This window comes from Pieris napi, chromosome 23 (assembly GCF_905475465.1).
Source record: "Pieris napi chromosome 23, ilPieNapi1.2, whole genome shotgun sequence".
In the NCBI taxonomy this organism is placed as follows: domain Eukaryota; kingdom Metazoa; phylum Arthropoda; class Insecta; order Lepidoptera; family Pieridae; genus Pieris; species Pieris napi.
Genome location: NC_062256.1, coordinates 7,469,212 through 7,613,390, shown reverse-complemented (window position 1 = coordinate 7,613,390; position 144,179 = coordinate 7,469,212). Strand labels below are relative to the sequence as shown.

At 35.0% G+C, this 144,179-nt stretch overlaps 1 protein-coding gene across 1 annotated transcript; it reads right to left on the bottom strand.

Annotated features, from left to right (window-relative positions):
• Positions 1 to 61,064: 61,064 nt before the first annotated feature.
• LOC125061617 (LIM domain only protein 3-like) lies at positions 61,065 to 136,250 on the bottom strand. The gene is made up of 7 exons (XM_047667124.1): positions 136,028 to 136,250; positions 90,124 to 90,196; positions 71,160 to 71,394; positions 70,545 to 70,670; positions 68,267 to 68,408; positions 65,105 to 65,287; positions 61,065 to 63,782 (listed from the first exon to the last, which is right to left on the bottom strand). Exons 2-6 carry the CDS (start codon positions 90,167 to 90,169, stop codon positions 65,135 to 65,137), a joined length of 702 nt encoding a protein of 233 aa, XP_047523080.1. The 5' UTR covers positions 90,170 to 90,196; positions 136,028 to 136,250; the 3' UTR covers positions 61,065 to 63,782; positions 65,105 to 65,134.
• Between the last annotated feature and the right edge of the window lie 7,929 nt (positions 136,251 to 144,179).

Here is a 144,179-nt window from a genome sequence, read left to right as displayed (position 1 = left end):
CTAAGCTAAAGTGTTGTGTCAATAGGAATCTAAATTAAATACTGTACGATAATTGAATTTTACCTACTCTAACATACGGCTGCTAAACGTGGACTTACAATACAAAAATAAAAACTAAACTGGTAGCATGCCAGAAAGCAATGGAAAGAAGCGTACTTAAAATAAGAAAAATACATAAAATTAAAAGCGAAAACATAAGACGAAGAAGAAAAGTTATAGATGCCTTACATTATGCCCTAAAACAGAAGTGGCAGTGGGCGGGGCATATAGCAAGATACACAGATAATAGGTGGACCTTAAAGACAACTGTATGGAAAGGACCAAGAGGAAGAAGGAGAAGAGGTCGCCCAAAAAAAATGTGGATAGAAGAAATAGAAGCGGTAGCAGGACACGAATGGAGAAAGAGAGCCATAGACAGAGTCAGTTGGAAAAAGCTGGAGGAGGCCTTTACCCGTGAAGGGGTTTCAATCGACGGTACTGAAGAAAGCTAGAATAAACAACAAGCATAAGAAAAAAAATGTATAAAAATGTAAAATAATCTAAGCTGTGTATAATAATTTGTTTTTTTGTCATGATTGGAAATAAAACGAGCTTTATTATTATTATTATTAATTGTTCGTGTCTTTTGTTCTCGCACTTTACCCACGATGGAGTGACGATATTTATTCAACATGTGAGTGCGCCCCTGTTCGCCAAGCTCACGTACGACCGCTCGTAAGTTCAATGGAGGTGTTGATTAAAAATATTTCCCATGTGTGGGCGGATAAGACCCAATTGGGCTTCGTAGCAATCAGACGTCCGTGCGCCGCGACAACCGTCGCTAATCATGCGCAATTTCCGCTTATTGCAATACAGTATAATATTGACTGGTGACTTTAATTGTGGTGGTTCTTAATTGAAAAGTAAATAAATAATTAATAGGAACGTTGCATTCAAAGATTTTTACGATAAACACCGTAACAAAAAAGATTGTGATTTGTGATCACATTTTTGAAGAAGTGATTTTAAGTAATGATATACTACCATTGCCCACTCAAACTGACAGTGGGCTAGCGAAAACTCATCAATCAATTTTGATAAAACTTTGCAGTGTAAGCCACAGTTTCCTTTAAGTTTGTAGACAAACAAACACATTCACTTATTGAAATTGGCACGTGTGCTTAGAAGTCTAGATTGAATATCTAATAATAATCTCATTTAACTGGAGTCGGAAGATGTTTCTGTTAATTTCTTATCTAATTACAAACATGATTATTCAGAAATATACCCTCTAAGATCAACCCCTATTTTTTATTTATTAGTTAAGAACTTTTAACTTGACTAGGTTTATATAGAGAAAAATCACAGAAGAACCTAAAAAGTTTTCATTACGGAAAACCGAACTGATCATGTTCCATGTTGGTATGTATTAAAAAGGTACGCTAAGTAAAATCACATTAAGGAGAAACGAAGTTCGCCGTGGCAGCTAGTTGTACCTATATATAACATATATCTTACCATTTTGTCGATGTTGTCGCGAGGCAATTCAAATTAAAAGTAAATAGTTTTGAAACCCGCCAAAACGCTTAAATCTAGACAACATGGCGTCGAGCCAGTCGCTATAACGTCAACAGACTTTTTTACGAGTCATCATTCTTAAATTACAAATACACATATAATACGAAAATCATAAACTTTGTTATTATTTATGAATTTACAAAAGCTTGCCAACGCTCTGCACACTGATACATTGGTACAAGAAAAATAAATTACAAGATTTAATGTGACAACCGATTATAACAAACAACAAACACGAAGAGAAAAAACATACTAAAGGGAATTTGATTTCAAACTGTGAGGGGAGCAACTATGGATATCCAGAACAGCCCTGCGATTCTGTAACTCACTTTTCGAACTCACACAGCGGTTTTCGCATCGGCGGTCGCTCTCAAATCAGTAGTGAAGCAGTCATTTTATGATTTGGAATTCTGAAAAGGTGGGAGCTTGTAGTTTATTGTTTATCAGAACGCCAAATCATAAAATGACTGCTTCACTACTGATTTGAGAGCGACCGCCGATGCGAAAACCGCTGTGTGAGTTCGAAAAGTGAGTTACAGAATCGCAGGGCAGGTTACATAAAATAAAATAATAATAGGTTTATTATGGAATATAAGATACGGGTATCACTTATTTCCACGTCAGTAAATTTGTATCGGTAGACATCCCTACTCATCGGCAAAGAAGTAGGTGTAGACCGAGAGAAAAAGCCGGCGTAAAACACTCTTGGTACTCTTAAAATAGCAAATCATCATACAAAATGACTATGGCAAACAGCACTTATTTTAAAACAAATATCGCAAATTAATTAGAAATAGCCTGTCTAGCACTAGTCCCAGGCCCTTTATCAACTAGATAATCGTTAACTTTATAGCAAGTCTTTTTACAGAGCTTTTCATTAATAGATTTCTTAAATGTATTAAAAGGCAGAGATTAAGGCCTCTGGGGTTTTATAATACACAGAAATATGTGTCTGACATATGACTTTGTATCGCCTTATTGAGTTAATTATACCTTCTCGTTACTTATAAACATTCATTAATTATCACAAAGTAATTATGAGAACAACAAACCAAGTGGAATTCAATTTGCAGAGAACAAAAAATTTGATCCAGAAATCGATTGCACTGAATATGTTGCACTAGTGTACGACCTGGCTTCGCACCAGTTATGATAAACCAGCAAGTAGTTCTCGCCATCTTGAAGTAGCTATGTAGTAATTAACACATCTAACGCTTTGAAGTTGGACGCTAGAACACTAAGTTTTTTTTTTGTTAAATGTTTATTATCAGAATAAACATTACCTTAGTTGAATCACTAAGTTATTTTTAATTTATTCACTATTGTAGAAAATTATGTCAACATATTACTTATTAGCTATTATGGTATATGTTAGAACATATACCACCATATCGTGCCATATACCGTGCCAAATATCACTTACAATAAAATTATATCTATCGATTCCTCGTAAGAAAGATTGATCGTTCAAACATACTTAAGTTTTTAGCTTTGATCTAAATTCATTAGAAAACGTGCGCGCGCGAGCACACGAACATCGCGCAGATTCCGAGCTTTTTGCGCGCCACAACGAGATTGAAATAACCAATTGTCTTTGATCACTTTCAAGGAATTGAAATAAATATACAATGAACAAACTATTGTTGCTTTATTTAGCCCTGCATTCATCACATTATGAATAATTGTTATAATGAATAAATTCTTTTTTATTTTATTTTTGGTCACTCAAATATATTTCGTCGCTACAGTCGTACCAGTTCAACTGTTTCTTTAACGCCCGAACCCAATAATCAATCCACAATCTCAAACAATCTGAGATCAACCGATCTGAGTCGATCGATCTCTTATCTGCATCCCAATAACGAAACCCTACGAAGACAATCCATTTTTGGCGACGGATAAAATGCTCTTTGTCGTTCCATTTTACCGAGTTTTCACTCATATTTAACAATCAATGTAAACCAAATAAAGTAAATAAAACAGGACAAATTACCATTAAAATATACATGTTATGTTTAAAACATAACAAACAGTTTCTTTTAATTATTTAAAAAACTGGTGTAAGTTAAAATCTGTTAAAATAATTAACTGTTGAAATCGAGCTTTCGTCAACTATCATTTTTATTCAAAGGTCTATCCACAGACACCGATACGACCTCCCATGGATAGCTTGTATCGACAGATGGCTATTACAATCCGTCGATTGGTTATTGGCACACTTGTTACAACATTTCGATTAAGATTACTATCTCAGATGTTGGATTATGGATTGAGATAGGTTATTGGGTTCGGGCGTAATTTAATAGCTTTAAACGTAAACGGCTGGCAACGCTTGAGTAACAGAAGAAAGTGCTATTCCATCATGCACCGTGTCACAAATCAATGAAAATTATGGCAAATGCCCATGAATTGGGCTGCAAATTGCTTCTCATCCAACGTATTCTCCAGATTTGGCTCCTGTTCTCCCTGAAACTGCTCGCTGGGCAGAAATTCTGCGCTAATGAAGAGGTCGCAGAAACTGTCTATTTTGAGGCTACTATAAAAATGGTATGGAATTGTATGACCGCTATAATCGTTGTATCGCTCTCGAAGGCATTATAAAAAAATAAAAATCGCTACAACCTCTTTAGGTCTAGGCCTCAGATTTCTGAATCTGTTTCATGATCATTTTTAAATCTTAGGCAAGTAGGTGATCAGCCTCCAGTGCCTGACACGTGGACTTTTTGGGTCTAAGACATGTCGGTTTCCTTCATGCACATAGTAAGAAAGTCCATAGGTGCACAGCCGGGGATCGAACCTACGACCTCAGGTATGAGAGTCGCACGCTGAAGCCACTAGGCCAACACTGCTCTCTCTCGATGGCATTATATAAAGTCAAATTCTATCAAAGAAAAGATAAACTTTTCAGCACATCTGATACTGGCAGTGTCTAGGGCGGTAGTGTCAGTTAATAGGCTCTAGTTTGGCCCTGTTCTAATAAAACACAGCTACATACTAACGGTAAAAGGGTTTATAACGTTCAATCCTCATTCAGATGTAAACAGCAGCGTTAGATCTAGCCTTGATTAGACAGTTTTATTGAAGAACCCACTTATTGTTGATGCTACTTTTTATATCCATTTAGAGCGCCTGCGCAGCTGTGCAACGGGTTGTGCCCGTATTCGGCGCACGAGTTGTAATTCCTTTTAATCTTATTTAATTAGAACATCTTTTTCGTTTTTACTGTTAAGCGTTAATTAACTCTTTGACGTTTTTATAAATTTATAACTAAAGAGAATACTTTTGTATGAAGTGCACATTGGATTTTTTTAATAAGTAAGCAAGTTCTTATGTTTGGCAACGTACCTAGAAAAGACAAGAAGGAAAAAACTTTATTACACATATTAAAAAGGATGTTTAGTTAAATGAGTAAGTGCACTAACTATTAATAGGATTCCCTGTGTCACGGGCTAGTCCCTTACATTTACATTTACACGACATATGAATGTTTGGTACTTGGAGTAATAAATTCTACTATCAATCACATGATTGTTAAAGAACATATACATGCACCTATACATTAATATATTTTGCATATTTTGTAATAGTTTATTTGTTTTCGGCTTCATTCATTGCTGTAATAAACAAATGAATCTTATCTTATTTATTATAACAAATTATCTTGAGCAATGTTATCTTATCATACGATTTTGTACCCTGAGGTCTTTTATATGTATCTTAACTGTAGGTTAAAATTGTAAAGAAACCGCTCCCTATATTGTTTAAATATACAAAGCCTGATGGCAGATTAAATACTCAAGTTGGGATAAAAACGCCATCACCGGGGAAGGCCATCCTATACATCGCATTTCGCTCACTTCCATCCTTATCTTCTGGCAATTGACCACCCGCTGCGGTCCAAGCCGAGGTCAGAGTCTCACATTTGCGAGATCAAAAGGGCGACGTGAAAAGCTCATTCCAGCCGAGCTACGCTCACCAAAACGACCTAAGCTGAGCTTTGTCAGCCCAGGACCAACAGCAAGATTCCATTGAAAAAAACCTTAGCAATAACCCTTTCCAGTAATACGCACTTTATCGCAATTACGAAATAAAACTGTGGTTTAAAAAAAAGTCTAAGTACTTCCAGACACCCATTAAGCACTCCATTAGAATTACTCAGTTTTTAAGAAGCACTTAACTGACAGATTAATTAGCTATGTCCGAGTGGGCTATTAAAATTGTTGAACTGGAGATATGAGCTTCTGAGCTCTAGTTAACTAGCATTCGAACGATTTCCTGCAGGATGCGTACTAACCAGTTATGTGATAAATGTTGCGTTCGCACTGATTTTATTTAATATTAGTAGACTCGGCCAAGCGTTGCTGTGGCTAATATTTTTGTTATATTACGTAGTAGTAAACTATTCAAGAGCAACGGCAGGAGATCACCAATCCACCATGCTTTTTGGTGGATATGCCATTAAATTGTAGCTTATGTGAAACGTTGGTAATTATTTTGATAAGGATCAATACCTAGGTACGAATAAAGAGCCTTTTCTAGCGGTGGTATTTTAATAAAAAAAAATTAATAAAAGGACGCTTATTGTGACGTAACTATAAAAGATAGAGATATGCTATCGCGACATTTTTTATTTTTTAGATAGTGATGTGTCCTGAAAAATTGTAATACATCATTTTGTTCTCAGCGCACACGATTGAAGGTTTTTTATTTATTTTTTTACACCCTAGAATCTAAGGCTTAGATTATTCAAGTTTTAGTAAGCATCCCTAATTTTTTTGAAAATGAAACATAGCCTATGTCAAATGACTGATGTTTTGAAATCGGTCCAGTAGTTTCGGAGCCTATTCATTTCAAACAAACAAAAAATCAAATCTTTCCTCTTTATAATACATATTATATTAGTATAGATATAGACTAGCTACCACAAACGTTTCGCCTTAATACTATTTTACTAAGCCTACCTTTTATAGTAGCTTATACATACATTTTAAGTCGAATGTAGAAGTCGAAGTAAGAAGTAGACATGGGAAGAAATTGGCTGTGCCAAAACTCAATCTGTTTAGGAAAAAACCTTTTGTTGAATTAAAAGATCTTCCGACTAGAGTCTTTAAAAATCGACTTGGTGTATTACTTTTGGAAAAAATGTATTATTCAATAAAATATTATATGCGTGAGACACTGTAGTTGAAATAATATAATAACAGACCAATTCATATGACTAATGTAAAATGTAAAATTCCTTTACAGACAAGTTTGCCCGCCATTGTGTGTGGCAGAATATGCGAAAATACGATTGTACCTTACACATTTTTGTACCATAGTCTTGCAATAAATTATTATTATTACTATTATGAAAAATTTTACTATGCTATATCTACCTATATTCCAACTTCCAAAATTATTCCTATAAAAACCATTTTCCAATTTTTTTCGAATTTGTTTCCCTAAAACCCTTCCTCAGTTCAAGGAATAAATATAATATACTTGAATTGATCCAGACCTCTTCCTTCTAATTTTCTATAGATATATACAAGTTTACATTTAATATTCCAAAATCCTAATAAAATATATACGTAATATATATATAAATTAAATAAGGTGGGTAATAATTACGGATTTGGCGACGTAAATTTTATGACTTAAAATTACAGATTTTACATTTTGCGATTTAAATATAAGATTACATAAACCAAATGTTATTGGTCGCTATTATCATTAAAGTCCAGTTTTAACCACGTTAATAATGTCACGTTATTATAATTATAGTCACGTCCTTTTCCTCGATGAATGATAACACAAGAATATTTTTTCAATCCCAACAAGTTAAATGAAATAAAGAAATTGTTCGGCTCTTCAAATTTATTTACACGTAAAAGAAAATCATGGTGCAACGGGCGGCTTCTTCGCTACAAAGCGATGTCTTCCAGCCAACCCTCATTAAAAAAACAGTAAAAAAGAACAGAGAAGTATGAGAGTACTAACCTATTTATGACATAATAAATAATACTGATCATACAAAATTTAATGTAAATCCGAATACTGACAATAAAATTAGGCCCTCAATTGGCCTTTGGCGCTATAATCTTATAATGGCCTCCGATTTGTACGTCTATTTAATTGATTCTTTATATTTCAAAATGGTATCAGTAAAATATATATGTATATAATATATAAAATGTAATATGTAAAATGTAAAATGACTGCTTCACGACTGATTTGAGCGCGACCTCCGCTGTGAAAACCGCTGTGTGAGTTCGAAAAGTGAGTTACAGAATCGCAGGGCAGCCTTCTACCGTTTTTGATTTAACATGCCAATTTTGATAATCAAGTGTTTTTACTTTTAGAAAAAAAATATGCGGTGCACCCGTTTTTGTATGTGTGATAGGTAATTCATAAAAAGCTTGTATTATTAAATATAATCAAAATATATTAGATATTTATCACCCACCATACCCAAAAGGACGGGCTTCACCCACACACTCTGTCGGCCCATCAATATAAAAATAAATAAATCAATGGCACTACAAGCTTTTTTAGTTCTGGACCTCAGATTTCTGCAATTTCTGAATCTGTTTCTAGATCATTTGCCAATCTAATAGGCATGTAGGTGATCAGCCTCCTGTGCTTGACACACGCCGTCGACGCTTTTGAGTCTAAGGCAAGCCGGTTTCCTCACGATGTTTTCCTTCACCATAAAAAGTCCATTGGTGCACAGCCGGGGTTCGAGCCTACGACCTGAGGGATGAGAATCGCACGCTGAAGCCACTAGGCCAACACTGCTATCGGCCAATAAGAAATAACAAAAACAGGCGAAATATATTTACTATAAATATTTATATGAGACGTAAGTGCCTTTTTTCTTCAGGATCTTATGACGGAGCACTTACGATACACCGGCTGAACGCTATGCAGGTGAACCAACCTTATAAATAGTATAATTAAACTATACATCATGGGCGTTAGTACCATATGTATCTCATTAGTGAGTTTTGAAATAGAAAACTAGTCAAGAAATTAATTAATAACGACTGATCGATGCATTACTTAATTAAAAATGTGTTCGTTCTCGTTTTTTATAAGCGAAGTTGATACAATGTTGTCGAGACTTAATTTAGTTTTTTGTATCCTGTAATAGAACCTTAAGCATATGGAAGATATAAATGATAGTAGGTGGTTTTTTATATATAGGACGGATCGAACCTACGACCTCAAGGATGAGCTCAGGCAAAGGAGGTTGATCACCTACTTGCCTCTTAGATTGACAAATGATCACGAAAGAGATATAGAAATCTGAGGCCCAGATCTAAAGAAGGTTGTAGCGCCATTATTTGTGATTTATTTATGTAGTTATACATAAATTGAAGTTGAGTTGTTAAACAGTGGGAAATATATGGTAACTAATATAACAATTACTTATTATTATATATTATTAGTATGGATTTATGGTATCTGCTTAAATAAATTATTATTATAAATATTGTTGAATAAATATTACATATTTATTTTCAAGAGTTAATTATAATAATTACGTAATGTTTTTAATAATCTTATTTTATACATACGGCATATTTTATTTATCAAGCCGTTACAATATTACAACAATTATTGTTTAACTATGCCAATTGTTCTTAAATCTCACCAGAAAATACAAAGAAACGACATTTAAAGTTCACTAATATCGCCTCCTCAATTATATCCTTTAATTTTCTGTCTTTACTTCTATCTGTCATTTCATTACAGATGTATTAAAAAAGTGACCAGAGAATTTTCTCTCAAAATCTGACCAAGATATAAGCCTAACTGTAAGTTCAAAACGACATTTCTTCTCATAGTTCCAGTACAATACGTGAAGTCAATGAAACGTTTCGTTTAGCACTAATGGTCCGTTGCGAACTGGTAGTTTTAATTGCGCATACTCTCAAACAATGAACAATCAAATGGGAACAATGCCCTGTATTTACAGGCAAAAGTCGCGAAGAGTGCGAAAACGGGCCACTAAATAAAAAGCCGTGGTTGTAAGGTAATTGATGGCGAGCGGCAATCAAATTAGGCTCTGCGTCGTGGGTAATCGGCTGAAAGCTGCCCGACAGAAAGCTTTTGTGGGACGGGGCGCCCGACACGGAACAGGGGAATCCATTGATGCGCGGTTGTTTTATTAAAAGATTAAACTTGTGTTGTGTTAAATTAGATTGTTGTTAGAGGCTGTTGAATATTTCAATTTGTTAATAAATAGATGTGCTTAATACAATCTAAACCAGTCTGTTGCAAAAAATCTATAAATCTTTATATAACTTATGTATTTTATTATATTTTTTGTTTAGTTAAAGCACGTGGATAGAATAATAACTTTTTAACACTTAACACTCATAACATACATTCGTGTTAGCGTGCCCCCAAAATAGAGTCCAATTAAAACCGCTTTAATTGCTAGGAATCTAAAAATCGTGTTGATTGAAAGGTACCAGTTTTACCAAAGAATATGCCCTATCATTAGCCGGGATGCAGTAACCCACGGTGCCAGGGAATCGCAGCATCCGCCCGCGGCCTAGCTTTTATCATAATTTAAGTTTTCCATTAGCAATAATTGACGCGAACATCGTTCCTCGCTTAGGGCCACTCCGGATCGCTGTTACAATTGTTATTTTTGGATAGATAAATATTTTCTATTTCGGTCGCCTAATACCGTTAATTGACAATGCTATTAATAATTAATAAGAATTATGGCACATTGCTTTTATCTTAATGCCGCTTTTAACGTAAATTTGTGTGCGAGATATAATTTCCAACTGTCCCGTTAATGGAGAAATGTTGTGAATAATTTACTCGATACAGTTAATTAGCTTATGAAAACTGTTTAATCTAGGTAATCACGGGATTGATTCCATTAGCGAGAGTGTTCCGGGCTCGGGAGACCCGAGATAAATATCAAAGAAGCGACCGGCGCCGGTATCGCGAAACGAGCGCGTACTCAAGTTGCCCGGCATCTCACTAAAACGACTATAACTACACAATACAAATTATTAAGAGTGCTCGGCACCACGGGAACGCTTTTAGATGTAATGAATTAGAAAAGTTGCGCAGCACTCACTCGGATTGGGCCCGGCGTCGGCATTACTTTAATTAAATCTATTTGAACAACAAACTTTAATTAAATTTCATCCAGCAGTTAGGCGTCGCGGAGGAATAATCGTGCAATTAGAGCGGCCGTGAGCGTCGCCTTACACGCTCGCAGTTAATTAACTCACTTGCCGACCTCCGTTCCGTACTCATGCTTCACCACTTGGTGAAGGCGGAAGCGATCCGGCCGCACTACAGAATGGGATTCCAAAATCGTACAAATATTTATTTGTAATATAAGTAATGCTATGATGGTATTATGTAGACAGGATAATATGGAAGAGCTATATTTCTCTTAGAGACTTAAGACTTTAAACTGTTTATTTTTTTATTTAATTCAAACATACAAGTAGCTAGCCAGAGGTAGAGATTCCGATACTGTACAATAAATCATGCATTTGTAATAAGTAATATTGAATATTATTATATAGTATTATAATATATGTTGACTGGTATTATACTGGTATTATTGAAGAAGTATATATATGTTAATTCTAACAGTGTTAATGCTTGCTTAGTATAGAGTTTACATCAAATATTAATATAGCCCATAGTCCGAAAGTGAAAAACGATTGGACAGAACACATAGCGTGCTATGAACATAAAATGCCTAATTAGTTAGAGATTTTGATATAAATAGTAGTGCCCTGCAGTTTAATTAATTCGTTTATTCCTTTCTCGATAATTAACAAATAATTCAATTGAACCCACTCTTCTAGTAGCTTTCTGATGCAATAAAAAATAAATAACAGTTAAAAAAAAAACTAAAAAACACGCTTTTAAAGCACATCAAACCAAAAAGTGAAAAATAATTCCTAATTTAGGCAGAAAATGGTAATGAACAAAAAATACTGGTATTATTGTGAAAAAGCGTGGGTTGCTCGATAGACGAAAAATATGGCACAGAGATTATTTATTTTTTAGTTAATTTTTTTTTGCATTTTTTTTCGGATTATTGCATTGTCATCGATCTTTGACAGGTGCGCAAAGTTTGAATTAAATCTGTCCGTTAAAAGAGGGTTAAAATCGAGTCAGAAGGAGTCGGTTACATACATACATACATACAGGTGAAGCTAATATAAAGCGTGTAAAAATAGTGAATGAAACTCGACCTCCTGCTACTTCGAACACAACCTTAATACAAACAATATCTAACCCATGTCCGTAACCAACGACGCAATAATTGGAAAATGGTTTTAACACATTCCCTATCATTGTCACATCTTAACGCACACAAATATTTGCGTGTTAATAAAGCTTCTCTCAACTAGTTAATCTATCTATATATGTATATATATAAATGTTATGTTGGTTTGTGTACGCTTCAAAAACTAAAAAATTTGTCCACCGAAATTTTAGCATAGTTTTTAGTTTTTTTATTTTTTCATTTTTTCCACATGTATTGTAAAATTAAACTTACATGAATCTAGTGGACCCAACAGACGTTGTCCTGCATGATATTTCAAGCAGTTAGTAAAGCAAAGTATGAAAGTACCGACTGCAGCGCCATCTGGCGGGCTGATTTGTGAATCTAAACCATTCCCAGATCCCCTTGAACACACACAAAAAATTTCATCAAAATCGGTCCAGTCGTTTGAGAGAAGTTTAGTGACATACACACTCACAGAAGAATTATATATATAAAGATGTATTCTTTGTTTTGTTCCTCATTTCTCAACCATTCAATCACAATGTGCCACAGCGTACAGCTAGTTATACATAAAATTACGTATTACTAAAGTAAAGGATTCAGATGAAGTATGAATACCATTCTCAAATACGATTTGAGATATTTCGTTCTAAGTCACAATGAAATAATGAACTACATAGATTAACAGTTTTGTCCGTTGAATGAACCGACAAATGATCAGTCATGTCAGTTCATATACTGTAAGAAAATGTTTTGTAAATATTTTAATATATTACTGTTAATGTTCTTATTATATGAGATTATAAAAATTAATATGACATTTGCATGCCTATTTATATATGGCTGATTGTGCGGTTTTTTATACGTAATCTATCTAATTGTACCACTATCTTAGCAAATAAACGTTTCATTAATTTAATATTGACTATCTTCATACTGAACTGACGTTCAGATAGTTAAACCTTCTTTAACAATCGAAGGGTGAAGAAAAAACATCATGGGGAATGGGTTACCTTAGATCTACAACGGCGTGTGTAAGACACAAAGGATGATCACCTACTTGCCTGTTAAGAAAAAAATGTTTTTTTTTTTTTATGTAACAGGAGGCAAACGGGCAGGAGGCTCACCTGATGTTAAGTGATACCGCCGCCCATGGACACTCACAATGCCAGAAGGCTCGCAAGTGCGTTGCCGGCCTTTCAAGAATTGGTACGCTCTTTTCTTGAAGGACCCTAAGTCGAATTGGTTCGGAAATACTTCTGTGGGCAGCTGGTTCCACATAGTGGTGGTGCGCGGCAAAAACTGCCGTAGAAAACGCTCCGTTGCGGAACGATAACAATATAACGATATATATATAACGAGACCAAGGCTTGTAGCAATATTAAATATCAACGGCCTTTGTCAAACACCTGAAGTTTGATCACCTACTTGCCTATTACAAAAAAAATGGTAAAGAAAAAGATACGGAATCTGTAGCACCATTAATAGTGTTGAATAAATGTGCAAACAAAATAGCAACGTAATTCATATTAAATAAAATTTTTATAACCAATTAAATTGTTAATGTAGCACAGATTCATAAAATTCAGTAAGAACTTCACAAAATGTCCCCATATCATGGAATTTATTAGTCGTAAAAACTGTAGTTGTGTATGCTTTTAATGACGCCATCGACCCGCTTTGCAATTTCTTTTATTGCATTTTTAAATATTCGGAAATCTTAAAGATAAAACAATTCCTTATTAAAACCAAATTAACTAAGTAGCAGGTTATCTTTTATACTTTTATCGAATATGAAGTGGAATTTTACCGAAATGTGTTTTTTTAATTAAATCAATGGATATAAAATCGAAAAACTCTTAAGATATTAAAAATCTTGTTTTATCTTAAACATTGGCTTTATCTTAAGGTGTTGAGAAATATTATTAAGTAATGTTTTTTCAGTATCTTAAAGTAATCATTACCAGAATTCATGGAAAAATAAGAAACAGCTAATATGTAGTAGGGATGTTAATGCACCCAACAAGAATCAAGCGTAGGTATATTAAAGGTATTGCTCAAAGAGCTTTTTGACGTGACAACGTCTAATAAATAGATGAAAACATTACTCATTGTCCCGTTACGCTCATTGTTTCGTTACGCTAATTGTCTCGTTACGCGCATTGTACGCTTGCCCGCATCTATCTCTCTTCCACTCGATTGGCCTATACGTCCTAGGACTCACTCCTTTGTATCCAAACAAAATAGTGATAATTCAATAAAAATGATTAAATTTATTCATATGCAATCATTTCATCAATGTTTTGTCATGACGTTGTCACGTTAAACTATCGTCCGTAAACCGACTTTACAGACAATCATTTTGTTTTTAAGTTTCTCTGACTATTTCTCACGTAAACATTGAAGGAAACGGACCTTTAAATATAAATTTATTAACGCCCGAACCCAATAATCAATCCACAATCTCAGATTGAGGCAATCTGAGATCGGACCGTGACAGTCGATCGATCTCCTATCTGCATCCCAATAATCAAACCCTACGGAGACAATCAATTTTGGCGACGGATAAAATGCTCTTTGTCGTTCCATTTTACCGAGTTTACACTCATATTTGATAATCAATGTAAACCAAATAAAGTAAATAAAACCGTACAAATAACATTAAAATTTACATGTGTATGTTTAAAACATAACAAACAGTTTTTTTTAATTAATTAAAAAACTGGTGTAAGTTAAAATCTGGTAAAATAATTAACTCTTGAAATCGAGCTTTCGTCAACTGTCATTTTCATACAAAGGTCTATCCACAGACACCGATACGAACTCTCATGGATAGCTTGTATCGACAAATGGCTATTACAATCCAAAGGCATATTGGTTATTGGCACACTTTTTACAACATTTGGATTAAGATTACTATCTCAGATGGCAGATTATGGATTGAGATAGGTTATTGGGTTCGGACGTAAGTCTGGCATTATTCGATTGACATCAATTTTCTCAAATATCCTTATTCTATGCTTTAAAGGCAAAGTCAAATTTACTTAGGAATAGTACATAAATGAACACTGCATACATACGAGAGTCATTATAATAATGATTTTAAACGTGCTTGTAGCTATGAAAGTGGGAAGTATATGTTTACAGAAGGGTCCAAGCTATAATAATTAGTCTGAAGCAAATTTTAACGACCGTGCTCTTTAAAGAAACAAGAACCTATAAAATACATAGCATACACAAAGTCGAAGTTATTGAATAATTGTTTCTCTTGAAACCTTTTTCCAATTTTAGCGTCCTTGCTTCACGCATCTCTTTCAAGTAAATTGCTATGTTTCGTCGGAGGAGTCATAAAGAAAATTGCTATACAGTTGATAAATAATTTATCTGTAAGCCCACTCCAGTCACAGGATACTGGGATGTTTCCTTTTGTCCAATTTTGCAACAGGAACGTTCGCACGTTCCCTTTTATGGGCAATAAGTGGTTCGCAATTATATTTATGAAGGTACGGAAACTAATTTGGATTCTTTTGTAAGCCACAAAATTTTAATTAACACAAGATTTTTTTCGGTCTTGTCTGAATCTGAATATATAACACAAAGTCGTGTTAGCTACATCACTTATAACTCAAGATGGACCGATGTTAGTTATCTCTTTTCTAGTAGCAGAATAAGTAATAAAATATCGAATAAAAATAAATTAATTAATTAATTTTACGAATGCAAACAGCATGTGGTGCCATCGGTTGACTAAATTTCGCATATAAAAGAACTACCACTTTGTTCTTGCGCCGGATAACAAAACAATCTTGTATGTGTGAGGCCTTTGGGAGGGTTGTGCGGTACTGGCGAGTGCTTAAACCGTTCATGGAGGGCACGGTCGAACTTCTAAGGCAAGCAGTGAGTATGCTACCTAAGAAAGGAGACTGTGAAGGTTAAGAACGTAGCAATACGTTCTAGGCCGAGGATGGCAATTACAAGTGCGAATTATAAAAATCTCTTTGACAGGTGCGCAAAATTTGAATAAAATCTGTCCGTTTAAAGTGGGTCAAAATCGACTCCGAAGGAGTCGGTTACATATATACATAGTACATACATACATACATACAGGTGAAGCTAATATAAAGCGTGTAAAAACTAAAAGCTAGTCTTACAGTGCAATTACAAAATACATGAATAACAACAGTCACGATTGAGCAGGATATGGTATGGTGTTTTGAAAATATTGATATATTTTACAGCTTACCGCAACCTCGTTTATCATGCTCTTAATGAGGTTTCAGTTATTATTACTTATTTTAATTATTATTGTATTTATTTTGTATTTTGTGGATTGTTTAATCAAAAGTGAAAAGTGAAAAATCATTTATTCATATAGGTAACACAATGTACACTTATGAACGTCAAAAAAAAATACATTTAATGATTCTAATTTAACATTTACTGCCAGTACTCAAATTAAGGGCGTAGAACGGAAGAGAAGAACTGGCTATAAACTCTCCGCCATTCTATTTAATCGCAAAGTTTTTTGTTTTACACTACGTTTGTAAGCTGCATTCATTACACCATGTACCACATGACAACTTAAGTAATAAGTTTAGTTGTCATGTGTGTAAGTTTCTAGTTTGCTTGTGTTCTAATATAATTGATGTAAATGTGTATGTGTGTTTAGAACTTATAAAGAAATAAATAAAAGACTTTTAAAATATGTAATTACTTGTTTAAGTGATTTTTTATCTTTTTATTCATATAGTTGCTAATTACATGTTGAATTGAATTTATGATATATTTTATTGGATTAACTGGTTAAATAAAAACCAGTTTTAAAGTAAAAGGGAGAGCCAAGAACGTAATTAACATTGTTGATAGCAAATTGTTTTCGCAGAGATAAATTGTCGCGATAAAAATAAATATAAAGAATTTTCAATTAGGGCATTGTTTAAAATTAAATTGGACTGTTAATCACATATTTTGTGAAAGTAAAGTTCTCAGTTAAATAGGGTTGCCATTACATTAATAAGGATGGCCCTAAATTTGGCTTGGCCATAGGACAATCAAATGACAAAATCAATTAGTTGCTATTCTAGTTATATAGGTTTATATTAGCTTTTGTTTTTCTATTTTTTTTAAAGAAATCTTCTCTTTGTCGTAGCTGGCTGTTTTGTTGAAAGTTATTTTTTATTATAAAGAGTAATTTCAAATCTATAGTTGCAGTAAATATGTGAGTACTATGTATCTACAAAATATCTTGTCTTATCTTCTGTATTGTTAGTATAGTAGTTTTTTTTTATTCTAGGTCTTCACATTTATCAAATCAATGGATACAAAATATTGTAAAAACCATTTTTAAATAGTAAGTATGGAGTTTCTTGCCCATTCTTCTCCATATGAAATTACCTTTTGGAAGGGGCAACTAGACTTTTTTTTTAATATTTTAAACTTGTAATTTTGACTTTCAAAATTGCCTTTTTAATAGGCCTAATTGAAGTTAATGTTTTTACTTTTTGACCTTCCAATGTTTAGTTATTGCACCGCGCTATTCCGCGGTTCGAAGGTTGAATCATCGTTACGGATATTGAGAGGACTACATCAAAATTGCATATTGCGACGGGATCGCTAAAACCATTTTCCTTCACACATACATAATTTATGAAGGAATATATGGGTCTTCAGAAGCTTAAAGCGACAATTTAGCTTTTTGACATAGCCCGACAATGATAATGAAAATATCGAATTATATGAAATGAAATTGTAACACAGCTATAGATATGTCACAACTGTGTGGTGATATTGTAAAAATATATTCTTGTTGAAAAGCTTTTTCTAAATACACAATATATGGGCAGGCTTGTTAACAATATACTAATAGTAATAAAATCCTTTTATGTCCGATACTCATTTAAATACATTTCTATTTTTATCATCTCATTAATTTCGAAGTATCTGTGGGCCCTTTTTAGGCAAATGCCATTTCCATCTGCACTGTGCCACACTCTACCATGTACCACCTGCAGTTCCCTTAATCTGGTCTATCCACCTTCTAAATTCTCTTCCTTTATTGCGTTTATTGTTACCAGCTTCTTACTTTGTTGCTCCACTTTTCTGTTTTGCCGTAAGCTCCGCCCATTTCCACTTAAGTTTATTTTCATTGTGACATCTGCTACATGATGATGTATTAATTTTCTCTTTTCTTTTCTTCCCTATCTATTTTTGATACACCTGTAGTTTTGTATGCTTCGCATTGTAAATTCGATAATTGACTCCTAAAAAGTTACTTGTGAGCGTTTGTTGGACTACTGCCGGGGCCGTTCACTTTAACTTTCTGAAATCTGGCCAGACCATTACGACAGATCTCTATTGTCAGCCACTACAAATCATGATGGAAAAGCTAGCTAGCTAGCTACCAAGGCTGGTCAATGGCTCTAGGCCACTGCTGCTTCTCGACAACGCTAGACCACACTGCACAACAGACTGCTACCAAATTAGAGGAGCTTCAATTGGAATGTCTGGGACATCCACCGTACCCGGACCTTGCTCCAACAGATTACCATTTTATTCGAAATTTGGATAACTTCTTGCAAGGTAAATTCAACTCTGCCTTGGGATTCTGTAACTCACTATTCGAACTCACACAGCGGTGTTCGCAGCGGCGGTCGCGCTCAAATCAGTTGTGAAGCAGTCATTGTACGATTTGGCATTCTGATAAGGAGGGATATGTAGTTTACTGTTAATCTGACTGATGGGGCAGTCGAAACCGACTTCAAAGATTTTATTGAATTCCGTTCGAATGGTTTTTTGTAAAGGTATCAATGAACTACTTATAAGATAGCAAAAGTGTGTACATAACAATGGTACATACTTAGATTAATTAAATATATTCTATTTTTAAAAAATATACTTTAGTTTTTTCCATACAAAACGCCAATTTCATATGTAAGGACCTAATATAACGGAGCTTTTATCGTCGTTATCGTTTTTCAAAATCATTAATTTGAATTTACATTCGCTCCTACTTACCAGGAATAAAAAGGTCTTATATATAGGCCCACTGCCGTAATAGTACCTAGAGCATACAAAAACAGTTGTCAGATACGCCATAGTCTGTACAAGTTTAAACTGGCAACCCTATCCATATATAACCATTGTTAATTGGAAGAGTTAGGTTGTATAGTTTCTGGCGCACTGGTGTCTAATTAGTGTGCACAGTGGCTTCTCATTATGTTAGCTTGCCTTTAATTACCCGCACGAATGATTTCTCTGTATCATTCGATTCTTTTTGATCTCATTTCGTTCATTAATTACCTGTTTTAGTATTTTAGCTGTAATTAGTATTCCTTTGACGGACAGTTAAAAGACCAGACAGTGTTTTATGTACTTAAAACAAATACGTTTTCGACATATGGAAGTCATATTTCGCGGTTATCGTTCTTTATAGTTGCTGTTACTAATAGAGTTTGAAATTCTATAATTTTTAAATATGGAACAAACAAGTGTTTGTGTTTTTCGTCCTTGTTCTTTATACGGCTACTTAGATTTTTTTTAATACATTGTCTCTTCACTAAGAGATCATGGCACATTTCGCTTTTTTTTTCTTGGAGAAATGATTTACCCTACCGCGACGCGACTGCTTAGTGCGGGAGGGTTATGTGGGACTCGCGTTTGTGTATACCCACTAAAACTCCAACGCGCCACCAACATGCGATGCCGCGGTTGCGTCCGCCTCTCCACGCCCATTGTTAGTTAGTGAAGATACTTGACACAGCAAGTATCCTTCAAAGACCGGGCCATTCGCTTTTAAAAAAGCTAGGTCAGATCGGGTCCAGTACTTGCAGGGATGGCTCACCAACCCTTCTTTTAAACCTGGTACCCTGATTTCCCTAGCCTAACTTAAGACTAATAAGTAATTTAAGTCCTAATTCCTAAAAAGGATATTTAACACGGCTCTATTGGGGATAACACTCTGTTCTTGTGTTCTATTTTTGAAGTTATATTTGGCGCGTTAGGGAAAAATGATGAGAGTAAATTTTTTGGATGAGCGCGCACACCGTCACATAAAACCGACACCCTGAAGTTCGCTACAGTGAACATTTTAGTTTTTTCTATTGTTAGTGTCGTTTTTTCTACAAACGTACAATAAAATGTTTGAAATGATTTTTATCTTGTTACACCAAGGAAGTAGGTAGACCGAGGCGAATCGGATCACAGGGCGAATCGGATCAAAATAAGAAATGTGTTGATAATTCAAATATCACATTCACATAGAACGCACTCAACCGGCGTTTTGTGTCTGTCCATTTACTGAGCACCTCCCGACATAAGCAGTATTTCGATCGCGCTTGTGGATCAGTGGCAATGCCGCTCCTCAGCCACTCGGTTTTTTGTGTGTGTCGCAATTTGGCGCTCATCTAAGGTTACGTACTTACGATTTCTTTGTGTCATATGACGGATTTGTCTTAAAATTTAACTACATTGCTTTATATTGTTAAGCAAGGTGTTAATATTGAAGAACCAATTCGCTTTTAAGTATAACCTTAGAGGTTAACGTCTAAAATATTTATTTCAAAAGTCTTAATTACGGGGCTAATCGGATCATATCCTTAGGGGCGAATTGGATGATACTTTTAAACTGATTTATTACATGTTTGAGGTTATTGATTCATATTTATTTCATGACCACCGGAGAATGGTGTCAAGAAAAAATGAAAGAGGCTGTAAATTAAGTCCAGAACAAAGAGTTGACCTTGCGTAAAGCTGCTAAGAGTTTTTCAGTACCGTTCACGAGCTAACAGAAAAAAGGACCATAATATATAAGTGAATTATGTGCCAATAATTAAAATTGATCTTATTATTATATATTTTTACTAATTCCAAAGTTATTTAACACTATACCTTAAAATTTTGTTATATTTTGTGCACGATCCGATTCACCCCGAATGTTGGGGCGAATCGGATATTTTCCTTTTTTTAGTTTTTAATAGCTAATTAAGAGATTATATGTATGATTTAAGTTTTCAAATATTTATTTCATAGGTAACTGTTACTTCTTACGATTTTATCAATAAAAATAGCATTATATAGCACTTTAGTATGATTTACTCAACCTCAAAGAAAAAGTGATCCGATTCGCCTCGGTCTACTATATAACTTCTAAACACACAGTTTTTTTCACTTACCACTGTTTAGCAGTTAAGGCTAACGTGCACTTACACTAGTTCACTAATTCAAATGTTTTTGAATCATCCAATCTAATCTATTTAACATGTGTATACCCTAAGCAACAGAGGCAAAAAATGATATTTGAAATTCAACACTAAAAATCTCTTCATACATGTTTCATTGTACGAAACAAATTGCGGAATAGCAAGCCCGAGTACGTACTTGTTTATTCAGCTGTATTAATTAGCAGGCAGGTGGATTACAGGGTAGATGAAACGTGTGCTGATTAAAGGGAAGGGTATATGCATACCGTTTTGTTATTAACGGCCATCTAATGAACTATCTTAAGTACTGTGCAATGTTCCTAGGGGAAGGTTTTATTGATGAGAGAACAAAATCTTTTTGACGCAAAGAGTGGGATGAGTTTTTTTTTTTTTTATAGAACAGAGTGCAAACGGGCAGGAGGCTCATCTGATGTTAAGTGATACCGCCGCCCATGGACACTCTCAATGCCAGGGGGCTCGCGTGAGCTGCCGGCCTTTTAAGAATTGGTACATGAAGGACCCTAAGTCGAATTGGTTCGGAAATAGCTGGTTTCACATAGTGGTGGTGCGCGGCAAAAACTGCCTTGAAAAACGCTGATGAAACTCAGCTGCAGGTATTAATCCGAACAGCCCCTCTGAACACTCTCCATGGTAAATGCGGTAGATGATGCAGAGCCCCACACCTCTACGCAACGGCAACTCAGAGAGGGATGGTCGTTGACGATTCGACCCGCTCTTCATCTACGGTCAAGTGGAAGAATAGTAGTACCTGTGTGTCTGTGACAGCCTAGCTTTTAACTGAATGGACCGGATACGGTTTTTGTTATGAAAGTCAAAGTCGGTATTTTGATTTCATTGGTATTTTTCTTTAAACTCTTGAAACGCTCATTTATGTTACCATTGAGCTACTATTATTATTATTAAAGCTTTATTAATTAATTGGTTAGTTTACATTCCTTAATATTAGTATTAGTTGTGTTAGTATAAATTTAAAAAAATTTAAGTCAGATTTTTTTTTGGTCTAGTTTTTGTATGGCCCCTTTTAGGGTAAAAAACTCCTCCATATTTTCCTCTGTCTTGAGCAACATTCATCCAGTTTTTCCCCGCTAGTTCTATAATTTCATCTGTCCATCTTTTGTTTTGTCCTCCTATACATCTCTTTCCGGTCCATTTTGTTATTTCTAGTGTCCATCTTTTAGTTTGAGCTACTATGATGGAGCTCATAGATTGTCGGGGATTTCTCCAATATGTTATTGTACACATAACGAGTACATATCGAAAATCATTGATTGTATAATTGGTTCTAATAATTATTATATTAAGAAAATGAATGAAGCGTATATGTAGTGCCAAGTCAATTTACTTTTTTGTGTCTTTCTTTTTAGAAATGTGTAAATTAAATAAGCAAAAATGATTATATGAGGAAACGCCAGTTTAATTAAAGGTTTCGTCTCGTACGTTTAAAAATATTAAAACGACCACATATGACCACATAATTAACGTATACGTGTCCCAATTATTCAGAAAATCAATTAACTTGTTCCAATAAATACTATCGTTAATTAGAATCAATAGGACATTCTACAGAAATCACTTTGGCGTGTAGGCGGCCTAAGCGTTGACAGCTATTGGTTTATTAACAATGCAAGCTTAATTGAAACAATCTCTGCTGGATATCGCCCGCCTGTAATTGCGTCGTATTTTTTTAGATTACAAGAGTATTTTGTATAAACATAGCATCTACTCCTTTTACTGTTTCTAATAATTATTAAAGACTCTTGACGGGAATTATTTTATTTATTTATTTACAAAGTGCAATAAAAATAAAAGAAACACAAATAATACAATACATAAAAATTATAAGGGATGCAACGGGCGGCCTTATCGATAATAAGCGATCCTTTCCAGGCAACCCTAGTTAAAGAGAAAAACTAAAAAAAAAGAGACATGATGAGTGCGAGAAGTGCAGAACCTCCCTCCCTCCCTCAAAGGCCGGCAACGCACCCACTAACAATGGGTGTCTATGGGCTACGAAGATTGCCCTTTTTGGTCGTCCCGCACACTCGTTTGCCCCCCTATTATATAAAAAAAAACTAATTTTATATTTAAAAAAAATATAGAACCTTAATCTAAAGTAATACAAAAAAAAATTTATAACAAAGTAAAAACTTAACAGCTAATCTTACAGATTCATGAACAGCGTTTAGCGATGCAATGCAAAAGAAAAGGAAACACAAGAATTACACAAATCACGATTGATCAGGATAGGATAAGGTTAAGAAAAGTTTATACAGAAGAGTTTTAAAAGATGACTGAGAGGTAGGCAATCGTATGGAGTCGGGTAACCTATTCCACAACTTAATAGCGGAGATCCTAAATGAATTAAGTTTGGTGGCGGTTATTAACATGAGCTTATAACTAAGATAACATTAGGATAGCAGCCGACGCTGGATTAAAAAAAAACTAACTTGACTCTGGACTTGAACTTAAAGAGTTCGTAAATCTTAGTGACTCTTATGTATTAGACATAATCGGAAACGAGAATGTTAAATTACAATTTATGAGTGTGGGTAAAACTAAAGAGCTCATTTTGGCTTCTAGTGTGCGATTATTGCTTACAATTTGTTTACACTTCTACTTAACTAATATAAAGCAGGTTATTTTATTTACAAAAGTTTACAATGATCTCAATTAGGTTGTTCGAAGTTTGTGAGTGAAAGCGGTGATCTGTGGCATTCGAAAAGTCAATCATGAAACTCGTTAATGACGCTCATATATTTTTATTTGCTAAACGATTATTTTATACTCACTTTATAAAAACATTCAGTACTTTATTTCAACAATAACAAAAAACAATCGACGATCACACATCCGTCACATACAAGCACTCGTGTGCAAAAGGTATGAGTTGAGTCAGCACGCTGTCCCGTCCCGTCAAACGTCAAACTCAAAACGACAAATGTCAAATACCCAAAATGACATAAGCATTACGCCGTCATAGATAACAATACATTATGTAATTTGGTCATTGTTTCCTGTTTACATTGATGCAATTAATTGGGGAATTATAGTTGCAATCAAACACCGGATACCACTCCTATAATTGGCAATTATAAACATTGACAAGTTACTGAGTTAGCTTAATTAGCCTCTCAGACACATAATATAGCTAATTAAACGCGGGTTTACAGAGATCCGAAAAAGATCCACTCAAACACGCTTAGCTGGTATTATTACAGTGTGTTCAGGCTTCGCAAACAGGCCCTCGGCGACGAGGGTACTCGAGTTTCGCGTTTAATTAGACAGATAGAAGCGCGGACAGCCTTATTAGTATTGTCTACAGGGGCCCAATTAACACCCGTGGGTGAAACTTCATTTTAATAATCAAGGGATACCTTCGTTAGCCGAATACCAGGATCGGGTTCGGAAAAACGAATGTACAACCCTACACCGCTGTCGCGTTTAATTAGCACTTCGGCCATTTTGAAATGGCTGTCAATTTTAGTGAGATATTGAGAAAGCGATTACGAATGTCGGTTTGATAATGAGTTGTGTTTATTTATTTGTTTTATTTAAGTTCACCACATCATATCTAAAGGATATGGTGCAAGCCATATTTTCTAACATGACAATTATGCTAAACACAAATGTTACAAAAAATTTAAATGTAAAAATAATAAAAATATTACACTTTCAATTTAAGATTTTATAAATATCAATAAGCAAAAAGTTACTAGTAAATCAGCGGATTAAAAAATAAAATAAATCAGTGGCGCTACAACCTGTTTAGGTCTTGGCCTCAGATTTCTGAATCTGTTTCATGATCATTTTTAAAATCTAAAAAGCAAGTAGGTGATCAGCCTCCAGTGCCTGACACACGCCGTCGACTTTTTGGGTCTAAGACATGTCGGTTTCCTCACGATGTTTTCCTTCACCGTTCGAGCAAATGTTAAATGCGCACATAGAAAGAAAGTCCATTGGTGCACAGCCGAGGATCGAACCTATGACCTCAGGTTTCAGAGTCGCTCGCTGAAGCCACTAGGCCAACATTGATCTAAAATTAGCGGATTAGGTATCAGATATGTGTTAAATATAAATTACAGTTTTGGTAACGTAGAATGAACTGACAAAAGTGTTCAATAGGCCCTGTAAATCTAATATATAATATAAAATTCTCGTGTCGCGGTGTTTGTGGTTAAACTCCTCCGAAACGGCTTACCCAATTCTCATGAAATTTTGTGTGCATATTAGGTCTGAGAATCGGACATCTATTTTTCATCCCCCTTAATGTTAAGGGTAATCCACCCCTAAATTTTTGGATAAATTTTTAATTTTTATTTTTTTTATGATACAGCATTAAAAAATACATACAACCCCTAATTTTCACCCCTCTACAATCAACCCCTATTTTTTATTATAAATGATATACATGGAAAACGACGTTTGCCGGATCAGCTAGTATTATTATATATTTCTTGTACATTTTTTTTCTAAATATACTACATCTCCTTTGTAATATTGGCCGACGAGCCACCATAAAACTAACCAATAAAATCAAGGTGTATAAATAAACTCACTACTCTAATTAGATATATTTACCTAATTAGTAGATCATGTTTATTATTACTAATGAGCTCACCACCTAATTTGCGCTGACAATCGCCAGGGAAATAATAATTAATTAGAGCTCCAGTGATTTCCTTTTGTCGGTCGCTAATGGCTTTATTTATTATTCCTCGCTTTTAATTATGATACAGAGACTGTTAATTAATTTGTGTGTAACTAGCGATCAGGTGCAAACGCTAGCGGTACGCGGTGTTATTACTGCGTGCGGTTTCTAGTCGCATTACAATCGCAAGTCGCTTGTATACGTCAAAATATTTTTTGACGTGACAACGTCTTATAATTCGATGGAGCCGGCTGCACGCACGAAAAAACATGACTCATGCGGCGTTACCTCACTCTGAGGCGTTACCTCGCTCTGAGGCGTTCCATTTAAAATTGATATAATTGTATTTATGCGTACAAATAAATGTAACTTGATCAATTGTGATTTCCATTTACCTCGTTCTCTATATCCATACAAAATACCTATCAAACAAATAAAATTTAATTTTTTTTTGAAAATTGCAACCATCCCATCAATATTTTTTTATGACGTTGTCACGTTCAACTATCGTCAGTAAACCGACTTTACAGACAACCGATTTTTTTTGTGTTTATAGGATAAGCAAACGAGCCTACGGGACGCCAAAAAGGGCAGTCATCGCAGCCCATGGACACATATTTTAGTGGGTGCGTTGCCAGCCTTTGAGGGGGAAGTATACTCTTTTTTAAATAATTGGAGATAGTGGGAAACCCACAGAGAGTCCATTCGGCAGTTCGCCAGTTTGCAAGATAAAATGTCTTGTGACCGTGGAAGAGTTCCAGTCAAGGTGATGATGATTTGATGTTTACAATATGAAATATATGACAAATGATTAAAACCAATACAAGGGATTTGTCCGGTTGAGCGATTTATTAAAACCAATAATATGCAGACCGAGAAGTCGCTGGAAAGAAACCATTGAGAAGGAACAAGCTCCAAGTAGCCGATTGGTAAGTGGAAGTGCGTGATCGGCGAAGATAGCTTCCTCTAGTGTCCGAGATCAAGGTATACTTCGGGTCGTTGCGCCAGCGGAGTAAGTAATAAAACTAAGCGACTTGTAGCGAATTGATAGCTTTCCGTAATAACCCTCTAAGCTTGCAACGATGTAGTGTTGCCAGCATCGTAAAATTCCCATTACTAAATAAGTAAAACTAATTGCAATTTCCTTCAAACATCTTTTTTGTAACTTTTTTATTTCGAATTCAATCAAGTAGCTATACATTTATATACCAAGATTTATTAATAAATTATACCGGAGTTTTACAATTTCGATTTAAAACATTTTTAATACTAGGAGATGAAGAGACTCTCATAGCTCCATGTGTGGTTTTTTAACTTTTAAAGGCATCTGACGAACACGTTTAAAATATTTCCATAGAAAGCGAACCGATATCCATCCCCTTAACTTATAAAAACGAAATTGGTCTCAGCGCACAGGTTTAACCAAAGTTCACATCTGTCTCTCTTCGACACAGCGTAAACACTATGTGACAGAGAAAGACGAAACAGTGCTTTAGTGAAAAGAGTTAGACTGATGTAGTACTTATGAATTAGGGTGGAAAGGAAAATAATGAAATTTTATTATTTATTCACTTATAATACCCGATAATTTTGAAGCTCGTGTGGTATTCGGGGGATTATTTTTCCGACCCAAATGTCGGCCAATAGAATTGCACCATGAGACGAAATGTACAGTTAACAAATAAGAATTTCATAATGAATAAAACAACTACTTAATACTTTTCTTGAAGCAACGACCAGAGAAAATTTTCACAAAAAATTATCAGTATAATACCATGTAGGTTGTACCACGTGACGTCGAATGGTGCAATTCTATTGGCTGATATTTGGGTCGGAAAAATAATCACAAAAAATACATAGACTAACTTAAGGTACTAAACCAATAAAATAAATCAGTGGCGCTACAACTTCTTTATGTCTTGGCCTCAGATTTCTGAATCTGTTTCATGATCATTTTTTTAAATCTAATAAGCAAGTAGGTGATCAGCCTCCAGTGCCTGACACATGCCGTCGACTTTTTGGGTCTATGACATGTCGGTTTCACGATGTTTTCCTTCACCGTTCGAGCAAATGTTAAATGCGCACATAGAAAGAAAGTCCATTGGTGCACAGCCGGGGCTCGAACCTAAGACCTTAGGTATGAGAGTCGCACGCTGAAGCCACTAGGCCAACACTGCTCTATACTAAACCAATACGACGTCGGAAACAAAAACCAAATATGCAATATTAAATACATAAGATACACAATATCGCTACTGTGGACTTTGCGAACATAATAGTATAAAGATATCAACCGTCTTTGTTAATAGATATGTGCAACAGACTAGAATGGCCCTTGGCTTTTGCCGTGTCCAAGTCCCCTAGGTACAAAGGAGAATACTTGGGTTGCTCTCCCATCACGTAGATAGTAGAATAGTAGATAGTATATAGATTGGCAAAGTTTCTCGCCAGTTCTGTTCGCCCGTTCTACGGCCTTGATTTAGGTATATATAGATCTTTCTTTTAACATTGACGTAAGTGTAATAAATTTTGATTTAACAGAAATAAACACATTTGACATACATAAAGTTGATTTACTTAAATAACCCTTATAAGGAGTTATCATATCAATTACTTTGTTTTCAATTTATTCCAAATAAGTCATATAAACAGCTCGACAAGATAACTATAAGGAAATAAATCGGTAATTAAATGCTTTATTTAATTAGTTATAAAAGGGAAAGGCGAAGTATGAAAGAACTTTATTGTTTTCGAAATATACATTCTTTATTTTATAAATTTTGTAGAAGATTATCCAAAATATTTAAATCGGCCGATCGTCACATTTGATACTTACTTTTTTGTTTTGCTTGGGTTATGCTAGACGCATCATGAATGAGTATGTTTGTCATTTTTATTATTAGTTACGCCCTCAACTTATAATTTCTTAGCGAGTGTTTGTGCGTATTGTGAGACAAAGTATTAGTTATCATTATAATATCAGTCTAATTTTTAAGTAACGACTGTAAATTATGTACCATTCTTCATGCTAAGAATATATATTACGAGGCGATTATTTTAAGTTAAAATTCCGAACCGTTCTTTGGGTACAATAAATATTATAATCAGAGAACTTTGATTCCATATTAACTTTCAAAAATGGCTATAAAAAATAACTAACTTTTATTAAGATTTATTCCAGAATTAAATTAATTAACATATAAGCTCAAATGGTCGGGGCACTTTGTCCCAAAAATCCAGGACGAAGGGGAAACTAAGGATCGGTCAGCGAAGGGTTGGACGGCCTGCCCATAGATGACCTGGTGAGGGTAGAGGGAACTGTTACTGGAAATTTAAGGAAGAAGCCTATGTCCAGCAGTAGACGTCGACAGGCTTATATAAAAATAAGATATATATTTTATTACCAATGCTTTTAAAACTCCAGAATTTATAAAAAAAAAAATTTTTTTTATTTTTATTTGTTAGTGAATCAGTGACTTCGTCAACTGTGCAATAAAATAAAAAAAAAGAACAGTGGTGCTACAATTTACCAATCTAATAGGCAAATGATCAGACTTTTTTGGTTTTAAGGCAAGCCGGTTTCCTCTCGATGTATTCCTTCACCGTTTGAGCGAATGTTAAATGCGCACATAGAAATAAAGTTCATTGGTGCACAGCCGGGGATCGAACCTACGACCTCAGGGATGAGAGTCGCACGCTGATGCAACTAGGGCTATACTGCTGACGCGAACACTACGGATCGGAAGTCAGTGTTGCTACATCAAAATAAAACAACATTTTTAATCTGCGTTGATTTAAAAAATCACATAATTACGTGCAGCGTGAATATTCAAGGGGTTAGACGTGCCCAGCAATAAGATGCAAGTTACTCATTTGTTTTAAGAAAACCTAATGGAGCGCGGCAACCGTGCGCCTGCGCTTGCATTAAACACCTTCATTTTCGCAAAAAATATTCAGCCTTATTACATTTTTGTCTATGTATGAGTAGTACTAGATCATGTGTTGAAAAATTTAATACTTTTAATATAAATGGTTAAAGTACTTAGCAGTAGATATTAAATATTTTTTTAGTAATTTTTCATTCTCGATTTTCCCGAGCAGTGCGACTCTCATCCCTGAGGTCGTAGGTTTCGTTCCGCATTTAATATTCCCTCGAACAGTGAAGGAAAAACAGACCCAAAACAGTCGACGGTCTGTGTCAGGCACAGGAGGCTGATCACCTGTCAATCTAATAGGCAAGTAGGCCTGACACACGCCGACGATTCTTTTGGGTCTAAGGCAAGCCGGTTTCCTCAAGATGTTATCCTTAACCGTTTAAACAAGTGAAGTTCCTTTTTAGGAAAAGGGAGAAGTGACACTCCCCTGCTCTGCCCTCGGCTACAGATCTGCCTGATAGGCTATTAAGGGTCCTATGTAACTATATAATGATCAAAACAATACACTTTTATGTCCATACCATTGAGGAAATATGATACATGTGTTTATATTGTAATGCGATAAAAATGCATGAGCAAATAAAATTTTATGACGGCAACGAAACTTGATGGTGAAAAAACCAGCTGTATTGAGCTTAATTGAATTTATCGTTAAATGAAATCTATCCATACAATAAAAATCGGTTAACATCTGTACGTTTAATTTTAATATACTTTTTAACTAAACATCCTTTTTTATGTAATAGTAGGCAAACGGGCAGGAGGATCACCTGATATCGCCGCCTATGGACACTCACATTGGCAAAAGGCTCGCAAGTGCGTTGCCGGCCTTTTTAGGCTTGGAACGCTCTTTATCCTTTTTTATTATGTATAATTAAGTTTTTTCTTTATTTCTTAACTGATTGATAATTTCTACATTTATCTAAGTACCTACGTACTAAACGTTTGTAGTTCAGTGTGGCCCAAGCTGTATCTCCAACTACTGTCACGCTGCTCTTCCTTCCTCCCAAGTCCCATGTCCTGGGTTAACTTGTTCTATTAGTGTACAATCTTGGTGACCAGTGTGGCCTGGCTTTCTCTGATTTCAACATTGAGACCCAAAGGGAGTTCATCAGATCTCAATAATTGTTGGTGTTGCGTAGTCCGAAGTCAGGGCAGCCGCTAGTGTTACAAATTCCCACAGTTTGTATCGCTATAACACTAAATTATACGGAGTGGTCAGTAAAATCTAATAGATTGAATTAATAACATTTGATACTTCGAAGCGAATTCACTTGAATCTCTTCTTTTGTTTTTTGATGTTAGGTTTTCGCTCATTAAATAAATATCTGCTTTTTATTCACATCTCTGTGAATGAGCACCACCACTATGTGTTCCACACACACACACAGCTGCCCACTGAAGTATTTCCGAACCAATTCGACTTAGGGTCCTTCAAGAAAAGAGCGTACCAATTCTTAAAAGGTAACGCACCTGCGAACCTTGTGGCAATGTGAATGTCCATGGGCGGCGGTATGACTTAACATCAGGTGAGCCTCCTGCCCGTTTGCCCCCTATTACATATAAAAAGGGCGTGCGTACAAAGTACTCATGTCAGAAGTGAAACTTATTACTAAGGTGGATCAATGGATAATCATGTACCAGTAAATGATCACTCCATGTATAAGTTGCGTCTCTGCGTTTTTTACAAAGTTTACTACGAAGAGTGTTCGGAAGAATTGTTTGGGGTGATCCCTCCTGCCTCTTTTCAACACCGTACGAGCCGTACGACCTCTAAATTTCACCAACATCATCTTGATGGTTGGAGGTCTTCCACACTCCGTTTCACAAGGCATTTTATTTTTCGAACTAGCGAACTGTGGAATCGACTCCCGGTGGGGGTCATCCCTCAGAGATACGACCTCCAAATGTTTAAAAAACGAGTGTACTCCTCCCTCAAAGGCCGGCAACGCACCCACTAAAAATGGGTGTCTATGGGCTGCGAAGACTGCCCTTTTTGGTCGTCTCGCAAGCTCGTTTGCCCCCCTATTATATAAAAAAAAGTATATCTGTTCACACTGTTTATACACTGCTACGTGCTAATGATAATATAAATAAATAAAAAATCTGCGTTTACTGCATAAGACGTTATGCGACAGAATTGCCATCTAAAGTTCTAATATGTATGTGTGGAGGTTGGCTGTCAGTCTCGTGAAGCATGTCTTGTCCTGTGCTAGCTGCAGCAACTCTTCAGCAGTCGCAATACGCGTCCACTCCCTAACGTTGCAAAGACATGATTTTTTCCTTCTATCCTTCTATATTTTTCCGTATTACCTGGATTTTACCCATTATAAACAATTGAAGGAGGTGGTGGTAATGGCGCAACACATGGCCCAGGTTTCTTTTGTTTAATGTTCAACAACTTTCCGTTGTGCAATGTTCTGCTTAAGGTTTTTCAACATTCCAACTCGATAAAGAAGTTTATCGTTACAGTCCTCCTCCAACCTATACATATACAGGGTGGTCAAAAATTCGTGTCTAACGCAAGAACTCATCAGTACCAATCTAGTGGATATTATGAAAAAGATACAGGCTGTAGATTTTTTCTAATTTTAATAAGAATTAGTAAAAAAAGTCAATTTTCTTATAAAAACGCAAAATAAATTATAACTCTGCAAGGGTTGAGCTTAGAGACCTCCCGTAGAACAATTTTTTGCAGCTGATGATCTCATCTATCCCCTATTTGCGTTTGATCCACGACTTTTTGGCCACCCTGTATATATAAGATATATTATTAAAGATTTTCAAAATGAATCACAAATTGTTACTCAAAAAAACTGAATGAATCTCAAAAACGGAAAAAGGCTATAGATATCCTCAATTATATCCTTTAATGATTAAGTATTAAAGTTTAATCTATCTTCTTACAATAATACAATGCACTAATTAATCTGCACGTCATCCGCCATTCAATCGCGCGTCACTCCGACGCGTACCATCTTCCACAGACAACTTGTAAAAGCGCGCCAAATTCAGATGAATGATATCATTTCATTACATATAGCATATCTTACTTCTCAGCGAACTCGTGTAAACTTGCGATAAATGTATTTGCAACATGAGCCGAGAAAGAACTATTTATTTACAATACAGCACTCAGCGTGATGGCTGCTGACATATCCGCTAATGCCTTTTCCATTTCCCCACACGTCTGTACTGACCGATGTTATGTATCCTTAGCCCTTAAGATGCTATATAATGTTGACGGTGATTTAAAGTGATAGTGTCGGTGATTATGTATGGATAAATTATGTGGTTTACAGTGAAATTATCTTAAAGTAAACTCCCTCAATTAAGGTGCGTAGATATAACATTTATTTGGTGAATAATATTAATTAAAAGATTTGGTGGGGTAATCCAGAAATCTTCCTTCCCGATTATTAATAAGAAAGAAGTCACTTGTCTGACGGAACTTTAGCGAATTGATTGAATATCGATCTTTAATTAAATATGTAGAGATTCAATTAACTCTCTGATTTAACTACTTCACTGCGACATATACAACATATAAGATTGTTATTTATAATGGGCCCACTGAAGAACAGTGTTGCTGGCTACAGCTGTTTAGTTGGGCCTATTTTTAAATGTGTTTCTGTATTTCGCTTTTGTATGTATGTAGGCTTTAATAAAATTAATGTTTTTTTCTTTATAATTAACCAATACCTTATATTACGAACCATAACAAACTTGGCAAGTTTCTGTTAACTTAAAACGGAGGCAAAATGGAAAATAAGCAGTTGGTATTTAGAAAGTAATTAAAACTAATATTCGAAAGGGGGACAAGTGGGGTGTACTGGTCGGGATGCAATAGCCCTCAGGGTTGCCACATTAATGATTCTGCCGTAATAGTTGCAATTTAATTTAATACCCGTACCATTCAATGTTGTTGAGACATTTATACACATTGCACTGGTCATAGACAAGGCTAGCAATATAAGTAGCAGGGGTGTCTATGAATAAAAATTGTGTATAAATTGTTAAGGTTTGGTCACCATACATTGTCGAGTGGCTAAGGGCTAAAGTAAAGTAAAGTAAAATAAAGTGAAAAATCATTTAATCGTATAGGTAACATAATTTACACTTATGACTCGTCAGTAAAGAATCATATTAATGCTTCTAATTTTACATTTACTGCCAGTTCTCAAATCAAGGGCGTAGACCGGGAGAGAAGAACTGGCAATAAACTCTTCGCCACTCTTTTTAATCGCAATTTTTTTTGTTTTACAAAATGTTTGTAAGGAGCTGCAACCATTACACCATGTCCCATGTGACATTTTAAGTAATTAATAATAATAACATAAATTAAAAACAAAGATTTGTCCACTATCAGCAGGAGGCATGGTGAAATAGGGGCACGCACTTACATTCTCGTGGGAACAACACGCAAACACATCAAGTACGACCAGTCACCACAAGCAGCACCCGTTCACGAGCATGACGCATGGCCAGCCATCGGCCCCCTCGCCATATTTTAGGGAGAGAGAAACCCGACGCATGGACGCCGCCACAAGCAATCTAAATCAAAGCTATTACAAAGTATTTTTTTAAATAGATGTGTCTTTACTAAGACATCATGGCACATTACAATCTAGCCTAAGTTAAGACTAATAAGTAATTTAAGTCTAACCTAGTTTACTAATAAGGATTTTTACATAAGAAAGTGTCCAATAACACTACTTACATCTATTAAAGGGGAGACACTCTGTTCTTGTGTTCTATTTTTTTCTTTCACTCACTGTGTATTTAATACTGACGTGCACTAACACTAATTCACTAGTTCAAATGGTTTTGTCCTTTTCAGTCTTCTCACTAGGCCCGTGGTGTCAAGGAGTTGAATAACCTCGACATTCACGTGATGGCCTATGTTCGTGAGCTCAGTTTATCGCAAAGTATTAAATGGATATTTTGTGTCTCATCATTAACCTCTTATCATGTAAAAAGAAAGAATACTACTTAAAGTCCTATGTCCCCCAAGTGGGGCAGAGTGCATTCAGTCCAGATAACTAGCCTGATCAGGTCTGGGCTCCTTTGTTAATTTCCCACGTCATTCCACCTTCCTTCGCCATGATGCTTCGTTTCCAGGTCTGTTTTGGGCAGCCTCGTTTTGCCTTGAGGATTCCAGTCGAGGGTTTGCTTGGCTTGCTTGGATCCCTCCACTTTCAGCGTTATATTGACTGTCAATTGGCACCAAAATGAAAGATTTTTGCCTAAAAATCTCATCTCCACTATTAAAAATTAAAGTGATATATTTTTCAAATTTTGCACAATTAACAACAAATATTCGACAAATATTTGATCCTCGTAAAAGCTTTATAAATGACTAGTTGGTGCCTATGACTGCGCAGGATTAGTATTATGAGTACTTTATATTAACGTGGCGTACAAACTACTAAAGATATGGACTATTTAAGATAAACATTTCTATAATTCATTACATATGTGTAACTCTAGCGGTTTTGGTAGCGCACGCCAGAATAGCTTTTAGATGGTAGATTTTTCCTACTTACTTGATATTTTGGACAATTCACGCAATATCTTTATAAATTGTAGCCTATGTGTTATTCTGATGTATAAGCTATATTACTGTAAAGTTTCATTAATATCCATTCAGTAGTTTATACGTGAAAGATTAACACATTCCTCCATACTTACAAACTTTCCAATCAGTAGTTTTTGTTTTTACGTGGAAGAGTAACAAATCCATCCATACTACAAACTTTCGCGTTTATAATATTAGTAGCATAAATACAGGACTTTCAGAATATATGTAAATGATAATACATTTTGCTGGTATCCCTGTTCTCATCCCTTGCTGCCCTTTTGATTGTGCATTATTCGCGTGTTTATACAGTTAGATCGTTTTCTAGATTGTTGCTATTGTGATAACGTTTTTTTGATTGGAGTGGTTTTGAAGGGTGCTTTAATTAAAAACGCTATAAGGCCCTTCCTTTCAGAGCACAGAAATTTTGATTGTCGTATCAAATTTAAAATAAAATGTGGTGAGTAAAATTGATCACTTCATCATGTGGCCAACTCATTCATTCAATATACCTAGTCTTGCCATAGTATTGTCTTTTATTGATATAACCTTTACACATTTAAAGAAAACACTTTTTAACCTGATTAAAGTTTTGTATTCATTATAAATGATAAAGTTATGTATATTTATGTATTTTACTATAACACTGTTTTATCTTTAATTTTTTTTTCTTTGTTTCAGTTTTTATGGCAAGACTAAGTATAGCCAACTGACAGGGCAGTGTAGGCCTAGCGGATTCAGCGTGGGACCCTCATCAAGTGTTAACGGGTATTGGACGAGAGATGCTGAAGATCACTCACAGTTCACCGCTTAAAAGCATCGAGTTCTGTTATCTTCGCATGCTTCGTATACGCTGAATCCAGAAGGTATCTAACGAGAAAGTTCTTAATCGTGTTGGAATGCCAAAAAATACTTACGCAGAACATTAAATAACGGAAAGTGGCGTACCTGGACCACGTGTTACGCCATGACCGCGGAGGAGGTGGTAAGCTCCTTCAATTAATTATGATGGGTAAAATCCAGGATAACATGTTGGTAGAAGGAGGAATCATATCTTCGCAGTGGACGGGTATTGCGGCTGCTAAAGAGTTGCTGCATCTGGCACAGGACAAGATACGCTTTAAGGCCTACCTCCATTAATGGAGAGGCAACAAAAGAAGAAGAATCACAGTCTAAGGAGGCACTATCGTTTCGTCCTCAGTTTTACATTTTCATCCCTATAGTAAGTATTTATGTCGTCTATTCCTGATGATGTTTTGTATGAATCGCCTAGTGAACGTATAGATATTGTAAATAATAATATTACCGATGTAACCGGGGCTTATCTCGCGAGACCTATAACATTCATGGAGCTTAAGAAGAGCAAAAGCACAGAACGGCTTTATACCATTTTTTTTTCATATTAGTACACTAATTATGAACATCAATAGAAACGATGTTTTATTAACTCCAAATTTACATTTACTAATTGTCCGCAACCCAAGGGCCTAGAGCAAGAAGAACTGGCAAGAAACTCACCGCCACTCTTTTTCATCGCCAAGTTTTGAGTCATTCAAATTGTTTGAACTGGAGCAATACCAAGGACTATTGGTTGCTTATCATTTAAATAATCGTCAAATTTATAAAAAAGCTTTTCTCGATTTTTAATATACAACTTAAAATGCCTCAACAAAAGAATCGGCTTAGAAAGTTTAACACAAACTTAATTTAAAGTCGGCTTCAGAGCTTTAGATTAAGTATTTTATTTAAGTTTCCTAATCGAAAAAATTACTGGTCGTCCGATGGCGTCCATTCATCTCCCTCGCATTTATACATTACTCACGGCTCAAGTACACGATTATATAACACGCAAAATTTCAATTACAACTTGTAATTAGTTTTTGAGAGTTTTTCTTTCGAGGGTGAGGTGTGGAGGTACTGGTGTGCGAGAGGGAGGTGCGCGCGTCCTTTTTTCACACGCCGCATGACTTATTTGATTATTTTTATGCAATCTGCACGAAAATGATTTACTGCACCCGAAGTTAATTAATTTCGGGATGTATTACGTAATTATTTTAACGGTATAACGCAACTTTAAATGTAACAAATTGGTTAACAACCAAAATCATTCTTTCAGATGATAGATGTCAAAAATGTACATTTTGACATACTATGCGGAAAAAGAACCGAACTATTAAGCAAAAAAATTTTGGGGCAAACGGGCAGGAGGCTCACATGACGTTAAGTGACGCTCTCAAAGCCAGAGGGCTTTGTCAGCCTTTTAAGAATTGGTATGCTCTTCTTGAAGAACTGGTTCGGAAATACTTTAGTGGTCAGCTGGTTCCTCATAGTGATGCGCGACAGAATCTGCCTTAAACGCTCAGTTGTGGAACGACGGACGTCGAGGGGTACGGGTGGATTTTGGTATTCTGCTTGGAGGTCCGATGATGAAACATGTAACTTAATACGCGTCATTTATTCACAAGAATTATTTCCTTTAATACATATTAATATCACGAAGATTACTGTCGAACCACTGAACTAAGCATAACAGTAATTAAGCATTACCAACTGATTATCATGACGGTTTTTCTTTCTGCAGACCTACTTCACATTACCTGGAGGGCATTGAGCTGACATCTTAACATTGATTTTCAATGCGTCTATCCCAACACAGTTTTAACTTTTCCCCGGAAATTAAGTCCAGGACTTCCAGAAGACGTACACAATTTAAAAGGAGCCTAATTACCGGTATTGACTTAATATCGTATGACCATCCACAGTGAATCCATCGTGTTTAGTCTTGAGCTTCGCATTTCACCTCGCTCCTAGTCTTTCTCTCTTTGTCTCATCTGCAACTCTACTTGCTTGAGACATCCACGCTGCCGCTTTCCTTGCTCGAATCAAGCTCTACATAAAATAATAAACTAAATTTAAATAATTTAGACTAGTTACGTGGCTCACCTGGTGTTAAGTGATACCGCCGCTTTTAGACACTCCTTTTAAGTATTGGTACTCTTTTCTTGACGGACCTTAAGTGGAATTGGTGTAAGGAATCATGACGGAAAGAATGCTTAGTTACTTGTAGTATTTTAAAAGACTACAAAGTTTGGCATGTATGTGATATTGTTGGAATTGGGTAAATCTTGATGATCTGTCTAGGTTTCCAAGTACGATACAAAGCTTCCATCAGAGTATGTATGTGAGATACTGAGGTCCAACGTAGTGAACAGTCTTTCCATCAAAGTTGATTTTTTAGTCTTCGAGATATGCATATCCAACGCATTTCTGTAGAAGATTGGTTAGGTATTTTTTTATAGCATATCAAATGAGCCTAAAAAGGGCAATCATCGCAGCCCATGAGCCCCCGTTTCAGATGCGCTGCCGGGATTTAAGAAGCTCTTTTTTCAAACACTTGAAGGTCCTCTTTTCGCCAGTTCCCTCTTGTGAAGCGGACCGTAGAATCCATTAGTGACGACCATGACCATGCATTTATTTAATGATCGTTAATAGTTAAACGTAAAAATCTGGCACCAAAAATACTTATGATGATGTATTAGATGTTATTTATTCAGAGTGGGGTATTGTTCGTGACCCCTTAGATTGGCAGACTTGCCCGCTAATGCACGGAAGCCGGGCCATGCGAATTAATGGCAAGAATAATGGCGATCCCATTATGGATTGCCGCCAACATACTTTAGCCATGAAAAGAACCGAAAGTTACATTTGCGATACTCTGAATACTGAGAGCTTGGACGTCTCCCTTCCATGCGGGAGGGTGGCACAGGAATTGTGAAGGAGTCGCGTTTATATTAAAATATATTTATTGTTGTCGTAAAAGTACAGCAACCTATGAAATAACAATGTGGCTTAATTATACAACTGTTGTGTAACTGTCTTGTAAAAGCTTAGCATTTTTGTAATCTTAATGATTCGATTTATTTTCGCACACAAATTTCAAAGCATCTCTACACCACCTCTGTCCATTGTCACAACATTCCGCGTAGAAGTTTTAGAATAGGAAACTCTTTTGAAACAGCTTTTAAGAAAATTAAAGCATTAATAGCTTGCTACAATGATTGTATACTTTACCGAAAGACGTAAACAGCAAAATAATTCCTCCCCCTCCCCACCCCTCCCTCTTAGAGGCGAGAGTTGAAACATCCTAATGTTTTGTAGACGTCACGTGATTCAATTTGTTTGCCTCGAGTATATATTTTAAAATTGGAACTATAGACAGATAAGCATGGCGTCTGCGCTTGGACGACACTTTTTTTTATACAACAGAGTATGTAGTGTTGTTTTAATTTATGCTTCTCAATTCGTTTTTAATAATAAATATATACATATTATAATAATATGAAATTGACTAAGGTATAGGGGTCTTCCCTCAGAGATACGACCTCCAAATGTTTAAAAATCGAGTGTACTCAAAGGCCGGCAACGCACCCACTAAAAATGGGTGTCTATAGGCTGCGAAGACTGCCCTATTTGGTCGTCCCGCAAGTTCGTTTGCCCCCCTATTATATAAAAAAAAACTCACTCTTTCACTCCTAACGGAAAGAAAGTAAAGTACTCCAAGTCGAAACAGTGGAACAGTATTATGTTATTTACATATAAATAAAAAGGAATCGCTAAATATGTTGTTAAGCGCACAATTCGAAGACGGCTGGATTTCGAGTATATTACTTGAACTCTGAGAAATGTTTCCATGGAGAGGGAGAATTAAAAAAAAGACTTTTATTTAGTATTATTGGGGTAGCTTAGCAAAAATGTTCCATAATATTGGTATGTAGCTACTAAAAAGGTAGGTAAATCATATTCTAGAATGTATACAATGATTCAAGAGTAAATAGTATATGTATAAACACCGAGTCCATTAGCGTACCTCTGCAAAGTTTTTTGTAAGTCGGAGCAAGTTGTAAGTGCGCACTATCGCGCCGAAGAATTTATTAGAACATTAAAGATTATTTACTTATTTAATACAGAAAAACATACATTATCCTTACAGACTATGCCAATACGATAATGTCGAGAAAAATACAATATAGTATCTTAATATATATAAATTACGTGTCACGTTGTTTGTCCGCTTTAGACTCCTAAACTACTGAACCGAGTTTGATCTAACATAAAAGATAGGAGCTTACATCTCAATTTATACCGCAGTATTATTTTATTGCAAAATATTTGTTAATTATTTGATAGTCACAGTTTTAGCAGATGGCGCTTTGTTGAAATTACCTACCAACGTTTCAGATAAGCTAAAATTTTATGGTACCACCAAAAAAGGGTAATGCAAACATTTCCATTACCCTTTTCAGTCAATAACAAAGTTAAACCGATCATAACCTTATTTACAATGTAACTAAATATTCTGTATAAAAAACAATACTACATTATACATTAGAACATCTGTTCTAGGAAGGGTTGGACGCACTACAATTTTATCCGAAGCGTGTCAGTACTAATTAATATAGATATTGCTTGACATGGGCGGATCGTTAATTGGTGTTGCTCTGTGCTGTTACGGGGAAGTCTCCCGTAATTGACGCACACGCAAAAAAATACACGAACCGAAAACAAGCGATGAGGAATTCCCCGTTCCGTTCTCCGGTTTAGTTTTTTTTTTAAATTTCAGATATTTTTTTAATTCAAAATATCGCGTATTGTTTTCAGTGGGGATTTAAGGCCCTTTATATCTACGGGGCCTGGGCTTCGCCAAAAAATCCCTTAAGTAGATCCGCCCCTATTGACAATTATAGAAAATAAAACCTTGAATGATATTAGTGGTTCCAGATCTATAGAGAATAAGATTTTTATCTTTATGATTTATTTTCGTGGGGGGCTTACGTATACCCTCCCGCGACTGCCTTGTGGTGGAGGTTTATGTGGGACTCGCTACTATGCATACCCACTAAAATACCACGGCGCTACCAGCAATCGCCCGAGGCAGGACACAGTAACGTACGTAGCCTTGTCCACATCCAGCCACGCGATTAGGCGCTGAAATCACGGCCTTGGCACAGCAAGGGCCATACTCATATCGTCCAATTCGCTCTGGTTTATAAAGCTGGGGGTCCCTTTTTCAGACGCATGAATCCCTGTCTATGCTAAGGTTTCCTACGGCAACTCAGATGGGCTGCGGGATCGTCCTACCTGGCCTCTTCTTTATGACGCATGCCGGCCTCGCAGAATCGCATGAAGATTTCCCAAATGCCATCACGTTCCGTGCTTGTAACTGTTACCCTCACAATATCCTTATTTCTGCTAGCCTAACCCTACCTGTTAACCGACATACCATGATTGCATTATAGTTGTTGGTTCGTAGTAAAATTTATAGGTTTTTTCCTAGAAAACGCTGTTAAAGTATTGGTGTGAACTGCTGGGCTCAAAGTCTAACGATATTTGTTAGAGCGATATTTGCCTGGCATGTTCAATATTTGTTCTTTAATTGCCAGTTATCAGCTGGTAGAAAAATTAGGATAGGAACATCAGAGAGCAAATACAAGGTATATAAATTCTCGGGTGGAGAAGTCATAAGGGGTAGAGGACAGGACACATTTTGTATCACAGAACCAGCAGTGAGTGAGTGTCAAGTCAGGGTTCAGGGGCCTTCATGAAAAGAACGGTTCTTAAAATGCCGGCAACGCACTCGCGTGCTCTCTGGCATTGAGTGTCCATGGGCGGCCGTATCACTTAACACCAGATGAGCGTCCTGCCAGTTAACCCCCTGTTTTATTTTTAAAAAAATCTCCGAAATATACGGATTAAAAGACGTAGCAGTTTACCCACAGTGCGGCCTTATCAAAAAAAAATTGTCCAGTGCGTAAACCATTTTTTTTGCAATACACTTCATTAATAATGCAGAAAGTCCGTGTTAACTGTGTTCTTTAATAAATGAAGTGTTCCATTAATTAATTTCGCAAGAGCAAAAATTATACTTTTAATGACAGCCATAATGTTTTTTACCTCTTTAAAATAATTACGTTGCGTGCGTTCGTATAGTTGAATATTTATATTGAATCTATTTTAAATAATTATGAGTCCTGGAACGTGTGTCAATACAGAAACATTTAGTGAATCTATATCACAAATAGATGGTGTAAAGGCTGGTGGCAACTGGCAGTGGTATCTAGGGAAGCCGGACATTGGCTTAATGCTTATTCATCGTCAAACATTGGCCCTTTTGGACGCTGAATCACTTCAAACTGGCATCAGTCTTCGCTTAGAAGTACCTATATGTACCTCCCATAAGCATCCCTTGGCTTTGAAGTGAGTTACCTTGGACACCAACGCCTCCATTACCAAAAGGTGCAGGTTTTTGTCGCCACTCCGCGCTCTGTTGTTTTCTTTTTATCCATTTTTGTTTTAATTTTCTGTTTATGCATTTTAAATTATTATTATTACTATTTATGTGAAGAATATTGTATATACTCTATATTTGTGTGTATAAATACTTTAACTCTTTATGCTAAATTTTTGTGTGTGAGACACACGAAATGTTTAAAAAAGCACGATAAAGAAAAAAAATTAACCCGATAAATTGACTTGAAACTGACATTTAATTGAAGGTCAATGTGATTGTAGGACTGGCGCCAAAAACGCAGCCACAGATCACTTAAACAATTAAATGGAAATATAGACTATAGAAACGGTTCCGGTTTTTTTCAGCTCAATAATAATGAAATTCAAACTTCGTGGAAGTGACATTTGACTTTTATCGTGATTATATCATTTGACATTTGCAAAATTAAAAAAATATTGAATAGATTATTGAATTTATAATAAATCAACATTATGATTTCTATACTAATATTATAAAGAGGAAAGATTTGATTTTTTTTTTGTTTGAAATGAATAGGCTCCGAAACTACTGGACCGATTTCAAAAATTCTTTCACCGTTGGCAAGCTACACTATTCCCGATTTTAGTAGGGATGCTTACTAAAACTTGAATAATCTAACCCAAGGTGTACAAAAATAAACAAAAAACTTCCTTCAAACGCGTGCGCTGCGAAAACTATTAATGATAGAAAATGATGTATTTCAATTTTTCAGGACACACACTATCTATAAAAAAAGTCGCGGCAGCATGTGTCTTTTATAGTTACGTCACAATAAGCGTCCTTTTATTAATTTTTTTTTATTAAAAATACCACCGCTAGAAAAGGCTCTTTATTGTATTGATCCTTATCAAAATAAAAACCAACGTTTCACATAAGCTACAATTTAATTGCATAACCGCCAAAAAATCATGGTGGATTGGTGTTCTCCTGCCGTTTCTCTCGAATAGTTTACTACTATAATATAACAAAAATCTTAGCCACAGCAACGCTTGGCCGAGTCTACTAATATTTTATATTATGAAACGAATCTCATGATCTTTGATGATTTTAATTTCATCTTAAATACTGTCCTATTTCTATGTACCTATAGTTTTCTTTAAGAAACGAGTTAGGTCAAGGATTTGGTCGTTATAAAATGTCAAAGTGAATGAGTAACATGTCTTCCCGACAATTCTCCAGGCACCATCGAGACTCGAAGGCCAGCGCCTAATTGCCAATTTGCTCGAACCTTAGATCTGACATAATGATGCGAGTTCGTTTATTTAAATGATTCGACGAAAAGTTCTTTGCGACTTTATAATACGCCCTTTAGAATTCTGAAGGGTTGTTATTTCATCGTTATACCACCTTGATTTATCTTCACGGCTCTCTTATGATGATGGCATGGATTCAAGTATATATTAGCAATTGTTGATTCTATTTTTGAATATTTGTGCAGCGGTTTATTTTTATTTGTATTTTAGTGACTAATTGTCTTTGGTTGTAATAAATTTACTGAGTCAATTTTTAAATATTGTTTAGCGGTTTATTTTTATTTTTATTTTTGTTACTTTGTCTTTGGGTGCAATAAAGTTAGTGATTCTATTTTTAAATATTGTTTAACGGTTTATTTTTATTTTTATTTTTGTTACTTTGTCTTTGGGTGCAATAAAGTTAGTGATTCTATTTTTAAATATTGTTCAGCGGTTTATTTTTATTTTTATTTTTGTTACTTTGTCTTTGGGTGCAATAAAGTTAGTGATTCTATTTTTAAATATTGTTCAGCGGTTTATTTTTATTTGTATTTTAGTGACTAATTGTCTTTGGTTGTAATAAATTTACTGAGTCAATTTTTAAATATTGTTTAGCGGTTTATTTTTATTTTTATTTTTGTTACTTTGTCTTTGGGTGCAATAAAGTTAGTGATTCTATTTTTAAATATTGTTTAGCGGTTTATTTTTATTTTTATTTTTGTTACTTTGTCTTTGGGTGCAATAAAGTTAGTGATTCTATTTTTAAATATTGTTTAACGGTTTATTTTTATTTTTATTTTTGTTACTTTGTCTTTGGGTGCAATAAAGTTAGTGATTCTATTTTTAAATATTGTTCAGCGGTTTATTTTTATTTGTATTTTAGTGACTAATTGTCTTTGGTTGTAATAAATTTACTGAGTCAATTTTTAAATATTGTTTAGCGGTTTATTTTTATTTTTATTTTTGTTACTTTGTCTTTGGGTGCAATAAAGTTAGTGATTCTATTTTTAAATATTGTTCAGCGGTTTATTTTTATTTGTATTTTAGTGACTGAACAGCTTGCTAGTTAGTGGACTGTGGAAAGTGTGTTTAAGATTTATATGTATTTAATGTCAGGAGTATCTGAATAGTAAATGTAATGTATGTATAAGCAAGCTGCACTAAATGACTAAATATATGAGAGGGTGAGACGTAAGAACCTAACAACCCTACGGATCCCTAAGCCCTACAGACGTACCCTAACACATAAATAGTGAATATATAAATATATAAATAAGTACGGGATGTCTGCACCAAGAGACCTAAGGTAACAGACGGAGCCCTACGGGTAGGATCAAAGGTTCGAGGTGGTGGGATTATCTCAAAGCTACCGGGCAGGCTCACCACGATAATTAAGGGCTTGAAGTAGTCTTCGCCACTTTGAGAGGAAGCGAGAAATGAACAAGACAGAGCTATATTCAAATCTGATTTATTGTTATAAAACAATATCTTAAATACTAATTACACCTATTCACACATACATGGTATTTTTCTAGTGAGCTGTTGGTGTATCGCGCAACCTCAGCTATTAAAATATGGAACACATATGATCTGAGTCAACAGCTGATTAAAAGTTAAATAAAATATAATTAAAATTGCTCTTCAGCTGTTAATATTTAGCACACATCGAATCCATGTCAGCAGTTCGTTCATGTTCAAATGATGAAATCTGAACATTCTGGCGCCCCACAGAGTCTGCAAAGGCTGGTACAGCTGCAGAGTCTCCTGCACGCGCGATGTGGTGCGTTGTGGAAGCAGGTTGTTGCCTTAGTTAGAATCTTCACTCACGTTTGATGACCGTAGACCCGTCTGTTGTGTTGGCACCGCATCTCCAACCGCCTTCATGTCGCTGTCTGTTATTCGTGATAATAAAAATAATTACTTTTACCAACGTTGAAAAAATCTTGAAAAATTAAACTTTACATGAGAAACTTTTTTTAAAATATTTCATGTATTTCAAAATGTGCTGAACAATGCAGTTATTTATTAATTAACTGCATGTTTTTCCCCCCACGACACAAAACAATTTTTTTTTTAGCTAATCGTTTTAATGTTATTTGTTAAATTAACAGCTTTACTCCGTTACATATAGAAGGCGTTTGTTTATAATTATTAATTGAATGGCTATAGGTAATAAGTATCTATATGTGTTGCGTAAACATACTTTTATTTTCTGCATACGCTTATTATAAAGTGTAAATAGGTAACATTAAATACTAATTAATATATTATGTAATTTGTATATATAGTTATATATTTTTTAAATATGTTTTTGTTATTAATAAGTCTTGAAGTATAAGTTTAGAATATTATGAACTTGAATTTCTTCTTCTCCTTCTTCTTTTTATAAATATCATTATCTTGTCTATAAATCGTCCTGCAGCTATCAAGCATTGCACTAATCGTCCATGTGTTTAAGACCGGTGACAATATTCTTTGCCCCATCCCAAAACTGTCTTTTTGTCTGTATGTAATTGTCTTTTATTTTTGGTTTATCCATTTGGATATGTCGTGTTGTAAATTGTTGTATGGCGGCTGTCGCCCAAGTCGTCGTCTTTGCCTTTTAAATGTATTTGTATTTATTTGTAATGTAGTTGTATAGTTTTGTAATGTATAAATGTATTTGTCAGGCGGCTGTCGCCCAAAAGTATACGTATTTGTATTGTTTTGTAATGTAGTTTTGTAGTTGTCTGGCGGCTGTCGCCCAAATGTATAAGTATTTGTATTATTTGGTAAAGTATTTGTATTATTTTTTTTATTTTTTATTGTATAAGTAAATATTTTTCATAATCCTCCTAAGTTTTGTCGTGTAGTCGTCTATCTCCTAGCTTCATTTTACGTCTTAATTTAGTATTGAAGTCGTAAGCTTTTAGTAATGGGTACAATAGCGATACATTAAGTAATTTGTTACCAATGTATTCGATGTAAAACCCTGGACCAATCTTCTCAATACTATAAGTTTCTACCGCTATCGTAGTACAAAAAAATTGAAATATTAATAAAAGTGTAAACATGATATTAAATGTCTTTAGTTTCCTATTACACTTGTGATAACAAATTCTTGCCAAATTATTTGAAATCACTGTTTGTTTATTGTTTGTATCGTCATTGTTTAAAGTCGTTTTTTGTGGAATCTCTTCCGGTTCCAAAAATTTAGTTAAATGTTTTACATCTTCTGTGCGTGTTGTACAACTAAGTACCTTTATTCCATTGTTTTTGTTTCTGGAACAAAATCCTGATAGTATCCACCCAAATTCCGTGTCTTGAGCAAGTATACCGTCTTCTAGTTTTTCAAACCCCTTTAAAAGGATTTTGCTGTATTCCTGAGCACCTAATATTATGTCTATCGGCCCTTTTTTATAATAAGTCGGGTCTGCAATCACTTTATTTTTTAACCAAAGCGATTGTATTTGTTGTACGTCATTACTTGGTAGTGAAGATGTAAGTTTTGGTAATACAATCAGTGATACAGGTAATTTGTAATCACTAGAAAGTCTTGGTCGTAATGTTATATCTATACTGTAGCTCGATTGTTTCGGTACTTCATCCCCGATTCCCTTGATATCAGCACAGATTTTTTTCTTTGGGTATGCCAATAATTGCGCCACTTCTTCTGTGCAAAAGGACGACTCCGACCCTTGATCACATAAAACTCGCAATAAATGTGGCATGCCGTTGTATGATGTAGTCTGTACCATAGCTGTGGCTAATAGTACGATATTATTTGTATGTTTTAATGTGCCAGAAACATTCGATGTTATATTACTCATCACATTAGTTGTTAAATTTTCTGTATGCATGTTCGTGCATGATATTTTTTCTTTTGGTTCAAAAAGTTGTTTCGTCGGTTTGTCTACATGAAGTAACGTATTATGGTCAGGTCGTTGACATGTTTCGCAGTTCTTAAATTTCTCTGTCACGCATTGTTTTGACGCGATATGGTTTAAACAGCGTCGGCACATATTTCTATTGTGAACAACATTATTCCGCTGAATTGCGTTCATTGTTAAAAATCGGGAGCAATGATTAATTGTATGTCCATCGATGTCACAATACCAACAATATTTACGTTTTGGTTCATTGTACTGGGTCGAATAGACATTTAAATTTCTATTCGTTACTTCTTTATTATTATTAAATGATGTTGAGGTTTCATTTATAGACGATGTTTTGTATACAGATGTAGATGAAAAGTCCGATTTTTCAAGACTTTTGAAACGTTTTTGTAGAAATAACATCATTTGTTTGAAGTCTTGTATTTCGTTGCTATTATCGAGCTGTTCTTCGTACTTAGTGTTGGTTTCGTCATCCCATTTACGACTTAGTAAACGACATAATATGAGATTCCATAATACTACTTCATTACCATGTTGTTTTAACAATTCTAAACATTCATTTATAGAGTCATATAATTCTTGTAATTTTTTTGTGTTCGATTTTTTAATGTTGGGTAAATCTAGTAATTTGTCAAGTAACTCCATGCTTATTCTGCGTTTGTCGTCATACCGCTCTGTCAGTAGATTCCACGCGGTGACATAATTAACTTCGCTAATCGGTAAATATTGTATAATTTTTGCCGCGTCTCCTTGCACGTGACTTTTTAAATATTGCATTTTTTCGCAACTGGATATCGAGTTATCTTCATGAATAATTTTTGTAAATAAGTCTTTGAATATTCCCCATGAGTCGTATTTTCCGGAAAATATCGGTATCTTTATCTGAGGTAGTTTCCCAGACCTTGATGATGTCGAAATGAAGGTGGAATGAATTCTTTCTTGAATTAATTCTATACTAGTCTCATACTGCCCTTGTATTGTCTCATAGACGTTATTTGAAAAATATTCATGATCGAGTGAACTTTCGCTAATTAAAAGCTCTTCGTGCATAGACTCAATTTGTTTCCACTGATTTTGTAAGCTCTGTAGGTTAGATTGTAAGAACCAGTTTGGTTTGTTATCCTCAATTGCAGATTGTGCTTGGTTAATTTTATTTTGTAACTGATTCATCCTGAACTGTTGAATTTTATACTTGCTACTGTCGGATGTCTTAAATGATGTTGAAGGGTGAAAAATATCGTGCACTTCCTGTAGTTTTTTCTCGTCTTTATCTAGTTGTTCCATTGCAGCATCATATATTTGTTTAATATTTTTTTCGAAGTAGTTAGTTTTAATGTAATCATGTGATGAGAGAATGTCCTGTTTTGTTTTCAAAATATCATTATTATTTTTTGCTCGTGAAAAAATGTTTTTAAATAACAGTCGTCTTTCTTGTAAGTAACTCCCAGTCTTCCTCGAACTAGAATCCTTTCTTAGGTTATTGAATAGTCGTTTTATTTCTAGGCTGTCACTCTCCTGACTTTGTATTAATGTATTAATTTCTTGTATATCCATTTCGTCTTTTATGTAAGTCTTCTTTTCTCCAAAATATTTTCTTCCCTATCCTAACCCTAGCCAACTAACTAAGTACTGCGCGTATCTGCGCCCTCAGTACGGTATATGCGACTTCTCAAAACACTGGTGAGATCCGCTGGTGGAAGGCCAGTGACCGATCCGCTACCGCAAGAGTGCTTTCCAACAGAATACACTTAGTACAACTACGTACTCAAGATCACCACAAACTAATGCAATTGTGGTTCACCAGCCTGTGGGTCACTCAAGCGTTAGTCCCTACGGGGGAAGGGAGGAACCGCGTAGTTCAATTTTTTTTTTACTCGAAGGACCAATGAACAGCTTGCTAGTTAGTGGACTGTGGAAAGTGTGTTTAAGATTTATATGTATTTAATGTCAGGAGTATCTGAATAGTAAATGTAATGTATGTATAAGCAAGCTGCACTAAATGACTAAATATATGAGAGGGTGAGACGTAAGAACCTAACAACCCTACGGATCCCTAAGCCCTACAGACGTACCCTAACACATAAATAGTGAATATATAAATATATAAATAAGTACGGGATGTCTGCACCAAGAGACCTAAGGTAACAGACGGAGCCCTACGGGTAGGATCAAAGGTTCGAGGTGGTGGGATTATCTCAAAGCTACCGGGCAGGCTCACCACGATAATTAAGGGCTTGAAGTAGTCTTCGCCACTTTGAGAGGAAGCGAGAAATGAACAAGACAGAGCTATATTCAAATCTGATTTATTGTTATAAAACAATATCTTAAATACTAATTACACCTATTCACACATACATGGTATTTTTCTAGTGAGCTGTTGGTATATCGCGCAACCTCAGCTATTAAAATATGGAACACATATGATCTGAGTCAACAGCTGATTAAAATTTAAATAAAATATAATTAAAATTGCTCTTCAGCTGTTAATATTTAGCACACATCGAATCCATGTCAGCAGTTCGTTCATGTTCAAATGATGAAATCTGAACAGTGACTAATTGTCTTTGGTTGTAATAAATTTACTGAGTCAATTTTTAAATATTGTTTAGCGGTTTATTTTTATTTTTATTTTTGTTACTTTGTCTTTGGGTGCAATAAAGTTAGTGATTCTATTTTTAAATATTGTTCAGCGGTTTATTTTTATTTGTATTTTAGTGACTAATTGTCTTTGGTTGTAATAAATTTACTGAGTCAATTTTTAAATATTGTTTAGCGGTTTATTTTTATTTTTATTTTTGTTACTTTGTCTTTGGGTGCAATAAAGTTAGTGATTCTATTTTTAAATATTGTTCAGCGGTTTATTTTTATTTGTATTTTAGTGACTAATTGTCTTTGGTTGTAATAAATTTACTGAGTCAATTTTTAAATATTGTTTAGCGGTTTATTTTTATTTTTATTTTTGTTACTTTGTCTTTGGGTGCAATAAAGTTAGTGATTCTATTTTTAAATATTGTTCAGCGGTTTATTTTTATTTGTATTTTAGTGACTAATTGTCTTTGGTTGTAATAAATTTACTGAGTCAATTTTTAAATATTGTTTAGCGGTTTATTTTTATTTTTATTTTTGTTACTTTGTCTTTGGGTGCAATAAAGTTAGTGATTCTATTTTTAAATATTGTTCAGCGGTTTATTTTTATTTGTATTTTAGTGACTAATTGTCTTTGGTTGTAATAAATTTACTGAGTCAATTTTTAAATATTGTTTAGCGGTTTATTTTTATTTTTATTTTTGTTACTTTGTCTTTGGGTGCAATAAAGTTAGTGATTCTATTTTTAAATATTGTTCAGCGGTTTATTTTTATTTGTATTTTAGTGACTAATTGTCTTTGGTTGTAATAAATTTACTGAGTCAATTTTTAAATATTGTTTAGCGGTTTATTTTTATTTTTATTTTTGTTACTTTGTCTTTGGGTGCAATAAAGTTAGTGATTCTATTTTTAAATATTGTTTAACGGTTTATTTGTATTTTTAGTGACTAATTGTCTTTGGTTGTACCAAAGTTGCTGATTCTATTTTTAAATATAGTTTAGCGACTTATTTTTATTTGTTTTTTTTGTTACTTTAAAGGTCTTGGGTTGTAATAAAATTCGTGATTATGTTTTAATATCAAGCTGTTTATTTACGTATTTGCTAGTATCGGTTGTGTAGTAAGAAATATAGTTGTCTTTGGTAAAGGAGGTTTATTTATGTTTTATATTATTATTTGATTATAAGTCATGTAAGATAGACATAACGAGTTTATATAGAAGTAGAATACTAGCCAACCCAAAACAATTTTTATTCCGCTGGTAATCGAACCAAGCACCTCCAAACTAGTATCTCCTAAAAACCAAAAGCTTGGTCCTTTCAAATCTTTTTAGTCACGACGGTGAAGTAATAACGAATGCGTTTAAATTATTTTAAAATAACATTAAGCCAAGTAGTTTTTACCAATTCTTAAAAGGCTGGCAACGCACTCGCGAGCCCTCTCGCATTGTGAGTATCCATGGGCGGCGGTATCACTTAACATTAGGTGAGGTTTAAGTAGAAATGATATTTTAACATTTAATTAAAGTAATGTTTTATTTTTTTCCCGCCTTTTTTCGTTGTCTATTAGAAATCATCACAGCTCTAACACAATTTGATGTAATAACGTTTTTTTAGTAAAATATTATAAGAGCATTGTTGGCCTAGAAGCTTCAGCGTGCGTGCTCATCCCTGAGGTCGTAGGTTCCATCTGTGCACCAATGGACTTTATTTCTATGTGCGCATTTAACATTTTTTTTATTCGCTCGAACGGTGAAGGAAAACATCGTGAGGAAACCGGCTTGCCTTAGACCCGAAAAAGCCGACCTGTCTATGAATAATTTGTATTTTACGAGTATTAAATATTAATTTAATAGCTATGACATTAAGCAAATAAACTATTTTCACAAGATCTAATCAATTGAGATAAGCTTATACAAGCACAGACAAAAAGTTAACTAAAAAACTGAAATCCTAGGTAATTAAATAAGTTAAGCGTCACGCCTTATACAGGCTGTTTCAAAACGCTTCCTATAAACGTTTAAAAAAATTATGAAACACGTGTATTTAAATTTGATTTGATATTTTGACAAACACATGGTGTCCATCTTGCCAGTGGTGGCCTGTGTGTAGGTATTTAAATTGTGTATCTGTATATTATATGTAGTGTATGTATTAGCAAGCTACACTAGATAACTAAATAGATGGAGAGTGAGAACAAGAACCTAGCAACCCTACGAGTCCCACCACCTTGGATCTGATCCTACCGCGGCTTACGGATCCGCCGATCGCTGGTTGCTAGCTGAACATATTGTATACCCCATAGTCAAGAATAGTCAAGAAACTTAGTCGATCTCAAAATCAAAATACGTTTCTTCAATTTAGATGCGTCTTAGGGCATGCTTATGAATGTCAAAAACGTTTACAAAATTCGCGAAAGAGCAAGACTACGCCATCCGTTCGCAAAACTACCAGGAGGCCTTGTTCTGAGAAGAACGGGCAAGAAACTCAGCAAGTTTTACCCTCCTTTACATTACAATTATTCAAAGGAAAATGTCATAAACCACAACGTCATTAAAGTTACATAAGTAAACAAAAATAAAAATCTGTTCTGTGATTTACCACATAATTTGATCTGCCAACCAAACCTATCAAGAAGAGACAATTGTATCTTCAAACGGCTAAGATACATTAAAGATAGTGGAGTCACTCGGCGATCTATGAGTCGTGCGTTCGAATGGAGCCTTCCACCGCACTTATGCAAGGGATTTTTCTTTCTCTGATTTAAAACTGGCTTGTACGGTGAAAGAAAACTTGACTTTCCTAAGATTGAAAAATCAACGGCGTGGTGATAAACTCACGCCAAGATCCAGGGTTGTAGTACTGGCTGGCGGTTTTTTTAAATATCAATATTGTCTTTGGTCTATGCGAGTAATATACTATATTTCTGAAACAGATAATGTCAAAGTTTGTGAGTCCGTCAGTTTAATAGCAAATGAGCCTACAGGGCGCCTATGGACACCAATTTTAGTCAGTGCAATGCCTTTGAGGGACCACTACATGCCTCATAGAAAGTAATTTAAATATAAATACTAAAAGGTTTGGCCAATTATGTTTTTATAATGATAACCTAACCACTCAAGGTAATGCAAGGAACGAAGTTGGTAAATAGCCACTTCTTCCTTGTGTCTTTATCCTTATGTGTATAATTTTGTTTAGCTTATAAGCCCACTTATAAAGAGCAGTGTTGGCCTAGTGGCTTCAGCGTGCGACTCTCATACCTGAGGTCGTAGGTTCAATTCCCGGCTGTGCACCAATGGACTTTCTTTCTATGTGCGCATTTAACATTTGCTCGAACGGCGAAAACATGGTGAGGAAACATGTTTTAGACCCAAAAGGGCGACGGCGTGTGTCAGGCACAAGAGACTGATCACCTACTTGCCTATTACATTTAAAAATGATCATGAAACAGATTCAGAAATCTGAGGCCAAGACCTAAAGAGGTTGTAGTGCCACTGATTTATTTATTTATAAGCCCAGGGAGCGTTCAAGTTACGTCACGCAATTTTTGGAGAATATTGACCCCCCCCCCATGCAACGCGCCGTAACGTTTTTCTGTATCCAAAAGTAAAACGTTTCGTGACCACCCAGTGACTCTTTATACCTAAAAGTTATCGTTGTGGTGTAAAGTACTGGAAAGTCGAAAATAATATTAATAATAGAGCGTAATTCAAATTTCAATCCCCGCCCCGCATCGTAACGTTTTGCAAAAAGAAACCCCCCCCCCACCACAAAAAAATTCGTTACGTAGGTAATACTTGAACGCTCCCCCACCCAAAACACAAACGCCACTTAGGATTAAAAAAAACCACTCAAGGTATTAAAACAGAAACCATATCGGCCTTACTGGTAAGTAATTAATAGCCCGGATTCAATACCGGTTCGGGATAAGATCCCAGATAGCAAAAATTCAGAAATTTAATTAAAAAGTTTTAGTGAGTTTTCCCGTCCCATCTAATAACTCAGCCGAATTCTATTTTCACGCGTTATTAACGGGTTTCGAGTATCAACTGTAGGAACGCCTCCATCATTCATGTCTCCATACCTGGATATGCTGGAGTAGTTCATTCATTAAACTACTAATAAAAATGTATGCACACATTCTATATTCTATTCTACTTGTTGAAGTTATACTTCTTTAGGCGCGTTATGAAAAATTTATGAGAGTGAAATTTTACGATGTGCGCGCACCGTGACACAAAATTAACAGAATGATGTTGCCTACGGAAGATACTTGGACATAATTTAAAAACAACATTCGAATAATAATAGAATTTATGTTACACTTAATGTAAGAGAATAATAATAAATATTTATTTATTTAATTTTTCAAATGTAAACTGAACTTTATTATCTATAATGACTCCTTTTCCAGTCTTTGATTATTTAATTGTAATTAATTATTTGCATGCAATCAAAAACTATTTTTAATAATGCCAAAGAAGTATTAACTTAATTAACTTCTTACATTCTTACATTAGAATTTAAATTGACATTTAAATTCTAACATATCTTTTCCCTCCTCTAACGGCCAAAACCATTATGCAATCTCAATCCAATTTTAGCTGTCATAGACTGACAATTCAATCCATTTCTAAAGAAAAGCATGCCAATATTCAAAACATGGACTGAGATACCAATCTAATTATTCAACCAATCGTTCAGAGGGCGGATAAGAGATTGAAGATTGCCCTCTGTATGAAAATAAATGTTTACTTATCGGCCAAAATTAATAATGTATCCTCAATCTATGATTATAACCAATCTTGGACTGATTCATATCTAAAGACCGATCTTCAATCTGCATGCCAATAAACATTTCTGCTATCCGATTGTTTATTTGACAAAAGATTGACAGCAATCTTTTGCGTGATCCTTCCCTCTCGACCGCGTTTCGTTCAATGCAATATGTTGTGTTCAAACATACCAAAAGTTTGCTGTTTTTGGAACGAAATAAAATAAGTAAGACTTAGGGTCTGTTTCACAATGTATGGATAAAGTAGCAAATAGCTATGCAACGTTTTTGTTTGTTTTTTTTTGTTACGAACAAATAAAGTTACAAAATTCTATAGAAAACATAGAACCTTAACCTTTTTGTTGGTAACTTGTAATGAAACGGGCTGTCATTTTCATATGGTATTTTTGTTTGTTAGGTTATTGAGTATTTTAGTACATATTATTACAAATATAAATTTTCTCTGAGTAGTTTGTGTATGTTGTTTTTGTGAATCGAGGTTGGTTCTTTAACTTAATAAAATGTCTACGCAAAAACGTGAAAGAAGCGTCAATTTCAGCCGGGAAGAAGTTGACCTTCTAACTTCGCTTGTTGCTGACCATAAAAATATATTAGAAAATAAAAAGAGTGACTCAGTCACCTGGCAGGAGGAAGAGCAGTGCTGAAAGACGCTGGAGGCGCTGTTTAATAGCACAAGTGGGGTAAACTTTCGCAGTGCTAAAGCTTAAAGAGGGCTACAAGAAAAAAGTCTGCCTTGATACATGCTGAAACATATCGTACAGGAGGTGGCCCTAGTGCTGCTACTCCTCTTACCGAGGAAAAAGTCAAAGACATGATATTGTTGTCTGTCGAAGGAATTAAAAGTCAATTGAAAGGAAGAGCTTCTAAATAAGAGAAAGCAATGGGCATTTGAAGAGGAAGAAAGAGAGTATAAAAGAGAATTATGGGCCATAGAAAAAAATATATTGTTAAATAAATTAGAAAAATAATAGATGTTGTGCCTGGAGCGAGGATGTATTGTATTAAAAATTTGTATTTTTATTTAAATAAAAGCATTGAATTTTTATTTAATTTATTTCAAAAATGTTGTAATTTATAAAATATTATAGCAATAAAGCAAAATAATCACTTATAAGATTACTTCGCACACTTGCATTTCCTACGTTGTCAATTGCGCTTTGATCAATATCATCAGCTTGTTCATCTACTTGTTGCAGTAGTTCAAAATGTTCATCTCGCATATCAATAGCAATATTGTGCAACACTGCACATGCCACTATCACGGCTTGTACAAGAGATACTTGAAGCAAAACCTTTTTTGGCAAACCGATTTTGGGGAACCGATTTTTTCCAAACACCATATTATGTCCTTTCCACCACATTTCTGCTTCGTATTTGAGATTCGTTATAAAGATGTTCTGCTGGAGTCTTGAGGTTTTGAAGTGGAGTTAGTAGGTAGTATCTATAGTAACAAATATTTTTGGTTGTAGCTAATATTTAAAAAAAAGTTACAAAAGTTGATGAAAAGATGAAACCTGCAAGAAGTCATATATGATAGACATTACTTTGTGTAAAAGTGTCTCCAAAGCTTCTTTTGTTAACCTAAATCTAAATGTGAATTCGGCGTCATTCAGGCTCTGGATATAATAAATTCTTGTCTTCTTATGTCCTCGCACAGAAGTACGTTGTCTTCTTCCAGCTTCAGAATTACTATCCCAATCGGATAATTGCATTTAAACTTCCAAATCACTATCACTAGAACTGGAAGATGACGAAGTTGAATAAAATTTCCCAATGAATATTAAGTTAGGTCGCAATCCCAAACCCAAATCATACGAGTTTCACTGATAGCAATCCGAGATTCATTTGGCCAATCGAAGCAACTGTCAAAATGGACTGATAGGTTGTTGGCATGAGTAAACATTCATTTTCATACAGAGAGCAATCTTCTATCTCTTATCCGCCCTCTGAACGATTGGTTGAATAATTAGATTGGTATCTCAGTCCATGGATTGAATATTGGCATGCTTTTCTTTAGAAATGGATTGAATTGTCAGTCTATGATAGCTAAAATTGGATTGAGATTGCATATTGGTTTTGGCCGTAAGCCAACAATTATCTTAGGTTGAGGATACATTATTAATTTTGGCCGTAAGTCTTGTAAATCTAAAGTTTTAGATTTGTATAAATATAAACAAGACTTAAGGTGGGTACAGACTGGTGAAACGTAACATGCAATGTGTCATGCAATGAAAGAATTTACCGTACACATTGCTGCAATGTATCATGAAAGGTAACACACTTTGTAACAATTTCTCATAGTTTGGACGTCTTGTGCGCGCGAAATGTGCATTTCACGCGCACGCTACGAGCATTACAAGCCGCGCGCGGAGCGATCCGTGATTTGTCGGTTTTTCGAACGAACACAAAGGGGCGCGAAGTGTGCGCGGTGCGCCAACGTGGACGGTCGTTTTGAAATCAACACGTGCACGCAACGAACATGGAGGACGACACTGCGTGGAGTGAGGAAATTGCTTGATAGATGCGTACAGAGTTCGTGAAATTTTGTGGAACCCGCAAAATGAAAACTATTTTAAGAAAAATCTTAAGGTCTTCGGCGTGTTTTCATGAGTTGATGTATTATTAATAATGAAGTACTGATAATCGTCATAGCAAGAACATGGTCTTCGGACTCCATGCTTCGTGTGATCTACCGGTTTAAAAACGTGTATCGAAGGGCCGTGTTCGCGGCAGAATGGCGGATCAAGACGAACGCGGGAGGTTCGTAGTGAATGCGCGTTAAGAGCGCGCTATGCGTCCACGCTTGCAGCGAACATGCAATGAAAGGCAGAATAATACATTTCATGTTACGTTTCACCAGTCTGTACCCACCATTAAAGATTAATTTGCCAAAGAAGTTTCACTTCTGACATGTGTACTTTGTACGCACGCACTTTTTTGTTGTATTTATTATACATAACATAAGCATTCTATATAAGATTTGGTTATTGCATCCCAACATATTTATTTTTTTAGTATTTTCCCTTACTAGGGTTACCTGGAAGAGATCACTTGTTAGCGATGAGGCCGCCCGTTTCGTTTTATTTTTTTTATGTATTATGTTATTTGTATTTCGATAAATGTAACGAAGTTTAAATAAACAAAATATTATTTTGTAGAAGCACCCTGTATTCTCAGAAATATGCACACATTTTTGAGAACTCATTAAAATTACATTACTGCTCTTATTTAAACAGCAAACAACTAAACGACTCTTGTTAATGCGTTTCGTCGTTGAGTATTTTATGGACATTCCCAACATATACTGAGTAATAAAAACACGCCGACCCAATTATAAAGGAGCACACATGTTTGGAGCAGACATCTAAGTTCCTTCTTTTGTTTTCATGGACGGTTTTGAAATTCGAACACATGCACATTGTTAGTTTAATGACAATTGACCGGATAAATGTCAAAGCGTCTCTCTTTTCAGTCGGTAGTCGGTTGAGCGTCGTGGCCAGGGGCCGTTCAAGTATTACGTAAGCAGACTGCAATTTATCCCCCCCCCCTCCCTTCTCTTGTCAGCATAAGGGCCGGCGCCCATTATCGGCATCGGCAAGGAAAATGATCCTTCGGCATCCTACATGCAAGCGCACACTATCGGCAATTATGCTTTGGCATGCTGCAACGTTCTTAGGGATGACGAGGCGTCCTTAAGCATGCCGCACCGTCCTCAAGTGTTGCCTTGGCGCCGGCAGCACGGCGGGCGACGGCGTACCGAAGGATCCCGAAGTATCCCAAAGCAGCCTCAAAGCTGCCGATGCAGTAGCCTCAAGCTTACCGAAGCGGTATTTTTGTTATTACAACCACATATTACGGAAATTTCTACTTAATTGCCATTATGTTATAGTATATTGCTATTTGCCATCTAAAATCCTCAGTCGTACCGATGCCGATAATGGGCGCCGGCCCTAAGAAAGCAAAGCTCTCAAAAAAAATAGTACAAAAATGTATTAATTCTTTGTAGGAATCCTCGAAAATGCATTTCGATTTTAAGCATAGACACTGTGTGGGCAATATGTGTAAAAAAAGTCAATAATTACTGTTGACGTAAGAAAATCAAAGACCCCCCTCGCCCCTATAGTGCTTACGTAATACGCGGATAATCTGTTTCCAACTGTTTCTGTCCAGCGCCTCTGTTTTAACAGTGTATAGGTTTGAGGGCGATGAGTCTATCACTTGATGGGTCCAACTGGCTGGTGAAGGGCCACGTGATCTTTTGCCTTCTGTGTTATCAAACCAAGAGAAGAGCGTACCTCTTCATAAATGTCTAGGTATGAGCTTAAATCACTTAACATCAGGTGAGCATCCTGGCTGTTTGATAAAAAAAAACACAAAAGAGAAATGTAATGCACTTTGATGTTTGTCAGTTAAATGACAATTGACTGTATGGATAAATGTCAAAGTGCGCGGTATGTTTTTGGATTTAGAGTAAAATCTATGCAAAAATATCGTTCTTTTGTTTTAACTTTTGAATTTCGAACGTTTGCACAGTTGCTTTGATTAACCACGCGTGTTAGTTTTATGACTGACTATTACTGGAACACAGATTTTAATCAGAAAATATTTTGGTGGAACATTTAAATTTTCTTATACTACTACATATTTGGACTCAGAGAGACTCGTTATATCAACTTGTTTCTTTAACGGTTTATCTGCTTTTGTTTGACAACTTGATGTATTTTTAAGTGATTGTTAAGATTACCCTAACAGCCAATTAGCACAAAAAGCTTTCAATGCTTTAAAAATTTCGCTCGCTACCTATAGCTATTAGAAACTGTTTCTCTAAATTCTTGACGTTGAACTTGACGGTTCATCAACCTATTGCTGTCATTTTGACGTATATTTTTCTACTTCACAGTTTTTTTTTTATGGCTCTGGCACGGTTTGTGCATTAGCCAGCGTCAAGTATGAGATTTTTATCAATTGTTCTTTTTGCCTTAGAAATTCGATCATATCCTCCATGTACGGTTTAGGCACTCGCCCGGTACCGCACAACCCTCCCAAAGGCCGAGAACAAATTTAAATTAAAACTTGCCCTCGAACCGGGAATCGAACCCGGTACCCCTCACCTAGCTGCTACTTAATAAGACCGCTAGGCTATGAGGCCCCCATACTTCACAGTTATTCTATTTATTTATCGTTCACACTCTCGCGTCCTCTTGTGTCCCCTCGTCGAGAATGTGGATGGCGAATAATATTAAATCGGAGCTGGTATTTAGACAAGAATCGTTCCATTTCACAACTATTTCATCTTCAAACCTACATAGAAACTCTAACAAATACAATGGAAGTACTTCTTGCGAACACTAAGATATCTGAGTTACTCCTGTTTCCTTGTTCCAGGTGTACAGCCCTGCGATTCTGTAACTCACTTTTCGAACTCACACAGCGGTTTTTGCATCGGCGGTCGCTCTCAAATCAGTCGTGAAGCAGTCATTTTATGATTTGGCATTCTGAAAAGGTGGGAGCTTGTAGTTTATTGTTTATCAGAATGCCAAATCATAAAATGACTGCTTCACGACTGATTTGAGAGCGACCGCCGATGCCAAAACCGCTGTGTGAGTTCGAAAAGTGAGTTACAGAATCGCAGGGCTGGTCTCGAATACGGCACCCAGTATGAGTGTGTGTATTTGTATTAAAACACAATTAAGTTTAAATAAATATATTTATTTACACAATAACTTTAAATGAATGTATCTGTCGATGTTTCAGAATGTATTACTCCTATGTGATAGACAATAACCTAGACAGAACATATTAATTGTAGCGACGGCATTTACATAAATACAATTTTAATACAGTACATTGAGATTTCCCAAAATTTATGATTGTATGAATTGAGAAGGCACGATTAAATCTATAATTTTAAGACAATTCTAGAATTAATGAGAATATGAACTAAAATTGATACTAGATGGCGCTTTTCCCTGTTATAGGTCGAGTGTGTCGCATATCTGTGATTGAGCTGTCAAGGTTCGTAAAACCAACAGCGAGATTCGATTAAAAAAAACGCCCCATTGATTCAATTTTAGCTCCACTCTCTTTGTTAACAATCTTCTTTTCAATTCTTTCACCATAATTCTAAAATTACAAAAAGTCCCAATATAGATTGTTCCTTTTAAAATGACTTCTCAATTCATATCATCAAGCCCTAGTCCTCATTTGTATTTAAATCTTCAAAAGTGCACTTAATTTCAAGTGCCAAGTAGAGCCCCTTTTAACGTACGAATTGCACTTTTGAAGATTTACATTAACTATTATCTATAATACATGACATAGCTGTCAGTTATAACATTTTATTATACCACACGTACGCTGAATAGAGGCTGTTAGTTTATTAAATCAAATGTCAAAATATGTAATGTGTCAATTGTCAAACTAGAAAATGTATTAAATTTTAATGATCCTTAGAAATGTTTAACCAGCCCAAAGCAACGAAAGATTTCTACATTTTCGACTTTGACAAAAGAAATTCTACCAGAAACTAAGCAAAAGAGTTGGTATTTGGACTCCTCTCGTACATAACATACATAACTTTTTAATAAAAGAACCTTAAATAATAGGTTTGCCCCACCTTGGGAAACACTGCTCTAACATACACTCTTTCAAAATTCAAAAGACAGAAGCTCTTCTTTTGACATATATCGTGAAGCATACTACAGTACTATGAGTTCGATATTAAATTATTTGATCTGGTGTATAAATGTACGTACATTTAATTATAATTTTACTCTAAATTCAGCTCGCTATTCAGAGGGCGTGTGGACATTACTAAAGCGATGGCGTAAACAAAACATAATCTTATTTATAATATTGTACATTCTAAATTAATATTATACAACTACGACCATTGCACCACGTTAACCTATTCAGGTTACAAAATAATCTTTAATCAAGATAAAAATCCTAGCAAGGATCATCTTTGGCAAAAACAACATATCTACAAACCAATTCATATCGAAACAAAATAATCAAAGTTCATACCTTGTATGATAACAACGATGTGTGCTTTTCAAAGTCAATGGCATTCACTACATGCACTGTGCGTGTGCAAATTCTATTAATTTTAAAATTCGAACTAATTTCATAATTCGAACTAATTTCATAATTCGAACATCTCACGTTGCAAGTTTTCGACCAATCCACAGCGTTCATAAATTAAAAAACAAAGTGGTCGGTTGTTGTTGAACAAGTATTTTTTTGAATTTCGAATTTTTATAGCGCTACCACTAACTTTGAATAGAACAGAATAATTTCATAACAATGAGATCGATTTTATCAATTACATGTGGACCTGACTCGTTGTATGAAACTTATATAAAACCTATTTTATAAAACAAAACAAAAGACAATCTATGACAGTGGAGTCTGTGGACACGGGCCTAAAATACAATTAGCACTAGGCCGTCCCACACGAAGCTTCTTGGACTCAAATCGTATACATAATGGAAATATCGTGTTCTGACAACGTTATCGCGTCTCATCCCGGACACTTTGTAAAGTGGCCGCCATTCATGGCTCGTTGTACTATCAGCAAAGGCATTCTTATGTAACCTTTTTGTTATTAAAACTTTTTTGTAACGTGGAACAACGATACTTATTTCAAAGACAAGTACCGTGCTCGTTATCATGGTTACAATTTTAGTGTAAACCCGAGTTATAATAACAAAAATATTACTTTATGATTCGATTTCTGTAAGATGCATTATATATATATATACATATATTGATATATAAAATGCATTATATATACTTTAATAAATAAATAAAAGATGTCAGGTGAACAAATATGTTATTTTTTGGCCATATATACATTTTTACCTGCTTATAAGATATTTTTGGTAGTAAAAAAATTAAATCGTGTTTTAATGTAAAATTGCCGTTGCTGACAGTACCTCTGCGATGCTTTTAATGCATGTTGGTGAAACACTAAGCTTTTTGCAAGCCGGTTCTTACCGTGGCCATCTTCATCATCTCAGTACTACTTTGAAATGTCAATTTCTAAATATGTAAATTAAAAACAGTTAGATTACATAGATTTATGTTCAGCCGTAAAAAAAATCCTGCATTTAGCAGTTATCAGGAACTTACCAGCAGGGCTATTCCCAATTATTGACTCAATATACGAATTACCACTGAGGCGATTCCAATGACGTTTTTGAACAACCACTTCTACATTCAACATAACGCTGATGTCTGAATTGGAATTACGTTACTCACTATTGGAATAATCATTCGATTCAAACGCTTTATTTTCAGTGGGTCGAAATCAACCCCGGAATAATTCCGATTCAAACGCAGTATTCTTAATTGGGCCGGAATCATTCCGATTCCAACGCAGTATTATCAATGGGTCGGAATCAGCCCCGAAATCATTCCGATTGAAATACAGTATTTTCAATAGGTCGGAATCAACCCCGGAATCATTCCGATCCTAACGCAGTATTATCAATAGGTCGGAATTAGCCCCGAAATCGTCCCGATTCAAATACAGTATATTCAATAGGTTGGAATCAGCCCCGGAATAATTCCGATTCCGACGCAGAATTATTGAATAAAATAACTGAGCAGGTTTGAGCGTGGCTTAAGAACTGTTTTTAATTTAAATATGAACTACTAAATAAATGTAAAGCTGTGAGATATTTAATAAATTAATTATAATTGTAATGATTTCCTTTGAATATCGTTTATGCGCCGCCCTGCTACCTCTCAGTGCGGTTTTACCTGTAAAGAAAAATATATTTAGTTTCTGAAGCCCTCTGATGAAGTTAATTGTCTGTATTCAATAGCAACCTTAACTTAATATAAAAATGTTTACACATGACTTCTTGTTAAAAATAGCGATTAAAACTTAAAATAACTTTACTAATATAGGTAACCAGGTACACTTATGAACGTCAACAAAAAAGATGTTAAGTTCGCAAGTCAAGGGCGTAGAGCGGGTAAGAAGAACTAGCAAGAAACTCTCCGCCACTCTTTTTAATCGCTAAGTTTTGAGTCAAACAAATTGTATGAACTGGAGCATTTCAATCCGAATGATTAGGATCATTTAAATAATCGTCATATTTATGAAAACCTTTATTGATTAATACTTCTATATATATAAAAAAAAACCCGTTTTCCGTTGTCACGACATAACATGAAAACGGCTTGACCGATTTGTCTGATTATTTTTTTATAATATTCCTTGAAGTACGAGGATGGTTCTTACGGAGAGAAAAATTAAAAAAAAATTGAGTGAAAAAGTCTAAAAACAACACTTCTATATTCCCATACAAAATATTCATAATAATATTTAAAGGCAATTTGAACTTTAATACCATACCATAAAGTTCAAGTGTTAGTGGAGGGGTTCCGGGAAGGTAAATTTTTATTTTTTGACATAATGTATTTGTTGTATTATCAACTTTCTTTTTTTTATCTTACTAGCTAGACCGGTGTCCCGAATAGCAGAATAAGCATTTAAAAAAAATAAAGAATCGACTGTTAGGCGGTACGATGTTCGCCAGGCCAGCTAGTTTATAATAATAATATTAATACGTTTACTTAGTTTTGAATTTATTCAGTAATTACAAGTGGACCAATGGCATGACACTGCCGCCTCTTATTTTTTTGATGGACTATCGGAAAATACTAGAATTTTTGTGGAACAAATAGTTTGACACCCTAATTAATCCGACGAGTTCGACTAACGCCCACGCGATTGGGCCGCCGGTACCGGCGCTATCATTTTTCTTTTTTTCATTGCGTAATAAGACCCCTGAAGAACCGCCATACTGGTACAAATGACCCACTATTTTGTGTCAATCTCTCCCGGCCTATATCTATTTTATATAAATATAATAAATATTGTATAAAAAATTAGTGATTCGGCTGATCTTTAATAGACATTGTTAAGAGCCTATTTAATGATCAGCTAATTTCTTTACTAGTAAAAGAAATAAATATTTAATTTTTTTGTAATATTTATGCTTACCATAATTGCCATGTATTTTAGAATAGATAGCTTGTAACATATACTGTAGATGAATAAATAATTGTCTTACCGAGGCAAGATGTCGGCGCGGCATTGACGGTCATCGCGCCGCATCACACACATCGGGGTCTGGCGGGCTTCCGTACCCGCTCGACGCGTCGTCTGCGCCCGCGCAGCCCCCGTTATCCTTTTCCACCAACGCCGCGGGATTTCCTGCGCATGCCGCGCCACCTACGTATCCTCCGCTCGGTGACTAAAAAATAATTAAATAAAATTCAAATAAATTCATTTTGAGTTTTAATTGAAACATTTTAAGTATTTATAAAATCAAAAACTCAAATTTAATAAAATTCGGGTCGAATTGTTAACACATTCGGGCTTTTAAGTCGTTTTAAAAATTAGTATTAAAATGTGTTGTCTATCTCGTTTTATAAAATCATATTTACGTAATTTTATGTTAAATTATTTAACATTATAATAATCACTATAGAGCCTAGTGGCTTCAGCGTGTCTTCGGCAAGTCTCATTGCTAAAGCCGTAGGTTCGTACTTCAGTACAATAAACTTACTATGTACGCAATTAACATTCGCTCGGTGAAGATAACATCGTGAGGAAACTCAGACCCAAAAATTCGACGACGTCAAAAAGCCTATTAGAAAACAACAAACGATACAAAAATCTGAGGCCCGAAACTAAAAGGTTGTATTGGTTTTTTTTTTAATTGTATTAAGTCCGGTATATTCCTAATCTTTTAAAGCAAGATATTTGTAAACAGCAATAAAATAGACAATGCAATATTTTAAAGTGAAACTTTTATTACATCGTCTCAAACTTTTTCGTCTGTGTGTTGCATGTCGCGTGACGGTCGGCCGCGGAGTAGGGATAAAGTGAAAGGCGCTTGTCATAGCAGCCAAGGCCAATATGGCGGCGCCTATAGTTCGCAGCAGCTGACCGTGTAGTCTATAGACTATTATTTAATATGTGTATATAATCTAAATAATTGTTAAGTATTATACGTAATACTTAACTAAGTAATAAGTCGTACTTTCTAAGACACAGAGTTCAATAAAAATATTAGTTGGAAACTTAGTCTATTTTTATTATTTCCCATTATCATTCCAATTATCCAAGTATAAAATTAAGATTGATAAAGCGATTTTAATACCCTTAATGGAATATTATTCCAAAATTTTTTAGTTAAATATCTATAATGTGAAAAAAGTTTCACTTTTACAGTGGTTTCATAAAACCACACAATCCTTTTTGTTAAAAATATCTCTAGCACTTCTCTTCCGAGGTTTTTTACCCGACATTTTTAGTACCTTAACTAAAGTGCCTTACAAATTTTGTATAGTGAATAATTATCTATTTAATTGAACAATTGCAGAAGATAATATACCTCAGACACTATACAATATACAATCCAATATTGCACAATTGTATATGTGGATGGTGAGCGCAATCAAAAAGTCGATTAGAAGTGTCATGCGGCTGAATGAGCCCCCTCCAGCTCATAAAATGAAATAGATTCCCCCACATTCACATTCCGACAAGCGTTCGTACGAGAAAGATTAATGATCACAAAAGAAACATAATAAAGTAGATAGAATCTCCCACTGTCCTTGCGTTATTTACTTCGCGGACCTATTTTCCCGTTTATTTGCGAAGATTTAAGCCCGTCACAGACTTAGCTATAATATATATTAATATTTTTTTATTACTATATATTTTCTATACTAATTTTCGCGTGACCGCACACTCAGCTATAATATATATTTCTGTGACGTCACCAAGCGATATTGCATATTACTATATATTATGGTATAGCAAGACATATTCCGACATATTTTGAATGTACAGCGTGTTTCGATCCCCGCACACTTTTCCGCTTTGCCTCGAAAATAAAAGATTTATACCTTCTGTGTTGTATTAATTTTCTTCTTACCTTAAACACACAGCCAGACGTTCTTCAGAACTAATACTTTTGCGCAAAATCGTATTTTTCTTTTTTATGTCATTTTTTATCAATTCATGTAGCTCTAGAAATGACGATCTTGAACTTCTAAAATATTGGGCAAATTTTTTTGAGGCTAACTCGCGATACAAATTAAATTCGCCACGAGTTTGTTTATTTCTTATATGTGATTCGATCCCTTTGGTTCTAGTTTTTGTGCCTGACCGGGCAACTAACATATCGAAAGCAGCGGCGGAATCGTCTTCTGAAGAACTGTCTATTAAGTCCATTAACAATGTACTTGTTGAATTCATAATTACTGTTAGTATTTTGAAATAAGAACACCCTTAATTACAAAATACGTGCGAACACTAGGACGACCATCAATTAAATGAAGGCTAAATATATATTTCTCAGTGTGTGGTAGCTTGCTATAATATATATTATAGTACGGTTTATTAATATATATTATAGCTAAGTCTGTGACGGGCTTTAGTCGCGTAAACTTATACGTAAATTGCCGCGTAATAACTGCGTATTAAATCGATAAATATGCATATATTTTAACCGTTCATTCTCAGTTAATAGCGTTAGTTATTGGCTATTAAATTTGCAATATTAATCATTACGTAACAAAGAACATTGGTACACGTCAGGGAAAACTAATTGTTCGGAACATAACAGGTGGTCCAATCATGGGAAACGACAGTATGTTAGCTGAATAATATATTTCTTGAAGTTTTGATCTAATGGAGCCCTATTAGTGGGGTTATGGACTCAATTTAGTAGGAGTAGGATCTTCATACCGTATATAAATATATTAATTCAAGACTTATCGAGTATAATGTCTCTAATTTCCGTCTCTCTATTAGCGCTAAGGTTCGATTATGAATCCAAAGAGATCGGTTACTTCACATTCACACCACTTAAATAAAATAAAAAAAAAAGTGATGCTATCATTTGTCAATCAAATAGGCAAGTAGGTGATCAGCCTCCTATACCTGACACACACGATTTTTTGGGTCTAAGACAAGTTTTCCTCACGATGTTTTTCTTCACCGTTCCAGCGAATGTTAATTGCGCACATAGAAAGTCCATTGGTGCACAACCGGGAATCGAACCTACGCCCTCAAGGATAAGAGTCGCACGCTATAAATTACTTTTAACTTAAAAAAGTTACTAGTTAATGACGCTACATAATAAATTCTAATCTAACGACATAATCTCCGACTGTTTAGTGCTATTAATATAATATATGGTAGTATAATCTTGTATCACCTGTAGGCCGCTGACTTGCCTCCGGATGTGAGCTAAGCCAGTGGGATTAGCCGCCATACTGGCAAAAACCAGTCTCTCCTCGTAATCATACTCGCACAGTATTTTGTTGTCGCATAAGTAAAATCTGTCACCCACGCAGAACCTGAATAACGTTAAAATTATTGGAGATGGAAAAACTAGGTTCGCGGTTACAACTAATTCACAATACTTGGAATTGCGTAACATATATAAATGTTTATGTGCTTTTGATTATAAATATAATATATATCGGGTGTTTTTTTTAGAGGTATAGAACTTTAAATTGCAATAAAACAACGATGGATTATTGGACTGACATGATTTTTTTTTATTTGAAAGATAATCTTGTGGCAATACATTTTAAATATGATTTCTGGCATATGACTGTCACGGCTGGCTCGGATATAGTCCAATCTGGACGTCCAATTTTCCCGTCCGTTGTTCCCGATTTTGTTTAGCGATGAAGCACACTTCTGCTTAAATGGCTACATCAACAAACAAAACTGCCGCATTTGGAGTGAAGCTAATCCTCAAGTGTATGTCGAAACACCGTTACATCCAGAAAAACTGACTGTTTGGTGCGCTTTATGGGCTGGTGGCAGCATTGGTCCATACTTCTTCAAAAACGATAATGGCCAGAACGTTACAGTCAATGGTGATCGGTATAGAGACATGATTACTAACTTTTTCATTCCTGAATTAAACAATCATGATGTCCAAGAGCTGTGGTTTTAACAAGACGGCGCAACATGTCACACAGCTCGTGCCACAATCGATTTACTGAAAGACACCGCCTTATTCCACGTTTTTGACCTGTGAATTGGCCTTCAAGATCTTGTGATTTAACACCGCTAGATTATTTTCTGTGGGGCTATGTAAAGTCATTGGTCTATGCGGATAAGCCACAAACGCTTGACCATTTGGAAGACAACATTCGCCGTGTTATTGCCGATATACGGCCACAAATGTTGAAAAAAGTCATCGAAAATTGGACGTCCAGATTGGACTATATCCGAGCCAGCCGTGGCAGTCATATGCCAGAAATCATATTTAAAATGTATTGCCACAAGATTATCTTTCAAATAAAAAAAAATCATGTCAGTCCAATAATCCATCGTTGTTTTATTGCAATTTAAAGTTCTATACCTCTAAAAAAAACACCCGATACATATGTATATAAGTTTTTTGACGTGACAACGTCTTATAATTCGATGGAGCCGGCTGCACGCACGAAAAAACATGACTCATGCGGCGTTACCTCACTCTGAGGCGTTCCATTTAAAATTGACATAATTGTATTTATGCGTACAAATAAATGTAACTTGATCAATTCAATTGTGATTTCCATTTACCTCCTTCTCTATATCCATACAAAATACCTATCAAGCATAAATTTTTTTTTTTTTTGAAAAATGCAGCCAATCCCATCAATATTTTTTTATGACGTTGTCACGTTCAATTATCGTCAGTAAACCGACTTTACAGACAACCGATTTTTAGGATATATGTAAACTCCTTTTTAAAAAAAGTTTACCTGAGGAAATTTACGATCAGTTAAATTTAATTGTCTGCTGTACTGTAATACTTATAATCGTGTATTTTTTTTTTATATAATTAAGAAAAACTTAAGACATTCTTTAGTGCCGACCACTTCTTATTGTTTGGCTGTGTACATCGATTTTAAATTCATCAATATGTAATAATATATTACCAAAACGCGTAATTTACACAATTTTAAATATTACGTAAATTTCATTTAATTCATTGAAATCCATGAAGAACAAAAATTTCCTTATAAGTATAAGAGTTTATATACATAAACTAGCAGACCGGCCATGCGTTGCTGTGGCTAAGGTTTTTGTTATATTACATAGTAGTAAACTATTCAAGGGAAACGGTAGGAGAACACCAGTCATGGCGACCACCATGCCTTTTTGGTGGTAATGCCATTAAATTGTAGCTTATGTGAAACGTTGGTACTTTCAACACAGCGCCATCTGTTAGAATTGTGACTATCAAATAATTTGCATTAAAATAATATTACGTGTATAAATTGAGATGTAAGCTATCCTATCTTTTAAGTAGGATCAAACTACACAGGGTGTGCAAATTTGATTGATATCGGTTCGGTAGTTTAGGAGTCCATCGCGGACAAACAACGTGACACGTAATTTATAAATATTAAGATTATTGTTAATTACTTGCAACACAAAGTTGTAGAGCAATTATTGTAAGTCGTAAGGAGTTTAGAAAGACATACCTGTGATTGCACTGTTGACAGGCGAAACACTCTAAATGGTAAACGAAACTCTTTGCTCGCATAACCATTTCAAAGGCGGGAATTACTTTATTGCACGCCACACAATTGCCCGTGGCACCGAATAACCTGTAATAAAAATATGTCGTAAGCTACTAGACCCGGATTTATACAATTGACGCCATGAGATTAGATTCTGAGTTGACACTTAGCCGAGTTGCGGCCAAGCCATGTTGACATAATCGTATTCAGACATTTTCTTCTTGTCAAAGCGAAGTCTGGCTTCTATTGTTTTTGGTTTGATTATAAAGAATTAGTTACCAGGCCATGAATTCTTCAATAAAAAGGATATTTTTTTATTAATATGTGAAGCCATAGAAATATATATTTAATAATTGGGTCTACCCATACCTTATATTGCACAGTACCTATGTATGTTTAGATTTAAGGTGACGAGAAGTTAAGGTGCAAATGTACTGACAGAACTAAATTAATTAATCTTGCGGGATCAGCTAATAATGATGGCCATCCAAGACAAGAGACAGGCTGGTAGATCGGTAGAGGTAGACGTTCCGTAAGGGAGTGGATTAGCACCACATTTGTCTATTAGGTACATACCTAAGATAATCTCTTTTGCACAGCATGAGATCAGCTTTATAATACAACTTGGAGCCCACTTCGCCAAGACGACAGTCGCAGCATCCACATTTGAGACAGTCTTCGTGCCAAAACCTCTCCATGGCTTTTAAAAGGAATCGTTCAGTGATGACCTTCCCGCATTGGGCACAGAGTCTGGCACCGCCAGTGTTGCCCACGACACTGCTGAGTCCATATTTGTTTTCGTCTTGTTGACCTGGAAGAAAATTAACTTATTATCGTCTCATTTTTGACAGCTCATTGGTCTAGTGGTTAGTACCCATGACTGCGAATCCATGGGTCCCGGGTTCGATCCGCGGCTGAGACAAACATCGATGTGATGAGCATTTGGTGTTGTGTTTAAAAATGTATTTATATGTCTATCTATCTATAATATGTATGTATATCCGTTGCCTAGTACCCATAACACAAGCTTCACCAGCTTAGCATGGGACTAGGTCAATTGGTGTGAATGTCCAATCATATTTATTTATTATTTATTTTAATTTATTTATAGAATTATGTATATTTTATAAAACAGCTCTCTATGGTTTATGTTTTCGTTTCGTTTTTGTATTGGTTGTATTTTTCTTAACTCTAGTTTAGTAAAAGGATCTGTGGTTCACCTTCAGGCACCAAACCCCGTAGTGTCTTTTTGCGTTCTACTCTTAGTTTGTTAATAATTAAGAAGAATTAAGCAATTAAAAAAATAGTTTTAATTAGTGTTTTTTATGTTCTTAGCGTCATTTGAGTATTTTTACAAATTTGTTTGTTGTTTTTCATTATACTTATTCTCTAATATCGTGCCTAGGGGGGCGCTTGTAAACCAAAATTTTGAGATTATGGAGTTATTACTTAAAAGTAAATGTTATATGGGTGAAATAAATTATTATTATTGGAACGAAGTTCCTTATCGCGCGTTGTGAAAGGGGGCTAGACGGAAAAAATTCTTACGAAAAGTTCTCGCGACACTTTTTTGCTATTTGCTATTGTAATACACCGGTTCTCGTCCGATCACCGAAGTTAAGCAACGTCGGGCGAGGTCAGTACTAGGATGGGTGACCGCCTGGGAACAACACCTCGTGATGTTGGCTTTTTTTTTCGTCGTAAGATTGGTGTCGAGAAAATCTATCATACTGTTATGATACCAATTAACATATAAATTAATCGAAAGGAATTTCGTTCCATCCGGGTGTCCCTTGACACCTCTAAAGTTTTTTATTACTAGGCGCATCTCCGCCGCCAAGGGGCAGTGAACATTAGTGTATGTTATTTATATGACCATACTTCTGTCCTTTAGATTAAACATTTAGTTTTTTTGTAATATGGTATGTTTTCAATATTTGTTACGTCAAAGTTAATTGACAGAGCATTTGACAAGTTTGAGAAATAGCTAAGCATCATTTTTAAATTTTAGTTATTTATTTGTTCAGTTGTCACTTAAAAATGATAAATCTATCGCATCACAATCGTGATTCACTTTTATTACACATATTTTTTTTAATTAAATTTATTTCAGTTTTTTCCCTTTTGGGTAAAGACCTCCTTCTGAACTTTCCATTAGGATCTGTTCTTAGCTTCCTTCATCTAATTCTCCCCAGAAATCTGAACTATGTCTCCGCCCATCGCTTTTGTGGTCTTCCCACGTTTCTTTTTCCTGGGGTGGGTGCCGGCAATGAGGCCTGCACTTTATTCCAGTTGTAAGGCGTGTATAACAAACATTACTGTAGATTATTTTTAATAGATTGTTAAAATTGATACTCTTGTCTTTCTCGGCCATAAAACATGTTGATGACGTCATCGCGTCATGACCGCGTCCGCTCGTATTAATTGCATCAATTATCCAACATAAAACATTTGTGCTCACATAAATGCAATAATGAGATATTATGAGCAATTATAATCTCACTGTGTAGCGAAATAGAATGCACACCGTAGACAGCTAAATTAATAAGAAACTTGCAATTAGATAAGAATTATGATGTGCAATTTCTTCATTATTTTAAATAGCTTGCGTCGTGTTGAGAATATAACGAACATATATATTTATTAACCTACCGTAACGTAAGCGTTAAATTAGTAGGGATTTGCTTTTATTTTCACTATAGTATAATGAAAATGTGAAACGACCTTTCATAGCCTACGATTTACTTACAATTGGACATCAAATTTTAGGGAAAACAACACACTTCAACAAAACAGATGCATCACTATGTGGAACCAGCTGCCCACAGAAGTATTTCCGAACCAATTCGACTTAGGGTCCTTCAAGAAAAGAGCGTACCAATTCTTAAAAGGCCGGCAACGCACTCGCGAGCCCTCTGGCATTGAGAGTGTCCATGGGCGACAGTATCACTTAACATCAGTTGAGCTTCCTGCCCGTTTGTCTCCTATTACATAAAAAAAATCACTTACTCCATTAATTTACACAGTATTATATAGTTTGACTAATTTCTAAAATTAGGATGGAATTTAATAATGGATAAGAGTTAAAAGTGATAATGTTAATATTGATTGGCGGCAAAGATGCGCAATTAAAAATTTGCACAGATTAGAACACGTTAATGTCAAACAAAATGGCGCGCTTCCTAGAAAAAACTTATTTAAAATCTCCTTGGTAATAACTTGTTTTTTTTATCATGTATTATATCGAATTATAATTCGAATTAGCCATTCATTTAAAACAACTTCAAAGTAAACGCACACAAAACACTTCAAGATCCGCTTGTTGAAATATTTTTAAAATAGAATGAACAATTTTGCTATTAATAAACTATATTTATTTACTTATTAGGTAAACTCAACATCACTTAAAATACTGATTTACATAATGTATTGTAAATATTAAAGTAGTTTATACAACCAATTTCTATAATGAATTTAATAATTCATAAGAATTAAATGTGATAATATGAATATTGATTGGCGCCAAAATTTAGCAAGCCAAATATTAACACAGATTAGAATACGTCATTGAGAAACGAAATGACGCGCTTCCGAGCAAAAACTATACAAACTTTTTGGTTTTAATTTGTTTTTTATTGTATTCTATATCGCCAGTACTCGATTTACCATTTATAATTCGAATTAGATTTTCAAGATTATACATCATTTCTAGTATAAGGAATATTTAAAAATGACACCAATCTTTATATAATTCAAATCTGATTTAAGCAATGCCTTATCCGACCAATAACTACTACTCACTATTCCATAACCGTACGTATAACGTGCGTAGAATAATGTACAAAATAAATACGCCGTCAGTAAACAATCAGTTCCAATTTATCGACCATCCTCATAATAATGGTGTGCACGTCAAACCAATCAAGGATCCAATTGAAGGGGTAACTAAGTGGACATAACTCATCGATCACTTGCGCGGTACCCGCAGTTATTGAAACCGACGTCGCGACAATAAAATTAATTGGACTATATTAATGGCGGATCGTTAATATTGTATACATGGTGTTCAGCTTCAGGCATGGTATATATAGAAAATAGAAATGCGTAGTATCTGTGATACGAAATGTCAATTTTAAACGAATTATTACAGAGATTTTACTTACATGACGACCTTCACCTGTCATTATTATTATTATTATTAATGTCATACGTAAGATATCAAATATTGACTACAAGCTTTTAGAGTTTTCGTCTTTTAAAAAGTATACGTAATCTGATATTAGCAGTTAAATGTCATTATTAAATGTCAATGTCACACGTCAGATGTCAAATAGCAAACAAGCTCTGTGGGTTTTTATCTTATTATGCAAAATATACGTCAACAGATGGCGGGAAGTTTAAGAATCAATCCTTATATCATGGGTTTGTATTGTATAAATACTAGGTGTGATAATTCTTCCAGTGGTGTGGAAGAAAATATTTTTTCATACAATTTATACCCTGTCAACCATGGTAAAGCCACGGTCCGTAAAATAATAAAGACGACAGAGCCTCGCGACTCGCAATAATTAGTAAGCCACGGGGAGCGAACAAACGACCGCCCACGCTAACTGGCTTTCCATGGGTTCATATTTTTATTTTTAATTAGCTATAGTATATTAATGAGTATCGTATGAATATAAAATTTGTATTTCCGAATCAAAAACCACAGATACAGAAAATAAGTGTTTATTAATAAAAAAGAGTTCTGGACTTCTTTGGCCCAGTTTCGCAAGTCATATAGAACGTTTCGCCTAAAGAGTTGATTTAGTTATCTGTTGTGCATTGGAACCACAGATACACAAAAGATTAATTATTAATTAAAAAGAGTTCTGGATATTTTTGGCCCCGCTTAGCAACTGTAAGTCAAATAGGACGTTTTCCCTCAAGAGTTAAAATTAGTTTTCCGTAGTATTCCGTATTAATATTAGTATTCTGTATCTGTGGTGTACTAGAACCACAGATACAGAAAATATTAATTATTAATTAAAAAGAGTTCTGAACATCTTTGGCCCAGTTTCGCAACTGCAAGTCATATAGGACGTTTCCCCTGATTAGTTACATAATCTGTGGTGTACTAGAACCACAGATACAGAATTAATGCGCGTTTCACTCGGCGTGTTATCTCACATATTTTAATGATTTTTTCAAAGAAACTAGTCTTCGTTAAATGCACTGGTTGGCGTGCTATGCCCATTTCGGTATGAAACTGCAATTATGGATCGGCACGTTATTCTAACGACTATGATTATAAGAGAATCATTCACGCATGTGACTCACATCCTTACATAGCAAAAAGTGCAATTAAGTTGTTTACTTGGAAATATTTTAAGTAGGAAAATAAATAGTGTAATTTTAGTGTTAAAGGAAAAGTTACTTTAAAGCGGTTAAACGCGAAACCGTTCGAGACACGCTACAATTGTAACCGCAAAACGCGTGGCTGTTTTATTTACTCACAGAGAAATTCTTCAATTATAAGTGTGCGAGAAATATACACATCACAAATCAGAGAATAAAAAAAAACAAAAAAAAAGATATAAAAGCATTTTATTTTCATAGACACGAGAGTATTAAACGTTTGATGTTACAAATCTAGTACTACTTTAATATAATTCTATTTCGTTAATGACAAAACTATTTAAAAGATGGCAAGCGGCCGGATGGGATGTCTTTGATCCTTTGGAGGATGGGATGGGCTTTGGTATTATATTGAAAAGTACATGTGTGTCACCTACCTCGGACAAAAGCTGGAGTGGCCCCGCAGAGTAGGCGGAAAATAATAAACGGCCGAAATATGATTTTCCTTCAAGTTTGATTTTGATCGCTTTGGAATTTAAAGGTTAAGATTGTCGTCTGCGTAGTACCGGTGACCCCAGAGCTGCTTCTTTCGTTCAACGAATGAGTATCGCAATACAGCGATTGCTAAATCGCCACAGGGCCCAAACTATTCAAATTTGTTTTAATTGTCTATTTATTATTATTATTATTACTATGTACGTTGTGTACATACATGTAAACACCTAATTCGCAATCACGTAACAAAAACCGCGTTACCTAAAAGGATAAACACCGCACCGTTTAACCGCATATAGTAAGTGATCTATCAAACTGAACGCACTCAGCAACATTCTTGGATTCAATTAAATGCCAGGTTATTGTAATGAACCCGCACTACTGCAATCATTCCATGCAATTTACAATCATTTATTGCGTTTCGTAATTAACATCGCCCATACGTGATAAATGTATAACGGAGATGTTTTCTACGAATGAAATGTTTTAAACCACATAAGGCTATTATACTACAATAGTTTTTAGGTACAATACGTGATCTATTGTTTAATGCGATATTTAGCAGGCTGCGGTTAATTATTTTGAAAACATGTGTAATTAAATGAGTATTACGATCTAGCCTAACTTAAAATGCAGACCAGTGTATACACTAATGGACTTTCTTTCTATGTGCGCATTTAACATTCGCTGGAACGGTGAAGGAAAACATCGTGAGGAAAACCGGCTTGCCTTAGACCCAAAAAGTCGACGGCGTGTGTCAGGCACTGGAGGCTGATCACTTGCCTATTAGATTGACAACAGCCTTGCGATTCTGTAACTCACTTTTCGAACTCGCACAGCGGTTTTCGCAGCGGAGGTCGCGCTCAAATCAGTCGTGAAGCAGTCATTTTACGATTTGCCATTCTGATAAGAAGGGAGCTTGTAGTTTATTGTTTATCAGTATGTAGTTTATTGCCGCTGCGAAAACCGCTGTGCGAGTACCAAAAGTGAGTTACAGAATCGCAAGGCTGATCATAAAACAGATACAGAAAGAAATCTGAGGGCCCAAATAGGCGTCACTGATTTTTTAACTCAAAATGCGATTAATTAACGCAAATATTTTGTGTGTTCTTAATTATGTTTCATCCCTTTTGGCATTTCTTTCTATTTAGTAAGTCTTCACGAACAGAAGTATTTTTTATGAAACCAGTTATAGCATAGAAACAATATAACGTTTCATTCCTAATTAGGTAAACAATGTTAATTAAAATAATTCGATACGCCCGACTCGTTCAACGTGTCAGTTAACCAAACGCAATTATGAGCTGTCACATAAAATTATCTAAAACTAAATTGAGAGAATTAATAATGCGGTTAAAATACATTATGAGTACACTGGTTTATTTTTTAAGTGTTTTCTGGCCAGCCAGTATTGTTTATAATGTTTTGTGTTAGTGACTGGCCGGTTTTTATTATATAAAAACTTTTTTAAATACCTTTGGTAAAAAGTTGTTTATGAAAAATAAATGACGGATCGGATTTTTTTTTGTGATTTATTGTGACTAGCCGACTTTTTTAAAATGATATATTAATTTAAATAAATTTGGTAAAAAATAGTCGTTTATAAAAAATAAATGACGGATCGGGATTTTTTTTGTTTCGTTATATTGTTACTGGCTGACTTATTTTTATTATATAAACACTCTTTTTTAAAAACTTTTTGTAAAAATAGTCATAAAATTAAATATACATTTTTCGAATCGGGATTTTTTTTACGTTTTATTGTGACTGGCTCACTTAATTGTTCATCATATAAAAACTCTTTTTAAAAGACTTTTTGTAAAACTAGTCGTTTATAAATAAATGACAGATCGTGTCGCGTTTCATGATTGAATGAACGAAACGCTTAAATTGGTCTTAACCCCTTTGGTATTTTAATGTTACTATTATGTTCCTAGAGTCACTTAATGCCTCATTAAATTGCAGTAAAGGGCAACCTAATTATACTCCATCAGTATGCACTCTTTTAACGATAGTACACTTCTGTCTCTTTCTGTCAAATTGTATTTATGCTGTGATAAAAAGAGACAGATGAATGCTTAAGTATTGGTGCAAATTTTATGATGAATAAGGATATATGCATATTAACTTTTTTTTTACGACATTTATCTGTCAAAAACTAGCTTCATATTTCATAGTGTAAAGAAACGAATTAATAAAATAACACTTAATAATTCCGCCATTGAATATAAATAATAATAAACAGCAGTGTTGTCTAGTGGCTTCAGCGGTCGCAGGTTCGATCCCCGGTACCAATGAACTTTCTGTCTATGTGCGTATTTAACATTCGCTCGAACGGTGAAGGAAAACATCGCAAGGAAACCGGCTTGCCTTAGACCCAAAAAGTCGACTGACTGTGTCAGCCACAGGGGGCTGATCACCAACTTGCCTATTAGATTGACAAATGCACATGAAACAGTATGAGGCCCAGACCGAAAAAGGTTGTAGCAACACTTATTTATTTTATATTTATTATTAAAAAGGTAGGCTAAAGCTTAGGTTTCCTAGAAAAGCGGTGCTGTTATCTAACGGCCGTAATGTAACGTTGGGTGACGTCATCCGTCATTGTCTATAAATAACATCGGAGTAGGTTTTCAAGAGAACGTTGAGTGTCACCGTAACGTCAAATAGCGGTGCTGTCATTTGCATGACGGCCGTCATAGCGGTGATAAACAGTAGTTCAACGTTTTTCGCGTGTAGCGGTGCCCATATTTAATTAATTCGATGAGTGGAAACGTGACTTGGACGAGCGAAAATGATTGTTTTTTTTTTGCATTATGTTAAAAGTAAAGACGAAAAGTAAAATGACGGCCGTTAGTTAACGCCACCGCTTTTCTAGGAAACCTAAGCTTAAGTAATATATATTAAGGCGATACTTAGTAAGCGGTAATATTTTTTATAGACTTATTATATGGAAATCATAAGCCTTAGACGTAAATGTTAATGACACACCTTTTATATTAATTATGTACATTTAGTAATAATGTTAATTACTACGACAATGAAGGCTGTAATTAGATTGAACCAAATGCGGGCTTTGCATGTATAATCAATTACAAATACATTGTTATTACTTTATAAAGATTTTAGTATGAAAACACCCGATTGTATAAACGCTTACGCTTGTAACTTTATAACTATATAATAGCTACTGTACGTGTGTATGTCACTGAAATCCTCTTAAACGGCTGGACCGATTTGAATGAATTTGTATGCGTTTGGGTGACGCCCTGAATGGTTTAGATTATTACAGATTTTGACTGCATATATGTATATCTTTAGTAGATAGCCCTTTGTTTCGTCTGCTAACAAGCCTTAAAAGGGCAGTTATCGCAGTGGGTGCGTTGCCGGCCTTTCCCTTCGCTCCTTTGCTTTATAAAAAGTTTAACATGGAATCCTAATAACTAGCTAGTACGATATTAAAATTCAAAACATTGTTAAATTTAAAATATAATATTTACTCAGCAGTAATTACGCTTTAATGTTCAGTAACATGCTACCCAATTAAAAAATCCCAAACATTCCACCTAGTTAATGAGTTAGCACGATATTAGATATTATATACATCATTTATATATACTTCCGTATGTATAATTAAGTTCGAAGTTGGACCACAAGGAGCCTAAGATAGATTTCGATGGTGAAAGATTTTTGAAGTGAAAACTTCTTTAGCGGCGTTGTACACTTTTTATGCAATCAGCAATGGGTAAAAAATGTTAAACTCGCGTCAGTACACATTCGTAAGACGGATGTTTTTTGAAAGGATTATGAACCTTCGTGCTATATTTCCTCAGATACATTGATGCATGTGGAATTGGACCTTAAGTCAATAAATCAAGGTTTAATTTTGCGACACGTCTAATGCTTTATTATTAACGATTTGGTCAGACTGACGCGAATAAAAAATGGCAACCTAAAAATCACAATTTTTTTACTTATTTTCCTAATTGAATTACTTATTTAATACTAATTTTAATTATTTTGTGTAGGTTCGCACCACCACTATGTAGAACCAGCTGCCCACTGAAGTATTTCTATTCTACAAGAAAAGAGCGTACCAATTCTTATAAGGCCGGCAACGCATTTGCGAACCTACTGGCGGTTTGCCTCCTATTGCATAAAAAAACAAGTACTACCTTAGTTATTCTTCTTGATGATGTTTATTTTTTTTGATATCCATATGTTCATATATTATACAGGTATGAAATTACAGCTTTCTATTAATTATCATGCTAGTTTTATTATTTTTATGACCAAAAAAGATACATTAGAGAAAGCTAAATTAAAATGATGAAATTGATATTGCCCTCCGAAGCTCGCTTCTCGGCTAAAGCTTATGAAAGTTTAAATTAATTTTTGAATTAAGCCTAATGATTTTTAAGAAGTTTAACTTGGATATTAGAATTACAATATTTGTGCTAATTTAAACTGTTATCACACGTTGCCTGGTATAGAATGCTTATCAGACCTTTATTAGCCTTGTATGTATAAATAAAATAATAAAATAAAAATATGTTTAATGTTTATTCATTTCATCAATGCCTTACTCACTCACTCACTCACTCACTTGCACCCACACACTTACTCATACACTAACATGCACCCACACACTCACTCATGCAAACGCCTGATTGCATGAGTGAGTGTGTGTTGAAAACAGTTGAAAATCAAAAACAAAAATAAACCAAATAAAATATGTAATTAAATTATATATAAATACTAGTAGACTCGACCAAGCGTTTGGCTAAAGCGGGCCATAGACGGACCGCATGTTGCAGTCAAGACCGACTGCAATATGCGGTTTGCTCAGGAACTCGAGCTCGAGCTCGAGTTTGCTCGAGCGGTCCGTGTATTGCGAATATGAATTTAGTATGGAAACTGCAGATCGCCGTGCGGCGACCGCATATTGCAGTCGGTCTTGACTGCAACATGCGGTCCATCTATGGCCCGCTTAAAATTTTTGTTATATTACATAGTAGTAAACTATTCAAGAGAAACGGCAGGAGAACACCAATCCACCATGTTTTTTGGTGATTATGCCATTAAATTTATATTAAGATATATATCGTTGTTTTAGATTTTCAACTGTTTTCAACACGCCTGATTGAATGAGTGAGTGTGTGGGTGAGTAATGCATTGTTGAAATGAATAAACTTATATATATAAATAAATATATATATTTATTTAAGGAATTCATAATTAAGTTTGTTATAGAAGAGCTGCGAACCCTGACACAGGTATTTCTTACGTAAAAGGCTTCCCAAATCTTACACATTGTAATGCATATGTACTTATAATGAATAAACACATTTTTAAGTAAAAAATTCATAATATGTCAGGGTTCCCGGCTCTTCTATAAGAAATTATAGTATATTTAAGTACAATTTGTTTTTTTTACCTGTTTATAATATGTGTGTATATTGGTTGTGTCAGTGTGTGCAATTAAGTGGAAATAAATTGAACAGTGTTCTTGTTTGATAAGGCATTTCATTAATATTTGCATTTATTACCAATTAAATTTGCAAGTTATACAATATGGTAATGAGCGATTGGCAATTTCTACCACAGATAAAATATGGGTATAAAGATAGATTTCCTTTATTAAACATAGACAATTAAGATATATAAGGACGATGGTGTGGTATAAATATATTATATAATTTTTTAAATAAAATTAGTTTAAACATGTATTTATTTTAAAAAAGGCACACAGAAAGCAGCATACAAAAAAGAATACATAAATGTGACAAGTGTTCACAACATGTAAAGGAAAACATTTAAAAAAGAGAAACAAATAACTCAATAGCAATAAACTAGATTACTACAAATATTAAATCAAAAATGCAATTTAAACATTTTACATATTTCTTAAATTTACATTTAAATAAAATCAATTTATCATTTACATATATATATGTATATACAATATTCTTACTAATAATTAAAAAATATTGGTTCCTGTAGCAGTGTACCTTTAACGCTGGCAGCAATCGCTGTAAGATACTTATTCGTTGAGAAAAGCACCAGCTCTGGTAACCGATAAAGTTCACGACTAAAGGCCTTCTCTATATACATTTCCTCTTTGCAATTGTTATTGGTGACGGAACAATGCGGCTGCTATGCGCATCTGCCTTTATTATTGTTAGACTATAAATATAATTCGTGATAAGGAAAATCATTAATATTTAATTAACATATGCATTTCAAATGAATACATAACCGCTAGACTGGTTTGCCGCCATTTAATTGGATTCAAATCGTTTTTATAGTCTTCCTTTAGAATTGTTTAGTTAGACATAGACATAGAAATAACATTTATTATTAACAAAAACACACACACATAAACACACAAAATAACAATATATTATGAGAGATTAAAAATACAAAAAAAATCCTTGTCCCATTCGATCCGTTTCAAATGTGTAATGCGTGTGTGCTGTGGTTGTAGTTGCCCTGGCTCAGCATTATGCTGAGGAGCAGAATGTTCCACAGCGCTGGTCATTCTACCAGAGACCACAGCAGCTAGTTTACGCCGCAAAAAAAAAGAAAAGGATTATAACAATACTTAGTAGACAAAAAAAAAATTCTAAGTAAAAAAATAATAATAATAAAGTTCAAACCAGTGCTTCGTAATTACTTTAGTATAGGATCTTTGTAAAAACGTTTATAGGTGAAACCTTACGCAGTACCGCTGACTGGTGGAGAACGAGAGATGTGACAGTATGCTCTCAAACTTCACATATGTTAAAATGAGAAGAAACATATTAGAAAAGGGATACGTGTGACAATGACATGAGAATTTAAGAAAGCGCAGATTAGATCAAGCAACTTCCTCACAATCGTGTGGCCCGCAATATCGCAGCACACAACTCCCTAGGGAACTCTTTCCATCGAAGAAGTGCAAGGGTCCGCCAAGCGTCCGCGAATATACAATGTTAATACATATATGCAACCTGTTCAGACACACTGGCCCCTTCCCATCTACATGGAACCAACTACAGAGCTGGTGCGGCTTGTGAAGCGGCTGAATAAACTAAAGCATGCAAATACAGGGGTCTAGGCTCAGAATATGATTTTGTCCCATTCGGTGTCGAGACCCTTGGTCCGTGGGGTCCTAGCGCTTTAAGGCTTTTTAAAGAAATATCAAAAAGGTTAGTCGACATCACAGGAGACCAAAGAGCTGGCAGCTACCTCGGACAAAGAATTAGTCTAGCTATTCAAAGGGGGAACGCTACCAGTATCTTCGGAACCTTGCCTCGGAAGTTTGATGAAACAAACGTAGTCTATTGAGTTGCTGAAAATGTCAATTGAGTTATTTTCATCAGTTTTATTGTAAACCCGACACAATCTGCTAAAGGACTGGATGGTTTTAGTTAAAGGAGAACGGGAAAATAGCTACCGCAAGTGTAATACAATTTAAATACTAGCGACTGTTATCACCAGTACTAAGAAAACATAATTTCAATCAAATGTTTAGTATGTCGGGACAATCAGGGCCATACATTATTTTCCGAGAGAAAAGCTCCGAGCGCAACTTAAGCCTGACATAAGTGGGCAATAAACTTCAGCCAATTTGGAGATTCGCATCTGGAGGCTCTTATTAAAGCCCGAAAGTTAGTCCTTTTCATCCATCACTCGTAATACGTGTGAGTTATTGTATGAAAAATTGAAGAATAAATTGAGTCGCTGCAGCGGCGAGACATAAATCCCAACTGAGCCCTCAATATTGTTTTAAAGGGGAAGTGGCCATAAATTTTATCAGGGCAAGCCAGTGCCGCGGGCGCGGGCTTCTGGCAACCCCGCAATTTTCCGGTTGCATCGCGCTTGCATTGTAACTATTACGGCTATAACAGTCAACGAAAATCGACACGTGATCTAAGAAAATTTAAGTTTATACCCGGCTAATCATATGTGCAAAGATTAACACGGGTTGTTTCCTATACAAATGTATAGTTATTTAAAACAACATAGGTACGTTAGCATACAATAAGTCAAACTCAAATCATTTATTTCAATTAGGCACTTTCGAAAAAATTACAAAAATATTCTAGTTACCCCTTCCAAAAGGTAGTTTCATATGAAGAAGAATGGGCAAGAAACTCCATACTTATTCTTAAAATATTTTTTATACGTAACTAGCGGACCCGACAGACGTTGTCCTGTCTTAACTATGAATATTAATTTCAAATTGGTATAATTAATTAAAAAATATTTCAGAAACAAAGTGTTTATTATTCTAACGCTTTATGTTATACAACATTCTTTGTTTGTTTTTCTGGCTCGCATATTATTATATTATCAATATAATAACTCCGATCGAAGCATTTATTTTAAACGATATTCATTTTTCTTACATCCTCTTTGACGATATTTGCAGCACGCATTCTGTCAATGTTATGTCAAACGCCATAAGGTTACATCAAAAAGTTCTGATTGTATGGTGGTTAAGTATTCTTAAATTTTCTAATTTTCCGCGCAATTTTTTTCTTTTTTTCTTTTATAAGAACCTTCTCCTGACAATTACAAACACAACAAAAAAAATCAGACAAATCGGTCAAGCCGTTTTCATGTTATGTCGTGACAACGGAAAATGGGTTTTATTTTTATATATATAGATGATTATAAGACCAACCTAAAACAAAAAAGTACTATACTTAAATTAAATAGGCGCATGGTGTTATAAGCACCTTATGATAGAATCTTAAACGTTATTCAGAGCGTAAAAAAATGTACAACAAGTAGAAAGGTTTTGAAATATATCAATTATCTTCTATAATATTAGTAATGAAATTGTAAGAGCGAAAGCCTATTCACAGGAGCACTCAAAGGGTCTCAGATTTCTGTATCTGTTTCGTGAATAGTTTGTTTTTCCAAATAGGTAACTATCAGCCTTTTGTGCCTGACACACACCATTTGAGCCTAACGCATGCCGGTTCCCTCACGATGTTTTCTTTCATCGTACAAGCGAAAGTTAAATGCGCACATACGTAGAAACTTCATTGGGGGTTGGAACCTACGATTTCAGCGATGAGAATCGCACGTAAACCACTAGGGCAGCACTGCTCTCAGGGACTGTTTAATATTCTTCAAATTTAAATTATATTCAGAAATAATCGGCTCAAATAATAGTCTTTCTTCCAACTTTGATTTTGTTTTCTCTGGAGGGTTCAAGTGCACAGGCGCCAACTAAAGATTATAGTTGCTTGGTAGATAGCAGTGGTGACACCAGAGCTGGTGCTTTCCTCACTCAACAAATAAGTATCGCAATACAGCGAGTAAATGCTGCCAGCAAAGTACACAGCCACAGGGATCAAACTTTTAAATTTGTTTTAGGTATGTTAGGTTAAGGATCAGTGTTGGCCTAGTGGCTGCAGCGTGCGACTCTCATCCCTGAGGTGGTAGATTCCACGAAGGCTGATCACCTACTTGCTTACTATATTAACAAATGATTATGAAATGTTGTAGCGCCATCGATTTATTTTATATTTTTTTAAGTTCAAAAAATACGCTGATGTTAAAATTATCTCTAAACAATTTTGTTTCCAAAGCGCAATAAAATGTTTCTAATATAAAGAATTAACTAATCAAAAATATTATCGACAACATCTAAATTACCTATTCCCCAATATTTGCTTCACGAAAATTATTTTCTATAATCCATTGTCCAACCAATAAACTCCACAAACTTAAGAATTTAATGGCAAAAATAATTCCTTATGATTTTCGATTTTCCATCTCGTCGAATAGCTTAATAGCAGTAATAACGCAAAACACGATTTTGATTACGATAAGGCAGCCATAAAGTACGCGGAATCGAAGTAGGGGAGATTTTTACGTAAACCATATTTTAAAGGACATTGTCTTACAAGTATTTGAACAATGAACACTGCTAGACTAATGTTTAATTTTTATCGATATCGTGCGCTGTGCTTCTATGAGAATATTTTTTCCCTAGATTACAAAATAGAGTGTGACTTTTCTTGAATTACAATCTAGCCAATACAATAATAATAGCTAATAAGTTATGTAATTATATGTAATTATAATGTAATTATATAGTTGATGTAATTTTCTACTAGTGATTAGCTTAAACTAAGGTAATGTTAATTAACTGTCTTAGTGTTCTATAATGTTTTGAGACTATGTTCGTGTGTCCGACAACTTAAAAATATCATTGACTATGGTATAGACCAGGCATCAGCGTACAGCGTGTGAGATAGCGAATGATCGACATATGTCGTATTTACAGTTTTAATTCATTGAAGATTGCTTATTATTGACCAAAATACACATTCGAATGAATTATTCTTGAACAAAGTTACTGAGTCGTGACAAAATAAGCTACTTACACACAACATGCAACAATTCACCATGACTGACACTTTAAAACACCTCTTATAAGGATAAAGTCTTAAAATATGGGTTTGACTTGGGTTTCACAGATTTATCAGTAAGCGGCGAAAACTTGTTTACCACCAAGAGCTTGGTGGTAAACACATAAAACCCGATACGCAAATAGAGACAGAAAAACTGATACTCTGTTTCGCTCGCACTTAAGTATTTCACGTTAATGCCTTCTCTCTTTAGTTAATATTGTTATTTTAGAAGCTCATCTAGTTCTATCTCTATCTACGCAAAAATCCAATGCTTGATTATGGGACAAACAACACAGAGTAGAGAGAGGACAATGACAGTGACAATAGGCTATTTGACAGTATGATAAATAAAGTGTTCTTAATTCTTATAAGTAATCTGTATAAAACATGTACAACATAAATAATGCCTTTTGAATAATTGTCTTCGAGTTAAATAACGTCAGAGAGTTATTTTTATTTATATCTGTGTAGGTGTGTATTTGTGTTATTCAAGAATATTTAAAAAACTTGATGTTGGTTTTCGTGTTTACAGGTATGTCAGAGGGACAACGACGCCATCTTGTCTAAAAAAGCGTTGTCGAGTTCTTCAAATTATAAATGTTTAATTCTAATTCGGTACCCATAACAGATTTAAAACGCATAACTCTTACACACCCTTACACATTTCCGCATACACCTCAACCAGTAAATTGTTTTGGTTAGTACATAATGTTCTTCGTATATATGGTGTATTATATATTATTTTAAAAAAAGCTGTGGATTGTCAAAAGTGTTGAATTAATACATAACAATAATTTGTATAAGTTATATAGTCACTAATAAATAAAAGTTTAAAAATCTTCTCAACAATGACAACTATAGTCTGTCTAACAATCCAGAAAATGTAATAAAAATTATAAATAATTTTTTAATAAGTCAACAACGAAGTACTTCTTTATATCAAGAAAGTGATTAAGTATCGGGACCACAATAAAATTTCGCTTATTTTTATCAAAACGATCGGACATTTCGCATAAATGTGATATTGCAATATCGTTGGGACCCTTTTTAATATCGCGACGGACGTTCTGGGTTTACGACACAACCCTTTTATTCACGACCTGTTTGTTTTATTATAAATTACGTCAGCGAAATTGGAATACTTAAAACTAGCTGCCCCTCCGAACTTCGTATCGCCTTAATATGATTTACTTAGCCTACTGTTTTAGTAGCTAGCCAAAATATGGAACATTTTGCTAAGCTATCCCTTAGAGACCTTTCGCTCTTCCGAAACAAAAACCTAAGTACTATGTAACCTCTTTATAACGTCAATTGTTGTAACGAGAAACTCTATATAACGTACAAATGAGTAAATTTGTTTGGTTTAAAACAAAAACCATAAATTAATTCACTCTCTATAACGCAACAGCAATTATCTATAACGAAGAAATATTTTCATATTTAGACATCAACAAGTGTAATTGTTTTTATAATCAGCTTACAAAACTATCCTATTGAGGTGCGGAAATTTCTAAGAATGACACCTGAGGTCATAACAGCCTTCTCGCCTTTGTTATTGTTAATTTCATTAACACCTGTGCAATTATTCTTAGATTACATTGCCTGTAGGGAATTTTGGTCTCAGTTACTAAACGCACCATCGTCACCTATCTATTATCTATATATATAAAAATGAAACCCGTTTTCCGTTGTCACGACATAACATGAAAACGGCTTGACCGATTTGTCTGATTTTTTTTAATATACCTTGAAGTACGAGGATGGTTCTTACGGAGAAAAATTAAAAAAAATTTAGTGAAAAAGTCTGAAAACAACACTTCTATATTCCCATACAAAATATTCGTAATAATACTTAAAAGTCAATTTGATCTTTAATACCATAGCAAAAAGTTCATGTGTTAGTGGAGGGTTTCCAGGAAGGTAAATTTTTATTTTTTGACATAATGTATTTGTTGTCTTATCAACTTTCTTTTTTTATCTTAGCTAGACCGGTGTCCCGAATAGCAAAATAAGTATTTTAAACAAATAAAGAATCGACTGTTAGGCGGTACGATGTTCGCCAGGCCAGCTAGTATTATATATATAAATTATTGTAATTGGTTAAATTTGGTTCTTTTTCTCTTCCGTCCCTATAACAAAAACTCTCTATAACGAAAAAAATGCTCGGGTCCTTGAAATTTGTTATAAAGAGTTGACACTGTATTATATGTTAGCTGTAGGAGTACGAAATAAATACTCCTCGTCCAGCCGTCTTTGAAGTTCTTATCAACATATTTTGGGATTTAACGTCTACATAAAAAGTGGTTTCATTAAACAAAAACAGTAAATTTGTATTAGCGTCAACCAAATACAATATTTACGGTAATTCAAACAATACACAAATATACCGTATTTACAATATTCTTAACCTACAAAGTAATGATAGTAAATTGATAAATAGAAACTTAAAACAAATTTAAAATGTTTGTTGCAGTTTGCGATACTTATTCGTTGAGGAAAGCACTAGTTGTATGTAAGTTTACCTCATTATTATATTAATATTATTTATACATAGCCAACATAATAGGTTTCACTATTCTAACGCAGTATTTTCTAAATATAGGTATTCTAGTAAATTCTAGGTTTACAAATGATCTCAAGACTTTACAGTACGTACCAATGTTTGAATTAAATTTAAGTATCTTGTAATCCAATTAATAAACTAATATTGTAGATAATTAATACCAACAAACAAGCCCTAACTTTGCTTGTTGTGAAGGTTTGTAAGAAAGTTATTACATAATTATTATTTATATAGACATTTTCCACATTACCAAAGAGGGTGTGAGGAAATATTTTAAGAAGCGGGAGAATTTTGACTTTATTTAGTTTTTTCTTTAAAATATTAATTTGTAGTTTGTTTAATGTTTAATTTCAGTTTTTTTTATCGATTAATGTATTTAATTAACTTATCGTTGCTGTAGAATGATAACCTCGTATGTCCAGAGAACCAAACATTACAGGAAGCGAAAAAAAAATATTATATGCTTTTTTCCATAGTTTTGGATGGTAAAAAGTACTTATTTATTAATAACATAAATAACTTACTTCATTCGATTGTACCAGTTAAATGACATAAGAGTCTAAGAATAAAAAATACATGGTTTTTTGACGTACGAGGTTATCATTCTACAGTGACGTTATGTTATCTGTAGATTTTGTTTATTAATGTAATCTGTTTTGGCTTTGTATAGTGTCTTAGTGTTTTATTTTATAGTATGGATATGTATAGCTGTTCTTTTACTTTCACTTACTTGGAGTATTGTCAGTTTTGTGCATGGCAGGCGGATCACGGATCATCGTTCAAATGACATCACACAGGAAGATCTGAAAAAAAAAAAACATTTTTTTAAATAGTGTACGGTACTAACGAAAATATCTACGTTTGACTTGCTAAAACTGGAGAATGGCCCGATTTGGCTAAATTTGATCTAGAAATATTTGTGGAAGTTCAGGGAAGGTTTAAATGAGAAACATGTAATAAAAAAAGCAAATATATTATATATATATAGAAGATTAATTTGTAAATGTCGTTGTGGTTTTTATTAACCTTAACCGATGCTTATGTATTTTTAGTATGTTCAATTAGATTCAAGAACCTTTAAAAAAATAGTGGCGCTACAACCTTTTTAGGTCTGGGCCTCAGATTTCTGAATCTGTTGCATGATCATTTTTAAACCTAATAGGCAAGTAGGCGATCAGCCTCCAGTGCCTGTCACCGTCGACTTTTTGGGTCTAAGACATGTCGGTATCCTCACGATGTTTTCCTTCAAGCAAATGTTAAATGCGCACATAGAAAGAAAGTCCATTAGTGCACAGCCGGGGATCGAACCTAAGACCTCAGGGATGAAAGTCGCACGCTTGTCGCACGAATTGTTTCGGAAATAGTTCAGTGAGCTGTTAATGCTGTGTTTTTAATTGCAAATTAATTGATATAATAACAGTATTTCTGGTCAATCAAAACGGCGTGGAACAAGCTATACCATAGGTATATTTTTTATAGAACAAGGGAAACCCTCTCCATAGTGCTCGCAAGTGTGTTTCCGGCCTTTTAAAATTTGGTACGCTCTTTTCTGAGCCTAAGTCGAATCGGTTCGGAAATACTTCAGTGGTCATCTGGTTCCACATAGTGGTGGTCTCAAAAGTTAAATAAAATTGTACAGGTACACTTAGTGTGAACACTCAAAAGGGAGTATATTGCCAGCGCACACGTCTGAAACCTCATTAGAATAAACGATATCCTCTCCTTACGTCCACTCGGAGACCTTATTACTCCGACAAAATGCCGTCAAACGACATCTGCCTTTTGCAGTTCAAAAGTGAGTTCTATTACCGCACAATAAGGTAGCTGTTCGCATACACTATGTGATACATGCAGATTCATTGTTCTGTATACCGAAGCTACAGGGTTCAGTTTCATTTGATATGTGGATAACAAGGCCCTTAAAGGTTCGTGCTGTAAATTGAAACTCGAAGGAAACACTAATAATTCTGAGAGTTGATAGTTCAGTTTAAAGGTTATCTCCACTATTCGTTTTATTATATTTGAGTGTTATTTAGATTTGCGACTTGTTTATTTTACTGGTAGCGTGTAGCTATGATCAAAGGCGACATTTCGACATCTGGATTCATCAATATGGATATTTAATGGCGTCTTAAAAAAACCAGTGGCGCTATCTTTTTAGGTCTGGGACTCAGAATTCTGTATCTGTTTCGTGTCTTCTAATAGGTTCAGTCTTCCCGGCTAAGGGAGCGTTCAAGTATTAGGTCACGTAATTTTTGGAGATTATTGCCACCCCCCCCATGTAATGCGCCGTAACGTTTTTCTGTACCCAAGTATAGTAAAACGTTTCGTGACCACCTAGTGACTCTTTATACCTAAAAGTTACCATTATGTGGTGTATGATAAAAATAACGCGTAATTCAATCCCCGCCCCGCATCGTAACGTTTTACAAAAGGACCAGCCCCCTCCAAATTAGTTACGTCTACGTGTTACGTTAGACACACGCCCTTGACTTTCTGAGTCATGACATTTCTCACGACGTTTTACCTTATTACCTTTACCGTTAAATGCGCAGATAGAGAGTCTATTGGTGCACAGCTGCGAATTGAACCTACGACTACTAAAGCTATGAGACCACTGATGGCCGTTTCAATAGGCTGAAATGTCTATGAGATCTGTGCCCAGCAATTACGTAATTTTCAGTTTAAATTCTGTTTACCTCACAATGTTGTACTTTGAGGTGTCAACTGTCTTCGCAATTATTTATTTCTTACACACGTTTCGTTTTTGAAGTGAAACTTCTTTATGAGGGTAAAATTTGTACGGATGAAACGCAATAATAATAATATTAGCATAATTTATTGAAATCTTAAATGACGAATTGTAAATTAAAATGCCACGTGTTTTTATTTTCAAAGAAATAAATTTAAAAAAAATAATGTATAATTTGTATTAATTTTCGACACTTAATGACAGTTAAATTCATTAAATTCCTAACATATCTTCCTTTTTCCTTTCTCTAAGTCTCGGAAATATAAAGCTTTAGATTTGTATAAATATGAAAAATACTTAAAAAATTAGTTTGCCAAAGAAGTTTCACTTCTGACATGTGTACTTTGTACGCACGCACTTTTTTGCAATAACTTACTATCAAACAAGCAATGTTATACATATTTACAAAAAGGATCCGTACCTATTGAGTGACCTTGCAAAACACCACATCCACAAAGTTGTACGTTAGTAATTATGTAACACGTTTCATCTTGTATAATATATTTCTATCATACATCAAAATCATACAATATCTCGAACCCCTTAAGTGGACTTTCGGTTATAATAACTTTCTATCATACAAGCAATGTTATATTCACAAAAAGGATCCGTACCTATTGAGTGACCTTGCGAAACACCAAAGCTGTTAATAAATATGTAATTACTTTTAAAGAAAAAACTTTTTAACCGGATTAAAGTTATGTATTACTATAAATTTACAATTATTTAACATAACAAAAGACTTTTGTCTTCAGTCACCGTGACCACGCACGCTGTAAAGCACGCGAAACGTCGGATAAATTTAAAATTATGTTAAATAGTTGTAAATTTATAATAACACATAACTTTAATCCTGTTAAAATTTTTTTTCTTTAAAAGTGTAAAGGTTATGTCAATAAAAGACAATACTATATAATATGTTTAATTATAGGTATATATACAATAATAAAATATGTAATATACATTGAAATGAATAACTAAACATAACATAAACTAAAATATATCATTAAAAGGAGTCCCTTTAGGCAAGGTTCCGAAGATACTGGCAGCGTTCCCCCTTTGAATTGCTAGACTAATTCTTTGTCCGAGGTAGCTGCCAGATCTTCGGTCTCCTGTGATGTCGACTAACCTTTTTGAAATTTCTTTAAAAAGCCTTAAAGCCCCCACGGACCAAGGGTCTCGTCACCGAATTAATTAATTTATTTAACTATGTAATTATTTTATCCAAATCCTTATCACCTGTTACAAAAGCTATCAAATTACCCGCGACATATCGAATCGCGCTCAAACCATAAATATGATATTCGTAATGCATTTCTCATATTCATGAATCCGTTTTATTGGCCTCAATAAAATATGAACATCTCAGAATGGATTTCAGAGAGCGAGAAAAATCTAATATGGATTGCTGTGCGCCCGATTCTGTCCAATAGGTATCAGCAGCTGCGCCGTGGCGACTTTTTTATTACCATCATTACGGACCTATTTCGCGAAAACGTTTCTTATTAATTTGTGTTTTATATTTTCCATTCAATATTATGGAGGTTTATACGCACGCGATTTGAATTACTTGTAAAATAATGAAGTCTTGTTAGATAGAAGAGTTAATTTCTGATGAACCGCTTTCGTTTTTTTGACTACATCCATAGAAGATGATGATAAAAAGATTTAGAGTGACCATGGACATGAAAAAGCTAAAAAAGCTTCTAGAGTATATGCGGATAGAGAATCGGCATCTTGTAATGAACTCTTGAAATTATTAGATTGAAGAGTTAATTTCTGATGAACCGGTTTTTTTACCCATATCCATAGATGATGATAATAAAAAGATTTAGAATGACCATAGACATTAAAAAAGCTTCGAGAATCTATGCGGATATGGAACCGGCATCTTGTAATGAACTCTCGAAATGATTAGATAGATGAGTTCAATTCTGATGAACCGCTATCGTTTTTTTGACCACATCCATAGATGATGATAATACAAAGATTTAGAATGACCATAGACATTAAAAAAGCTTCGAGAATCTATGCGGATATGGAACCGGCATCTTGTAATGAACTCTCGAAATGATTAGATAGATGAGTTCAATTCTGATGAACCGCTATCGTTTTTTTGACCACATCCATAGATGATGATAATACAAAGATTTAGAGTGACCATAGACATTAAAAAAGCTTCGAGAATCTATGCGGATATGGAACCGGCATCTTGTAATGAACTCTCGAAATGATTAGATAGAAGAGTTAACTTCTGATGAACCGCTTTCGTTTTTTTGAATCACATCCATAGATGATAATAATAAAAAGATTTAGAATGACCATAAACACTAACAAAAGCTAAAAAGGCTTCTAGAATCTATGCGGATAGAGGACCGGCATCTTATAATGAACTCTCGAAATGATTAGATAGATGAGTTCAATTCTGATGAACCGCTATCGTTTTTTTGACCACATCCATAGATGATGATAATACAAAGATTTAGAGTGACCATAGACATTAAAAAAGCTTCTAGAATCTATGAGGATAGAGAACCGGCATCTTATTATGAACTCTCGAAATGATTAGATAGATGAGTTCATTTCTGAGGAACCGCTTATTTTTGAACCACATCCATAGATGATGATAGTAAAAAGATTAAGAGTGACCATAGACATTAAAAAAGCTAAAAGGGCTTCTAGACTGTGCGGAAAGAGAACCAGCAAGACAGTTAAGCGAACTATAATTCTTAATTTTATTTAGAAGTATCAAGATTAAAACTATAATGACGTAAAAGTGTTGTCAACATAATAAAATAGGTAACTTGGTCCCGCAGAAACCTTAATGGCCTAAACGGACAGCTATTTTTAAGTACAAACTATCAGCTCATTCAACTTTTAATTATTATCTGTAAATCTATTTGACACTCACGATAGTTAAAAAATCTTTATTTACGAAAATTTAAAACTGAATCTTACACTAGTAACGAAAGAAATGTCGGATCTCTTCACAAATCATAATTCGACATAATATTTATTTTATTTACGCTCTCAAACATCACATGTTAAAACGAGGACAATCAAATATATATAAAATTATGTTAGAAAGAGGTATACACCAGCACCAGCAGGATCGGATTTAGGGGAGGGCAACCGGGGCTAGGCCCGATGCCTCCACAAAAGAGGGGCTCCCACAATAGACTTCGGATTTTTTTTTTAAATTCCGACTAGTAAACAACTTCTCTTTTGATATTTTTTTTTGATGCTTTACTTTTGCCTTTGTACAAACATGATTATATTGTACTAAAATATTAACAGAAATTAATTCTTTTAGTAATTTATTAATTACTAAAAGAATGTACTTGGTTTCACAATAAACTATTGATAAAAAACTCGAACGAAAGTAATTGTTCCTTTGCCTCTACTCCTTTGTTGCCCAGAGGCCTCAAGACCTCTAAATCAGGCCCTGTACACATGTGAAAATGACATGAGGACTTAAGGCGCAGCACTAATACATACTACCTTCTTCTATACGGTAAGATATTTTTGGTTATGGAAAGACGTGTATATGTTAACGTAAAATTGTAAACACCGTTAGATTGTAATCTATCTCGCGAGATTATAAACTGTCGAAAGATTGTGAACCTCAGCTTACTGCTTACAATTTAACGTATTATTATTCGGTAGATTGTACTACACTAACTTAGTTTTACTTTCCAACAATTTCAAATAACTACCGAATAATAATACGTTAAATTATTGTAAGCAGTTCGTTGAGGTTCACAATCTTTCGACAGTTTATAATCTCGCGGGATAGATTACAATCTAACGGTGTTTACAATTTTACGGTGACATATATTCATATATCTTACAAAGAATACGGTCATAATGCCCCTATTCTGTGATCTAAACTAATCCAGTAATACGAAGTTACGTTAAAAAGTCTTTCGTGTCAAAAATCCAACGGAGTGGGATAAGTGGAATGGATGGCGTCCCAAGCTCGAATAAAATATTCTGTGTCAAATCGTACATCACGCTCGCGACTTGTTCTCGCCGAAAGTGCTTCGCGGAAGTCTCTTATTTATTCGCTTTTGCGTCAGTTACACAGTCCTTTGGCAAAATTTAGCACTTTTTATAGTAGGATTAGGATAAAACGTATCATATTTCGTCACTTAACTATATGTAAGAGCAGTGTTGGCATAGTGGCTTCAGCGTGCGACTCTCATCCCTGAGGTCGTAAGTTCGATTTCTTTCTATGTGCGCATTTAATATTCGCTCGAACGGTAAAGGAAAACATCGTGAGGAAACCGGCTTGCCATAGACCCAAAAAAATGTCAATGGCGTGCTTCAGGCTGATCACCTACTTGCCTATTACCAAATAATCATGAAACAGATACAAAAATCTGAGGCCTAGACCTAAAAAGGTTGTAGCGCCATTGATTGATTTATTTTTAACTATATGTAAGTAATATACAGCGATAACGTTACGACAGAAATGTTTCTATTTTATAGGACAAAACGGGCAGGATGTTACATTCATGCACACATGATGTATAGTGGGACAATGCCAGAAGGCTCGCGACTGCGGACGTTTAAGAATTGGTACGCTATTTTCTTAAAGGAAGGGTCCTTGGCGTATTGATTCAGAAGTACCTCGACGGTTAGACTGCCAGCGAACTCAGCCCTCGAAGAAGACTTTAGACGCGAGCTACATATGGCCGATTGGCGACCAGCGCAAGAGTGGCGTAGGCTGCTGTTTTAGAGGCATTCATTTATTTAAGCTCACCCCGTTGAAGTGTTTTGCTTTGATTTGTCTTCATGTTTATCTACTTCAGCCAAAACTTGCTGATTAATTTAATTTAATTAGTTATGTACGATGATGTGAAACTTGTTCATTTCATTTTTTTACTATAGTATTTATCAAGTAAAGTAAGTTTTGTTTTGTTATAGATTGTGTGTAATAAGATTTATATATAAACACGGCAATTTTATTAAGTATGAACATTATCACCAATTGTTTAGTAAAAAATATAAAATACACAATAAAATGATTATAAGTGTTCTTTTAGAAGATATGTGAAAAAATAGTTTAATTCCGTCATTATATCTATTAAAAGCAATTACTCTTGAAATTTGGATCGAGCAGCGGCCATTTTGTGGTAACACCTGCAGTACACCTAGACCGTTACAACTTATCAACGTGATCAATTTAGCAAATGCTCTTAACCACAAATTGAGCGACATTAACCGAAAACCGTAGTTAAAACGTGTGGTTATAATCCAATGACTTAAGTGTAGTAGAATATTGTTTAAATTATATAGTTTTTAAACCTATGGATTGCAGAATAAAAAAAACGTGTGTGTACTTATGTACTCGCGTTAGAAATTATATTTCTTAGGCGTAATAATTTTCTTCGAGCACTTTAGAGTGACTTTTCCCCCTTCGAATCGCATTTTTCTTGTCCATTTTAATGGTCACGTCCAATCGAAACGAAATAATATATACAAATCATGATATTTTACAATAAACAATATGTTTTTTTATCACATTGGAACGAGTTTTCTCGTATAGAAACCATTATTTTGGTTTAAATAAACACGAATCTGAAAAACAAAACAACTTGTCAATAAAACAAAGTGAGCGCCAACTAGCGGCCTAGACTGTTTTACCGACGTTTGAACAGATATTCAGGGTGTCGGTTTTTTGTGACGATGCGCGCATCGTAAAAAAATACTCTCATCAATTTTACCTAACGCGCCAATAGAAGTATAACATAAAATGAATTTATACTATTTCAAAGTTCTAGTTTTTTAATCTGTTTGTAAACTCAAATTGATCGTTATACTGTGACCGCTGTTAGCTATACTTGACATTTGTTTTGTTGTTTATGGTTGCAACATGATTGCACAGAACAAGACAAAGATTATTGGAAAAAAGCTACACGTGTGTTTGGAGCATACTTCAAATTAAAAAAAAACAAATGTAGAGGCGCCTCAAATATCAATTATATACTATTAGGTTGGGGAAAAAGTCTTTTCGCATTATAGTATGTATCAACTTGTAATAAAATCTCTTCGGCTATACTATATGTATCTGGCTGGTTTTGTTATCAAGGAAAGTTGAGATTTTAAAGAAGATAATTCCAAAATCAAATTAGGATAATGTCTGTTTTTTATTTATTTTTCGTACCGTCAAGATGAGTGACTCGAATGAAGAAATTCGATACATTTTAAAATTTTACTACAAAAAAGGTCAAAATGCAACACAAGCCGCGAAAAAATTTTGCGATGTTAATATGGCCCTAGCGCAGTGTCTGTGACAGTAGCACAAATCTGGTTTAAGCATTTTCAATCCGGAAATTTTGATGTCAAAGATCCAAGTCCCTCTGGTCGCCCTATGACGGATAAAATGGATGCCATTTTTGAAAAAGTGGAGCAAGATCGGCATATCAGTAGTTACGACGTAGCTGAAGAACGGGAAGTTGATCACAAAACAGTTTTGGCGCATTTGAAAAAAATTGGGTACACAAAAAAGCTCAATATTTGGGTACCTCACGAGCTCACTGTAAGAAACCTAATGAACCGTGTACTCATTTTTGGTTCTTTATTACGACTTAATGGAACCGAACCATTTTAGAAGAAGCTGATAACTGATGATGAAAAGTCGATCACGTACGACAAGAACGTGCGAAAAAGGTCGTGGTCAAAGGCCGGTCAGGCTTCACAGACTGTGGCGAAACCCGGGATAACTCGCAAAAAGATGATGCTGTGTGTGTGGTGGGATTGGAAGGGCATTATTCATTATGAGGTGTTACCACCAGGCAGGACCATCGATTCTGAACTCTACTGCGAACAACTGATGAGATTAAAGCAAGAAGTTGAGAGAAAGCGGCCGGAATTAATCACCAGAAGGGGTGTGGTTTTTCATCATGATAACGCTAGACCTTACACATCTTTAGCCACTCAGCAAAAAATAAGAGAGCTTGGCTGGGAGGTGATAATGTATCCAACGTATAGTCCTGACCTTGCACCTTCAGATTTCCACCTGTTTCAGTCTCTTCAGACTTCTTTAGGCAGTGTCAGGTTAACATCACAAGAGGTCTGCCAAAACCAATTGTCGTGGTATTTTGATCAGAAGACCCAAAATTTCTATAGCAATGGGATCATGTCCCTACCTATGAATGATGGCAAAAAGTTATCGAACAAAATGGTACCTACATACTTTAGTTAAATGTAAATAAACTATATTAGAAAATGTTTTGAATTTTCTTAAAAAATGCGAAGAAACTTTTTCCCCAACCTATTATTATTTGGTCGGGTACTGGTATTGGATGCAACCTGTTCAGACATGCTGGCCCCTTCCCATCTACATGGAACCAACAACAGAGCTGGTGCGGCTTGTGAAGCGGCTGAAAAAAATAAAGCATGCAAATACAGGGGGTCTAGGCTCAGAATATGATTTTGTCCCATTCGGTGTCGAGACCCTTGGTCCGTGGGGTCCTAGCGCTTTAAGGCTTTTTAAAGACATTTCAAAAAGGTTAGTCGACATAACAGGAGACCGAAGATCTGGCAGCTACCTCGGACAAAGAATTAGTCTAGCAATTCAAAGGGGGACCAGTATCTTCGGAACCTTGCCTAAAGGGACTCCTTTTAATGATATATTTTAGTTTATGTTAAGTTTTTATTTATTTCAATGTATATTATTTTATTAATTATAAGTATTTAGTTATATTATAAACTTATGTACAGTGTTTATTTTTTGCTACTACATATTTTATTTTGGATTGTCGGGTCAATGTACAATGTCATTAGATATACCGTGTTTAAAAATGTATTGCCTTCGTGTGCACAGTGTACATGAAAAAAAAATTATATGCAACGACACATAAAACATGATTATTAATACAAATTACTCAGTTAAACGAAACCTTAACACCTGTTGCCAAACAATCAGTTTTAAGACCAAAGTTTATTTAGTTTATTTCTCTATACAGAAAATATTATTAACCGTCCACCCCGAAACAACAATTACAATCAAGACACCACGGAAACATAATATTACGACAACGTTAATATAAGAAAAACTAATTTGGCGCCCTTCCGACTTCGATCGAATTCATTATTCAACGGTAGCGAGCAATTAAACCTCCACTAATCAATCTCAAACTTCACAACTCTAATCAAGAAAAGTTCATGAAAGGTTTTTGAACAAAATTTAACTTAATTAAAAATGTAAATTAAATTCCTAGACGCTCCCCGCACGTCGGGCCGCGTCTCCGTCGGGCTTTGATTGCAGCTAAAAGGTTTGGGATTAGTGCGCGAAAGAGCTTTCAGTGCATTTGTAGAGCTTTTAAGTGGGAAGCTTTCGCTAAGATACTTACATACAATGTAAATTTTATGTACCACTTAGTATTGATTTTAAAGTACTCTCGTGCAAAAGTAGGACATTTAGTTTTTATACGACTAGCTGACCGGGCAAACGTCGTTTTGCCATGTATCATTTATAATAAAAAAATAGGGGTTGATCATAGAGGGGTGAAAATTGAGGATTGTATGTATTTTTGTATGTTGTATCATAAAAAAATTGAAATTAAAAATTTTGTCTAAAAATTAAAAAAATAAATTTAGGGGTGGACTACCCCTAACATTTAGGGGGATGAAAAATAGATGTTGGCCGAATCTCATAGATACCGGATAAGCACAAAAAATTTCATCAAAATCGGTCAAGCCGTTTCGGAGAACTATGGCAACGAAAACTGTGACACGAGAATTTTATATATTAGATAATTCTAATGTGTTAGTCATATAGGAGGTGTTCTGAGAAGTCCTTGGAGCAGTGAGGTCGCTCCGTGTAGCCTGTGAAGTGCCCAGGCTTCTGTGCTTCTGGAAGGATCTAGGTTGGCTTAGTGGCTAAATGAACGTCTAAAGCGGAAATGGAGTCCATAATACATACATAGGGATTAAAAAAACAATTATTTAGCCTATCTTTGAGTAGGTACAAAATGCAGCATGTCGGTATGTACTAAAAAGTAGGCTAAGTAAAATCACATTAAGGTGAAACCAAAATTCGCGGGGACAGCTAGTAATAATAATATAAATATACTACATATTTATATTATTATTATTAATGTTAATTAAATAAATTATAAACATTTCTATCTCAAGGTTAATTCATTAAAACGAATGTAATTAACCGTGAAGATAATCTCTCGCATATGACGTAGTTATATAAATTTTATATTTAATTTAATAATCTATTAAACCAAGGTAAATAATTAACATACTTAATGTAAAGTAAATAAAACCACCGTTCACAACAATCCGATTAATATTTGAGCCGTTTTCCGCCTGATCTGCAAAGCTACATAAAGACACATGACAATAATATTCACAGCCATCTAAAATTGGACTACAAAACGCTTACAATATAATAACAGGAAATAAAAACCGGATACAGAAGTGTTATTATACTCCATATAGTACAACTAAATACTGTATAACAGTGATTGTTTTGGCGCCCACCCAGCTTTGCGTATTCGCTGACACTTGTTTTATCTTATTTAGAACGTTCTAGTGTCTTTGGAGTGAGGTGCAATGGTTATAAGGACTCGCATATTCAATCATTTTTGAAAATTACATGGCTTCCTAAACAAATGCTTTGCTATAATTCATATATGTCACCGTAAAATTGTAAACACCGTTGGATTGTAATCAATCTCGCGAGATTGTGAACTGTCGATTCACGTAAGTCAGTCAATTTAACGTATTATTATTCGGTAGATTGTAATCTATCGAAGTAAAACCGTCAGATTGTGAAACGGATCGCACCTCGCGCGCTGATTGGTTGAACGGAATATGCCCCGCGCCACCCTATTTGTTTGTTGTCGAATGTAAATTGATTGGTTTGATGAACGTAAATTGATGTCGTGTTGAAAGTAACTCACAGCTTTAGAATTAGTTATATATGAAATTGTTGGGAAGTAAAATTAATCTGTGATTGACCATACACGTTGAACCAAACATCATTTGTTTTTTTTATGCGAAGAGCAATTTAGAAATAATACAACGGTTTCAGAACAAGGTTCTTCGGGACATTCGCACCACGGTACATTAAAAATGAAATCCACAAGGATCTTAATGTGGATACAGTACTTAATACGGCGAAACGGTTTGCCTTAGCTCACTTAAACAGCCTACATAGCCATGGGAATTCTGAGGCAATCCAACTTCTTGACACAACAGGAATAAGTCGCCTATAGAGAACTAAACCTTTTGAGTAAATAAACCTAGTGTAGTGGCATCACGAACATAGTGTCCAAACAATATAGACCACTAAGACTGTTAATGAACATTACTTTAGTTTAAGCTATTCACTAGTAGAAAATTACACTTACATAATATTACTAATTAGCCATAATTATTGTACAACCTAGATTGTAATTCATGTGCTCTTTTGTGATCTTTATTGTAGTAAAAAAATATAGCTTATTTTCTAATAATTTGATATCACGATACACAACTTACCTACCTCAAATTTTATAAGTGTACGTAATTTGAGTAATAAAGTATCTTTGAACGGAATAGATAAACATTTATTTATTAATTATTATTAAGTTATTAATTAAAAGCTCCCCTCGTACTGACCCATCTAACCCTCGAGTTTTGAACTGGGATCATCGCGACGCTCATCCGTGAAATTGATTCTCGAAAGAAAAGACGAAAAGATAAATAAAAAGGAAATAGGAAAACACAAGCCAAGATTTGGCGTGAAATTGTTTTTCAGCGCCCGCCCACCGACTACGGCGCCCGCCCTGAGAATTTCCCAATTACACAGTAAATGTATTAACTTTATGTTCACTTATCTATTACACAAATGAGTTCTATTGTAATTAACATTCTGCGGGTATAATTAAGCAAAGAGTGAGATGTATATATGTTTGCGAGAATAATTTTATAACAATAAAGCGATAAATTTAATAATAAATATCGGTTTATCGAGTTTTATTATCTGTGGCTAAGACGTGACCTATTTAATTAAGACATTTATCCATAAGATTAGTATAAACTACACGATAGTAGTATAATACTATATAGTTTACTCACAGAACGTCAAGTTTTCTATACAAGGAATTGATGTTACTTAAGAATTATTCTGATCCAATATTATCTTACTCACTCTATCCGCTGGCTGTGCGACCCAAAGTGTCTAGGCCTCCGAAATGCGAATCTTCCAGCACTCCCAGCCCTGTGACGTTGTGCTGGCAGTAGCGCAGCAGACGCTCTTGACGGGAGCATGGATTAAAGGAAACTTACCCTACCTCCAGTCCATAGTGAGCAGATGTTGGGTTTTAGTGGGTTGCATTACTTTTTAGGTCTAAGGCAATCCGGTTCCCTCACGATGTTGTCCTTCACCGTTCGGGCGAAAGTTAAATGCGCACATAGAAAGAAAGTCCATTGGTGCACAGCCGGGGAACGAACCTACCTCAGGGATGAGAATCGCACGCTGAAGCCACTAGGCCAAAATTAGCTAAGATTTGTAAGGTACAGAAGTGCGAATAATATTCTTTACCTTACAAATCCAAAACGTCACGACATTGATTGAACATATCAAATTAAATAATCAATTTATCGGCTGTGTATTGAAGATATGGTCTGCAGATTTAGTTTGATCTTAAAACACTGCGACATCTCATCCACTACGTGATCCATTTGCCAAAGTAAGAAGCAATCTCATTCAATACCGACCTCTTTCCCCACCCTCAGCTATTAGGGTTGCCTACGCGGTTTATTTTGTTGACCGACGTTATTGACAATTGACATTTAGACAGATAAGCTGTCAACTGTCTGTATAAATTCAGACGACAAAAATTAAAACTAATCTATGGCAATTACATTTGCACATGTTTTATTTAAAAATTATAGAGACATATAGAGTATTTACAATACTCTTAAAATTTCACACACATCAATTTTTCATAACGCGCCTAAAGAAGTATAACTTCAAAAATAAACTAATACTATTGAGTTGGCGCCTGGTAGATAGTACCGGTGAATAATTATCGCAATATAGCGAGGAAATGCTGCCAGCGTTAAAGGTACACTGCCACAGGGACCAAACTCTTTAATTCGTTTTAATTTTCTATTTATTATGTTTTATTTATTATTTTTACTATGTAGGTTAAGAATATTGTAATTACTGTAGGCTGGAAAATATGTTATAACATGCCTCATGCCACAAAATATAACTATGCAATCGTTTTGACAACCCTAGCCACCCTGCCGTAGCCTGTATCGCTTTCCTCGATTGTATTAGATTCAGCTGCCCTTTTCATCTACATGTCGTTTTGTAAATTGTAACAATCTAGACGATCGTCAATAGCCGACAGGGGATATTATTATACATTAGGGAAATCGATTTTTAAATACATTACAAATTTACAATATATCGGCTAAGTAGTTTTTGACACTTTACATTTGCACAGATCCTAATTAGTTCATAATCTTCATAAACTGCAGAATTAACTCAGTAGTTTTTGACACTTGACATTTGCACAGATCATAATTAGTTCATAATCTGTAGATTTTTTTTTACAGAACATGGGGCGAACCGGGTGACATACCTGAGGGCTCGCGAGTGCGTTGCCGGATTTTTAGGAATTGGTACGTTTTTTTGAAGGACACTATCCAATTGGATTTAGTTCGGAAATACAGTGCCACTATACGATTACAATTTATTTTAGAGTCTTGTACTGAGGAAAATATATTTAACTGTGCGTATTCCCATTGGGCTCGCGAGTGCGTTACCGGCCTTTTAAGAATTGGTACGCTCTTTTCTTGAAGGACCCTGTGTTGTTTGCACAGCGGTAATTCCTCGTTGGAACTCATATTCGAATTATACTATTAGGGAGCGTTCAAGTATTACGTAACGAGGGAGGAAATTTTGGCAGGGGGGGGTGTCCTTTTGTAAAACGTTACGATGCGGGGCGGGGATTGAATTACGCGTTATTGTTGATATTATTTTCGACTTACACCACATAATAGTAACTAAAGAGACACAAGGTGGTCATGAAACGTTTTACTATACTTGAGTACAGTACTGTACTAGGGTACTGAAAAACGTTACGGCGAGTGACATGGGGGGGGGTCAATAATCTCCAAACATTTCGTTACGTAATACTTGAACGCTCCCTTATACATTTGTTTTATTAGCAAATAATTACTACTAAAAATGAAAAAAATGTGGATAGAAGAAATAGAAGCGGTAGCAGGATGCGAATGGAGAAAGAAAGCCATCAACAGAGTCAGTTGGAAAAAGCTGGAGCAGGCCTTTACCCGTGAATTAATTTTATTTATTTTATTAGCAAATAATTACTCATAAAATCTAAAACCGGAAGTGTATGAATTTGTTTACCATAATTGTCATATATAGAATAGATAGCTTGTAACATAAACTGTAGATATAGTATTATTTATGTGTCTTCAATAAATAAAATAAAGCATTTTTCCATACAAAAAGAGCAATGTGAGGTGTCTCTATGAATATGATTACCAATACTATTCGAGAGGCTATCATCCAATAAAGCAGGTACCAAAGGTTTCGAATCTTCGCTATCGAAATTGAATATTTATCCGAGTAGATCCCAGAACAATTTTTATGTGGGGGAGATGTTGGGAGGACCACTCCACGATATTACCAACCATTATTGCTTTGAGGTCGCGTGATTTGATGTTATCATTCAATGTAGGACGCATTATTCTATCTTTTTATTAACCTGCCTCGAAGGTTGGGGTATGTATTGCCAAATCAGACGATTTTGGAAAAATTGTCTCAAACACAAAATAACTTTATTCATATAAACTAAACACTTATGAACTTCAACAGAAATTAATTCTAAATTTACATTTACTATTTCGCAAGTCAAGGGCGTAGAGCGGGCAAGATAAACTGGCAAGAAACTCTCCGCCGCTCTTTTCAATCGCTTAGTTTTGAGTCATACGAATTGTTTGAACTGAAGCAAATCAATCCCAAGGATTAAATATTCGTAAAATTTATTGATTAATTTAGTTTTGAATTTATTCAGTGATAATTCTCTAATTTCGCTTGGGAGTTTGTTGTAAAAACGAATACTATTTTCATATAAGGAATCTGTTTCGACATTATACTGGTGAAAGTCACCATTTGTTTTAAAATCGATTATATTTTGTACATACATATTTTGATTTTCGCTAGGCTTCAAAAATATATTGACCAGATAGTGTCATTATATTTTATTCCTTAAACTTATTCCGTACCGACTCCCTTGGGGAAACAACAAATACCCCCAACAGCTTGATCTATTTAAAATATAGCAAAAAATCAGCCATTGATAGCAGTCTGGACACTCGCATCATCCCAACTTCAGCATTGGGTGACCTAATATTATCATGTTAAATAAATCTGGAATATCAGACTACGTGTATATTTATAATTGAATATGCTTTTTAATAGAAAGAAATAGAAGTTCTAAGAAGAGACGAGCATGCATGGCGATTGTCAGGGAAGTGGATGAAGCGAGAGAGGTATGTCAGGAACTTAGTGGAGATACATGGTCTCTACCTACCCAATCAGGAAAAAGACGTGAATATAGACCGCGTTATAAGGAATCGAGTTGTAGAAGTATTTTCGTAAACCGTTTTTTTAACAATTCAATAAGGAACATGAATTCAATTTTATAACACAATTGAAACAGGTACGCAAAACTTCACTACAGAAATATAACAAGAAATCTCCGCGTTATACGGCCGAAATACCGCGTTATATGGAGGAAGGTAGGCGTTATAGTGGTCCCGCGTTATAGGGGGGATTACTGTATATATTATAAAGATCCTTTTATTATGAGTTACACTTAATAACAATTCATTATTAATTTAAATCGTTAATATGTAATTTATATTTTGCTGTTTTATTTACGAGTAATTGAACTTCTACAATACGAAATTTATTGCTCAATCTGGCATATTTACAAGTTATGGGTGTGGTTATGCTTCTGTAATTAACTTAATGATTTGTGTTTAAAGTTCCCAATTGGATATTAAAAATTGTTTTAACAGATAGCAATTTCTCTGCCAATTTTTACGCAAGACGCTAAAGATTTTATTTTCTTTCTTTCTGATACTTTTAGTAAATAATAACAAAAAAGTGTTTATCATTATAAGTACATATGCATTACAATGTGTAATTGGGAACCGGAATAAAAAATACCTGTGTCAGGGTTCCCAGCTCTTCCAAGTAAGCATCTTTGTATATAGTTTGTTACTAATTAACATATTTTGTGTTATTATTACTTCCTATTATTATTTATAAATTATAAAACAATATCCAATATCCATGCTTCCATAATTATATTAGAACATTGTGTACAACATTTCATAAGATAACCTCTTAAAAGACCGGCAACGCACTTGCGAGCCTGGCAATGTGAGTGTCCTTGGGAGGTATGACTCAACATCAGATGAGTCTCCTGCCCGTTTGATTCCTGTTAAATAATAAAAAAAACCCTAAAAACTACAAGCAAGGAACATATATATGCAAAATAAAATTAAAATTGTAAATATTATAGGACACTATATATATAGTTGCGCGGCAAAAACTGCCTTAAAAAACGCTCAGTTGTGGAAATGTAATATGCGTTACATAACATTTCATAATTGACAAAGAAAGTTTTCGAACAAATAGCTTCATCAACGTGCAGTACCAAAAATGAATATTTATGCGCCGAGATAAAAATTCGATTACTTCGTTGCGGATACCGAATAAAGGTATATGTATGCATACAACAGTATTAATTATTTAATAAAACCAAACCAGTGGCACTACCTTTTTAGGTCTGGGCCTCAGATCTGTATCTGTTTCTATCCTAATACGCCCTAGCTAGGGCCTATTAATTACAACCACAGCACACACGCATTACACACTTAAAACGTACGTTGTTATTTAAAAGTAAATAAAATTGTTATCTCTCTTTTTTTTTTTGGTTATTTTGTGTATTTCTCTGTGTGTGTGTTGTTAGTAATAAATGTTATGTCTATGTCATAGTGATCAGTCGTCTGTCGGTTTCCTTCACCGTTCGAGCGAATATTAAACGCACACATAGGAAGTCCATTGGAGCCGGGGATCGAATTAAAAAGAGTGGCGGAGAGTTTCCTGCCAGTTCTTCTTGCCCGCTCTATGCCCTGGACTTGGGAACTGGTAGAAAATGTAAATTTAGAATCAAGTTAACATCTCTTTTTTTGACGTTCATAAGTGTTCTTGGGAAGGGGAGAGTATACCTGGATAATTAAATTATCCTAAGTAAATTAATAAATAAAAAATGTTTATTTTTTGCATGAAATCGTAATCACATTGTGACAGAAAGAGACAAAAAGTGCCTTCAGTTAATTTGGACTTATTTTAAGATTAAACACGTTAACCGGATCTAATTTAACTTAATGAACGACTATGAGAGGTATTTTAATAATATTGAATGAGGTTTTCTTTCTATAATTGGTTTCCTGTGTACTTAATCCGACGTTTTGTCAAATCCGGTTTCCATAACTCTGATTGGTGTGAAATACGTCGCAATTTAGGTTCATTAGTCATAATATTTATGGTTCTTATTAGCAGTTATATTGAAAGAATTTTAATAGCTTGATTAGTGCTAAGCAATTAGATGAAATTTATAGACAGTAATTTGTTGTTTTCGGAGTGGTCAGCGTGAAGGGCGCATAAATTGCTAGCGCTCGGTTGACACCTGTGATTGCATTTACAATGCTAATTCATGGCACAATATCACGTCATCAGTCGACGCCGACATCGCGCCACACTCGTTTTTACAATGGCAATACTCGTTAGTCTATGATCGCAACGAAAAAAATAATCAAAGATAATTCGATATTTAAATGTCGAATCTATGTTCACAACTAAAGCAAATCAACATAAAGATCCAAATTTAAATATGGAATGATACCTAAAATGTTTACTTCAAAGACAATATCAAAATTAAATTTGAATTTCGAATGGGCAACGAAAGACCTAGCATTAAGTCTGAATTTAAATATCGAATGAGCCTAAGATACGTCTTGACAAAAAAAACACTAATTTTCATAATTTTGTGATACTCTACTAATTAATTCATTTTATATATTATAACAATCTACTTCTTTAACGGATTTGTTATTAATATTATAATTAAAGTTATCTTTTGTCTAGATGTTATTTTGTGTATATATTATGTATTCCATCTTTAGTATACTTGTTTTTTTGTTATATATAATTTACGTTAGCTGTACGATTAAAAGGCCGGCACCGCACTCGCAAGCCTCCTGTCATTGAGAGTGCCCATGGGCGGTGAGCCTCCTGCCCGTTCGCCCCCTGTTCTATAAAATAAAAATAAACGATTACGAAATAAGTAAAGTGTATGCTGAATAAAGCTTGCGTTTTATGAGAGCGGCTTACTGGCAATATATTCATTACAATTTGTACGATCCATAGTCTGCTAAAAAATGGTATAAAATCAACAAAATATTACAGTAAGAAATCGGATTAAAATGCCTATAAACAACAATAATCCAATCCGTTAATTGAAAATTACTTTCTTCAATTACCGAACGAAAAAACAATTCATCAGAATCACTTAGCACAATGGACTGGTTGTTCAATTAAAAAGCTTTGTTGAATGTCGACTCCACAAACGGCATCGGCTCTGACTCAATATATAAGGAATTGCTCGCGTGTACAAAGTTTTAATTAAATATTCACCAGTTTTGTAATTAAGATGTGATTCAATTGGACCCGAGTTTCGTGGCTTTCCAAGGGAATGTTTTTTAATTATTATACTGGATAATTACTTTCTGGAGTGATCCATAGTGGTGATTTTTAGTGTAGTATTTTTCCATAGCATTTTTAGCTATTTCAAAAAAGGAAGTAATCTAAATATCGAGTCTATGGTCGCAACGAAAAAATGCCAACCATAAATATTCAAATTTAAATATCGAATGATAGCTAAAATGTTAACTTCAAAGACAAGATCAAAATTAAATTTGAATTTCGAATGCGCTAAAGACCTAAGATCAAGTCAGAATTTAAATATCGAATCAACCTTAACCTCGATAGAGAAGATAATCACTAATTTTCATAATTTTGTGATTCTCTACTAATTATTAGAGAAAAGAAATTTTATAGTGTAGTCTCTGTTACGTCATGAACACAATCTACCTCATTAACGGATTTATTACTTTGTTTGGACCGCGTTATAGAAAATCGCGTTGTTATAAAAACATTTTTTTTTAAACTCAATAACTAGCTGAATTTTCTAGTACGCAAAACCAATTTTAAACTTCATCAAATCACTATAAATTTCACACTACAAAAATATAACTTGAGAAATCTCCGCGTTGTAGGGGTAAAAATACCGCGTTATATGGTGGACGGAAAACGAGTCATAGGCTTTACAACCTTTTAGGTTCAGATTTTCGTGATCATTTGTTCTAACTAATAGACAAGTAGCTGATCCTACTGTGCCTGACACACGACGTCGACTTTTTGGATCTAAGGGATGCCTGTATTCTTTAAATGTTAAAAACTAGCACAGTCCAACAGTGAATACCTCTAAAACCCAAAGCGTTATTTTGACATGCGTTTAAACGCTCAACCAATTCAATATACGTCTTAGTTATCTCTAAGTAATCCCAACGGACCGGCCGTAATCTCCTAGACATTTAATTCCGCCGTTTTAAATGAATTGCTGAGCTCATATCCCGAAATCCTCGCCACGATTGGCCCGCCTTATTACTATAACAGTACTCGCAAATCGTACTTTAAGCACATTTATCATGTATATATTGGATTTATTTATCGTGTATTATAAGTTGTATATGTACCGATCATTTGTTCAGTGAGGAAGTATAGCTCTCATTATTTAGTTTATCAAATATAGGAGCAACATAAATAAATATAAAAGCATGATAATGGTAAATGTCAACGTCGACCGTCTTAAAAAATCGTTTACCATGCCAAAAAAACGTATAACTAGCTAAAAAATCGTTTACCTTGATAAAAAAATCGTCTACCTTGCTAAAAAATCGTGTACCTTCCTAAAAAATCATCTACGTTGCTAAATTAAATTTAAGAAACGATAGCTATATTGATTCAAGTATTGTAATTCATAAGCATATTTCTGTACTGTGTATATAATTTATGTGCTGAGTAATGTATGCTTATAGTAGAACTGTAAATCTACCTTGCTTAAAAATCGTCTACCTTCATAAAAAAAATCGACAATCTTGCTAAAAAGAAGTCTCTTAAAGAAATTGCGTTGCCATATTTTATTAAATGTTCCAAGCTGGAATAAATTTAGAATTATTCGGGTATTTAGCTGTCCACATCGTATCCCCAACTTTCGTACTAATTGACGTGAGACTGATCTTAAATTAAATTATCATGATTCATGTGCACTGTCTACTTTTTATTTTTCATGTATCCTTTAGTTTAGTTTGTTTTTTTGTTCCTGTTTAGTTTTTTTTTTAAATAAATGTATGTAATTTTTCTTTTTTACAGTTGCCCTCCTTTTTATTTAATCATGTAAAATTTTTATACGAGTATTATAATGCAACGAAGTGTTTTTAAATAAATAATAAATATATGCCTTGTATACGAGACTAATTATGCAATAATTGGAACGAAGTTCCTTATCGCGCGTTGTGAAAGGGGGCTAGACGGAAAAAATTCTTACGAAAAGTTGTCACGACACTTTTTTTGTCTATTGTAATACACCGGTTCTCGTCCGATCACCGAAGTTAAGCAACGTCGGGCGAGGTCATTACGTGGATGGGTGACCGCCTGAGAACACCTCGTGATGTTGGCTTTTTTTTTTTTTCGTCGTAAGATTGGTGTCGAGAAAATCTATCATACTGTTATGATACCAATTAACATATAAATTAATCGAAAGGAATTTCGTTCCATCCGGGTGTCCCTTGACACCTCTAAAGTTTTTTTTCATTTACGAGCGAACCAAATATTCATGCCCTATAGCGGTAATCCTGACCCGTTGTATAAATTCTGAGGGAAAATCATCCGCAGAATTCCAATAGCAGAATGCTGATGTCCAAACTCGTGATATATCGACGGGGGTCGTCTGTTTATGAGATATCTCAATAATTTCACAGTCATACATCATGACTCCATATGGAACCGACACGTTTAGATTCTTTAAAATATTAAACAAATAATATTACGTGAAAAATTTAACTTAAATTTGTCAGGTTGGGGCCCTTTCTTTTTTTTTTTATTGATAAAAAGATTGCCAACGCTCGGAACACTGTTAAAACAACCACAAAATACAATTTTTAATGTGACAAGCACTTAAAGGCAAACATGACATATATGTAGAGATCAAACAAATATTAATCAACACAAGCATTAAAAAAAACAATTACTAAAAAAAAATAGAAAAATCTAAGAAAAATCGACCTATAGCTCGTTTATCAAAATGCTTAATCTGGACATCAATGAGCTTTGACCAAAACGATTTCATGCTAGAAAAGAAGTGGAAGAATTTAAAGAAATGCTCTCTCTCTGCGATGGCAAAGAAACCTTAGCTTCGTTATGGTATATTTATTTAGCTTAAAATTTAAATACTTTTTACTTTTACTTAACGTTTTATGAAACTATACTTCAAATTAAAATTATAGACGTTAATATAAAACTACTATTTTCTTATTAACTTGTAAATAAAATAAATCAGTGGCGCTACCTTTTTAGATACCTCAGATATCTGTATCTGTTTCATGATCATTTGTCAATCTAAGGCTAGACCCCTTGCTTCTATTGAGCAAGCATTAGATTATAAGACCTTGGAAGAAATTCCAAATAATATTTATTTAAATTAGATAATAGGACAACAGAGCACCACTCTTGCAATAATAAGGTAAGTATATTATGTGATAAATTTCATTCCCAAAAAATTATTGTGGTTCATCAAAATATACAGGGGATGAAAAATAAAGAATTAGAAATTGAACTATTCTTGAATAGTCAAAAAATAGACTTTGTGCATAACAGAGCACTGGCTAAAAAAATATGAAGTTTTGTTTAATTTTTGTAACCACAGGGTTGGTAGTGTGTTTTGCAGAGAAAATGCAATTCATGGTGGCTCATTAATCCTAATAAGTAAAAAACTTAAATGCAAAGAAAGAAAGGATATTATCAGCCTCTCTGTAGAACTAACTATTGAAATCTCCTGTGTGGAACTGGAGCAATTCATTGTTGTATGTCTATATTGTCCTCCATCAGCTGTCTATAATAATGTTGAAAATGTATTAGAGGAGATATTGTGTAAATTAGTAAAGTGTAATAAAGGGCTAATTGTGTGTGGGGACTTTAATGTCAATTTACTTTGTCATTCTAATTCAAGTGTACGCATACTTAGTCTTTTTCGTTCATACAATTTAATAAATCAATTTCATTCACCCACAAGAATAACAGCTAGCACCGCAACTTGTATAGATAACATATATAGTGACATAGCCCCTTTGAATGTTTGTATTTTCAATAGATTTAAATCTGATCACACTGGTCAATTTGAATTCCAATTAAGGAAACAAAAAACATGTAAAAAGAAGAAAATTGTGATAACTCCTATTACAAATGACCGTTTGGACAGATTTAGAGAAGCATTGGTCTATAGAATGCCATTTCTGTGTGGCAACTCATCCCCTAATAATTTATACAATACTTTTTTTGGATCATTTATTGATGAATTCAAGAAAGTATTTACTCAAAAGACTTTATTGGTCTCTGAGAAAACAAGTTTCTGTGACTGGGCAAATGAGGAGTTACACAGGAAAAGGTTAAAATTATATGAAATCTATGACGAAATGCAATATAACACTAGTGTGGAATTTAGGGAATATGTTAGGTTGTATTCAAATAATTTCAAAAAAGATTGCAAAACTGCAAAGTCTCAATATTTAAGTTCAAAAATAAAAAATAGCATGGATAAAGTAAAAGCTACCTGGAAAATAATAAATGAAGAATCAGGTAAAACGTCTGACAAACGAACTGATTATATGTTAAAAGTTAAAGGGAAGTTAATAAAATCTGACCCAGAGGTAGCTTCTTCTTTTGAAGAGTTCTTTACAAATGTACCACTAAATACGACCAAGTCCCTAGATTCTTCACCTGCTGCTGCGATCTCATTGCTAGAAAAATGTGTACCTGAATGTAATATTAAATTTCAGTTTAAACATATAACTTGTAATGATATCGTTAAAACTTTTAAGCTTATTAATTTAAAAAAAAGTAAAGATATATGGGGTATGTCAACAGTCATTTTAAATTCCGTTATTAATGTAATAAGCTCTGAATTGTCTATAATTTTTAACAGCTGTATCGATTGTGGAGTCTTTCCGGACGAAATGAAATTAAGTAAGATTACACCGTTGTTCAAGGCAGGTAGTGAGTCTGATCCGTCAAACTTCAGACCTGTTTCCGTGCTCCCTGCGTTGAGCAAAGTTTTTGAAAAGATAATGCTAGACCAGCTTTCTTTACATTTTAATAAAAATAAACTCTTACATAATAAACAGTATGGTTTCACTAAGGGTCGCTCCACAATCGATGCCGGTGTGAAGTTGATTTCGGACATATTTAACGCCTGGGAAGAATCATATGATGGAGTCGGCGTCTTTTGTGACCTGTCAAAGGCCTTTGACTGTGTTCATCCTGATATACTCGTTGGAAAGCTTCAACACTATGGCGTTGATGGCAAAGCTTCCAGCCTGATGAATTCATATTTAAAGGGAAGGATCCAAAGAGTTCATGTCAATGGAGTCACCTCTCCGGGTTCGCAGGTATCAATGGGCGTCCCCCAAGGATCGATTCTCGGGCCTTTCTTATTTCTGATTTACATAAATGACCTCCCATTCTTTGTCAACGAAGTTCATGAGATGGTATTGTTTGCTGATGACACTTCACTTCTATTTAAAGTGAATAGGAATAACGTATTATTGGACGATGTAAACAATTCTATCTCTCGTATAGTTAACTGGTTTAATGTAAATAACTTATTGCTTAATGAGAATAAAACAAAATGTATTAGATTTACAACTACTAGCGTAAAGCGAGATATTGGTAACCTGAAAATTAAGGACAGTGAACTAAACTTTGTTGACAAAACTGTTTTTCTAGGCATAACAATAGATAGTAAACTCCAATGGGGCCCACACATAGAGACTCTTTCGAATAGGCTGAGCTCTGCAGCATATGCAGTAAAGAAAATCCGACAGTTTACTGATGAGGACACGGCTAAAATTGTGTATCATAGCTACTTTCATAGCGTTATGTCGTACGGCATTTTATTGTGGGGTGCTGCTGCAGAGGTTCAATCCATATTTGTGCTGCAGAAGCGGGCTGTTCGGGGTATTTGTTGTGTTTCTCCGAGGGAGTCGGTACGGAATAAGTTTAAGGAATTAAATATTATGACACTATCTGGTCAATATATTCTTGAAGCCTTGTTGTATGTCCAAAAAAATATAAACGAATTTAAAACAAATGGTGACTTTCACCAGTATAATACGCGAAATAGAACTAATTTGAGTGTACGACCAACCAGGCTCCAAAAGATAAACCACTCCTTATATGGAAATTGTATTCGTTTTTACAACAAACTCCCAAGCGCAATTAGAGAATTATCACTAAATAAATTCAAAGTCCTCGTTAAACGAAAATTAATCAACAAAGCTTTTTATAAATTTGAGGACTACTTAAATGATCCTAATCCTTGGGATTGAATTGCTCCAGTTCAAACAATTTGTATGACAATACTTGGCGATTAAAAAGAGTGGCGGAAAGTTTCTTGCCAGTTCTTCTTACCCGCTCTACGTCCTTGACTTGCGAACTGGTAGTAAATGTAAATTTACGATTAATTTAACTTGACTATTCAAAAGTGTACTTGGTTACCTACTTGAATAAAGATATTTTGAGTTTGAGTTTGAGTTTGAATAGGAAAGTAAATATCAGACTCTCTGTGCCTGAAACACGCCGTCGACTTTTTTGGTCTAAGACAAGCCGGTTTTCTCACGATGTTTTCCTTCACCGTTCGAGCGAATGTTAAATTCGCACATAGAAAGCTCATTGGTGCACAGGGGATCGAACCTACGATCTCAGGGATGAGAGTCACACGCTGAAGTCACTATGTCAACACTGCTCTTAAATTAAAAAGTGCAATCTCTGCAATTAACCTATAGCTGTTTTATTACATTATTTGATGACTTTTTGCGTATTTGTTCCATTATATTACATTCGATTTCTTCAGTCGTCTGAGAATTGAAAAGTATGAGTTATTCGATCACAACTAAGACTGTCGGTAGTCTTTCATTGTTAGGGCGCCTTCAAATTTGCCGCAAAGTGCCGCGCGTCTACAGCGCTGCAGCCGCACTGCTGTCGCTAGGTTTAAAAATCGTAGTGTAGTACACAGTTTCACGATGGACTCGGACGAAGAAACACTGCTCTTGTTACTATTTAAACGAACCATTTATTGCCAGAACGCTTGTGTGTTTGCAACACACAAGCGTTCTGGCAATAATGGTGCCTTTTAAGTGGGCAGACATAGTTTTCTTTTCACGAAATATTCGGACTCTTTTTACACGCTTTATATTAGCTTCACCTGTATGTATGTACATACATAAGACTCGATTTTGACCCACTTTAAACGGACAGATTTTATTCAAATTTTGCGCACCTGTCAAAGATCGAGGACAATGCAATAATCCAAAAAAAAAAAATTTACTAAAAAATAAATAATAGTTAAAAAAAACTCAAAAACACGCTTTTAAAGCACATCAAACTAAAAAGTGAAAAATAATTCCTAATTTAGGCTCTGTGCCATATTTATCGTCTATAGAGCAACCCACGCTTTTTCACAATAATACCAGTATTTTTTGTTCATTACCATTTTCAGCCTAAGTTAGGAATTATTTTTCACTTTTTAGTTTGATGTGCTTTAAAAGCGTGTTTTTTAGTTTTTTTAAACAATTATTTATTCATTCTTCTTTCATTTAAATGGATCTTACTTGTCAACCATTTTTTTTATATTCAATCAATACATTGCGTCATTGCAAGTGTATCTAAAATATTCTCATCACTTAACATGTTACACAATTGGTATCCATTAAATTATTAAGACTCGTAAAAGTAATGTTACCAATTCACACTTAAGAAACACAATTATCACCAAAATGCTAATACTGTACGATGTCGCTAATAAATAGAATATTTTACAAAATCACGAATTATTCAACCAATGTTCGATGTGGCGCTACAACCTCTTTAGGTTTCTGCCTCACATTTCTGAATCTGTTTCATGATTATTTTTAAATCTAATAGGCAAGTAGGTGATCAGCCTTCAGTGTCCTCCGCCGTCGACTTTTTGAGTCTAAGACATGTTTTCCTCACGATGTTTTCCTTCACCGTTAGAGCGATTGTGAAATGCGCACTTAGAAGGAAAGTCCATTGGTGCACAGCCGGGGATCGAACCTACGACCTCAGGGATGAGAGTCGCACGCTGAAGCCACTGGGCCAACATTGCTCCATTAATTAATTAATTTATTCACGCATATTCCCGAAGGGGTAGCCAGAGACTATGGATCTCCTCTACGGTCCTGATATACCTCTCTAGCTTCATCAACTTTCATGACCTTCACCATGCATGTTTGCGGGTATGGGAACTTTTGACGTCATTTCTAGCACGTCCTGGATTCACCATCGAACCTAATCTAAGTCTATCTAAGTCGAAAGCTGTTACATATAATAATAAATCATTTACTTATTCCTAAGATCCATTATTTTTAGTACAACTTAAAACCTAATTTTAGTAACTTGCAAATCTTAAAAAAACTGTGCTTGTCATCTGTCATGTATGCCATGTGTATTTTTGTGTATTCTTATGTGTATATTATATTATTAAGTGTTTTTATATACCTTAAACGTGGGTACTTTAGACGAACTATTCAATACATCTGTGTTCAGTACCCTCGAATCTCTTTGTAAACACAAACATGTCGAAGCATTCTCCATTTGAATACAATCTGTTTATAAATCACATAAAAATATTTTAAAAGTGAAGACGGCTTATACTCTGATTTTTCATGCCGTAGAATTCAGACATTTCACAAGTGTTGCTACTTAAAAAAATTCTCCATTGAAAAAGGGACGATATTGACTCATTTGAGGGCAATAAAAAAAAATGCTTCGATTTTTTTATGTTTTACTTACAAAAAGGTAAATCTAAATATTTACTTACTCAATTGACCTAATAAAAATAACAAATCGTATTGAAATTGAAAAATGTTCCCGGCCAAAAAGGTTTACCATCTCTGACATGTCAAAAACTGATAGCTGTCAGAATTCTACGGAATTAAAAATCAGAGTATAGGTATTAAGAATCTTGTCAAACTACACTCCATTTAAATAAAAACAGTCAACACTTACAAAAACGTTATTCTAATCGAACCGAACAAGTTACGCTCACCGGAAGCGCGCTTACTCCATAAACAGCCTTCCGTATTTTTCAATCAGAGAGCTGTCAAAGCGTTCTGACACCCTCATCCTATTGGCTCGCATTCGCCGAGCACCGAAATTGGTTTTCTACATTCAATCCATACAAAGTTTAATGTTATTCGTTTGCGATATCACCGGGACGCCGCCGATGTTTACCGACGCGCCAAATCATATTGGATTTGCAAACTTTTGTTTGCGGACTTTATTTCATTTCGATGTTAGTTCAGGCCAAAGAATTTTGATATTGTCCTCTTCGGACGTTTATAAAGAGTTTTCATATGCAAGACTAGATATTTCGCGTATATGTAATAATAAAGTTGACCATTAATTATGAATAGTTATTTCTTTCCGTTCCTATCATTTTGTCTACCACCGCAATAATCCAAAAACACAAATCACGAATCTATCAAATTGTTAGGCCTCCCGAAATCCATTTAAGGACCTATCCCGTCGCCAAACTCCAAAAAAGTGCATTGTTTCTTTCCATTTTTTGTCATTCTTGAAGTAGGGCAAATGAAAAAAATATATAGTGGAGTTGAGTAGTTTATACGTTTGTATACATTTTGAAAGATCGATACACGATTAAAAAAAACTAAAAAACACGCTTTTAAAGCACATCAAACTAAAAAGTGAAAAATAATTCCTAATTTAGGCTGAAAATGGTAATGAACCAAAAATACTTGTATTATTGTGAAAAAGCGTGGGGCGCTCTGTGCCATATTTTTCGTCTATCGAGCAACCCACGCTTTTCGAATTGGTTCGGAAATATGGAATAATTAATAATAAATAATAATTTCCGTATTTTCCTATTCTATGGAATTTGACTCTGATAACCGCTGATGAGACTAGGCTATTGGCTATCAAGCCCAAGATACAATCACCTTAAAACAACGAAAAAGTTTTGACAGCACCAGCTCGGAGCTATTATCTGAGAGCTATACTAGGTGTGGATTACAAATTAACTGCACCGGATATCAGGTGGAGGATAGAGCAGCAACAGTGCTTGTGATAGAGTGTGGCTAGGAGCGTTTATAAATTGAAGGGCTGCTACCTGCGGCTTAATACACCACTGTTTCCGGTTCATTTCCGGACGCCGCGCGCTTTGCCGGATATTGCTTTTAAGGTTGCGCCGCACGCCAGTGCTTTGCAAATGGCTATACTCGCAGATTCACAGAACCCGACATTATTACACTATTTGCACTGGAAATTCACTGAACTCACACATTTTTCGTAAAAAAACTATTAGTCTTGTCCTGTAAAGCCTCTTTCATAGATTAATCTTGCAAGTATAATTTGAACCTCTGTTATGGCGGTTTCCTCGCGATGTCCAACGTTGTGCACAAAACACGAAAAAGGAACTTCAGGGATAGGAGAGAATCACTTAACAATTAGTAATTAGATCTTGTGTATTTTATTTTTATCATTACTTCATTCAGCTTAAGAGAATGTGAGCTATGACCTAGTGGTTTACGCATGCGACCCTCATCCCTGTGGTAGTGCGTTCGTACACCTATTAGAATTTCTGTCTGTGTGCGCAAATAACACATGCTACCGATACCAGCATGTCTCAAACCCAAATTGATATATAATTTAATTACTAACATTATATCAAATATTATATATATCACAATTTTTTTTTTAATTACAGTTTTGTTTTTTACGCTCTTCATGAGGTTTCTATTTAGTTTCAGTTTGCCTAGTTTGCTAGTGTGTAATTTTATTTTATGTACTAACATAATTGATGAGTGTCAAATTTGTGGCGTTACTATGTTCAGGCACGCAGGTTGAAGGACTTATTAATAAATAGTTATAGTATGTTAGACATAAGGCTGATCACCTACTCGTCTATAAAAAAAATATCTTTTAATACTTTTTCAATTTACTTTTCGCGGAATATGCTTAAAAGGAGTACTTAGAATATCCCTAGTGCTCAATAACCAGCATCATCAGCACACAAATACACCCGTACATACTCACACTATCACACATCACAGCCGAATTATTACTTCGTCAAATGTATTCAATTTTTGAAGTTATACTTCTTTTGGCGCGTTAGGGAAAAATGATGAGAGTAAATTTTTACAATGCGCGCGCACACCGTCACATAAAACCGACACCCTGAAGTTAGTCAATATTTTAGTTTTTTCTATTATTAGTTTTAGTTTAGTATAAACGTAAAAATATATTTTTTTTAAAGATTAATTATTATCTGTTACGCCAAAGAAGTATAAACTTCTAACGCATGTACTCACGTTCTTTTTTAAATTTTCTCCTTTCGTAAATATTTGAACCTTTTTGTATATATTATGTATTCCTTTGGCTATATCTTTAGTATAATTGTTTTTATTATAATTTCTTAGCTGTATAATTACGAAATAAATAAATATTGACTATTATTATTTGAATAGTTAATATGAATTTTATTCCAATCAACTTGTGTATAACGACATTGCCATATGGCATTTATTATTATAATGAGCAAAGATGACGAATTAATTGACCATTAATTAAAGCATACGGTGTCAATGTGTGTAACTTTAACCTGGGAACCAAACCGTTAATGTATATTACTCGTAAATATAGTACGTACTCTTAACCAAGCGGCCTAATTTTGTAAATAATATTGGGCCTGTGTCGTATTGACCGTATAAAACAGATCTCTATATCTTTTTTTTTTTTAATGATTGGACATTTCACACCAATTGACCTAGTCCCATATTAAGCTGGTGAAGCTTGTTTTATGGGTACTAGGCAACGGATATACATACATATTATAGATAGATAGACATATAAATACATATTTAAACACCCAAGACCTAAGCACAACACCAAATGCTCTTCATGCCCATGGATTCGCAGTCAGGGGTACTAACCACTAGACGAATGAGAATAAATGTTTCATGATCATTTGTCAATCTAATAGGCAAGTAGGTGATCAGCCTCCTGTGCCTGACACACGCAACTTTTGGGTCTAAACAAGCCGTTTTCCTTCACCGTTCGAGCGAATGTTAAATGCGCACATAGAAAGAAAGTCCATTGGTGCACAGCCGTGGATGGAACCTTAAGGATGAGAGTTGCAGAACTTGCAGACTGAAGCCACTAGGCCAACACTATTTTAAAGGCAGTATAATGTTCTTCGAGTTCAAATTATATTTAGAAATAAACAGCTCAAATATAAGTCTTTCCTCTTAAAGATTTAAGTTGCTTGGTACTTGGTAGAAAGTAATGGTGATCCAAGAGCTGATACTTTGCTTGGTCAACGAATAAGTATCGCAATACAGCGATTGCTGCCAGCATTAAAGGTACCTACATTGCCACAGGGATCAAACCGTTTAATATTGTTTTAATTTTCTATTAATATCCTTTTATAAATTATTTTAATATAAAGGATATATTGTTATTTATTTATGTTTGTCGTTAATAAGAGATTAAAGTCCAAGTCCGTAGATGTTGTTGTTTGTTATTTGTAATTATCAAGTCACAAAAATTTACATACCATTAGTATTACAATATTCCACAAGAATTAAAGTGTTCGATTAAATATGTGTTTATAGTTTTCATTAACATAGTAATTATTTTTATATGTATTGTAAATTGTGTGTACGAGCCAAGGCTGTTAGTTCACTCAGGCTTTTTAGTTTCATAAGCGTGGCGATTTCCTAAATCGTTGGCGTTACGCCCCATAGCCAGACGTAGGCACTCTCTTCAACTGTTACATTGCATTCATTCATTATTTCAACATTTCATTATTTTGCTTATATTCTATTGTTGTACACGACAACCCAATGACCCAGGAACCGGTTTTTAAATGGCTCTGGCACGGTTGGTGCATTAGCCAGCGTCAAGTATAAGATTTTTATAATTCGTGCTTGCCTTAGAAATTCGACCGTGTCCTCCATGTACGGTTTAAGCACTCGCCCGGCACCGCACAACCCTTCCAAAGGCCGAGAACAAATTTAAATTAAATTAAAACTTGCCCTCGAACCGGGAATCGAACCCGGTACCCCTCACCTAGCTGCCACTTAAGACCGCTAGGCTATGAGGGCCCTTGAAATTATTATTTTAAGTCCAATAACTCCCCAAATCATTATGGGAACATTTCGTCATAAATTATTCGAAAATTTGTGTCCAACACTTTCGCTTTATCGAAGTTTTTTGTTCACTATATTAAACACCTGAGAAATCGTTTGTGAACCCCCGTTCGTACTAATATGTATATAATATTAGTACGAATACAAGTATACGAGTATAATATTAGTATATTATATACATCTTAGTACGAACGGGGACATATATAAGTAGTAAATATATAATAAGTTGAACTCGTAAACACCAAGCTATAACTTTTTAAATGTCTAATTTCTAAACCTATAAGCTGGGAAATGCAGTTCCAGTCTTATCGCGTACATTATATCAATTCCATTACGTAAAGTAGATTTCGATGTTATGTCAAACACAGGAGCGATAATATACCAATTTATTAATACTTTTAAACTAATAGCATAGGTTGAATTGATAATGACGGGGATTTTAGGGCCATTATTGATACGACGTCAGATCAATTAAGTGCACAATGCGATTTATTCGTTTTTTATTGTAGTTTTTAAAGGGTTTTAGATTGTAGCTGTGCTTGATTAAAATGCCTGCTCTTTCTATTGTCAACTAACATTACTCTGAGCGGTGTTGGCCTAGTGGTTTCAGCGTGCGACTCTCATACCTGTAGTCGTAGGTTCGATCCCCGGCTGTGCACCAGCCAGACCACCGACATCTTCGAAAGTACTGAGTGAGTTTTACGAGCCTTGCATGAGTTGCGCTAGAGAGGTACACCAAACCATTGCCGTGACAGCACGTACGCAGCTCGCAAACGGCTCGCGAGCTGCACATTCGCGGCACATTCACCAGATGTGGACGCGCCCTAACGCGTGTACATAAATAAGTACACCCACGTTTTTTTTTACGTTTTTGTATATTGTACATAGTTATTTTTGTTGTTTCATAAATATATTCTTTATCTATGTTATCTGTTTTGGCTTTGTATATTGTGTGTTTTGTTTTTGACGTGACAACGTCTTATAATTCGATGGAGCCGGCTGCACGCACGAAAAAACATGACTCATGCGGCGTTACCACGCTCTGAGGCGTTCCATTTAAAATTGACATAATTGTATTTATGCGTACAAATAAATGTAAATTGATCAATTCAATTGTGATTTCCATTTACCTCCTTCTCTATATCCATACAAAATACCTATCAAACAAATTTTTTTTTTTTTTAAATGCAACCTTTTTTTTCTTTTTTTCATCCCATCAATATTTTCTTATGACGTTGTCACGTTCAAGTATCGTTAGTAAACCGACTTTACAGACGACCGATTTTTTTTAAATTATTTGTAGATTTTCAGATTATTCTATTTTAAGATTACTGTTACGGACAACGAACAATACAGTTTAGAAAGCCGACGAACGAAGCTGCCAGCCAGATGTTCTTCTGGGAAACGGTCGGCGGGACGCAGGTAGCGGAAGGGCCGGTCGGTCCCTTTGACCAGCGTGGTAGTTTTAGGTTTAGTTATAAGCTATTATTTGTATAGCGACCAGATAGATTTACGCAGCCGTGCCGGACGGACGTTAGTTATAAGCTCGCTCCGCATTATTTTGTATCACCATCTCTAACGTTCGACCAATAAACATAACATTTATAACTCCACTCCGAGTTTCATTTCAAGAATAGCGGCGGTGGCCAGATCGACATCGTACGCTTATAGTTTGGTCCTTCGAGAAGCCGGATAACCAGAAGAATATTACTCTACGCATTGACGCCGAGAAGAAGGAAAATTTTACCTGCGATCCCAGGAAGATTTTCATCGGCAGTACTACCTGCGATCCCAGGAGTACGTGCAGAGGGTTGACTTCATTGCCTGTACAAAGTGACTCGCCGCATCGACGTATTGCTGCTGTGGGTCGCCGACGGAAAGCATTATCCACCAGTTCATTGAAGCGAAGAATACAATCGACTTCAAAATGAACACAAGAAGCCGACAAGCTAGGAGGGCAGATGAAATCGATGAAGATGTACGGACAGAACGCGTGCCGTTAGAATCGCCATCGAAAGTCCTAGAACGTGGACTAGCCGATATTACACACGACAGGGAGTCAGTTGAATCAATACGGAAGAATGAAGCCGTTGATTCAAAGTTGTTACCTGTGGGTTCAGCATCACAGACCTCAAGAAATACAATGAGGTCGAAAGCATCCCGTGTAAGGCAAGCTGAATACGAAGTCCAAAAACGCTTGGTCGCATTAGAAAAAGAACATTTAAGAAAAAAGTTCGAATTAAAATATCAGGAGATGGAACAAGAGATGGAGCTTGAAATGAAATTATTAAAGAAGCGAATCACCGTTGACTTAGCCAGAGCAGACGGTGAAAAGAAGATCGTCAAATGCTTGCCAGAACAGCGGAAAGAAAGCAATTCCACTGTTATGGTAGATAAACGGCTAAGAAAGCATGGCGGCGAGAATAATCTATCTCAGGGTGATAGGGAAGAAGACACAGTGCTCGCAGAACGCGTGAAGCCATGCACACAGAATGTGTCTTGTGAAATAGAACGGCCCATATCACCTATCGAAGAGGCCTCCGTGCCGAGAACGCGATCCCAAGATCGAGGGATGGAACGGCTCATCGGAGCCTGTGAAAAAATAGCTACAAACAGACCCCCTGTACTACATGCTCAAGATCTGCCGCAGTTTAACGGGAATGTCTGCGACTGGCTTTACTTTAAAGTTGCTTATGAAGACTCCACGAAGCTCTACAAATACTCTAAAGCGGAAAACATGGCAAGATTACGCACATGTCTTACGGGAGCCGCTAAAGAAACAGTCGCCGTATTATTGAGTACTGCTTGCGATCCCGAGCTTATTATGAATGCACTAGATCAGTGTTATGGCCGACCGGAGATCATAATTGATAAAGCGCTGGAAGAAATAAAGCGATTACCCAGACCGGGATATACAGCGGTTGAATTTAACCAGTTTGCAATAAAAGTGCAAAACATCGCGTGGCTATTGAAAAGTGTAAACGATCGTAGCTACACGAGTAACGGGGCCTTAGTCCGAGAAATAGTGTCTAAACTTAACCTGCACTATCAGGCTAAGTACGGTAAGGCTAATAGTAATGAGAAAGAACCAATTCTCATTACGCTCTCAAAATACCTCTTAGAAGAAGCGAGCTTACAACTCACTTTCAACTATAGCCGTAAGATAGAAACAGCGACATCACTAGGTACAAGTAAACCTAGATCAAAAACGAATGAGCGCGTTTACTCAACACAGAAGAAACTCAGATGCCTATGCTGTAACGGCAACCATCATGCAACTCATTGCGAAGAGTTTTTGAAAATGAATCTTAATCAACGATGGGATAGATTGAGAGAAACGAAGGCATGTTTTTTGTGCCTAGAAGAATATCACCGACGATCACAGTGCAGGAAAAAGCGATGTGGCATTGATGGGTGTGAAAAAGCTCACCATAGGTTGTTGCATTGGGTAGTACACAAGCCACAACAACAACCATTGTTGGTGAAACCATCAACATCCAACTCAGAGGCTGAAGTTGTTATGTCGACCTCTGTGACGGCAAAGGATGAATGTCAAGCCGTCTTACTTGGAAAGGTTGTAAAAACTCATGCCCTATTAGACGAAGGGTCGACTATTACAATCATCGAGGAAAAGTTAGCCCTCGAATTAGGTGTGAGCGGGTCAAAGAAGCCGCTGAAAATTCAAGGAGTTAGTTCTCAAACGAAAGATTTTGAAAGCCAACACGGCAAAATTGACATCAGTCGCTACGACGGAGGGGCTAATTACACTTTGAAAGCGCGAACGATGCGTGATTTCGATATTGGTAGCCAAAGAATTAGCGCAGATAATTTACGCTACAAACATTTGGTTCAGTTACCACTCCAACAAATGATTGGCGAAGCTAAACCACAATTATTAATTGGAGCAGACAATTGGCATCTCATCGTTTCCCGAAAAGTATACAGTGGGAAGAAAAATGAACCGGCTGCATCTTTAACCCGATTAGGCTGGATTTTACATGGTACAGCACCTATACGAAGTTTAATGGAAGACAACGAACGTGTTTTGCACTGCATAAAAAAGGCGGCAGAAAGCGACGTTTACAAAGAAACAATAGATGAGCGTCTAGAGGCGATATTAAAACAAGGTTTTGCAATAGATGCCTTGGGTATAAATAATAAAAAAAGGTTAACAAGTGCCGACGCACGTGCAGTTCAATTGTTCAATACAACAATAGAGAAACGGGAAAGGCGTTACTACCTGGGATTGCCGTGGAAGACTGATAACACGAAATTCCCAGAAAGCTATAATATGGCATTTAAGCGGCTTAAAAGCATTGAACGGAAAATGGATCAGTCGAATGAGTTTAAAAAGTCGGTGACTCAGTTAGAAAATGTACAAACACTGTCTTCAGTGGTACCTAGATGGCATATTTACACGAGGGGAGGAGAGATACAATTGCATGTGTTCTGTGACGCATCTGAACAAGCACATGCGAGCGTGGCATATTGGCGAATTAAAACCGATGTAATTGACGACAGGTTCATCACAGCGAAAGCACCAGTGACACCTATTAAGTCACAGAGTAAACAGCGGCTAGAGCTACAGGCAGCCCTTATCGGAGCGAGATTAGCTGTGGCCATTAGAGAAGGTCACAGAACGGAACCAAACAAGATCGTGCTATGGACGGATTCAACGACGGTATTACAGTGGATCAGAAATGACAAAGCGAGGCATCCACCATTCGTAGCAGATAGATTAACTGATATCACCGGAACGACGGACGCGAGGCAATGGCGTTGGGTTTCAACCAGGGTTAGAGCCAACGCTTACGCACAACTATTTATACGTAAGCTTAAAGATTGCAGTGGCCGATTAAGCGTAAGCGATTTAAAAGAATCGGAACAGACATGGTTACGCGAAGTGCAGGGTCAAAGCTTCCAAGATGAAACAATGATTATTGATCAATATGGGTTACTGCGTGTACGTGGGCGGTTACAAACACCGATAGCAGAGGAGACGAGAAATCCCATTCTATTAGATGGGTGTCTAACGCTTAGAAAAGGAGGCCGTAATAAAAAGCCATGGGGCGCGATTTTTACGTGCCTAAGTACTAGAGATGTACATAATATTGAGATAGTTGCGTTGAAGCACGTTACCAAAAGAACGTGGAAGACGGCGCAAGCATTAGCAGATGAATTTTCGTTGTCCTACCTACGGAAAGCTTCACGTCATAGGAAGGTTTCGCTGAGGGGAGACTGTTACGGACAACGAACAATACAGTTTAGAAAGCCGACGAACGAAGCTGCCAGCCAGATGTTCTTCTGGGAAACGGTCGGCGGGACGCAGGTAGCGGAAGGGCCGGTCGGTCCCTTTGACCAGCGTGGTAGTTTTAGGTTTAGTTATAAGCTATTATTTGTATAGCGACCAGATAGATTTACGCAGCCGTGCCGGACGGACGTTAGTTATAAGCTCGCTCCGCATTATTTTGTATCACCATCTCTAACGTTCGACCAATAAACGGTAACATTTATAACTCCAGTTTCATTTCAAGAATAGCGGCGGTGGTCAGATCGACACCGTACGCTTATAATTACTAATAAATATTATATACATTTATAACATAAAAATAAAACAATAAATTTGGGTAAGCCTAATTTTAACCTTTAAACACGCAATACACCACTTAAACTTTAAATAGGCGTTATTATATTAGTCATAAAGCTACCCTTTTAATACGATCAGCTATCTCTCGTCTGCAGTCACACACGACCCTCGTGCTAATTGAATTTAAGGAATAAAATCCAATCGCTCCGATTCTTTATTATTCAAGATTCAATTTGGATAAGGCCTGATCGGTGCGGGGGGGGGGGGGGGGGGGCACCCGAGGATGAAATTGGATTTGTCACTCAAAACATAAGATTACCTTTTGCATTTGTAGTGGACAGTGGATTTGTATCATATTCAATCTTGCAAGATTTATCGTATTAAATAATTTTATATCGAGCAGTTGGCCTAGTGGCTTCAGCGTGCGACTCTCATCACTGAGGTTCGATCTCATGCACCAATGGACTTTCTTTCTATGTGTGTACATTTGCTCGAACGGTGAAGGAAAACATCGTGAGGAAAGTGACATGTCTTAGACCCAAAAAGTCGACGGCGTGTGTCAGGCACTGGAGGCTGATCACTTACATGTCTATTAGATTGAAAAATGATCATGATACAGAAATCGAAGGCCCAAACCTAAAGAGGTTGTAGCGCCACTGATTTATGTATAAGTAAAACTTCTTTAGGCGCATGAGGGTAATATTTTTACGGATGAAACGCAATAATAATAATATTAGCGGCACGAAAATGTGCAGCGATTTTGTCAAAGAAAAGGGAGAGAGCGATTGAGACCGATTGAGAGAGAGTGAGAAGGGCGAATTACCTTATAGAAATTATATTTTTTAAATATTTATGAAATATTACTATTTTATATAATTTGCAAAATAATTTATTGAAATCTCAAATGACGAATTGTAAATTAAAATGTAATGAATTTAATTGTAAAATTTAATAATTTAATTCATTAAATTCCTAACACATCTTCCTTTTTCCCTCCCTCCAAGTCTCGGAAACCTAAAGTTTTAGATTTGTATAAATATGAATAAGACTTAAAAATTTGTTTGCGAAGAAGTTTCACTTCTGACACGTGTACTTTGTACGCACGCACTTTTTGAAGTTATACTTGTTTAGGCGCGTTATGAAAAATTTATGAGAGTGAAATATTACGATGCGCGCGCACCTGAGACACAAAATTGTCAGTGTGATTATTGCGTGCGCGAGCGAGATGGGAATAAGACAATCTACAAGTAAGAAGAAATAGAATATGCGTGAAGTTAGCAGCTATGCCAAGAATTTTGAATGAACATCATGACATTTATCTTTTAAACAAATAAAGGAGTTTTAATTATTTTTTCAAATTAAAAGATTATATATACCTAGTTATTTTCATTATACAAGTGCGAATTTTATAAGTGCGTCTGAATTATAATCAGAATTAATATTAGAAAATAATTGTGAAAAAACTGTGCTCATCAACCTTCCTAAGTGCTTCAATACAATTGAGGTTAACTATCCGTATGTATTATTTTTATTAAGTAACTGCAATAGGGTATAACGTGTGTAAAGTTTTACGAATGACGCACCGAGCAGGTGTCGCTGAGAATTGGATCCCTATTATAACTAATGACGATGAGCAAACAATTTAGAGAAAAGCTCTCTTGTTAGTGTTGGCGAGCCAATTAGAAGTGTTAGGGAGAAACGAGAGGATGCTCTCGCCCCCCCCAATTAAAGCTACACCCATAACGTCAAGCTTTGACAAAACATACCTTCGCGTAATTGTGTAAACCTCTTCACATTCCTTGCGTAACAATGGACGCCAACCACAAGAACACTTACGCATCGTACTCAATTAATAATAAGCCTTTATTCAGACACAAATTGTAACATATTTTTAATCTTAAACTATTGCCTCTAGTGTCGGAGCGTTCAAGTATTACGTAACGTATTTTGGAGGTTGGGGTCCTTTTGTAAAACGTTACGATGCGGGGCGGGGATTAAATTACGTGTTATTGTTAATATTTTTTTCGACTTACACCACATAATAGTAACTAAAGAGTCACTAGGTGGTCACGAAACGTTTTACTATGCTTGGGTACAGTACTGTACTTGGGTACTCAAAAACGTTACGGTGAGTTACATGGGGGGAGGGGGTCAATAATCTCCAAAAATTGCGTTACGTAATACTTGAACGCTCCCTGAGTCGGTGACACCGACAACCCATCTGTTTGGCAAAGGCCTCCTCCACTTCTTTCCACTCTGCTCTATTCTGACCTTTCCTTGTCCATATTTTCCCAGTTACGGTTTTTATTTCGTTCACCTTCGAAACTGCCTACCTCTTTTTTTCTCTTTAATTCTTGGGTACCAATATATGATATTTTTGTTCTACTTTCTTATTATATTATAACAGAAGCGGATTTAATTTAAAAACAAAAGAATACACACGAAATTGAATTTACAAAAAAAACAACAATCAAAAGATTACAAAGTGTAGGTAGGTACACTTTTAAATTTACTGAGGGTAGGGTAGCGTTCCGCACGAAGTCTCAAGAAAAAAAGTGAGTCAACGCCGGTTTTGCTTCGCCTTATATCGGTTTCTGCTCCAAGATGGCGTCAGTCCGCTAAATGACCAGCCCATTTCCATTTCAATCTCCGTATACTCGTTGTGACATCTTCAATTAAATACACGCAATTTGAAAAAACAAAGCCAGATTTCGCGTCGATACGCTAGTTTAATTACAACAATAGTGGTCTAATGAGAGTTTGCTAATAAGCGCAACAGAATGTAATCAACATGCCTCGTCGCTCTAATGAGCCGAGTTCCTGGCAAAAACAGGCGGCCGGCGTCGACATTTTACTGGAGATTAATTAGACGTTCTGCCTATACGGGGAGCCGCTGCCTTCGCCGGAAGCCTCACTAACTCGTTACTTATTCACATATTCCTTAAGCGGTGTTAGTTCTAAATTCTCATAACAATTAATATCGCCATATATATCCACGGGCGAGTTCTTTCTTCGTCTTTTAATAGTCTAGTTAGCGAAGACGAATACCAGTTCTCTATTGACAACAAAGTAAACCTGTAAACGTCGTTAAGTTAAATAAGCACGTTTGATTACGTCGTAGCTAGCTACCCCATTAAAACTTAACGAGGGGAAACCCCGGGGAAAATAACTAACCCAATTTCCCTTTGCCGGGAAATCATTAAAAGTCTTAAAGGGTCTTTTCATATATTTTTTAGCCGGGAGCATACGTGCAAATAAACACATTTTAACATAGAACAAACAGTTCGTAACGAAGGCCGTAACAAGCGCAGAGAGGATATGTCCGAGGGCTGACTGTCGTGGCGTGGGCGGCAATTTGCCCGCCCGCCCAGGAAACTGAAACCTACCGTAAACTCGAGTAATTAGTATAATTAATACATTTAGTATAAAGTGGTAATAAACACTTAATTTTAATTGGACTACGTTTCTAAGCTTTATAACCATTAATTAATATTATTGTATTGTTGCACTAGCTTACAGACCCTTGTCTTGTTGTGGGTGACCAGACTCTTCCAAGGTCCAAACCTTTTTAGGTCTGGACCTCAGATTGCTGTATCTGTTTCATGATCATTTGTCAATCTTAGGCAAGTAGGTGATAACCCTCCTGTGCCTGACACACACCGTCGACTTTTTTGTCTAAGGTTCCCTCACGATGTTTTCCTTCACCGTTCGAGCGAATGTTAAATGCGCACATAGAAAGAAAGTCCATTGGTGCTCAGCCGGTGATCGAACCTTCGACCTCAGGGATGAGAGTCGCACGCTGAAGCTACTACGCCAACACTACTGTCCAAATGTCTTGGAATATTTTTCGTTATGAACTTATCTAGGAAAAAATACTTGATAAGCCTAGTAACATTATTAACACCAAAAGATTCTCATCCTGGTTGACTAGGCATTCTGTTATTTATCGTAAATGATTTTTTAATAACCACATGTGACTGAAACCACCCCTTCCGGAATTAAAAAGGGTAATTAATACATGCTTAAAAAAACATGAATTTTCTGTGATTTCAATTATTGCTATCTGTTCTTCTATATATAAACAAATCGTGCTCTGTTACATACAGCGTTAATTGGAAGGGTATCACCGGAATAGCGTCTCGTTACATGCGCCTTCCCACCGACATCGCGCCTCTGATTTATAACTCTCACATAGATACAATATAATATTCATAGTTCCACAGATTAACAACAGATTAAAATAAGCTGTTAATCTGTGGAACAATTCGTTCTACTTTTAATGATTCAAGATGCGTGCCTGAAGTTTTCAACATAAGACCGTCCGATACTAATAAAATCCCGATTTTATATAAAAGGGGGCAAACTGGAAGGAGGCTCACCTAATCTTAAGTGATGCCCATGGACACTCACACTGTCTTCGGTCGCAAGTGCGTTTTCGGCCTTTTAAGAATTGTACGCTCTTTTCTTAGGTTAAAGTCAAATTGTTTCAGAAATACTTTAGTGGGCAGCTGGTTCTACACAGTGGCGGCGCGCTTAATTGTGGAACGACGAGGTGATACGGATGGTATTTAGTATTCTAGCTCGACGTCCAATTATGAAACATAGCTGCAGAACAACTCTGAACACCCTCCATGGTAAATGCGGTAGAAGATGCATAGAGACTCCACATTTCTACGCTTGTATATATATATATATTTAGGTCGCTAGTAAAACGGCGCAATTTAGTTAAAAAGCTAGGCTGTTGATTAAACGCCTCATTAAGCTGGCTGCAACAAATATATTTTTTCTGGGGCGGCCAGGCGAAAATAATAAACAACTCAAATATAAGTCTTTCCTCCAATTAAGTTCTCTTTGGAGTAGACTCTTAGGGCGTGGGGTTCAAGTGCACAGACGCTAATTAAAGAGTTAAATTGGCGCCTGGTAGATAGTACAGGTGAACCCAGAGCTGGTGGTTTCCTCGCTCAACGAATAAGTAAACAACGAGTTATAGGGTGCCCGATTTAAAGATACACTGACACAGGGACCCACACTTTTTAAATTTGTTTTGATTTTATTTTATTACTAGCTGGCCTGGCGAACGTCGCGCGTCGTACCGCCTAACAGTCGATTTTTTTTTTTAAATACTTATTCTGCTACTCGTACATTATGTCAAAAAATAAAAACTTACCTTCCCGGAACCCCTCCGCTAACACTTGAACTTTATTATTAATATTTTGTATGGGAATATAGAAAAGTGTAGTTTTTAGACTGTTTCACTCAATTTTTTTAATTTTTCTCCGTAAGAACCATCCTCGTACTTCAAGGAATATTATAAAAAAAGAATCAGACAAATCGGTCAAGCCGTTTTCATGTTATGTCGTGACAACGGAAAACGGGTTTCATTTTTATATATACATAGATTACTATGTAGGTTAAGAAAATTGTAAATACTGTATATTTGATTATTATGTTTTATTTAATAAATAATATTTTTAATGTACATATTTTAATTATAGAATTATCGGTGTAGGTAGTATTATGTATTAGTAGTATTTTCTTACAGTTAGAAAAAAAAAATTAATATTTATTACATGTATCTAAATTAATTATTACATTTTCCAATTAGCCCGTTGTTTGCGTTCACGTTTAATTAATGTGTGCTGTATTAGTGTCGGTAGAATCTGATTCGAGACTCGGCAATTACCGACTACAAAATACATCGAATTCGCGTAATTGCTGAGAATATTACGCTGAACTTAATTGTTCTCGACTTAATTAATTAAGCTTTTGTTTCAAACTAACAGCAAAGTTGGCAATTCAAAATTGGATCTTGTAATTACCTCTATTGTATAGTACTTTCTATTATATCTGAAGCTCAGTTGATTAAGTTAATTACACCTGGTTCCCTAAGGGTGTGAAGGGGAGACAAGGAAAAAGAGCAAAAAGGTTGTACAGACTAAAATACTACGTGGTAAATTTTTGTTTTTACAGATAAAGAAACACACACAGACTATATTAAAATTCAACCTAAAAACTATAGAATTTCCTGTCAAAAATCTAAGAATTTTCTTCTTCTATTATCTATTAACTAAACTTTTTTTTAATTTATTAAAAAAATTGTAATCACGTAAATCATTTCTAGTTTACACAACAAAAAAAAACCAGTGGCGCTACTATCTTTTAGGTCTGGACCCCACATCTTTATATATATAATTCTTCTGTGAGTGTGTATGTCACTGAACTTCTCTCAAACGACTGGACCGAAATTGTTTGTGTGCCGGCCACAAATCAGCCCGGCAGGTGGCGCTGCAGTCGGTACTTTCATACTTTAATATCCTAATAGCTTGAAATATCATGCAGGACAACGTCTGTGGCGTCCACTAGTTTCTCTATATGTTTCATGACCATTTGATTTTCAGATAGTAAGCCTTCTGTGCCTGACACACGCCGACTTTTTTGGTCTAATGCCGGTATCCTCTAATGTTTTTCTTCGTACGAGAGAGTGATATGCCCTAGAAATTCCATTAGTTCACATCCTACTCCCAAGTAAAGAAGAAGAAAGCCTCCCTGAAGCCTCAAAAGGCATACCTACCTACTTGTATATCTCAATTTACAAACAAATAATTTATATTTAATTAGTTATGCAATATTTCGGTTCCAATAATATTTATTAACAGCGAGCGACATTTAATGCGATAAACGTGTTATCTATATTTTTCTAATTATCATAACAGCGTCAACTAATTAGAAATATGATATTCACTATCTCCCCCGGTTATACCCGCATATGTATCACTATTATTAACTACAAGCACACATTCCACTTAGGATGCATTAATTATAATGTAAAATTAGTTAGAGTTGTTTACATACAAGTGTAAAGGTTGAAGCGTATTTGAATAACCACGAAAAATAGTTATATGTTCGAGAATATTTTCAATTTATTTCCGTTAGTTTTTTTTTTAATAACTTCGTGTTTATGTTAGCCAAGAGCTTGTCACAATGCATAATATATCAGTGTGCCGAGGGCTATCACGCTTTAATAAATAAATAAATCTTACATTTGACATTAATTAGACATCACTATTGAATTATTAAATAATTGTTCCCTATTTATAGTCGAAGCTTAGAGCTATGTATAACAACTATGTTGTGTGTTATGACTCTCTTTCATTATCAAAAATCTATTGTTTTCACATACAAGAGCCATAGTTCGCTCTGAATATTACCATAGACTACCAAACATCGTAATTTTATTGTGAACATATATGCTTTTACTAATTAATTTTGAATATTTAAATCTTCCGCCTTGACCGAATTATTAATATAATAAAAATATGACGTAAAATAAACACTACGTCAATAATTAATAACGATAATAATTTTCATGTACGCACGTTAGTTTGAATTGTCTTGTAAGCAAATTACCGCGCTCAGAATTGTGTATTTTAGAAATTATTATCGAAATTATATCTTGAGAACGGAGCAACTAACCTAACAAATTATTATAATAGTGTAGGGCAGTAAAATACATTTTAAAGATGAGACTGCACTAAAAAAAAAATAACCGCTAACATCTAATAATTTAAAAACAAAGAAACGCTAAGCTTTCTGTCAAATGTGCAAACTTTAAACAGAAAAACGGTTTGTCAAACGCTACAAATACAATATTCTTACCTTATTTAGTTTTTCCTTCGTGTAAACACAAGGGTTATAAAATCCAATAGAGTCCAACACACAATCACGGAATTTACACTGTAGAGTCAAATTGACACGCGAATAAGGTTAAATATGAAATACATGAATGTTTACACCGTACACTCGAGGAAAGTTTTCGTATTGGAGCGAACACAGAAAACGTCCTCACGCCACGACAACTCGGAAGGGAATGAGCCGAGAGAACGCGAACTGCGAAGGCAATCCGCGATTAAGCGAATGCAGGCGAAATAGTGAAGCAGCGCTACAGATTAAAATTACTGTAGTTTCCAAAAAAACAGAAGATTTTTAAATTATACGTAACATTGACGCTTGGCTTCGAATTTATATAACAAAGTTATGAAAACTTGTAACTACCAATTCGTTATTTATTATTTTTTTTGTTTTTCTGTTATATTTTAACCCAATTTTACCTTATATCTATCTCATATATACACTTATATATCAATTATTAATCCACTGTGTTTTTCTTACAACATATCATAACAAGTCCTGTGTCAGCTGTGCAAACGTAAAAACACCTGTAAATATTTTGTATTTTATAGAAAAAAAACAATGACAAAGCAATATAGGCTGCTTAATAAAGCCAGAATTACACAAAATTATGTATTTTTCCGAGTTAATAGTTCAAGTGATTATAAGAGACTCTTTTCGGATAAGTATTTACAATATTAAGTATTATTCTAATGATATGTAAGATGGCCTTTTAGGCCGCAAAATGGTTATAGAAACATTATATTTCTGCTACAACTTAAATCAAGTTATTTATTATATAAAACTTAATATTATGTCCAACGGTGCACAAACCAAAACCTGACAAGCAAGTGATGATTCCTAAATGTTTAAATGTATTTTCCTCATGTTTAAAGTTAATTTTTTTAATTCGATATCAATCTCATATTAACTTTGTAACTAAAGGCTATTGTTATCATTAAAAAAACAAATAAGGATATATGGAAGTGTAGCAGTTTAATATGACAGTAAAAATCGGTAAACCTACTGATATAACAGTGAATCTGGAAGCACTGGCCCGGAGTAGCGTAGTGGAGTGGGCCGGGCGGGCGAAGGGTGGAACAACACTCTAATATAATGACGGGGTCGAAACACTTTAATGCTTTAATTTGAAAAGTACACTAACAATGCCTTTCAAGTGCCTATAATGTGCTTTTGTAATTAATCTATGGAACGTCTTTATTTCGATATTCGGCATTGTTTAAGACTTTAATTTATTAATATAATTAACGTATATAAAGTAATCCTACAGCTAACAGAAATTAATATAACAAAAAATCATTACTAAAATATTTTTAAAAAACCTGTGTGTACTTATGTACACGCGTTAGAAGTTATACTTCTTTGGCGTAACAATATAAAAATCTTTTCAAAAATGTTATTCTACGTCTGTAGAAAAAACTACACTAAGAATAGAAAAAAAACTAAAATGTCGACTATGGCTAACTTCAGGGTGTCGGTTTTTTGTGACGGTGTGCGCGCGCATCGTAAAAATTTACTCTCATCATTTTTCCCTAACGCGCCAAAAAATAACGATAATAGTCAATTTAATAGACTTTAATTAAATATAAAACCAGTGACATTTTAGATCCGGGCATTCCTAAGATTTCAGTTTCGTGGTTATTTTTAATAGACAAGTAGATGATTTTTTTTTATACCAACTGTGGACACAATGTCAGCGGGCTCGCGAATGCGTTGCCGGCCTTTTAAGAATTTGTGCGCTCTTTCCTTGAGGGGTTCTTTGGTGTCTGACACATGCCGTCTTAAATTATTAAATACTCTTTATAAAGCGTGCCATTAAGTTATAAAAATAATTGACGATATAATGACAAAATTAGGGGTAGTCGGGTGTTCACTTTAACGCAGTCATTTTATGATTTGGCATTCTGATAAACAATAAACTACAAGTTCCCACCTTTTCAGAATGCCAAATCATAAAATGACTGCTTCACGACTGATTTGAGAGCGACCGCCGATGCGAAAACCGCTGTGTGAGTTCGAAAAGTGAGTTACAGAATCGCAGGGCAGAATTAAAAATAACAATTTGTGTAAGTTCTTTAGTCACTAATAAATAACCTGAAATGGTTTTGAAAATCATGTTAAATAGGCCATTAAATCTATGGTTCCAAGCTCGACTCTTAACTGAGTTAGTAATGAATAAACGTACTCACGTCACTCTTCCTAACACCCTATTTTAAAGATGTCTTTAAGGAGGAACGTATATAAAATTAGTAACCTCCTTCGTGGTTAAAGTAACCATAGTATCAAGAAACAAGACGTCCAAACGTCAGAATGTTCAGGGTGCATCGTTAAGAATTTAATTTCCACGGGCGGGCCGCCCTCACCATTGTCCGCTCAGTATTTCATTATGGCTCTAGCTTTTCTATTAATAAATCACTCTTCGCCTGCGTTTAATTACGTCCCGGATCCGACCATCGTCTGATTACAGTTTCATCGAACATCTAATTGGGAGTGCAGTCTGGGGTACGTATGTATTCTTTGTTCGAAGATATTGCTCTGCGGCTATTACATCGAAATCAAGCGAAGATTGCTGAATTAAGCTTTTATAGCGTAAAGCGCATCTTTTGATTAAAATTGTCTGCGCTTATTAGTTCCAGGCTGGTACAATTTAATAGCTTAATCAATATTTAGTGTTGTATAGTTTATGGTTTATAAAGTCTGGTAAGGCCAGATGATGAAGAGCGTTGTACGAATAGTAATAATGCATTTTTAACTTGTTAATATAAAATTAATTGATTGATTAAAACCTACACAAGCTTATAATATAGTTAATTTATTAATAACTGTTCGATATACATATTTTTATTTTCTAAATTGTGATAATATTTTAATTCAGCCGATCGTCACATTTGATACTTTGTTTTTGTTTCGCTTATTACTTACGTCCTCAATTTTATAATTTCTTAGTGATTGTTTGTGGGTATTGTGAACTATTTTAAGGCAAAGAATTAATTGCTATATTATCAGTATAACCTCTCTTATTATTCCCTTATTAAATGTATCCTTATCCTTACGACTGAAAATTGTGTGCCCTTCTTCATGTTAAGAATATATATCGAAACGAGTTACGTACGAGGCTTATTATTTTAAGTTAAATTTGTGTAACAACGACCACCGAACCATTGTTTGTCGTATAACCATTACTATTATTATTAAAGCTTTATTAATCAATACAACAATTGGTTTGCATTCCTTAATATTAGTATTAGTTGTGTTAGTATAAATTTATGATAGATTTATATTTTAGTGGTCTATTTCTTGTATGGTCCCTTTTAGGGTAGGCCTCCTCCATTTCTCTTTGTCTTGAGCAACATTCATCCAGTTTTTCCCCGCTAATTCTTTAATGTCATCTGTCCATCTCTTCTTTTGTCGTTTACATCTTTCTCCATTAGGTCCAGTCCTTTCTGTTATTTCTAGCGTCCATCTTCTATCTAGCAATATGACCTGCCCATTTCCATTTTAACCATTACTATTACTAGGTTAAGAATATTAGAATCAAAGTTTTAACTTTTATTCTAGTTGAAATAAAAAAAAATCAAAAAATGTGCGTATTCATTTACGTGAACATATTTAAGTTTCTTAACGGATATTGAGTAATTATGTGTTACTCACTCTGTATAACTGACAAAAAATGCTGTTCGTAATATCTTACGTAAATTTTATAAATTAATACATCATCAATCTTCAAACCAAATAACGTCAAGTTATAATAATGTAATCCTCGTTCCGATAAAGAAGTTTATTTAAAAGGAATTTAATATTATAACACGGGAACGCGGCCCGTAGTGGGTACAGTGCCGGCCCGCGCCAGTTTAACTTATTGCCACGGTTAACGAGAATTTGCCGCTGTGTGCCGGCGAAATTGAAGGATTTACTTCGCGTCCCTCCTTTATTAAACTTACTGCACACTTGTTCACTTCTTGTGTGCGTAACACGCCGAAATTACATTTCACATGAGTCGTAATAACAAGGGACGTAAATCAAATACATTATTAGTTTCTCCTGTTGCCCACGCTATTTGTCAATTTATTGATGCATCTCGTAAAAATTATTCATTTTTACACGCTTTATATTAGCTACAGCTGTATGTATGTATGTATGTAACCGACTCCTTCGGACTCGATTTTGACCCACTTTAAACGGACAGATTAAATTCAAACTCTGTACACTTATAAAGAATCAGCGACAATATAATAATTTCATAGGTTTATCTCGAAAAAACAATGAATTTTTTTTAAGTCCACAAAGCAGTACGATTAAATTGAGACAACACGTATGCTGTTAGGACTAAAAAGTGGAAAATAAATATGGTTAAAAAAAACTATAAAACACGCTTTTAAAGCACATCAAACTAAAAAGTGAAAAATAATTCCTAATTTAGGCTGAAAATGGTAATGAAAAAAAAAATACTGGTATTATTGTGAAAAAGCGTGGGGCGCTCTGTGCCATATTTTTCGTCTATCGAGCAACCCACGCTTTTTCACAATAAAACCAGTATTTTTTGTTCATTACCATTTTCAGCCTAAATTGGGAATTATTATTTTGAATATCTGATGTCAGTTTATCTGTTGTCAAAAAGCATCGTCACTTTTTTTGTTACCACAGACTAGTAAAATTATAACACAGAGCTTCGTTCATGAAAGAGATTGTGTTCAGTAATATCAAAGATAATTACATTATTTATTTAATACGTCTACCAGAAACAGATCAATTTATTTTACATAAATACAATACCTAGATTTTATAGTTGAAAGCGTATTCGTGTGGTATAAAGAAATAAAGTGAAAATTTGCGACAAAACAAAAATATTAGACGCTGAAAAACAGCACTAAAACAGAAATGGAGTTAGGACACGTTTTCATATGGAAGAAGTTCTAAAAGAGTAACTAAATGGACTGGTATAAAAGGAAATAAAGGCAGACCGAAAGAGAGATGGGCCGACGAGATTGTAGGGTAGCTGGCAAAAATTGGATGCTGACGACAGAAGATAAAATACAGTTGAAATTGAAAGGGGCCTTCTACCGGACGGGGGAACATAAAAATTATTATTATTTTATTTATATATAATATTACGAAGGGGTAGCCAGAGACCACGGCAGTTTTTGCCGCGCACCATCACTATGTGGAACCAGCTGCCCACAGAAGTATTTCCGAAACAATTCGACTTAGGACCCTTCAAGAAAAGAGCGTACCAATTCTTAAGAGGCCGGCAACCAATAACAAGCCTTCTGGCAATGTGAGTGTTCATGAGCGGCGGCATCAGAACCTCCTTGGTACAGTTCTGACATACCTCTCTCTCTTTTATATATAACATGCAGCTTACTTGTCATTTATGGGTACATTATTATTATTATTATCAACAAATTAATTCTTACAACGGAATCAAAATTAATCAAAAGGATTCACAAACAAAATACTGTTCACATTTTGTAAGTGCTTGATTTGTGTTATACGCAGAAGAGGATATTAGCTATCTATTGATTAGATCTTAATCTCTTTCGTATTTCAAAAGATTTAAGAAAGTCCGATAATTGTATGTAGTCTTGATTACAAGTCTCGTCTGCGGCTTGTATATCAAAAAAATATTAATAAAGGTCAAATCTCTGCTCTTACCAAATACGTATGGTAATTTACTTAAAGGCAATCAACTTGTTATTCAACATAATAACTGTTTGTTAACTAAAGACCTCATTTAGATTTATGAATTTACTTGAATTTTTTACGTCTCACTCTCGTGACATTTTTATGCCCTAAAACAAATAGCAATGGACTGAGCATTTAGTATGATGCACAAGTAAGAGGACTTTAAAGACAGCTATATTGAAAGGTCCAAGGAGAAAAGGGCGCCTTAAAAAAAGGTAGAGAGAAGAAATAGAATCGTTAAAAAAGAGAATGGAGAAAGAAAACCATGGAATGAGATATTCGGAAAAAGCTGGTGGAGGCCTTTACACGTGAAGGTTTCAATGGACGGTACTGAAGTATGCTAGGATATTTGGATAACAAGAAAATGTATATAACAAGTACAAGCTGTATATTCAACAGTCATTATTGGAAATTAAACTTTTATTATTATTATTTTACGTCAATAACGATTAGTTACAAGACCCGGATATAACGTCAATGTAAAGCTTAATATTAATATACAGTATTCAAAGAATGTTTAATGAGTAACTAAGTTAACATCAAGAAATAACGAATGTAGAATTTGAAGCAATTTCATATTATCAACTGAGCGATCTTTATTAATTTTCTTTGATTTTTTACGTCTCGTAATAACGATTAGTTATAAGACCCGGATATAACGTCAATGTATAAACGTAATATTTAAATACAGGATTCAAAGAATGTTTAATGTGTAACTAACATCAAGAAATAACGAATGTAGAAGGTAACATTTGAAGCAATTTCATATTAACAACCGGGCGATCTTTATGAATATAGGTACTTAGATTTTTTACGCCTCGTTGCAAAAACGATTAGTTATAAGACCCGGATATAAAGTCAATGTAAAGCTTAATATTAATATACAGTATTCAAAGAATGTTTAATGAGTAACTAAGTTAACATCAAGAAATAACGAATGTAGAATTTGAAGCAATTTCATATTAACAACTGAAGGATGTTTATGAATTAACTTTGATTTTTTACGTCTCGTAGCTAGAACTATTAGTTATAAGACCCGGATATAACGTCAATGTAAAGCTAAATATTAATATACAGAATTCAATGAATGATTAATGTGTATCTAAGTTTGCATCAAGAAATAACGAATGTAGAATTTGAAGCAATATCATATTAACAACCGGACGATCTTTATGAATTTACTTTGATTTTTTACGTTTCGTAGCTAGAACTATTAGTTGTAAGACCCGGGTATAACGTCAATGTATAGGCGTAATATTTAAATACAGGATTCAAAGAATGTTTAATGTAAGTTTACATCAAGAAATAACGAATGTAGAAGGTAACATTGCATTGAAGCAATATCACCGGACTTCCTTTAAGCTAAGCGTATCGCTTAAAGTTTCGCAATATACGCTCCAAGCCGGTCCTTTATTAAAAACTATTCTCACATTTTTAATTAAAACTTGTGTTCCCCCACTAAAACTTTATTTAAGCAATAAAGGCGGCGCAATTAGCGGCGCTGTCCCCGCCGGCAACTTTACCTACTTTTTCTCCGCTTTAATGAGTGTTTTTTAATAAAGCCAGCGACTGCAAGTTTATTAATTAAGTTTAACCCATGTCACGGCAATGGGCCAACACTGCACGCTACACATTTTGCAGCCTTATTATAGTCTTGCACGAACGCCTTAATTTTATTATGGCTCGTGTTTCATCGAAATCTAATTAGAACGATACTTTTAATAATAAGTAGTGGTACATTCAGATTGATTAATTACCGCACATATAGGCTTGCAAATGTTAAATTAATTATCATAATGTCAAAATAGTAATAAGAACAAAACTTATGGTCTAAATACTGATTTAAACACTGGATTCCCAACCCCTATGTAACATATATATTTCCTAATATCTAAAATTGAATTGCTCACTTAAGAAACTTAAATGATAGGTTTTAGGAAGAAATTACTTGGAAATTGTTAACGAAACACAGTAAGGAAACATGTAATGGATAACGGAAATTACAAATATTTTTTTAGATTATAATAAATTTTCAAATTGCCCCCCTGTGGGGCGTAGGCCCCACGTTGAGAAAAACTAGTCCAAATACTCTCCTACTACAAACTATAATTCTAATGTGCAAATAAGTGACCTGTCCTCATGCCTGACACACGTCTCCGACTTTTTTAGCTCTAAGGTTTCCTAGTCACGATGTTTCCCTTCACCTGCCCTGCGATTCTGTAACTCACTTCACGAACTCACACAGCGGTTTTCGCATCGGCGGTCGCTCTCAAATCAGTCGTGAAGCAGTCATTTTATGATTTGGCATTCTGATAAACAATAAACTACAAGCTACCTTTAGGTAATGATGGATTTTTCTATTCGCGTATGTTAGAGGAAAAGTGTATGATGTAAGGCAGAGACATTCATCAACTAACCTTTAATGTGCACTAATCTG

Coding starts and splice junctions, on each gene's coding strand:
- LOC125061617 (XM_047667124.1), bottom strand. CDS start 90,169: ATGATCCGTGATCCGCCTGCCATGCACAAAACTGACAATACTCCAA. Junction 68,409..70,544: donor TGTCAACAGTGCAATCACAG/GTATGTCTTTCT, acceptor AACGTTATTCAG/GTTCTGCGTGGGTGACAGAT. Junction 65,288..68,266: donor GGCAAGTCAGCGGCCTACAG/GTGATACAAGAT, acceptor ATTATTTTTTAG/TCACCGAGCGGAGGATACGT.